The sequence below is a fragment of the Leopardus geoffroyi genome, chromosome C1, assembly GCF_018350155.1.
Source record: "Leopardus geoffroyi isolate Oge1 chromosome C1, O.geoffroyi_Oge1_pat1.0, whole genome shotgun sequence".
Classification (NCBI taxonomy): Eukaryota; Metazoa; Chordata; class Mammalia; order Carnivora; family Felidae; genus Leopardus; species Leopardus geoffroyi.
The window spans coordinates 55,609,687-55,753,865 of record NC_059328.1 but is presented as its reverse complement, the minus strand read 5'-3'; the positions used below and the strand labels follow the sequence as shown (position 1 = coordinate 55,753,865).

General features: G+C 38.4%; 2 protein-coding genes, 1 non-coding gene and 1 pseudogene across 5 annotated transcripts in view; 1 reads left to right on the top strand and 3 right to left on the bottom strand.

The window, feature by feature from the left end:
- Positions 1 to 44,687, bottom strand: part of IL12RB2 (interleukin 12 receptor subunit beta 2) — a 78,017-nt gene extending 33,330 nt beyond the window's left edge. Inside the window, exons 1-8 of one of the 3 annotated variants that reach the window (XM_045477788.1) lie at positions 44,191 to 44,687; positions 32,714 to 32,825; positions 30,694 to 30,981; positions 23,155 to 23,269; positions 21,932 to 22,116; positions 20,366 to 20,508; positions 19,294 to 19,444; positions 9,974 to 10,053 (exon numbers count right to left, since the gene is read on the bottom strand). In XM_045477788.1, the coding sequence (XP_045333744.1) occupies positions 9,974 to 10,053; positions 19,294 to 19,444; positions 20,366 to 20,508; positions 21,932 to 22,116; positions 23,155 to 23,269; positions 30,694 to 30,981; positions 32,714 to 32,789 (1,038 nt within the window). In that variant the 5' untranslated portion in view covers positions 32,790 to 32,825; positions 44,191 to 44,687. Of the gene's footprint in view, positions 1 to 9,973; positions 10,054 to 19,293; positions 19,445 to 20,365; positions 20,509 to 21,931; positions 22,117 to 23,154; positions 23,270 to 30,693; positions 30,982 to 32,713; positions 32,826 to 34,773; positions 34,900 to 44,190 lie in introns of those variants that run through there. The other 2 variants (XM_045477786.1, XM_045477787.1) reach the window with 2 other exon arrangements.
- Positions 44,688 to 84,411: 39,724 nt separating this feature from the next.
- On the bottom strand, positions 84,412 to 143,890 carry IL23R (interleukin 23 receptor). Its single transcript, XM_045477790.1, has 11 exons — positions 143,777 to 143,890; positions 142,096 to 142,198; positions 139,214 to 139,510; positions 132,270 to 132,393; positions 117,531 to 117,691; positions 112,327 to 112,472; positions 106,356 to 106,512; positions 93,107 to 93,196; positions 89,868 to 89,973; positions 88,793 to 88,883; positions 84,412 to 85,259 (listed from the first exon to the last, which is right to left on the bottom strand). The coding sequence occupies exons 2-11, from the start codon at positions 142,163 to 142,165 to the stop codon at positions 84,606 to 84,608; spliced, it is 1,896 nt and encodes a 631-aa protein (XP_045333746.1). The 5' UTR covers positions 142,166 to 142,198; positions 143,777 to 143,890; the 3' UTR covers positions 84,412 to 84,605.
- LOC123598037 lies at positions 108,664 to 109,013 on the top strand (annotated as a pseudogene).
- On the bottom strand, positions 121,438 to 121,544 carry LOC123600189. The gene has a single exon (XR_006713562.1). It is a non-coding gene; the product is annotated as a U6 spliceosomal RNA (small nuclear RNA).
- Positions 143,891 to 144,179: the final 289 nt, after the last annotated feature.

Genomic DNA, 144,179 nt, shown 5'->3' with positions numbered 1-144,179 from the left:
TGCGGTATATATATACAATGGAGTATTACTCAGCAATCAAAAAGAATGAAATCTTGCAATTTGCAGCTATGTGGATGGAACTAGAGGGTATTATGCTAAGTGAAATTAGTCAGGGAAAGACAAATATCATATGACTTCACCCATATGAGGACTTTAAGAGACAAAACAGATGAACATAAGGGAAGGGAAGCAAAAATAATATACAATCAGGAAGGGTGACAAAACATAAGAGACTCTTAAATATGGAGAACAACAGGGGTTACTGGAAGGGTTGTAGGAGAGGGGATGGGCTAAATGGGTAAGGGGCATTAAGGAATCTACTCCTGAAATCATTGTTGCACTGTATGCTAACTAACTTGGATGTAAATTAAAATAAAATAAAATTAAATTAAAAATAAACATGCCTTTTGTCACAGGAGAAAAAAAGGATAAGTTAAAGCAAAAGCTGGCTGGAGAAGATAATTCCCTTAGCTATCACTCTATCCTTCCCTATCTCCTCTGTAGGTCCAGAGATAGGACTATTATTCCACCCTCACACCATATACCCCTTAGGGCACTCCTCAAGAGTTAACTGTGCTCACAAAGCTCCCCATTCTTGACAGGAACACAAGGGGCTTCAGTCTTACTCTGACAACTGAGAAAATAGAGCCCTAATTGAAAAAAACACCTTGCAACTCAACCCTCACTACCTTCCTCTCACTGTCCTTCATAGACACATCAGCAATCTCCTTCAATCCTATGGGAGAGTGCTGGAAGAAGGGGGAAATGCCAAATCATCTTGGATCCAATGAACTTCCTAGGGACTGCTGTGGAAATCTAGCTCATTTCCACACACCACACACTGCAGTGATCTAGTGAACAGAGATGTGGATCTGAAAGATGAGTGAAGGTTCCTAGAGGGTAGTGAAGGGCCTAGACCCAAACCCTTGCATTTTCCCCTCCACATCCCATATTTCGGAGTTGAAAATATCATTGAGAAGGTGACGGTGGAGTTAGGTAGTTAGAGAAATAAATATGGTATCCCATATTTATACATATGTGTAAATGTATGTATAAATTTGTGTGTATATGTATATGTATATATATGTATACACATACACATATGCTTACACACATACACATACAAGTTATGCTTATATAAAATATTAAGCTCAAGTTTTAGGATAAAGGTTAACATCACTCAGGCAATTGGTCTCCTTCACCAATTTGAAAATGGGCACAATTTGTCCAACACGGTCCATGGAACAAAAAACTCAATGAGCCAAAAGGAAAACAGGTATTTATCCAGCTGGGCACATAGTCTCCTGAAGCAACTGAAAACAGTGCAATTTGGCTTTTTAAAAAAATAATAACATAAAGTTTGCAAATAATGCATGTAATACATCACCTCCAGATTGATTATACTTGGTCTTGATGTAATGGAATATCATCACAGAACTTCAGAACCAGGCAGGATTCTACAATTTAACAGTTCATTCAACATTTCATTTTACCAATAGGGAAACTGAGTCTGGGACATGAAGTGACTTGCTTAAGGGCTCTCAAGGGATAGATGGAGGAGCTGAGGTTGGAATCCAAGGCTCTTGACTAGTGATCCCTCTACTCCTGCTCCTTCTGTTGGCAAGCCTGAGACAACTGGTCACCAGGGGGCACCATGTTTCATAGTTGGAATCCCCAGTCACTCTCTGGCCCAATGTTGGAAAGCAGCTTGTCTAATTGCAAGGTTGTGGTATATTCTGATGTGGAACATCAACAGCAGACATCAGGTCAACAATTTTGGGAGGGTGGAGATCCAGAATTCTTTTTTTTCCAGAGCCAACAGGCCTTGCGTCACAAGGAGACAAGCTGTGAATCCCAAAGAACTGCCATCTGAGGAGCCAGCTGGGTCTTTCTAGATGAACTTCTTTTATTCTAATGTGTATGTATATATATATATATATATATATATATATAATATACATATATATACATACACACACACATATATATACACTATATACACACGTATATATACAATATATATATACACACACACATATATATACACTAATGTATTTATTTTTAATATTTATTCTAATATTTTATTCTAATGTATATTTGGGTGAGTGATAGGTAGAAAGTATCATTTATTGGGCCATACCATGAGTCAGAAACTTTACATCTATTGTCAGATTTAGTCCTCACATCTCCCCATCCTGAGGGAGCTGAAGCTTGGAGAGGTTAAGAGACTGATGCAAGTAGTCCCCACAGAAAAGTAAGTTTTTAGTGCGCCCCCTAGTGGGTGTAAGAGGGTGTACGGTGGGTGTAAGGCAATGTCCAAAATGTGTCCAATGTCTCTGGTACTTCTTGTACCTTTGTGGGCAGTGCTGAAAGCAGGTCTCAAGCCAGTGTTCCTACTGTCATTGTCAGCCTCTCCTATTGGTAAGAGTGTGCTAAGCAGGAAAAGCTGTTCCACGGTCTCCTTCAGTTTTCTTTCTGCTCTGTAAAAAATGATCTAAACTTAGTATAAGTTAGCTTTTCTGACAGGTTTGTCTACGAAGCAAAGAGTGAACAGCTCTCTCATAAACTATTGTGAGAGTTCTGTTGGGTGAAAAGGGTTTCACCATCAAAAATACCTTGGTAAATGTATCTGTGATAGGACAAAATCTGGTACATGTCAGAATGCAAGACCTCTGTTGTTTTTTGTTTGCTTTGTTTTTAAAGATTTTATTTAAGTACTCTGTACACCCAACATGGGGCTCGAACTCACAACCCTGAGATCAAGAGTCACATGCTCCACCAACTGAGCCCTCTAGATGTCCCTATTTTGTTTTGAAGTATATAGGAAGAAGGGTGTTTCTGTGAATTGATAAATCATGTCTTCTTAGGACTTTAAAAAACCTACTGTACTTGTCATAAAATAATATTTTATTCTAACTTTCCCTGATGCAAACAAACAAAAATATGTCAGAGCTGCCAATATGTCAAAGAAGAGAGTCTGTAGTCAAGACATATTAGAAAGGTAGGGAACTTGAATATGTCACAGTTTTGTCTATGAAGACTTTTGGGGTGGCAAGGTTGGTTTTGGAAAGCTACTGACTTAGTTTTTCCTATTCCACCACATAGCAGCTGTGTGACCTTGGCCAAATTATTTTACCTTTCTGAGGCTCAATTTACTTATCTGTAAAATGAGGTAATTCTGTGTATAGCATAGGCTTACTGGAGGATTCAATGGGCTGAAGGAGGCAAACAGTTTCAAAGAGTGCTGGATGAAATTATGGAAAGAGCCTAAATGTCCTTCAACTGATGAATGGATAAAGAAATTGTGGTTTATATACACAATGGAATACTACGTGGCAATGAGAAAGAATGAAATATGGCCTTTTGTAGCAACGTGGATGGAACTGGAGAGTGTGATGCTAAGTGAAATAAGCCATGCAGAGAAAGACAGATACCATATGGTTTCACTCTTATGTGGATCCTAAGAAACTTAACAGAAACCCATGGGGGAGGGGAAGGAAAAAAAAAAACAGGTTAGAGTGGGAGAGAGCCAAAGCATAAGAGACTGTTAAAAACTGAGAACAAACTGAGGGTTGATGGGGGGTGGGAGGGAGGGGAGGGTGGGTGATAGGTATTGAGGAGGGCACCTTTTGGGATGAGCACTGGGTGTTGTATGGAAACCAATTTGACAATAAATTTCATATATAAAAACAAAAAAAACAAAAAAAACAAAGAGTGCTGGATGCATGGCAAATGTTAAAGACACTTGGTGAGTTACCTGCTGTCGGTTACCCTAATATAAAAATCACCGTACCTGGCACTTTTCCATTATATTCATATTACTCTTCTACCAATCTATGGAAGGTCAAGTCATCTTGACTTGGATCCCACCACAGCTCTGTATGAAAATCTCACCAATGTCATACAGTTGATTACAAAGCATGTATAATTTAAGCCTGGGTATTGATTTCACAACTCATGATGGCTTTCAGCAACCCAGCCCAAAGTGAAGGAGCACCTCAAAAGATAACCCTCATCGGAAGGTTTAAAAATCACTGTATTGAAATGATCCATCTATGGATCTGTCCTCCCATGAGCCTGTTGGCTCACCTTTGTGTCCTCAGAGTTCTGCACAACGTTTGTTTCCTAATAATCTAGCAAACGCTTTTCGTGATTCTCTCATTAATCTTCTCAACAACCTCATGTAGTACATACTATTACCATATGCATGTGTGAGGAAAGGAAGGCACAGAGAGGTTAAGCACCTTGCTTAAGAACACACAGCCAGTAGGTGGTGAGGCTGCACCCTGAACCCAGGCAGCTCAGTTCTGCCTAGAGGGTAAGCTCTTAACTGCTGTCGTGTTAGCACTTTCTAGCTACGCTGAACTTATTTAATGGATACTAATAACTCATGACATCATGATTTCTAACTTGTTTTGTAGCAGAAAATCAGCAAAATAATGGAAACTTTGTTAGAGCAAAACTTGAACTTCCCTTCTGTCTCTGTTTTCTATCTTCTGTTAATTCTCTGCTACCCACTTTCTTATCTTTGTCATTGACCACCTTCTGTTATCCAACTAAGATTCTCTACATTACAGATACTATAATATGTGTGACTAGTAAGCAAGGGAAAACAACCCTTTCTTTCCGAAAATACCTTCAGAAATGCTGTGCCAGCCTGTGATAGGACCAGGGCTGGGAAAGGAAAGGAGACAGAGTTGAATATTGCAACAAAACTATCAAAATCTTCCCATCTGCTGCTTTTGTATTTAAATATTGATTCTGAGATTGGGATGCCTCCTCTAATTATATAAAGGCCTCAGGCTCCTGACAGCCAATCTTCCCTGTGGATTTATGACAGACCTTTGTTCTACACCAATATAAATCAGATTACAAGTAATATTTTCCTACATTTACTGGATTTCTTTCATATGAGGAGGCCAAAGGACACATCTCATCAGTGCAACGTGATATGGATTGTAATATTCTTCATAGGACACAGAGAAATACAGAGAGAAAGAGACGAAGGGAATGTACTAACTAAGCTGCCTCTGGTTACAGACCTTTCTGAGGCTCTGCTGTGAACTGGTGTATGGGGCTTGTTCTTTTCTCTTTCTTCTCGTCTTCTGTGATTTGAGGGTAGCTGTTTATCCGAATGAGTTACGTCATTTAACAAATGAACAAAACCCACCAAATCTTCCCCACTTTTGGACCTGAGTTTCTCTCTCTTCTGTATTGCTTGTGAGGGCCCTAGAGGGGCGCTGTTTGCTACATGAGGGAGCCACTAGCTGCAGGCAGCCATAAAGATCTTGATGTGTGACTGACATGTCCGCCCTCTGGAGGCAAGCTCTTAGCCGCTGGACCCGCTGGCACTTAGTAGACACACCAGTTTCCAAAGACTTAGGAGGGTAAGAAGAATGTAAAATAGCTGAACAATAATTTTAAAATATTGATTTACATGTTGAAAGGATAATATTCCATACATACTTGGGCTTAAATAAAACATATTATTAAAATTGATCCCACCTGTCTCTTTTTATTTTTTAAATGTGGCTACAAGAAAATTTTAAATTATACATATGACTCTCTTTGTGGCTTGCTTTATATTTCTATGGGATGGGGCTTCACTACAGTGATCCTTTACATGCTGAATCCATAGTCCCTGGTTTCCTGCCAAATGTTCTCCCACCCTTGTCCCAGCTGACCTGTTCTTCTGGGGTCAGCTCTAGTATTACCTTGCAAGAGATCCTCTGTGACTCCTCACCCATTCCCTTGGTCTACTAGCTAACCCCGATAATCATCTCCCTAGCTGGATCTTGAACTCCTCCTTAACACCTGAGTGCTGTCATCATCCCCATGTCTGTCCTTCTCCTGGACTGTGAGTTCAAGCACCTGAGGACTGCGTTTGTCTTGTTCACTTCCATATCTCTGGAATGCAGCACAGTGTCCAGTACTAATGAGAGCCTTCAATATATTTGCTAGTTTGAATGAATGAATGAATAAAGTGAAGTTGGCTTCATTTATACACACTACTTCCAGATCCATGGCCTCAAACATAATTCCAGAAAGTTTATGACCTGCCATGATTAAGAAATTAACAGAGGAAATTGGAAAGGTTAATGAGGTTTGGCATATCTTTCCATACATTGTCTGTCTATCTATCTATCTATCTATCTATCTATCTATCTATCTATCTATAAGGTGATTTTCTTCCTAAAGGATACATGCTATGTTAAGTGAAAGAAATCTGTACTGGAATCATGGATTGAAATGCTTAATCAAAACAAAGGAAACAATATGAATCTTTGCAGAGAAGGAAGATACAGGGAATGTGAGGGAGGGGATGCTAGAAAGCCCCCTGTGAAGAGCTCTAACATGACACTGGCACTGTTTGTGACAGAGCAACATTTTCTACTTGTTATTGCATTTATTGTTTGAACAATACTGAGGTGTTTTATTTCACAGATTAAGTTGTACTTTTTTGGCTTCAACAAAGAAAGTATTTTTTCTCTTAAAAATAGCTATGGCAGGGGCGCCTGGGTGGCGCAGTCGGTTGGGCGACCGACTTCAGCCAGGTCACGATCTCGCGGTCCGTGAGTTCGAGCCCCGCGTCAGGCTCTGGGCTGATGGCTCAGAGCCTGGAGCCTGTTTCCGATTCTGTGTCTCCCTCTCTCTCTGCCCCTCCCCCGTTCATGCTCTGTCTCTCTCTGTCCCAAAGATAAATAAACTTTAAAAAAAAAAAAAATAGCTATGGCAAAACATACTAACAGATATTTTTGAAGAAAGAGAACTTTAGAAGAAAGCTTTCAGGAGAAACCCAGAGTAAGTAGGTAAGAGCCAGAACAATAAAGCAAAAGTCTCCTTCCCCCTCAACACACCCCCACACTCACATTGATCCATACACACATTCACGAACACTCATACCCACACACACCCCGGCCACCATAACTGTGAGAAATCGATTTCTGTTTATAATCCGCCCAGTCTATGGTATTTTGTTATAGTACCCAAAGGGACTAAGACACTCACCTACATGCACCCACACTGACACACAGACTCATAGATACATACCCACACTCCCACTCACATCCCACACACATATAAAAAACTCATACCCAGTCACACACACATTCACGTTTACTCTCTGCACTCACACACATGCACACATCACTCACATACATGCACAATCACACATACATACTCACACTCACCTATATTCACACTTCACTCCCTCACACACCCAGGCTGTACCCATTCAGCAACAAGTTGTTCTCTTCTGATGTAAACATCCTACAAAAATGAAAGGTCATCTCACATCCCCCCCAGCTGTCAGAGAAACATGCTCTCACTTTGTTCATAGACTAATGGGGTTTTACCTGGGGCTTCCTTTGGTGCCAAGACCTGAAATCCCCCTCTTTGCAGTGGCAGGGTGTCCCTCTCACTGGGGTTCCCAGTATTGATCAAAGTGAAAAAAAAAAAAGCCGAAATCAACACACATACATCTTTGCTTCCTTTCCTTGGTGAGGTCTGATTTGGGCCCCACCACAAACCACCTGATCTGGCTGCAGTGTTTCTTTCTAGTCTGACATTTAAACAGGTCCCTTATGTCATGGCACCACCCCATCAATTCCCAAGCCTGCCTGAGAGTGGCATGGGGAATCCCCAGGAGGACAAGTGGGACTGGAGTGGTTCCAGACAGGAGCAGTGACTTCTGCCTAGGAAGGCTCCCAGCTGCAAGCACCACAGTACCTGAAATCCTCTCTTTGGAATCACGTCATTTCCCTAGACCTGTTTCTGTTTGTGAAATGGGTGGTGGGCCTGCATGCTGCTTACGTTCCCTCCGGCTCTGTGGTCAAAGCGGGCCTGCTCATCTCAGTAACTCTCGTCAGTCTTTTACTGCCACTCCCAGGTGAGTGGCCTATTTGGGGCCACTGAAGAAGCCCAGGGTTTGGCAGAAAAGGACTTAGTCTTGTGATAGTCCTGAAAAACTGAGGACTAGATCCAACATTCCTTAAGGAGCCTCTCTCAAACAGGACAGTCACAGAAGGTCTTGAAGTTGCCCTGTCTTGATCACCATCTGGTGCCCGGAAGTTTCTAGTATTTACATTTTTGGTTTCTTAGTGACGCCAGTTCCAGTCCAATGCACCCACAACTCTGGCTCCACAAAACGGAAAATTTTCTAACAGTAAGAGATGCCCACCAGAGCATGGACTGCTTACAAAGTGGAATTCTCCCTGTCCGAGACGGTCCAAGCAGAGGCATGTGTCAGTCCCGGCTGGAGTGGGAGCAGTGCTAATGATAGGAGGGTAGACTACAAGAGAATTCAAGTTCTTTTGAATTCCAAGATCTCACTTTAGAGTTTAGGCTTTTCCAGGCTTAGGGGCAAGATTAAAATGAAAAGCAGAGAAGAATTTGCATATGCATGTTGGCTGAGCATTACCTGTGGCTAAAAAATGTTTATTGGAACTAAAACAGTCTATCTCTTCAGATCACTGCTGAGGACACTCAGGGGGAAGGATTCTCTATGGAAGGAGGAATTTTGGTTTTAACCAGTTGCTTACTTGTGAAAATGAAAACCAACACTCAAGAACTGAGCTGTGTTCTTCTATAATATTCACAAATTATGGCCACTCTAAATGTCTTGCTTTGAGAATTGTCTTGCTCTTAAACATGGCTTCATTTTAAAATAAATTTTAAGCTGTAGTTTTAGTTTCAAAGTGAAGAGCTTGATTATGACTCACCAAGCTATTTATAGTAGTCTCATACCAGACATTTTGTGCGTGTGTGAGACAGAAAGGAAAAGAGGGAGAAAGAGCTCAATTCTTGCCTGGCTCATTTCTTAAAACTGAAGAAAACTGCAGTTATCAACATCTATCATGCTAACCCCATCAGAGGACTTGATATTCATTTCTCTGACTCTTCTGCTTTCGTGCTCATCAGCTTCATGATTCCAAAACTGTTGATTTACCCTTAAATGGAAGAGGTGCAGTGAGAGGGATGCAGGCGTAGGGAAGTAAAGAGGAGTACAGCTCACCTGAAAACCTCTTATTAGCAGCATGCCAATCAGGAGCTCAATTCAAATAGTATTTTCTTTTCACAAAGATGAGTCATGACAGAGCAGAAAGAGTTCTGGATGGGGTTTCAGTCTCAATTCTGCACTTAGTAGCTGGGTGACTGTGGGAAGAACATCCTCTCTCTTACCCTCAGGTTTTCCATTTGTTAAGTGGGGATACCTAGGACCTACCTTACAGGGTTTTTAAAGGATTAAGTGAAGCAACCACACCAGAATCAGCACTGTGTGAAACTCTCACATCCTGTAATAACATTAGGTCTTACTGTTTTCTGGAAGGTTGTTTGAATCACTACTGTTTTACTACTATTCCTGAGGAGGAGTTGCTTTCCATTCCTCTTCACACGATTGTCTACAATTACTTGAGTTCCTGAGGTAGAACAGCCTTCTTTCCACCCTCTCCCTTTTCAGTGACTATAGCAAATACATTCCTAGATATCCACATCCACAGACTTCCCATCTTTAATTTCCCAAAAAGTGAATAAGTAAGGTGGTGTGGTCACTAGTGGGCATGTTATACGCAGGGGAGATTAAGAGTGGCTGGGAGGGGCAAGAGGCAGAAGAAATGGTGCAGTGGGACAGAGTGTGGACATGTCTGGAGATAGGAACGGATGCAAGCAGATGAGGAAAAGATGCAGTTGTGTGCAGGAGGGAACTCAGTGGGAACTCTCACTCTTATCTGACAAAAGGAAATGACATTGGGTCAAGTGTCTTGAGGATATCGCTGAGGAAACGAGCTTCAACCAAGTCTCTGAAGCCTTGTATAAAGCCACTATGGAAATAAAACTTTTTTTTTTTTTGGCCTTAAACATTGTTCAAATATATAATTCTTTCTATATGTTAATTATATCTCAATAAAAACAAAACAAAAAATCAACCAAATATATACTTCTCTTGAATTTTACACTGACAATGAAAACTTACCTTCCAGAAAAGAGAAATCTGTTGTCTATTGTAGTCAATGGGTTGTTTCATGTACCAGACATCTAATGTCCCAGTAGGCTCTGTTTTGAAGGAAAAAAAAACATATTTTCATGTATATACACATACATGTATATATCCATACATGCACAATATAAAACTTCTTAAAGTCAATTTCTTATTTAATAAACAATTCCAGGAGAGTAGGATTATCAGGTAATTTCAATTTTCTTTGTGCCCCCATATTTCTTTCCTTTTGTTAAACAATGAACATATGTGTCGGCCATAGAAAACACAAATTTTACCTTAAAAACAAATTTAAAAAAATGATGATGAGGAAATTGGATTCCTAACTTACTCTTAAAATATGTAGTAATAAAAGAACTCAAAGAAAGTATGTGTGATTATTTCTTTTTTATTGGAATGCAGAAAGAATTAATTCTCAGCAGAAAAACAAAAATATGAATCATAAGGAACACATTTTTGATCCTGTAAAAATAAAAAATACAAATGATTAACTCTGTGTTCATGTCCATTCCTGAACTAACCATGTTGTGGCATAATTATTTGGTTTTATGATCATTAGATCATTAGATCATGATCTACTTGAAAGGAAGGCCCATCTCATTCATCTTAATATCTCTCATACCTACATAGTGCTTAGAATGTAACAGGCTCCTGACAACTCTTTGTCAGGTGACAAATGTGCAAATGAACAATTCAGACAATATTAGCTACTTGATGCTAAAACAGAAAATGAACTGATTGAAGGAAAAACCACCATCTCTAAGACAATGGTCAAATATGACCTAATTTAATTTGAGAAAGTCAATCAAACAGACTTGATAAGAAACTGAATAATCAACTCCTATGTGCTAGAAAGAGAGTGTGTGTGCACATGTGCATGCGTGAGTGGGTGAATAGTTTTATTTCTCCCATTATCAGATTTATTTTGATTTACAGCCAGGGGTGGAACTCACAGAAACAGCCCCTGAAAACAAGCTTCAACTGCACCAATGAAACTTGTTCATTGTGACACTTAGAATGTATTTGAGATGAGGCTACATTGGGGTTCCTTCTGGGGTGACAAGTCCCATTTAACCAGACGAAGTTTCTGGAACATTAACTCCCACCAGGAAAAGAGAAGACAAGCAGCCAGGGAGAGGAGAAGAGAAAAAGGGAAGGAGCACATGCACCCACACATACTATGGGCAGGTCCTGTGGCCCACTTACACTTGCATCCCATATCCTCTTTACCCCATGACATATGCAGCTTTAGTACAGTGGTTAAAGTGTGAACTCCAGAGCTAGACCGTCTATGGGCAAATCCCAGCTCTGTGATCTTGAACAAATGTTAACCACATCCTGAATACATACTTTACATCCTGAAGCCAGTTTCCTCATCTGTTCAATGAGGACTGTAGTTCTATACGTCACATGGGGCTGTTGTGAGAATTGAATGAACAGAGCAGCCCTGACCTAAGGTAAGCACTCAGGAAATTTAGCTGTTGTTTCTTCATTTGGAAATGAGCTTGTTCAAGGTCCCAGAACTAGTAATCGGAGAAGCCAGGTTTTGAACATTGGTCTGTTTTATCACATAGCCAGCACTCTTCTCTCTGCACCCCGCAGTTACCTGGCTCTGAGGCTTGTGATTTCTCAACAGTACTTCCACGCCCAACAGGTGCTCTTCTGTGTTCTACCCTCTTCCTTTTTTATTTCCGTTTCCTGCCTCTCTCACCCTCTTCCTTTTGTTTTTTTCTAAATGTTCACTTATTTTCTTCCCCTCTTTTCCCACCAGTGGTAGCTTCTACCCTTGCAGTGAGGACCTAAAGGTAAGAAATGCTTACCCAAGACATTGTGAAAATGCTCTCCATCCTTCAGGATTATGAAGAGTGACCCAGAAAACAAGCCTAGCACTTTTATCTGCTAGTCCAGATGCAAAAAGGAAAAAAGCACAGGCAACAGAAGGAAAGGGGACCTGACCATTATTAACCACCTACAACGTGTCAGGAAATATTTGGACATTTTATGTACTGCAGGTTATCTCATTTAATCCTCGCACAATGCAGGGTGTGTGTGTGTGTGTGTGTGTGTGTGTGTGTGTGTGTGTGTGATTACATCTGTTTTAGAGCTGAGGCCAAGGAGGCTGACAAAGGTTAAATGATTTCCAGAACACGTGGAGTTGGTAAATGGCAAAGCCAGCTGAGCCCAGGTTTCACTATTTCCAAAGACCCTGCTCTTCCATTACAGTTCACTACATTGAGCGGAGATCTGAGCAAATTAGATAACCCAGACATTGACTACATAATCAGGATGTGGAAACTTGGATGTGCTCCATGTTGAAGCCAGATGACTTATTAGTGCTAAATGTCTCCAGTTAATTACATATTAGTAACAAATAAAGGGAATACTCATTGTCTTATTAAAGATCTACAACTACCAGATTACTACAGAGCTAAGAATTGAATTCTAGAATCACAGTCTCTTCAAAGGAAAAATTGCAAGTGAAACTGAAATTTTAATGGTGCCCACCTGCAGTGTTAGCCTCTGTGGGAGAGAAATCATTAGTTGAATCTGTATGAGTTTCAAAGTGTAAAATTTCATGACCAGGGGTGTCAAACCACTGCTGCTTAAAACAGCATAAGAGCTGATATTAAAGAGAATCTTTGACATTCAACTGACACAAAATCACTTGAAATTCTAACCTCAGTGTTATCTAACAAAGGCAGATAAAACTATTATAGGCAGGCCAGAAAAGGAAAGTCAAAGACCAAATGTCCAAGTGATTACAAAACAAATGGGTACAAATGACTAAAAATACAAATACTGGAAATGGAAGTCAGGTCACCTGAGATGAAACTGCCTCCTATATGATAAAGGAGAAAACTGTAGAGTTGAATAGAGTCACCAATATGAAAAAAAGCGAAGATCCTAAATTAAGCAGGAGATTGACCTAAATGACCCTGAAGGTGCTTTCAACTCTAAAATCCCAAGATGCTAGGATTCTATGAAACAATAGGTGTGGCAAACAAATCTGAGCCAATCCACGTGCTTCTGAGATGAGCATCCATATCTGAAGCCAAGGCGAACGCAGGAATGTGGACAAGAGCAACTTAATCACCGGTGGAAAGCAATCCCTCAACAGAGGTTTCCTCAAGGAGCATACAGATTTCCAAGAAGAGTGAAAATGGAGAATTTAACACAAAGTAAATATGGAAAAGGCATATCTTGGGAGGTTTCAGGTAGTGGGCTCAATGAAACACACGAGGATTTTTTGGTCCAAGTCATGTTCCAAGCAGGACAAGACAGAGATAAGTCACTCACTGCCTCAGTTCCTTGAAGTTCACTTTTTGGGGTTGACCCATTTGTCTAAAATCTAGTTTTAAACAACTCAATTCAAACAGATATTACAAGTATCTACTTGATTAAACAAGTTTTACTTTCAGACGTTATCACCTGCTATGCCTCCACGGGAAGTCCTATACAGACTACCCCATTCCACTTCCTTCTTGATAAATGAAGTTTAACACTTGGTTCACTCTCTCTTTTCACCTCTTTCTGTCACCTCTTTTACTAATTGTGAAGGGCCACCATCCATAAGATGTTCCTTCCCAGTAGCTGGTACTGTCAGTCCCTCCACCTGCCCACTTCTAATGATCTGTTTCTGTCAACTGATGCTTTTGCTTCATACTTCACTGAGCAAAAGGAAGTAACAAGGCAGGGATTCCCTCATCTTTCTACCATGAAAAGTTCACCATCAATTCTCTAACATAGTATCCCTACTTCCATCAAAGTTCAACCCAACTTGAGTTCTGGATCCCATCCTCCCTTGTTTTATCAAGGACTTCTCCCCTACTTCTCTTGCATTACTAATTTCTCCCTCTCTGCTGGAAGCTTACCATTACCTTGAAAATACACTACAATTTTTCACCAATCCTAAACACAAAACCAGACAAAGCATTTCCTGATACCACATCCTGCTCCAACTACTGCCCCACATCTCTGCTCTCCTTCACAGAACTTCATGAAGAGTTGTGAATTGTTAGTCTTTATTCCCTCACTTCACACTCACTCTCAGCCCGTTGCACCTGAGATTTTCTCCTATCATTCTACAGATATTGCAACCATGGCAACAAGCAAAACTAGTAACTGTTTAGAGATACATACATTTCTGAAAGTTATGTGAAAAGTACTGATAAACATATAATTCAGGATAGTGTCAATAGTATATTGGTAATTTCACAGCATTTAAGTTGAATGGTGGGTTCATAACTGTTCACTTTGCTGTTATCCTTTGTACGGAGAAAGTAGCTTAACCTAGCATAATCATAGTGGCAACAGAAGAAATGAACAGATTTTGAGTATGTTTAGGAGAGTCAAGTGCTGGTATTGGGGAATAAGGAAAAAGAATTTCTTTTTATTTGGAAAAGGAGAATTTAAAGATAACTTCTTGATTTTTGACTTCAGTAACTAGGAAGATGGTGGTATCATTTACTAAAATAGAAAATATTGAAACAGAAGTATTTTGGAAACATTTTGTTTTGGAGAAAAACAAAGAGATATCTATCTATCTATCTATCTATCTATCTATCATCTGTCTGTCTATTTTTCGAACTGTGGGACTAGATAAAGTCACCTGGGAAAAGAAGGGAGCCCAGGGAAAAGCCATAGGGATTGGTATTGAGAAGAGAAAACTGACCAGCAAGAAACCAAGAAGACCTGGTCAATGAAGAAGAATAAAATCCAGGAACATGAGATTTCACAGAATTCAAAAGAATCAAGTACTTCAGGGAGGAAATAGCTCCCTTCTCCTACTGCAATGACTTTGGAGGCCATATGTTCCAGATGAGGGAAGTCCGTAAGTTGCATTGGAACTTTACATTTCTTCGTGGTGTTGTATCCTCCAGGAATCTTTACCTAATGTTCCAAAACAGATTAGAAGTCCTTGAGTCTGAGGGTCTGACAAGTTATCACTGTGTCCCAGCACCTGGCATAGTTCCTGATACACACACACTTTTCTCACAGATCCATCTTGAGAAGCATTTTTCCCCCATTTGTTTCTGTTTGGAAGGCTTCACGGAAAGCATTTCTTCCTATTGGGGTGATCATCATCTTGTCAAATAATTGAGCTCAGACATTGATTTCTTCCAGGATAAATGTTGGGCTTAGAGGGGACCCAAAAAGAAAGGAAGGCAGGGACTGTCATTGGCTCTCAAACATAACATTTTCCTTCTAATGAAAACATTTGCATGTAAATCTCTTTAGAAGGCTAAGAACCTTTGTTTCTCATATCCTCAAGCCTTAGGCACTCAGATAAATGAGCTAATTTAGGAGTCAGCAAACTATTGCCAGTGGGTCAAATCTGCTCCTTGTTTTAGTACAGCCTGTGGACTAACAATGGTTTTTACATTTTTAAATGGTTGAAAACAAACAGAAGAGTAATTTTCAGTGACTTGTGAAAATTACATAAAATTAAAATTTCAATATCCATAAATGAGGTTCAATTGGAACATAGCTTTGTCTATGTATTTATACACTGTCAATGGCTGCTTGCACACTACAATAGCGAATTTTAGTACTGGTGACAGAGATATGGTCTGCAAAGCTGAAAATATTTACTGTCTGGACCTTTACAGAAAATGTTTGCTGACCCCTAAGCTAGATCATTATTAAGAACTTGTTAACCAAAATGATAAAATAACCTCTAGTATTTAATTGGTCTTCTCAGAGTCAGGAAACTGTGGGGTGCAGAGCCAAGAGCTTGGGCTATGTGATAAAACAGACCAGTGTTCAAAACCTGGCTTCTCCAATTCTTAGTTCTGAGACTTTGAACAAGTTCTATTAGCTCTAACACTTAATTTTCCAAATGAAGAAAACAACAGCTAAATTTATTGAGTGTTGACCATGGGTCAGAGCTCTTCTATTCATTAAAATTAACCCATCTTAGCAATATTTCAGAATTACAAATGAATGAATGAATTGCCTAGCTTCTCAATGTGAGAAGGGGTGGCTGCAACTGGTGACCCTGCATTTTCTCCCCTTTGGGAGTCTCTCACCAACCACCCATGCCACCACCTCTTATGGCGGTGGGGGGAGGAGGGCTACTCCTTCATTGCTCTGGTGTTAAGGTTGAGTATGTAGCACTTGCTTTATTTATTAATTGCCTATACAGAGTTTAACAAGACCAAAACACGTAAATTAGACTTTAAAAAGTGGTGAATGAGCAAACAGAAATACCTAATTTATACTATAGCTCTAAGGAATGGCTTGTTCATCTTTTTTATGGAGTCTCCTCCTGGGTGTTCTAGGTGGTGAGGGAATCACCTCCCCAACACCTTCCTTCTCCAGATGTGTCTGGAGACCCTGCAGCTCAAACTCAAGAATGTTTTCCCACTACAGGCCAAATGTGGTTGCTCAGTTCCCAGTATCAGACCTGCTTTTGATGGATAAAGATTGAGGGACTGTTCTCCTAAACAGAGGAAAGCAGTTTCTTTCCTTCCACTCCTTACTTAAAGTTCATTTAAAAAGTGTTTTCCATGGAGGACCATAACAGGAGTTGAATTTAATGACACAGGAAAGGGCCATATGGAGTAAATAAAGACCTCATTCTCTGCTGACATGATCTAAATAACTGTGCTCAATCCACCAGAAGATAACATTGCTCTCAGTTTTGGGCAGCAAAGGCTCCAAAGAACTCTATTATAAGGTCATTCAGAGTTTTAAAGAGTAACTTAAAAAAAAAAAAGCTTACTAGCAATTTTTTTTTAAATGCCAAGTTACATATGAGTACACATTCAAAGGCTGAAAAGGAAGAAGTGTTAAAAAAATTCACACCTTTTAAGTTTACATCAATTGGTGTTTCATAAAGAAACTGATGACAGAAATAGCGGTAAGGGGAGAAAACCAAGCTGCTCAGAGTAAGAGGGAAGAGGTCCTACATCAACCCACAGAAAGATGAAACACAGAAAAGGGAAATGCAGACACTGAAAGGAAGCCAACAGCTTCGTAAATGTGGTGCATCTCAGAGTATGGGTTTCTCTCTTCATGAATGCCTGCAATTACTCTGAACAAGTCAGTTCCTTGATTTGATTCATAACTGTCCATGAGTTCACAACCATAACAAGTTGCTGCACTCTCTCATTGTTATGATAGTGGTTTATTTAAGGGCTATGAGAAAGTTACTGTTGTTACTGTCCTACCTTGAACTGTTTTTAATTTAACAGATAAACCCTTTCAGAAAAAAAACCAAAAAACAAAAAAACCCCCAAACCTTTCCACACACCTCCAAACAGGTCATTATTAAATGTCAGTAAGAATGACGAGAATTCACAAGCCCAGAATACCCCTGGTTTATAGTTAAGCCGAATGTGACATAACTTAAAAACTACTCAGCATATTTAGTACCTTGGCCGTGGACAGAAAATATGGCCCATTTTCAAGAATTTTATCTGTAGGACATATAAACAAAGTCTCATAGATAAGGCATTAAAAAATACATTACTTTGACTATGTTTAATAAAAGAATAAAAAACTCTGGATTATAAAAATGACAAACATTTAAACAGAGAGCAAGTGGCTCAACATCAATTTTAAGAGATTTTTATCACAAAATGAGAGGGAATAAATTATAATTTGTTAGATGGAGTTATTTTAAAATACAGAAATGCAATTAATATAAGAAGAAAGGAAAAATATACATACTTCTACAATTTATATATTAGGTGTTATATTTTAGTATATTTAAATATTTAACATTAAATATTTTATAATATTTATTAAATATTAAATATTTAAATATTTTATATTTTAGGGTCTTTGGGTCCTTGAAAGTCACTTGGGTATTGATAAGTGTCATCAGCTATCAAAGGCCATTAGCAGCTCACAGAAAAATGAATATAACTTATATCATGAAACTAATTTACAGTCACACATATCCGTAAGTTTTACAAATAAGCGTTTAGATTTTCTCACGTTAATACTTCACAATCTCCAGATGATAAAGCAATGGATTATATGCCAATAATTTTTCTTCTGAGTCAAAGTTACACAGACTGTGAAAAGTTGTATAGTAGGTCACTAAATGAGTGCTCTTAAAAACTAATTATATAGATGGTTATTTCTTGTGTATCCAAAGATTTGTTAATGTTGACATCAAGTTCATACGGCTATTATATATTCATATGATCAATGGTTGATTGCACCTTAGTTTGATTATACTTTACACCTCAGTAAATTATCATCCCTATAACTGCCAAAAAGAAAAGCCCATCAGACTAAGAAATATATTTGATATCCTTTTCATAGCTATGGGCAGGCTGGCGGCCCTCATTTGAGCAGTGTATATCAGAGGCATGAAGAAGTGCAGTGCTGTAATATTTGGAGGAGAGAGGGCTGGGGGATGTTAAACTGTATTTTAAAATGTATGTCTCCAGAGTCTACCTTCTTTTTTTTTTTTTTTTTTAATGTTTATTTATTTTTGAGACAGAGAGAGACACAGCATGAACGGGGGAGGAGCAGAGAGAGAGAGAGGGAGACACAGAATCCGAAGCAGGCTCCAGGCTCTGAGCCATCAGCCCAGAGCCTGACGCGGGGCTCGAACTCACGGACCATGAGATCGTGACCTGAGCCGAAGTCGGACGCTTAACCGACTGAGCCACCCAGGCGCCCCGAGTCTACCTTCTTTTAAGCTTTTAATTTTCATAGAATCCAAAAGGTAAAATGATCAAGTTTTACTATAAAGGAATGAAATTACTGGTTATGGTTTTGTGGAATGAGAGAGTTACTGAGCTAGTAATAGAAACAAGAAATAGAAATAAGGGGTGCCTGGGTGTCTCAGTCAGTTAGGCCTCCAACTTTTGATTTTTGCTCAAGTCATGATCTCATGGTCCGTGGGACTGAGCCCAGCGTTGGGCTTGTGCTGATAGCGTGGAGTCTGCTTTGGACTCTCTCTCCTCTCTTTCTACCCCTCCCCGCTGCTTGCACACACGTGCTCTCTCTCAAAATACACAAATAAACTTAAAAAAAAAAAAGAAATAAGAGTTATAACCAAACATTACTGAAGCGTAAGCTTGTAACCAACAGGAAAACATGGGGCAAACAGGGGTAGGACTTACTTAATGTTAAAATTTCCCTGACAATATAAACATATCTCCCTGGACAATTACAGTACTTAAGCTAAAGTAAAAATTAACTTGTTAATTAATTTACTCATTTACTTGTTTATTAATGTGTTAAATTAACTTCTTGATTCAGTACCGGTACTTTAGAGATCCCTCTCCCATCTCTCCTCCTTCTCTTCCCACCCTCCTTTTTAGAACACATACCTTCTTCTGGTGTTTGTGTCCTGAATGGTTCACTCCAATCACTCCAACTACCTTTATAAAGATGTAACTTAGAAGAAATCTGAAATTCATACTCTGTAAATGGTTTCAGATCCAGCAGATCCTGTCTTCCTTTGGCATTTGTAGCATTGACCTTGAATCAGACAAGATTTTTAAAGGTGTCAATTAAAATTAAAGAATTTTGACACACATAGGTAAGAAACTTGAGTAGATAACCCTTTCTCTTTTTTCAGATCTGTCATTCATTGAGAAAAAATACCAATGACAGGGCTACTGAATATACATGATGTTAATATGAAATAGCTTCTCATTAAAAACAAACTCTGGGGACTAAGAACCCACCTATAAGGGTCCCAAGGGGAATCCTGAAACAAGCTGAAAAGTAAGTAAAGGCTGAAAAATACCAATTTTCAGAAAAAACTTGGAGAATTTTCTAGAGATTATTTTTTATTTGGTCATAATTAGAATGTGATAAATGTTTTATCACAGACATAGAACAGACTTCAAAAAGAAAATTTTAATTATATTAAAAAAGCAATTTCTCCTGAGTTTCAGTTATATGTGGAACTTATCCTTTGTTATTATTATAAGCCATTCTATTTTACAAATATACTAGGAGGAATTATAATCCTAAAATTTAATTTAAAAACATTAATGTCTAATATATCAAAGTGTGGGGCTTTATCTTTGCAATATTCAATTCCATATAAGCCTCTATGGACATTTCCTAATATTTCTCTTTCTAATATGTAAAAAGATTACTAAAAAGTAAAACAGGGGTAGCATAACAAAGTACAATGAATCCTTTACTAATTGTGGAAAATTAATATTAGTTTACAGAAGCCTGCGGCTTAAAAAATTTCAGAATCAATAATCAAAATTCAAGATATTTCTTAATAAATAGAGGTGCATATGACTTTCTGATCTATCTCAAGTGTGTACTTTAGGGCTAAATATTCTTAAACCCCATATTTTGCTGGCATGAAAAGACAGATTTGTGCAGTGATATTAGGAGCCCCTCCCTGTTTTTCCCCTTTACTCTAAAAACCATTACCATAGTCCAGGACCTGCTGCTGTTGGGCCGATATCTGAGTCGATTAAGCAACACCAGCCCCTCATCTCTCCACTGAAGGATACATCTGCTCACAGAAGCATTTACACATTTGATTCTGATGTCCCATGGAGGAAGAGGCCTCACTAGTAATCAGGACAAACAAAAACGTGTGATTCAGGCTCCAAAATCAGAAATAACCTTTGTTTTGACCTAAGCCAGAAAGAGGTGAACACAGCTCATTTCTAAGATGCATGACTACCAAAGCTGGTGAGATATATAAGAAAGAAATCCATGGCTTTTACAGAGAAAAAAAAAAAAGTATGATCCACTGCTAAATAATTAAAATAATTCTCCTTAATCTACCTTCATTTTTTACCAAATAAACTACCTTCAACATTAGTGATAGTATCGACTGCATTTAATCCAATGCATAAAGAAAACCAATGTACCAAACCCCAGAGTACCAATGGCTGACAAGGCAGAGATGGCTAGTGGTGATCACTTCTCAGAAGAAGAAATGGTGGTAGGAAGATCATACAGAATGGTCACAGGAACCAGAGAACAGAGGGAAAGAATAAGAGGAAAAGAAGGTGCCTTACAGAGAAATAGTCAATGTAAAGAAATGGAAGGTAGTAAGACGGGGAGAAGTATGATAGGTAATGTATAATAAATGCCTGTGTTGATACCCATAGCAATATATGCTGTGCAAAGAGGTGCTGTGGGAAGAGAGAAGAGAGACACATAATGTAAGGCTGGAAGTTAAGGCAGACCAGAAGCACAGTCCAGTCCTACCTGGGGGATATTTGACACTGGCCTCTAATTCAACTGGGCCAATTTTATTTGCTCAGAAATGTGCTACAACTGGCTCACTCCAGGTCCCAAGGTGATGAGAATGGTAGTAGGTATTCTCAGAACAAGATACATTTGTGCCTTGATACACTTAAAAAAATGTTTATTTATTTTGAGAGACAGAGTGAGCAGGGGAGCTGCAGAGAGATAGAGAATCCCAAGCAGGCTCTGCACTGTCAGCACAGAGCCCCATGCAAGGCTCAAACTCATGAACCATGAGATCATGGCCTGAGCTGAAACTGAGTTGGACGCCTCACTGACTGAGCCACCCAGGCACCCCTGTACCTTGGTACACTTTATTGATAGTTTGCACCTCTGCACGGGCCCAGCAAGCCCACAGGTAGCCTATCTCAGAACAGTGGAGTAACCATGGGGGTAAACAGATATCTCTGACAAGAAATGCCTACACTGAGTTTCATGAATAATCAATCTTGCAGAACCCTCTCCTCAGTCAAATGGTTATCACTGGCAGCTAGTGCCTCTGTGGGACTAAGTTCTTTTTTCTCCAACAGACAGAATAATGTTGAACATTCCATTCTGTATGGCCATCTCCATAAGGCTCTGAGATCATGCACTCTTTTCCTTGCATCAAAGTAATATCTATTCTTTGTGCCATTGTCCCTTTTGAAACAATCACGTACAGAACATTCAAGTGATTTTAAGGATAATGTTCATTTACCAATGAATGATACCTACAAAATGTGAAATAAAATGTACCTATATCCAAGAATGTAAATGTGGATGGAATTGAAGAAGCATTTCCAAGATTATTTGTAGCAGTAACCTTGGCTGTGTAACTGGATTCAGGCAATTCAGGGGTTAGGTTAATTCCAAGGTCCAAATGGTCACAATAATGATCATTACATTGCCTCTGCCAAGTGAAATTTTTTGGTCCAGTTAGCCTGTAAATAAAAGACAATTGTGTTTAGCAAGATACATTACGAGTACTTGTTCCTTTTAGTACAAAAGGGATATAATATTTGAATATTCAAAATTCTAGACATTTTGTTAAGGTCAGTTGGATACATTAAGGGAATATTTGTATTCTATGGTAATAAATAGGACCATATTTTCTCCCCTTTTTTAGTAGGATTGAGACCTTTTTTTTTTTTTAAGTAGACTCCACACCCAGCATAGAGCCCAATGCAGGCCTTGAATTCACAGTCCTGAGATCAAGACCTGAGCTGAGATCAAGAGTCAGAGGCTTAACCAACTGAGCCACCCAAGCACCCCAGATTGAGACTTTTTGATGTGCATATAGATAAGTAACCTGAAACCCTGGCTGACATCCTGGCTCCTCAGGGCAGACCCAACTGTTACCCAAAGATCCATGGCCCTAGGCATTTACTGTACAAAAAGAAGTGCCAGCTTCTAGTACAGCCTGGAACCCTGGGCTCCACTTTCTTTCCCCCATTTCCTGCTCAGTTAGGCATGTGCAAACTATCCTATCCTTTGGATGGATTATGGAATCAACTCCAGGGAATAGAATCTCCCAGACTCTTCTTTGTGTGGACTTCCAGGTCACACAAAGATGCTTTAAAAAGAAACTCCTCCGAAGCTAATGGAAAGCTACCACAAGGAGGAGTCTATTTATATATTATGACCCTAAGAGTCTACAACCACAAAAGAAGGGATATAATGTGGCCAGTTTAACCCTATTAGAGCAGGGAGGAACATCCATAACATAAGCTTGGATGCTCTGAAGAGAACTCTGAGTTAGATCGCAGACCCAAGACATCAGTTCTCACACTTTGGATGAATGAACCAGTTTTAACTGATGAACACTAGAATTTTTGTTAAAGTACCTATCTAGAGGTGTCTATTGCTTCTCTCTGGTAAATATAAAACTGTTATTTCTAAATGCATATCTAACTGAATATCTAAGTGTAGTCTAAGACAATACCTACAAAGCAGCTGCAAAAATATAGTCTTTCACTCACTGTAAAGTATATGCAGTATATAGGTGGGTGTCTCGTCCTCTGTCCCAGATGCAGGTTACAGTCCCATGTTCTCCCTTCTGTATACAAGATAAGTTTTGAGGCTGTTCTGGAACAACTTTAAAAAGAAAGTGCAAAGCGTCATATTTTAAACACCACACAGTTGATATCTCAGTCACATTGTTATTTGACAATAAGACAATGATACTTCCCCTATGTCTAGATTCCATCAAGTTCATATTTGCTTCCAAGGCATGAATGTCTTTTAATAACAATAGTGAAAATGGATCAAACACTACATGCTGAGTCTTATGCATTGTGCATGGTTTTTCTCAATTAGATATCATAGCAGCTACATCAAGTATTTATTGTTATCATCCTCATTGTACTGAAGAGGAAAACTAAAACTTAGAGGTTAAATATCTGGCCCCAAATTACAAAACTGTGTTGTGGCAGAATCAGGGCTTCAGCCCAGGTGTAGCTGACTGGAGTCCAAGCCTTTTACCACCATATTCAACCATTTCCCTTGACAGCTGAACATCCAGTGCCAGCTTCATTACCAATGGTGATGATGAGTTTACTGATTCAGAGTGAGGTCCATTCAAATATTAGAAACCTTTAAACTTAATTTTTTTAAACTTCATATTTTTAATGTTTATTATTTATTTAAAATATTTTTTTAACATTTATTCATTTTTGAGAGACACAGAGAGACAGAGCGTGAATAGGGGAAGGGCAGAGAGAGAGGGAGACACAGAATCCGAAGCAGGATCCAGGCTCTGAGCTGTCAGCACAGAGCCCTACGTGGGGCTTGAACTCATGAACCGTGAAACCATGACCTGAGCTGAAGTCGGGCGCCCAACAGACTGAGCCACCCAGGCACCCCAATGTTTATTTATTTTTAAGAGAGAGAGAGATAGAGCATGAGCAGGGGAGGTACAGAGACAGAGGGGGACAGAGGAACCAAGCTGGCTCTGACCTGACAGCAGAGAGCCAGACGCAGGGCTCAAACTCATGAACCACAAGATCATGACCTGAGCCAAAGTTGGATGCTCAACCAACTGAGCCACCCAGGTGTCCCCAAATATTAGAAACCTTTAAAAACTAGGGGCTCTTTCTCTTCCTATACCTGATATTTGCTGCCAAGACACTTCTACCCACTAGCCCTAGTCATGTCCTTCTGAGTTGTATCATCTAAATCTAATTTCTGCAGAATCACTTGAAACACTTTATAAATATTTATAAGCTAATTTTTTTTGAATACTTTCTTTTTCTTTTTTAATATATTTTTTAATTTTATTTTTTTAAATTTACATCCAAATTAGTTATCATATATTTACGCTAATTCTTTATGTATGTGGACACTGAGTACCTTCCATGAGTTGGGCACAGTGCTAGCTATGGACATACAAAGGTGTACAAGGCAAGATCCCTTCTACCATAAGGTGTGTATTTGTAAATTAAGCCATGTTATAGTCAAAGGCAAAACCCAAGCTAGGAGTTTCTCAGATTTAGTGGAAGTAAGAAAAGACACTGTTAATCATTCATCTCGTTGTACTCTAATACTGAGACCCACATGTAATAGATGTTTCCCTTGGGTGAGATAAAACAAGTATACCACTAAATCCCTAGATATTCTCTGCACCAAAAAAAAAAGTTGTAATTGATGGAATAAATCCCCCCCCCCCTTTTTGTTTTGTCCTTAGCAAACACCACAGACATGATAATTGCCCACTATGTGATGGTGGACAAGTTAACTTCTCAGAGGTTCAATTTCTTCATCTGTAAAATGGATATAATAGTATGAAGCTCATATAGTTTTGTTTGATGGAATAATAAATTTTCTTTTTCCTAAAAGAACAGACTCTTTCATATATATATGAAATATGTATACATTACATTGAAATATATATCATGTATGAAACACACACGCGCACACACACACACACTGTATATACTGTATACACTGTTACAGTTCCCTGTGAGAAAGGGCTCAGGGAAGGAAATATTGTGAACATGGTTAAATGTATAAATACACTCTATATATCTGTATACATAACTACTTATGACTAATCCACTTAGAACACTACATTAACTTCTCATTTTATGTACTACTTTTTATGATCTTGGAGCCAGCAATAAATTGCCTTGTTTTTCCATTTGTTTATTTTTCTTATTATTAATTCCAAACTCTCAAGCCAGTTATCTGAATCACTGCTTACCATATTCAAATGCTGTTTCATTTGCCTGAAGACCTCTTTCTTGGGTCCTTGCGAACTTTCCAATAAGATAGGTTTGCTTTGTGCCTGGTACAATAGCAGCTGTTATTCTGATATTACCAGTACTTAGTATCATGGAAATTCCTTCTTTTTCTGGTGTTTGATATCCTATTTCTTAAATCTAATTCTTTCCTCTCCTTTGATTTAATTATTTGTGTTGGTGGGGTACATCCTCCAGTAATTCCCTGGAAAAGGGCACAGGGAGGAACTACTTTCTCCATGACTAAAAATGTATTTATTCTACCCTCACACTTCACTGATACTTTGGCTGAGTATTAAATTTTAAATTGAGAAGAATTTTCATCCAGGATTCTGGAGACAATACTCTATTGTCTTCCATATTCTAGGGTGCTGTTCAGAAGCTTGAAGCCATCTGATTCTTTAAAAAGATTTTTTTTAATGTTTATTTATTTTTAAGAGACAGAGCACGAATGGGGGAGGAGCAGAGAGAGAGGGAGACACAGAATCTGAAGCTGGGTCCAGGCTCCGAGCTGTCAGCATAGAGCCCAATGTGGGGCTCGAACTCGTGAACCACAATATCATGACCCAAGCTGAAGTCGCACACTTAACCAACTGAGCCACCCAGGCGCCCCAGTCATTCTGATTCTTGAACCACTGTTTTTCACCTTCAGAAGATTGTAAAATCTTTTCTTTGTCCCCACTATTCTGATTTTTCACAAAGATGTGCTTAATGAGGGTCTACTTTCTTTTGGATTCTTGGAGTGTATACATTCTGGGAACTTTTGTCCTTCAGTTTGGGAAACAGTCTTGAATTATTTTTCTGTTGATTCTCTCTTCTCTATTTTTATCTTTCTAAAAATCTCTAGTTTTCATCGGTTGGATCTTCCTCTAATTTTATATATTACCCTCTACATTTTTAAGCTCTTCATCTTTCTGCTCTACCATCAAGGAAAAACCTCCTCAGTGTATATATCTAGTCTCTTGTTAAGTTTTTCATTTGTTTATCATTGGGGGCCATGTTTTCTATTCTCTGAATATTTTCTTTCCACACAGCATCCTATCTTTGTTCTGTATGCAATAGTTTCTCTCAATTCTCTCAGGGCATCAAGGATAGTTTTTGTTTTTTAATATTTCCTCCCTGAATACATTCTACTTCTTCCACTTTGCTTATATGCTTTGTTCCCTATGTTTGTTCTGGTTTCTATCTTTCATAGCAGACATTTTCCCCAGATCCTTATATTTTTACTCATGGATAGAAGTGAGGCACTATTTAAATTATAGATTGGAGCTCTGCATGTGTGTCAGCTGAGGGGCATTTGCTGATTCTGGGTTTCACCCAGGGTGATCTGGCCAGGTTTTCTGTATTGTCAATTATTTTATTTTATTAAAAAATTTTTTTTAATATTTATTTATTTTTGAGAGAGACAGAGCATGAGTGGGGGAGGGGCAGAGAGAGAGGGAGACACAGAATAATCAGAAGCAGGCTCCAGGTTCCGAGCTGTCATCACAGAGCCCGACGTAGCGCTCAAACCCACGAATGGGGAGATCATGACCTGAGCTAAAGTCGTATGCTCAACCAACTGAGTCACCCAGGTGCCACAGTATCGTCAATAATTTTAGATATTTCCTCTTGGCCTTGTCAGATTTCTTAGAAAAGGATATTCTAACTTCAGTGGGGGAGAGTACAGGGTTGAAGGGAGCTATTTGTAGATGTTCCTTTAATCCCTCTGTTTTTCAGCATGGTATTACCAATCTCAACTGAAGTGGTCGGAGCTAGTTTAGTGACCCTCTGATGCCAAGCCTCCAGTCTTATGCCAGAGTAGTGGAGCAGTGCATGTCTAGCTACATGGAATTTGGAAAGAGATTGGAGAATCTGTTTTTCAAATAGATTTTCAATGGAATCTCTCATTTCTTAGTCCTATTTTACCCTTCCTCCCAGAAAGACATGGTATCACCAATTTCTGAGTCTTTCTGGGGTGGACTCTTCTGCATTCAATCATGTTGCATCATGACATTTCTCATTGCCAGCTGCTGGCTAAGCCAATTATTACTGGTCTACCTGCTTTCTAGCTTCCACAAGTTTGTTGATATGTCTCCCCTCCCATCCTAACCCTTCATAGGGTCTTTTGATGACCAAATGACATATAAAGCATGTGGTACTTTTAAGTAATTAAAAAGTTAGTTCTCACTCGTATCTTTACTCCTAAAAGTTTTCAGAGACTCTTAAAGAGCACAGCTTTTACTCACAAATCAAGTCAACTTTCCTAGCATGAGGTCCCCACACCCCAGGACTTGGTTTTGACAGAGACTATCTGTTCCAGGGGAAACCAGGCCTCATTCTCTTCAATACAAGTGTATAATAGCTGACACCAAAAAAAGGACAGAAATCAAAGCCTCTGAAAATTAAGATAGCTTGCAATATAATAAATTGTTATGAGTACTACAGTTGTTATTGTTTTTAAAAGCCCTACTTACTATGGGAAATTAATAGTCTTGGAAAAATAGCTTTCAGAAATATCAACAGTCAAGCATATGCTGAAAACACCCAAGGGGCACCTGGGTGGCTCAATCGATTGAGTATCTGACTTTGGCTAAGTCATGATCTCTCAGTTCATGGGTCTGAATCCCAGGTTGGGTTCTCTGTGATGAGTACAGAGGCCATTTTAGACCCTCTGTTCCCCTCTATCTCTGCCCCTCCCTCACTCTCTCTCTCCCTCATAAACAAACAAACATTAAAAGACCCACCCAAGCAAGAATCCATTGTCTTTCATTTATTGCCTTGATTTTCTAAATAGCTTGTGGATCAATCCTACGAGGTTAAGCTAGAGCACTGATTGCTTAGTTACTGCACAATTGGAATGAGGTCTTGGCAGCAGAGCAGCCTAAGCCCTGGAAGGGGCTGGGAAGAAAAGGCTAAATTACCCATTCCCAGTTCTTAGAAAACAGCCAACTTTATGACAGCATCCTCAGGATATACAAAGGCACTGTGGACACCACTTATCACAGAAAAGGGGCTCTTTACTCCCTCACTAGATAGGATTAAGCTTGCTATACTAGGCAAAACCAAAATTCATTGTGTTTTTTCTTGGAATGACTAGCTGTACTCAGAAAAAGGTGCTACTTTCAGTCAGTCCTTCCCCTCAAAGGTGCTAACCTTGCTTAAAGAGCAGCCATTTGGTGATGCGGTTACAACTAGAGCACACCGTGCAAGCAACATTCCAGCAGCACCACCCAACTTTGCTGCACCATGACAGATCCTCTTGACCATCTCCCTGGGTTTTCTGATGCTGCAACTGTCACAAATGCATCTGCATATTCTGGATGGAAAGTTTTAAAAATGAAAAGGGGTTGTAGCACTCTAACATACCTAAGAAAAGGTAGGAAATGGAATGGGATGGCTAAAGACATGTGCAAGGACGCTGACTTTAAAGGCTACTGTTAGCCTAGTAAATATGAAGAAAACAGCAGCAGCACTGTGAACACCCACAACTGACATCTATGCCTGGGAATATCTAATACACATATGTAATGTTGGTCTACTAACAAGTTATCCCAGGGTGAAACATTTATGTATTCTGAGGACAAGGAAGGTGAGGACCAATGGTGATTTTTAGAAAAGTTTTGATTTTGTCTATCACTTTCTTGTACTGTTCTTTTAACGGAAATGGGGTCGCCTACCCAACACACTGTGCACAGGAATAAAAGAGTCAAGCCAGATAAAACTTCAACCCTAATGCTTATCACCTAGGTGCTTTCCATGTGCCCGGTACTAGATTAAGCACTTTGCATACTGAGTGTCATCTATTCACTACAACCATTTTCTGAAGTACGTGTTAGTATCTTCATAACAGACAGAGAAACTGGGGCTCAGAGAATTGAAACTGCCTACTGCTAGTGACAGGGTTGGGCTTCAAAGCCCATGTTCCTTTTAGGACACCACAGGCAGTCAGAGCCAAGAGTACATGACCCATAAATGGTATGAATAGTAGGCCCTGAACTGGAAGAGGAGGACTGGGCCTGGTTTATATCTTCTCAGCCTCCAGTGATTTGTTCAGCTGTTTGCTTGGTATTCTACTCAGTGCTTCTGGTGACTCTCCAGCAAGATTGCTTGGCACCAACCATATCCTTGCAGGTCAAAGAATAGTGGTTTCCATCTTTAGGAAAGAGTCTCATTGAGCTCTGTAACACTGTCTTCATGTCAGGGGCCCTGTCCTTGCATCTTTGTCAGTCAGACTAATATACCAATTCCTCCTACTCTCCTATGCCTCTCACTGGCCACTCCAGAGCTTATCTGCAACCATGGAGGCACAGAATGAGATGGGATGACTCAGAGCCCATGCAATCTCACTGGATTGCCCGGCTGGACCTTCAAGTCTACAGGTTGTAGGCTGTAGGCTACAAGCTTTTGGCAGGTGTGCTGCCAGCTCACCCTAGGCACAGCAGCTGCCTGGAGGGACCAGCAGTGCAAGCTAAGTGGGGGAGTTGATACCCTGTGGGTGAACTTTGACCAATGACAGATAGTTAAATTCTCCTCGTTCTCTGTCATTGTATTTCCATACTTTTTTTTCTGGGAATGTCCCTAGTGACCAAGCAACCAGCTGTATTTTCTTTCGATGCTGTGGCCAGCTCAGTAACTTGACCTCCTTGTGTTTGCTTTGGTCCCTTCCTGGCTCACCCCCTCACTCTTGCTTCCCTGAGACTACTGAATTCCCCTCTCCCAATGAAGCATAAGCATGTCAGTTCTGCCTCAGGGAGCTTTCTAGAAAACCCACGTAAAGATAGTGTGACAATAGTTTTCTTTTAACCTCTGATAAGTATAACCAGTGGTCAGGAGTAAGTGTGGATGTAAGGATCATTAAGTTAGGGAAAGGAGAACTGCTCAGCTTTGGGTGGTCAACCTGGACTTCATAAGTCAAAAAAGGTACCTCTTTCGTCTTTTTAGGAGGTTGTAGCTTTGAATTAAATTCTCATAAATCAAGAAGCCATGAAGAGTCAGCTGCAGAGATTCTCCTTCCTGCCACTGGAGTCCAAGGACAACAGGTAAATGGTCTTAATGGGTAAAACACTAGTGGGCAGGGGAGGGGATTGGGGGAGGGAGAAAAAGAGAGATAATGCTACTAAATGAAACCCCAATTCTATTGATTTCTGGATTTCTGACGTTGAGATGCTCATATTGCTATCAAGATGAAATATATCCATGTGGCATGAAAAGAAAGAACAGTCCTATATTTGGATTTCTGTATAACACATGACAAATATCGAAAGATGACTAGTTTTTAAGAATTCAGAATGGAATGCTCACCACCAACTGAGATCTCTGCCCCACATATTCGAAACTCCTTGTTTTTGCTACATGCCAATTTGCAGAGAAACAGGGTTGTACCCAGAGGAAGACCAGTGACTTGAGAACTGAGGGAGTAACCATGCAGAAAATGGATTTGTCTGTCAAACTTGTAGAGGATTAACCTGTTAACACTGGGGTATTGTGAGCAGCCTTGTTCAGGCTTCAAAGAGCATGAAATATTGACAGCTGATCCAAGTGAAATTACACGGGAAGGCTTCACGGTCACATCTCCTCTCTTGCATACATCTGCAATAAGACATAAGTCAGCACATAAGAAATCCATCTCAAAATGGTGGGTTTGTGTAATCCTCAAGAGTAAGGTAAAATTAATCCCATAAAATCATGGAAATATAAATAACCTACACTGCTCTGGCTGAATTGGTGATGCACAATGAGAACAGAAGGTAACCACATTAAAGTCTGATTGTATTTGAATTAAAATACGCATCCTTCTCAAAACAGTTATACTATAACCAGAACCAAAAGTGCTGAGAAAATAGGGTTGGGAGAACATTCAGGAACATGGGACCAGGAAAAGTCAACCTCTCTTATATGCAGATTATTCCTCAGGCTACTGAAAAGTACTTCCCAGAATAAATCACACTTGTTTCCATTCTCATTTATGATTTATAAGGCTTACTTCAATACTCAGACCAAAAAGAAAAATAATGGTGTAAGGGACTATTACAAACTCCAAGGGATAGATTTAGGAATAACACTTTCTCTTGCTGTATTAATGGTATAAAGTTTGTATAATCTAGAACATTATTTTATAACAAAAGAAAATATTCAGTGGCTCTGTTATGTTTGTGGTTGTCATCAAGGATGAAAATTAGGTCTTACCATGCCATATTTTGGTATTCCTTCAAGATGCAAGACCCTGGGCTAGATGAACCATAACCCAATACAGCTAATGTGACACTACATGAAAAGAGTTTGTTTATTGACAGATACTACATTAAACTCATTAAAAGAGAGGTCATTCTTACTCTCCAGAAGCTTTTGTGTAAATAAATATGACAACTATTCAGAAATGAACAGTTTTTGGTGGTACTGCCAGTGAAAGAACATCAGAATTATAGATTTGCCCTGAATTTTCAAATGTGATAGAAAGCCTCTACTGAAAGTCTCTTTTTTTTTTTTTTTGTAATTGTAAGACTGCTTTAACTACCCTAAACAGGAATTGGTAGAAAAAGTTATTTTTTTTCAAAGTTTATTTATTTTTGACAGAGAGAGAGAGAGAGAGACAGAGAGAGAGAGAGAGAGAGACAGAGCATGAGTGGGTGAGGGGCAGAGACCGAGGGAGACACAGAATATGAAACAGGCTCCAGGCTCCGAGCTGTCAGCACAGAGCCCAATGCGGGGCTTGAACCCATGGACAGCGAGATCATGACCTGAGCCAAAGTCGGGCAGTCAACCGACTGAGCCACCCAGGTGCCCCAGAAGAAGTTATTTATATCAGATAAATGAAATACTAAAAATTCCCTATAAATGAAAAATTCTTTTTTATTTTTAGAACTGAAAAAGTCTCTCCCTCTTTCCTCACCCTATCCTACTTGTATATTTGTTCTCTGCATCTTTAATTTTCATTGATCTTAAGTAAAAAAGTAAGCTCCCAAAAAAGAAAAGGCAGGGAAAACGTCAGCCATTATTTTTTTTACCATAGTTGAATTTGCTCATAAACACCCTCTGTTAAAATGCACTACTGTTTTAGTAAAACATTCATTCATGAAGTCAGCTTTGTGGTTACCTAGTCACTTAATGAGAAATGATATGATTGGACTCATGTTAATCAGTATAAATTAAATAAAATGCATATTAGTTACAGATATGGAACCAGATATACCCACTTAAAATGATAGAAGATTGACTACAAAAGACCAACTACCAGAACAATTGCCACGAATATATATTTCATCTGTAACTGAAAATTTAACCCATAAATCCTTCTACTGATTCAATTATAAAAATATCTTACCTATATTTGCTTTAGCCAACAACAACACAATGATAAAAATAAGTGCCAGTGAACACCCTCCATTTGTTTGTGCCATGAACAGTCAACTCTGGAACACACCTCTGTAATTTTCCTTGTAAAAGAAGACAAATTCATTCATGTTAAATACATTCAGAAAATACCAGGACCAACACCATTCAGAAAGGCTTAAAATGCCCCTTTAATTTCTCTGTATCATTAAGATTTGGGTTTTTTTCTTTTTAAATGAAGTATACCTTAAAACTTGTAAACTGAAAATCTTAACCACCTCTAACCCCATTCACTTATGCTTCTTGGAGTTGGCAAAGGGTGGGAGAAGAGGTATGGCCTGTGGAGTCCTTTAGAACTGGGTTTAAGAACTCTGAGAGTGGGAGCAAGTTACTTAACCTTCCGAGCCTCAGGTGCACACAAAAATTGTTTTCTTCCAAACAGGGTTGCACCATCATAGTCAAACATAATGGTGTTAAATCCCAAGACTAATGAGAATTTCTGATCTATTCATGTGCTTCCAGAACAGAAGATTAAAAAGTGGCTTATAACCCTCTCCTAGAACTTAGTGAAAAATTGATCTCTTTGGTCATAAGAAAGGGAGTTGTTTGAGTCTTCTACAGAAGTTCAATTTTACTTGTTTGTTTGCTTGTTTATTTATTACTCATTTATTTTACTAAGTATTCCTATCTCGAATGGTTCAGAAAATGCAAGCTGGTGATTTCTGATTGTTTCCAAATTTAAACCTAAGGAATGGTTCTACTAATCATTAGGGAATTCTCTAAATTCTATTTTAAGGTGGGTCAAAAATCCATAACATATGCTGGAAAGTTCTGCGATGTTAGGCTATTGGGAACCAGCCAATGCAAATGTTCACGTCTTACTCCCATGCCTAGAGATGTGCCAGAACATACTAGACATTCTCAGAAAAATTCACTTATTCCTTTAACAGGCTACCTTTCATGTGCCAGGCACAATGTTAAGTGCTAGAGATATAACAGTACTGCTCTAGTGCTTTTTGTTTGTTTGTTTGTTTAGTTTTGTTTTTTAGTTTTGAGAGAGAGAGAGAGAGAGAGAGAGAGCGCGAGCAGGCAAGCATATGCGAGTAAGTAGGAGAGAGGAGCAGAGCACCAGGGAGGGGGGTGGGGGGAGAGGAAGGGAGACAGAGAGAATCTTAGTCAGGAGCCCTACACAGGACTTGATCCCACAACTCTGGGATCCTGACCTGAACCTAAATCAAGAGTTGGACGATCAACCAACATAGCCACCCAGGTGCCCCGGCTCTAGTGGGTTTACAGAAATGTGCCCACTTGCCCCTTAAACTTTTCTACCTCTAGCCTAGTCATCACTCGTCTTTTCAATAGTCTTTGCTGGTTGCTCTTCCTTCTCCTCCTGACTTTCAACTCTTGGAGGACCTCAGCTCACTCAAGACATTATTTTCTATTTCTACTCCCGCCCCAGGAGATCTCATCTGGTCACCCAGCTCCACATCTGGTCACCCGGCTCTAGAAATCATTTGTATGCTAATGCCTCTCAGATGCACATCTTCATCTCAGACTCCAGTGTTCCAGTCTGTCTCTTTGCATCACCTCTTGATCTCTAATAGTACTCAATATTAACACGTTCAGTTGGTCTCCCTTCTCCAAATTGGTTCTTTCCCTAGCTCTTTTTATTTCAGTAAATAACATTCTTGCCCCCTAAGTTGCTCAAAAACCTAGAAGTGGACCTTGAATCCACTCTCTTTCTCATTCCTTACAACCAAGTCACCACTAAGTCTCATTAATTTTACCTCCAAAATATATTACAGATCAATCCACTTCTCTCCGTTTCTACTGTCCTCACCCTAGTCCAAAAGCCAGTCATCTCTCCCCTAGATGACTATAGTAGCTCCTTAATGTGTCTTTCCAATCCATCCTTACCCCTTTCTAGGTCATTTTCACATACTGACTACCTTTTAGAAATATAAATAAGATTACATTACATGTTTCATACTACCACTATTCACAGCCCTTCAATATGTCTATCGTTGTTAGAATAAAATCCAAAATCCTCACCGCAGATGCTCTCTTGGGCAATGTATGGCCTCACTTCTCCTGTGTTGTCACCATCATTTGCCATACTTTTCTGCCTTGCTCACTCTGCTCCATTCATACTGGCTTTCAGACTGTGCCCCTAAATAAGGCATGTCTTTTGCTGCCCAGAGATTCTGCACTTTCCATTTCATCTGCTAGAATCCTCTTCCTCTGTTTCTTAGTGGCTGGCTGACTTATATCCTTCAGATCTTAGATCATGTGTTACTTCCTCAGAGAGCCCCTCCCTGATCCCCTGGCCAAAGTGGTCTTGCCCAGCTACTTTCTACTCATCACCCTATTTATTGCTTCACGGTACAATCTGTAACTACTGTGTTTATTTACTTGACTACTTGTTTGTCATCTATTTTTGTGTGAGAATTTAAGCTACCATAAGAGCAGGAACACTGGCTCACTGCTCTATGCCAGCACCTAGCACTAGGAAAGAGTATTCAACAAACATTTATTAAAAGAAAGAAAAAGAGAGGAAGGGGAAAGAAATATGAGCTATTAAAAAACTCCTTATAAACATCCCTGTGGTAGGCAGAATAATGGCCCGCAAAAGATGTCCATGCCTTAATCCCTAGAACGTGTGTATATATTACAATTCATGATAGAGGGACTTTGGAGATGTGATTACTGCTAAGGATCTGAGATGGGGAGAATATCCTGTGTTATTCAAATGAGCCCAATCTAATCAGGTGAGTCTTTAAAAGTAGATGAGAGAGGCGAAAATGTCAGGGAGCTATAATATGACAAGGACTGATATGAGAATCTACAGTGGCAGATTCAGGGGGGTGCCATGAGCCAAAGATTGTGGTGGCCTCTAGAATCTGAGGGTGGGTCTCAATTTACAGAAAATATGAAATATGTTTCTTATCGGTCTTGGTTTAAAATGTTTGAAAAACACTGATCTAAATTAAAAGCTGACAGCTTCCCTTTCTCTAAACATACAGTCCAAGGTCACAGCCTATAATGGCCTCTGTGAGCTAATTTCTGTCTATATTACCAACCACATCCATCTCTACTCTCTAGCTGCTTAGTTTTCCTGCAACATCCTGTTGATGTTATTCTTACTTTTCCACTGTTCTTAGAATGGCTAAATCTTTTTTTTAATTAAAAAAATTTTTTTAAGTTTATTTACTTTGAGGGAGAGAGAGCGTACACACAAGTGGGGGAGGGGCGGAGAGAAGGAGAGACAGAATCCCAAGCCATCAGCGCAGAGCCCAATGCAAGGCTTGAACTCACAAACTGTGAGATCATGACCTGAGCTGAGATCGAGAGTCAGACGCTTAACCGATTGTACCACCCAGGTACCCCTAGAATGGCTAAGTCTTATGCATCCATTCCAACTCAGCTCAGACACCTTTTAGTCAGCCATTCAATCAACAAATATGTATTAAGCAGTTGTTGTGTGGCAGGGGCTAGGGATAGAGTGAAGAACAAGATAGTGAGGGTTTCTGCTCTCATGGAACCAACGTTCTGGAATAAGGAGACAGAAAATAAATAAATAACAAATTCAGACAATGATAAAAGAAAACCACAAAAGAAGCTAAGGGGAGAGAAAGACTGGGGAGGAGAGAAGCTGGTCGATGCAAGAGGTGAAGTTGGAGCTGAGACTGGCTACAAGCCAAGTGAAGACTCAGGATGAAGCCCAGAGGCAGAGGAACAAGCTGGCTATGGGTGAGTCACAGAAAAAAAAGGGCAGGGTGGCAGGGGAAGTGACTGTGGGGAGAATGGTAGGACATGAAATGGAGAAGAAGCCAGGAACCACATCTACCATGGGTTTGTTTACCATGGAAGGGAGCCTGGATTTTACTCTCAAATCTATAGGAAACCACTGATGTTTAATTCAACGTTTTTAAAAAAATTTATTTAACTGAGTTTTAATTGGGGATAAGTCAAGGTGTTACAAGATATGAATTACATTAAACAAACACATGCAAAGGCAAAAAAACAAACAAAAAAGTTAGTCTTGGCCTCGTGTATGGGGACCAGAGTAAAGCCAGCAGACCAGTAGTGTCTATTCATGTAGTGTCTATTTTATTTCTATTTTTTTTTAACGTTTATTTATTTTTGAGACAGAGAGAGACAGACTATGAATGGGGGAGGGACAGAGAGAGAGGGAGACACAGAATCGGAAGCAGGCTCCAGGCTCTGAGCCATCAGCCCAGAGCCTGACGCGGGGCTCGAACTCACGGACCGCGAGATCGTGACCTGAGCTGAAGTCGGACGCTTAACCAACTGAGCCACCCAGGCGCCCCTATTTTATTTCTATTTTAATGTAACTACAACTACATTAAATCTGATTCTGCCACATCATGGCTGACATCATTAACAGTAAGTTTTTCTTTATTACCACTACCTTAGTTACTTCATTAAAATTTGGAATATTCTAGCATAAAGAAAATTACAAACTGAATGAGAAGACAACTAGAAGATGATTGGTTTATGAACAAACAGTTACATAGGGGATTAAATAAATTTCTGCTTCTTGACTATAAGGGGTATCTACAGGGTATCTTTCAATATGCTTTGCAATTTATGGAGCTATGACATTATCCAAATAAATAAAATAGTAATAGCAAAATATTTAATTAGTTATAAGAATGTTTTAAATGTATAAATATGAAATATGCATATATAAAACACATATTAAATATGTAAATAAGAAATATATATGAAATATACATATATGAAATATACACACACACACACACCCCTATATATGAAATAGGCAAATTAGAGGATAGAGTTGAGTTTATATAGTACATTGAGTCTGCTCAAACACGAGTTTGCTCATTTTCTTTGAATACCCAGTAAAATAGTTTCTCCTCTTATAAGAAACTCAGAACCCCAAAGACCTTCAAGTAAATGAGGTATCTTCTAATAAAATGAAACTTCCTATCAACTGTAAACATCTTTCAGACAGCCTGCCTGGAGGGTTGATATTAAAACTACAACTCTATTTTGAATCAGAAAATCAAAGAGAATGCTGCCTCACTGACTTGTCACTGACCCATCACTCAAGTTGTGACAGTTTCCACCCAGTGAAAATACTATCTCAGTGAGGGGGACAAGGATGAGCCAGAAATGCTACAACTGGCAGGAAGGCAGAAGCAAGGATAATTCCCCGGTGAGTATCTTCCTCTGTTGCTCCAGGAAGAAGCACAAAATACACATTACTGCAAAACTGTATTTTAGTAGCTAGGAAAAACCCTTACCACAGGTGATAACTGCATGTAGGCAGGAGCACTTCCTACTTCCACATTACTTTACTTAACGTGGTAGCACTATGTTAAGTTCAAGGGGGCAGTGTAGTATTGTGGAAAAGAAAAAAGCTAGTGAACCTTAGTTCCACTGTGCGCTATTAACTGTAAGAGTGCCATTTCCTCATTCTTACAGTGCATACAGTAATAGGAACCTGGACAAAGTTACTGGGAACGATTAATATGATAGTGTCATGGACCTATGAGATTACCTAGAACAAAGTAGGCACTCCACTGAGGCTAGCTCCCATTTTCCCTTCTGGGTCCTGCTTTTGCATCTCTCTCTCTCTCTCTCTCTCCCTCTCTCTCTCTCTCTCTCTCTCACAAGCAGGGGAGGGGCAGAGAGAGGGAGAGAATCCCAAGCAGGCTCCCCACCGTCAGCACAGAGCTCAACATGGAGCTTGAACTCATGAACTGTGAGATCATGACCTGAGCCCAAACCAAGAGTCGGACGCTTACCGACTGAGCCACCCAGGCACCCCAATGGATGTCTTTTCTAAATCACTTATGACTTTTACTACACTGGAACTATACGTTTTGTAAAACTAGGTTTAAAAAAAATCATATGCTAGGCTATCTTTTTTTTTTTTAATGTTTATTTCTGAGAGAGAGAGAGAGAGAGAGAGAAAGAGAGAGAGAGCAGGGGAGGTGCAGAGAGAGAGAGAGAGGGAGACACAGAATCCAAAGCAGGCTCCAGGCTCTGAGCTGTCAGCACAGAGCCCCACACGGCTCTAACTCAGACTTCAAGATGATGACCTGAGCCGAAGTCAATGCTTAACTGACTGAGTCACCTGGGTGCCCTGAGGCTATCTTTATTCTTAACCCTAGTATCAAATACTTGAATAAGTCAGAGGAGGAAGGCACTTCAAAGGTTAGCTAGTCACTGCCATGATCCTGCTGCTCTGACCCTCCAACAGCTGACATTTCAGTCTGGGACACTGCAGAACAACCAAATGACGTTCTAGATGTCTATCAAGGTTGACTCTCTTACAAATGCATACTATTAATTACCCAGTTGACTCAATGAGGTGGAGTACAAAATCCTTCCCTTCTGCTGGCAAAGCTACTTATAGACATGTTTTAGTGGTGGCATCTCAGTACAAAGACAACACTTTGGAGGTTATCTATTTCACCTTCCCCATTTTACAGATAGATAAGTGAAGGTTTAGAGAAAAGAGGGGGACTTGCCAAATGTCATTAATAGCAGAATCGAGATCAGAACATAGATTTTCTGGTTTCTAATCTAACATTACTTCAAGCATGTGAGACTGCTTCTGATTAGTAGCAACAGTAGCAGCATAATAGTAAAAATAGTGCTAATGTTAATTCTACCATCAAAACTAATGCTTAGTTTATTGATTTCTTACTATATTCCAGGCACAATGCACATTACATGCATTCTTTATCATACCCACTAGTAAAGCAGTTATAATGCCTTATGCTTTAACCTTCACAAGCTTGAATCATTCTGATGCCCCCTTCCCTTCCTCAAAAGAGAATGGGACAAATACAAAAACAGTATAGAGACAATATGTAACCACCTCTAATGATCTATTCCGCTAGGATGATGGAAAAGGAAAATCAAATCCACCAAATAGCAAGCTTGCAACTTAGCCATTGGAGTCAACCTTCTTCTCCATGACTTTTCATGAGCTAAGTCATGAAAAAGAACAGTCTCCTGACTGAAGCATTATCTCCTTTTTCCTTCTGAGTCTGCCATTTGGTGAAAAAAATCTCACAAGCTCTAACATGGACAAATGCTGTGCTGTCTGACCCTGATCATCAAATCAGTCTCCTTATGATGTCATGTTAGGTGATGTGACTGGCAAGGAAAATAACATCACCTTAAACCTTTCTGCTTTTTCTTCTTTCTACCCAATAGTCCCAACACACTTTACATCAACAAACTAGACAGACACTGTTTTCCTTTCTCGAGAGCAGCTGAGGCTCTCTAGAATTTCCTCCAGTCTCACTGGTAAGCATTTGTACTCCTAACTTTACCTATACGTAGGCACATTCTTTTCTTGCTTGAAAGCAGGAGACTTCTGAAGTGTTGGTCTTTTTTTTTTTTTTTTTTTAATTCTGTTGGAGGGTTTTCTCCTTTCCCTCTTTATGACCTCTTCATCATTTTTCTTAACAAAAGTTCCTTTACACATTTTCCCCTTCTTTTATATTTTTCTGAAATGTTCTTCTGTTAATTCTATTTGCCTTTATTTCCATTTCAGATATATCACACTGGACATAATAGACAGACTCTTGAAATACTGCATATAAATAAATTAATTTAAAGGGCATAAGGGAATCTTATCTCAACCCTGGAATCATTTGTACTGTGAACTGTCTTATAAATTGAACAAGCATTTCATTTTGTAGAGATTTCATTTTGTAGAGAACTACAGAAAAGAAATTAAAGAAACAAGACATGGATGGAGTCCTGAAGAAATAAGGTACTCTCAAGTCGACTGGTGTTATTTGTTTTGTTTCCTGTTTTCTTTCTTTGATTAGCTCCACAAGCCAACAATTTTCATAGCACTTAAGTTTTTATTTTTTTTGAGTTTTTAAATTTATTTTGAGAGAGACGGAGATGGCATGAGCAGGGGAGGGGAAGAGAGAGAGAAGGAAAGAGAGAATCCCAAGCAGGCTCTGTGCTGCCAGTGAGGAGCCCGATACGGGGCTTGAACTCACAAACTGTGAGGTTATGACCTGAGCCAAAACCAAGAATTGGTTGCATAACCAACTGAGCCACCCAGATGCCCTGCACTTGTTAAGTTTTAACAATCCAACCTTCTTGGGGCACCTGGGTGGCTCAGTTGGTCAAGTGTCCAACTTTTGATCTCAGCTTAGGTCATGAACTCATGGTTCATGAGTTCGAGCCCTGCATCAGGCTCTGTGGTGACAGCATGGGCCTGCTTGGGGTTCTCTCTCTCCCCTCTCTCTCTGTCCCTACCCCACTTCTGCTCTCTCTCCCTCTCTCAAAATAAATAAATAAACTTAAAAAAAAAATCCAACCTTCTCTATTTTCACCCTCCGTATCCTTCTAGAGCTAAATAAAATAAGTCATTGTCTTTCAGGAAGATGATGTACTGGGAAGAGCATGGTGCCTGGGGCTTGAGGACTGGGTGCCTGGTTCCTCCATTTCTACCTGTGTCACCATCCCAAGTAACTTCACATTTCAAAGCCTCTTTTCCTTGTTTGAAAAATGGCAACTGACATTTATTGAGAAAATTAAATCTCTTTTACCAACTTTTTTTCCTTAGTTTATTGGAAGGGTTTCTCCTTGGTCTTCCTCAATCTTGAAGTCTCTATTTATGGACAGTGGCAGAGGGTGGAGGGTTCATCTTTGCATCTTGGGTATTATTATCTTTGGATTCTGGCAAGCTTTGCTTCACCTTGTAACCTCAACCATGGAGCCTTTTCATAAAGTGCTACGAGGCATCAAAAATATTAAAGCACATGACAATTACTTTGTTTAAAGAATTTTCTAGGAATTTCACAATTAAAGATAATTGGAGGCACACTGCCAGGGGGTGGGGTGAGCTGAGACTAGTGATCATCATTCCACAATGTTCCTAAAAGTTTCTTATATAAATGAAAAATTCAGTTGAAGTCTCTACACAAACAACTCCATGTCTCAACATCTCTGCCTGATGTTTTACTCAATGTTTACCTTTTCCTCTGCATATTACTGTAAAAGAGATGTAAATTAAGATTATAATCTTCATCATCTTTTACAGGCATTTACTTAGCAATTTATCACAATGCAGAGCATATATTTGAGTTGTTAATATTAGGTCATCTGCTATATAAACTATTGGTATCTCTATGCTACAGGTGGGAAATCCTTAAGTTGACCAAGTTAACACAGAAAGCCAGAAGTGGGGCGCCTGAGTGGCTCAGTCAGTTAAGCATTTGACTCTTGATTTCAGCTCAGGTCATGATCTCACGGTTCGGGAGTTGGAGCCTTGCATCGGTCTCTGTGCTGACAGCTCAGAGCCTGCTTGGGATTCTCTCTCTCCCTCACTTTCTGCCCCACCCCCACTTTTCTCTCTCTGTCTCAAAACAAACTTTAAAAAAAAGGAAAACCCAGAAGTAAATTCAAAATTAGATAAATTAGAACTGGCTTCCATACTTGAGTTTCCTCATTTGTAAAATGAGAATAAAAATAGCACCAACATCACAAGATTATTGTGGAGATTAAATGAGCAGCTCTTATTACAGTGCCTGGTATATATCAAGAGTTCCATAAATATTATCTGCTTTTATTATTATAAGAAAAAAGGATAATATCACCTACTTTTCAAGGATATTATCAGAATTGTTGGACAGGCTTGCTTTTTGACCTTTCTCTTTGCCTATTCATCTGACTCATCACTGAAAGATTAATTTGATTAAAGCTAGATCCCATACCTTCCTTGTAATAGGTGACTTTATGCCACCTATCACCCATGACATACTAAGTGTTCTCATAATTATTGTCTTCTCAAACAGTTTTCATTTCTTGCGGACAGGAACTGGGTCTTACATTTCTTTATATTTACTACAGTGACCAGCACAATGTCTTGAACATAATAGCTGTTCAATACATATTTGTATTAAAAAAAAATCATTGTTTCCATTAGCAAAGAGCACCACAAGATTCCAAGAACAAAAGGCACTGGACAAACCTTCTTTGGGATTTGGCTTTCTTTTTACATGGGTCTGCACAAATTTACATGTAGAAGTTGAGAGCAGTGCTGTGAGTGTAATTACAAAGATGACAGATAACTGGCCAGAGGACGAAGCAGGTATACTAATGCAAAAATAAGTCCACACTTGAGAAATAATGTGCAAAATCTACTATACTGAGAGGATTCTTCTCCCATAAAAATCTTACATATGCTTTAGAATTTTTTTCACCCTGGAACTCATTCTAACACATGATTCAGAGCTTGCCAAAATTTGGAAACTGACCGTCCTATGTAATCATCATGACATTCAAGAAACAAGACACATCAACAAAGAATGTTGCAGACTCTTATAGAGCGTTTCATGCCTAACAAAGTACTACTGGTAATGACTGAGGATTTTACTTTACAATGCGGAACGAGTGTCAGCTCTTAGCCACTAAGGTTATATGTTGGACAGAGAAACAGGGCACTGTACCATTTCCAGTTAATGGGCAATGAGAATATAATGTTTGTCCAAGTGGAAGCGGATATAATGTTATGAGCCGGCAAGAAGCACGAAGTTTGGAGCCAGGAACTTGTAACTCACCATCTCTGTGAAAGCAGGGAAGTTTCCGTATCTGTAAAGTGAGAACACTAATAGCCACTTCACCTACTTTTAAAAGAATTATAAAGGATCACAAAATACACTCAAAGGCCAGGTACATAGTAGAGGCTCAGCAAAGACTTTTATCTACAGAGGATATACACATAAGGGATTATAACAATTATCCAGAGGTGAGGGATAAAGATTAATTTTGTCCTGTTCTCTGGACATACCTGGGTAAAGTCTTTTGCATGTTTCTGGGTTATGAAGTTTAAGATGTCCATCTAATCATGCAGATACTTAATCTCTTATAATGCTTATACTTGTGCCCCCTAACCAGCTGAGAAGAGCCTTCCCAAAGACACTCCTCAAATGAGGAAATTGAGTCTGGCCAGTGGCTAGCCAGTGGGCTGGGCTTGCCCTTCCACGAGCAGCTAACGCGCCAGGTAGGGATTCCAGGTGTGTCTATGGGAAAGTGCTGCCGATGATGGGACAGTACACCCACCACGCGAGACTTAAGACTGCAATGCCTTAGAAAAGGCCCGTTTTCTAGCCGGAGTCACGCCAACACTGGACCCCGAGTCGTGCCTTCGGCCCTTTCCCCAGATGCCAGCCCTCCCTGCCCCACACACCCACCATTCTGCGTCCCGGGAGGCTCACTCAGCCTGAGCGCCCTCTCCCCTCCTTCTGGCCGAACCCCAACCTGGCACCCTCAAGTGCACATCAGCACCCAGAGAGCGAGGACCTTGACGAGGAGAACTCCCAGCCGCACCCAATGCCCCGGGAGAAGCGAGGCACGAAGCCCGGGCATTCAGACACCCAGCTAAGTCCGTGTCCCGGGGTCCCCGGCGCCCCCACCCCATTCGAGCCCCTGGTTACTCACCGCGCGTCGCCGGTATGAGGGCGGCGGCTGGGGCTGGCGAGGCCCCCGCGGCCCCGGCGCTCGCGCTCGGGGCGCACGTGTGGCTCTAGTCCTGGGCGTCCCGGCGCCAGCGCGCGCCCTGCTGCCGCCGCCCCCGCCACGTGCGGCTGGTCGACCCCGGGGTGGGGGGGCGCGCGCGCGCGGCGGTGGAGGAGGGCGGGGCACGCGGCTGCACGCCGCAGCTGCCGGACCCTCGGCCCCGCGGGTGCCTGCGGTTTCCCCGCCGCGCTCCACGCCAGCCAGGACCTGGTCTTGCCCCCCGCCCCCGTGGGCTCCCAGTGTCGCCCGGAGCAGGGGGATTATCTCTGGGCACCTGCCTTCCCGACACAAAATACGGACGCAAAGCCTTCGCTTCTAAGGTTGAGCGAGCCTTGACGGAGTTGGTGCGGTGAATTACGTGCGAGGTAGGACCAGCCCGACAAAACCATGCCCTCAGCTTGCACAGCCACAAGGAGTCACTTGTGTTAGAGTGAGAACTTTCCTCAGAGATGTCCTTCCTCTGCGCGCTCTGCGCTGCCCGCCTCTTCGCAGGCTCTCCACGGTGGGCAGTGCGATGACAGATAACTAGCACTCTTAGATGGCATGACACCGACCCTAAGTGGTCCCGTGTTCGATATGTTGTAAGTGGGGTTCTGAGGGAAGGGGGAAAACTGCACACAAATGCAGAGGGCATGACAGCAGGACCCTTAACTTATGACAGTATTTCACTGAACCTAGGAATTCATTGACGATACTGCTTACCGTGTTTTAGGTACCAGTAAGAAATAAGAATTGTCACATAAGCTATGACACATGCTTTCTTGTCACCTAATACCTTTTGATTAAATTTTTATTTATTGAAATATCCCTTTTAGATTTATTTAGAAATATATGTTTGTATTATCTAACACTCTTCTTCATTCACAAAAGGAAAAGGGAAACACAAGCAAAATCAATTGGTGAAGATATTCTTCAGGTACATTCACATTGGGTCCAACGCTCCCCATCACCTTTCTGTTTCACCCAGTATCATCCTCAGTGACAGAAGAGTTGTAATAAGGCAGCATTTCTTAACAGTGTCCCACTGTTGTCTCTAGGGTATTCTTCCAGGCCACCAAAACCAACCTAAGTTAGCTGGGCATGCTCAGAACCAGCCCCCTCACCAAACTGGGCAGTAGGCATAAAACTCCCCATTGTTGGAGACATTAAATATGAAAAATGAACATCTTACCCTGGATTGTTTTAATGAGACGGTGACATATGGTGGTATTTACACACTTCAGCAATTTGTCTCCATAAATAATGGATAAAAACAAACATTTTAAATTGTAGAATCTTAACATTACTGTGTAATGAGATGGTGAATGGTTGTGGAAATCATTTGCAACAAAGTCAAAAGAGTTATCTTAAAACTGAGTTTTTTTTTATTTATCTTTTTCACCAAAAAAGGTAAATGTTCTAAATTTGCTGATATGTTCTGTAATGTTATGCATCTATCAGTAGCATGTTACCAAATAGGTTTTTCTGAAAAAAAAAAAAAAATCACAGGCTTTTTTTTGTCCCTTCAAGATAAAGATAATATTTTAACACTGAGTGAGATAGTGCTATTAAGGGAACATTTGAAAACAAGTACAGTATTTCAAAATGTTGCCATAATTGTGTGGGGGTGGGGGTGGATTGGTAAAATTATGTTTGTCACCTACAAAAAAAGTACTTAAGAAGCCTTGGAAACAATTTGCTGTCTTGTTTCAATGTTTCAGTTGAGTAGTTCAGTAAATTTTAAACCATTTTTTTTAAAAAAATAGGAAAATGCAGCTTCTGCTTAGTTTGAAAGGACAACTAATCAATATAGAGATCATAAAAATACGGTAACCAAATGTTAATAATGAGCTTGTACAATTCATGGAGTAGCTTATTTTTTCAGTGGTTTTTTTTTTTCATGAAAAGAAAGGCTTTTATTTTGTTAATAAACTATTTCAAATTTTATTTTACTCTTTATTTCATTTTAAAGTTTAATTTATATTTTTGTGTACATCTTACTGAATATAGTAAATATATATTTGCAATGCATATTTATGTGTATACAAAATTTGTAAGTAAGTGAAAAAACAACTAAATATATATTGACAATGTGTTTTCTAATCTCCTTTTTCCTTAAGGAGTGCACAATCTAAAATGTTCTAATCGCAACATGTTACAAAATTGTTAAATCAGATATGAGATGGTGTTCCAAATTCACCTGAGCCGTCTTCTTTAGGAGAATGGATGAAGGTATTGGAGAAAGGACTTGAATCCGATTGTTAAGCAAACAAAACAAGTAATGAGAATACAAATAAGATGCAGGCAACAATAGCCTTCCTTTTTCTCTTCTTTTTCCTAGATGCAAATAAACAAGATGACCATTCTTACATAAATATTATTAGAGAAGGTATCATCTAAGTCCATCTCTGTCATTCAATTAGGGTTAAACATTGAGGGAAGACTTGTGCTAATAGTTTTCATAACAGCAGTTCTCTCATCCTTCATGTATCCTCCCTGTATTGTAAACTCCATGAATGCAAGGACCACATGTGTCTTGCTTCTTCATTTATCGCCAGCACCTGGCACAATGAGTGGCACATGAGAGGTACTCAACAAATGTTTATTGCGCTGAATTGACTTGTTCTGGAAATATCTCACTCTCTTTGGTCAACAAAATTTATAGGCGTTCAATCTTCAACATTTTCAAGTTAAAAGAAAAGTAGTTGGAAAATTATATGTAGTTTTTCTTGGCAAGCCAGTGACTCTTCCATATGGAATCTGCCCCTCTATACAGGCCTTTTGTTTTTCTGTTTTAACTTATTTATTTGATAGACTGTAGAGGCCTTTGTATTTTCTTTCTTCCTTTCTCTTCCTCCTTCTTCTTTTAGTATCTTGGAGTTTCCCTAGTAGGTGCATGTCTGTTAGTAGCTGCCTGTCTAGTTAGAGGGAAAAAAGAATCTTGCTTCTGTGTTTCTGAGAATAAGCCCTAGATGGTGGAGAATGCCTAATGAAGCAAGAGCCTAACATAGAAACCAAAATATCAACCTATGACTGTTAATATGATTAAGTCTATGGGTGTGAAATGGCCTTCTGTAAGGCTGTAGCTAGATGAATGTACTTGCAAATCAAAAGCTCAATTAAGTGAATAACCACAGTGACAGTGACAAAGACTTTTCTAGGAAATACTAGTTCAGTTTCCATTTCTGGTACTTTTCCACTCACTTACATGTCTATCTTGTTTCATTGTTGATACCAAAAGTCCTAAAAATATTTAACACACACTGTGCTATGACAACTGTGTGTCATTTGTCAGACTAAGTATTAAGACAGTGATTTAGTGCGTCAGGTAGACGCTGGCACCAGTTAAGCTTGGTAAGAAAGTTTTGACAATATATTTTAACCTTTTACTTTAATAAGATCAGAATCTAAGATTAATTATTCATCCTTGCGGCTTCAACTTCACAAAAATTTCATTTCTAAAAGTTTTCATTTGTTAATTTCATTCATCTGTCCGAAGTAGTACACTTAAAGGACACCGATATAACTCCTACCTATACTTGTAGTGTCATATGTTTTTTATTTTTAATGTCTATTCATTTTTGAGAGACAGAGAGAGAGAGAGAGAGAGAGAGAGATGGACTCTGAGTGAGGGAGGTGCAGAAAGAGTGGGAGACACAGAATCTGAAGCAGGCTCCAGACTCTGAGCTGTCAGCACAGAGCCCAACGTGGGACTCGAACTCATGAACCATGAGGTCATGACCTGAACCGAAGTCGGACGCTTAACCGACTGAGCCACCCAGGTGCCCCTGTAATGTCATATGTTGAAAGGCTTATATAAAATACCATAGTATAAAATTCTTAGATTATTAGTAATCCCCAAAGATTCTTGAAATGCAGAGTTGTAACTTTTCCACAACTGACATTTAGCAAGCACAGATGTTGTTTACCGATGAATAAACCACATGGAAAATGCCATGTCTTGGATAAGAGCAGTGCAATTTCAAGAGGTTTCTAGGTTGCCCATAGGCCCTATTAAATGAAAGGAAAGGTTAAAGAGTACAGTGAGACAGGAGGCAAATTTAAAACACTGACAGCTACAGGGTCCCACACAGTATAAATTTGATTCATAATCTGGCTCTGCTATTCTCAGCAGCTAAATCTAAGAGACATATGAGTTATAGGATTCACAGATTCCATAATATAATGGCTCGTAACCATGTCATCAGGGGCAGAACTTTGGTGGCCCAAAAGAAAGTGTTTTCTAGATTCTTATAAAGATAAGAATGGTTCACATAAAACACAAATTTCTCACAAATATTTCGACATAAAACCACACATATGTTCCTTTAGTTAGTTAGTTATAGAATTCTTCAACAAAAGCCTAACGAAGAACACTCTGGAACATGGATGCTTGGTGAGCATTAGCAGTCTGTTCTGTATTTCATTATTGGAGGCTCCAAATATACCTTTGCTCCATGCTTCCCATATATAGAAGATAATCTCTGATTTCTTGAGCGAGACAGCCCAAATCTTGTCCTGTCACTGCATCCAGCTCAGAGCCAAGCCCTCTGGGTAGTGAGCAGCAGTGGCTACCTAGTGGGTTATAACTCCTCTGCCTGTAATCCCAAAACACGTGTTACCTGTACCCCACACCCCACCCACAATGTGAACTTGTGGAACAGGAACGGAGAATGCTCCCCTTTGGCAAGGAGAAACATGTGAGATGCCAGAAGACACCAGTCTGAAGTGCTGGTGTCTACTGGGTGATGTGTTAGAATTTTTGATTTTGGCCTATAGGCTCTCTGATAAAATGGGGACAGAAAGAATCTCAATTAAGTGTCCTTTCCTGCAAGTCAAACACAACAGAGTAATATCAGATTTTAATAATTTGCCCTCTTCCCTCCCATCTCTTTCCCCAGTAATAGTTTTGTGAGAATCTTTCCACATTTTTCTTCATGCTTTTACAGATGTGTAAAAACATGACAGACTTTTTCCCCCTCTATGTGGAAATTAAAATTGAGTCATGCTATTCATCCATCTATCCATCTATCTTTGGTTTGTTTTTCTTTACCATATGGCATAAACATTCCATAACACATCATTGATCTAATTATGTTTTCAATAGCTACAATTTTCCATACTGTGTATGTACTAAGATTTGGTTAATGATTCTCTTATTTACAGATCTTCAGGGTTTATTTTTTCACTTTTCCCCCAAACAAAAATACAAGATATTCACCAAAATAAGTGAATATATGCAAATATTTTTTTGCATATATACAGATATACAGAAATTTTATTTGTGTGTAATAGAATCTCACATGTGGTTTGTTGAATCAGAGTATGAGCTTTTCCACTTTAATGGATTATGCCAGATTTTTATCCTAACTGTAGTAATTCACACTCCTACAGCATTCGACATTATCAGTAACAGTGAATGCTGTCTATATTCTGTAATGTTTATCAATCAATAGATGAGAAATGGAATCTCATTTTAAGCTGTACATACTTCACTACAAACATCTTTTCATATGTCTGATAGTTTTTACAAATATGTATAATTAATTTATCTCAGTATATCTTCAAATTGCATATGATGTAAGAAATGTACAATATACTTCTGTCTTCCCATCTTCTGTGCTCTTTCACTGTCCATTTTATTTTCAGGTATAATATAAACCCACAATACATTGTTACTACTTCTGCTTTAACTATTTATCTTTTTAAAAGAAATTTAAAAATAGAAAACAAAAGTTTTCTACATTTTCTCACATAGCTGTGTTTACCAGAACCCTTTATTCCTTTGTATAGATCAAAGTTTCCACAAGGTATCTTTTCATTTTTGTCTAAAGAAATTCCTTTAACATTTCCTGTAGTACAGATATGTTAGTGACAAATTTTCTCAGCTTTTGTTCGTCTAAAAATGTTTTTATTTCACCGTCATTTATGAAGAAATTTTTTTTACTGTGTATGAAATGACAGCTTTCTTTTCCCTACACATTAAAGATATTATTCCACAGTCTTCTGGCTTGCATTGTTTCTGATGAGAAGTCAGTGGAACTCTCACCTTATTCTCTTGTATGTAATGTCTTTCTTTCTCTCAACACCTTCAAAATCTTATCGTTGATTTTCAGTATTATATTTTGATGTGCTATCATGTGGTTTCCTTGGTATTTATTCTGCTTACTGTTTGTTAAATTTGTCAGATCCATGGTGTTTTTCTTTTCTTTCTTTCTTTCTTTCTTTCTTTCTTTCTTTCTTTGTTTCTTTTTTAGTTTTTGCTGACTTTGGAAAACTTTTCAGGTATTATTTCTTCAAATGTTTCTAATGTCCCCACTTGTAGATTCCAATTACACAATTTTAGAGTGCCTTATATTGTTCACTGAGGCTCTGCTCCTTCCCCCCACCCCTAGCTTTTTTCCTCTCTTTGCTTTAGTTTGGATAGTTTCTCTTGCTGTGTCTTCAAGTTTATTGTTCTTAAAAAAATATATATATATATTTTTTTTTTGAGAGAGAGAAAGAGAGAGAGCACGAGCAGGGAGAGGGGCAGAGAGAGAGGAGAGAGAGAATCCCAAGTAGGCTCTGTGCTGACACAGGGCTTGCTCTCACAAACCATGAGATTATGACCTGAGCTGAAATCAAGAGTCAGATGCTTAACTGACTAAGCCATCCAGGTTCCCCAAGTTTATTTATTGCTCTTGTATCTTCAGTGCCAAATCTGTTAAATGCATTCAGTTAGTTTCATACAAGATGTTAAAATATTTATCAGTTCTACAAGTTCCATTTGGTTATTTTTTATGTTTCCAAATCTCTTATCAGTTTTTCCTTTAAATCCTTGATTACATTTATAATAGTAGTAAAGTCTTTGTCTTCTATTTCTATTATCTCTGCTATTTCTAGGTTTATCTCTATTGTCCAGTTTTTCTCCTTATGAGTCACATTAAGTGTGACTCTTTGCCCATTTAGTGGGCTTATTTGCCCATTTAGTAATTTCTTTTACTGAACCCTAGAAATGGTAAATGTTATGTGACCTACAAAGGCTAAAATATTTTCTATCTAGTCCTTTACAGAAAATGTTTGCTGACTCTGCCCTAGATGCATAGAATTGTGTTGAGTATAATTGTTAGTATATGGAATACACAGCATACAATTGTCTTTTAAAGTCCTGTCCCTTACCTTTTTTATAATTAATACATCACTATAACTTTTTATTTTTATTGGTTGAGAGTCAAGAATACAAAAGTGTGGAAAACAATATGAACAATCTCTCTTCCCCCAGCTCTATCACAGACTCAACAATTGTCAACATTTGGCTTAGGGAGATTTAGATTCTCTCATAATCTCCATCAGTTCTTCTACACCATACTTTGAGAGTGACACTTTCTATTTTTTCAATTTATGCAAAGTTTTAAGCAAACACAACTTTGACCTGGGTCTACTGTTAAACAATTTCTAATCTCTACACCCACTTTCTATTCATTGTATTAACAAACATACACCTTGATTTGTGTGAGTGTATTTGGGACTATAGGATGTGCATTCATTGTTCCTTTATTTGAATTATTATGCATCTTGGAGTTTTTTCCACATTAGAGTGTATAAGTCTACCTCATACTTTTCTTAAACAACTTCATCACATATATAGTACAAATAGGCCACAATTCATGAACTATTTCCATTTTAATGGATATTTTATTTGTAATTTTCTATTATTCCACATGATATTGCAAGAAACATTGTTTACATAGTTTATATATGTATTTAAGAACATGTGTGACTATTTCATGGGATACACTTTTGGAAATACACTTTCAGCATAAAGGAGAGTGCATATTTGTAATTTTTTATTGAGATATAATTGACACATTACATATTAGTTTTGGATGTGCAAGATAATGCTTAAATATATGTAAATATTGCAAAATGATCCCAATAAATCTAGTTAATATCCATCACTACATATAGTTACAAATTTGTTTCTCTTGTGATGAGAAATTTTAAGATTTACTAACTAAGCAACTTACAAATATACAATAAGTATTATTAACTATAGTCACCATGCTGTATATTATATCCCCAGCATGTATTTATTTTATAACTGGAAGTTTGTACCTTAGACCCCCCTTCACCCATTTCCCCACCACCTGCTCCCTGCCCCTGGCAACCATTAATCTGTTCTCTGTATCTATGAGTTCAGCGTTGGTTTGTTTTTTAGATTTCATGTGTATGTGAGATCATATAATATGTCTTTCTGTCTGACTTATTTCACTTAGCATAATGCCCTCAAGGTCCATTCATGTTGTTGCAAGTGACTTAATAATTTCCTGGGATGTGTGTGTGTACCCAAACTTCTTTATCCATTTATCCATCAATAGACATTTAGGATGCTTCCATATCTTGGCCATTGTAAATAATGCTGCAGTTAACATGGGGTGCAGTTAACATGGGGATATCTTTTTGAGTTAGTGTCTTTGTTTCCTTCAGATAAATACTCAGAAATAAAACTACTGGATCATATGTTAGTTCTACTTTTAATTTTTTGAAGAAATCCATACTATTTTCCATAGTATGGGAATTTATATCCCTACCAATAATGTGCATGGGTTCCCTTTTCTCCAGTCCTCACCAACACTTGTTATTTCTTTTCTTTTTTTTTTTTACAATAGCCATTATAACATATGTGAAGTGATATCTCACCATGGTTTTGATTTGAATGTCCTTGATAATTAGTGATGTTGAATACATTTTCATGTGCCTGTTGGACATCTCTGTCTTCTTTGGAAAAACGTCTGTTCAGCAACGCTGCCAATTTTTTTTTTTATCAGACTTTGGGTTTTGTTGTTGTTGATATTGTGTTTTGTTTGTTTGTTTGTTTTTTGCTACTGAGTTGTATAAGTTCTTTATATGTTTGGGATATTAACCCCTTTTAAGATATGTGACTTGCAAATATTTTCTCCTATTCAGTAGGTTGCCTTTTCATTATTTTGATGGTTTCCTTTGCTGTGCAGGAACTTTTTCGTTTGATATGGTCCCACTTATTTATTTTTGCTTTTATTGCCTTTGTTTTGGGTATCAAATACAAAAAATCATTGCCAAGATCAATATAAGGAACTTACTGCCTATCTTTTCTTCTAGGAATTTTATGGTCTCAGGTCTTATATTTGTCTTTAATCCATTTTGAGTTAATTTTTGTGTATGGTATAAGATAGTGGTCTTGTTTTATTCCTTTGGATGTGGCTGTCCATTTATGTTTGATTACTATAACTTTGTAATATAGTTTGAAATCAGGAAGTGTGATATCTCCAGCTTTGTTCTTCTTTCTCAAGATTGCTTTGCTATTTGGAGTCTTTTGTGATTCCATATAAATTTAAAATTTTTAAGATTATTCTATTTCTATGAAAAATGCCATTGGAACTTTGATAGAGATTGCATTGAATCCGTAGATTACTTTGGTTAGGATGGACATTTTAATAATATTAATTCTTCCAATCCATGTGCACAGAATATCTTTCCACTTATTTGTGTCTTTTTGAATTTTTTTCACCAATGTTATAATTTTCAATGTATAGGTCTTGGTTAAATTTATTCCTAGGCATTTATTCTTTTAGATGCAGTTGTAAATGAGACTGTTTTCTTTCTGATAGTGTATAGAGATCTAACTGAATTTTGTGTATTGATTTTGTATCTTGCAAATTTACTAAATTAATTAATTAGTTCTAACAGCTTTGTGGTGGAGACTTTAGGGTGTTATATATAATATTAGGTCATCTGCAAGTAGAGACAATTTTACTTCTTCCTTTTCAATTTGGATGACTTTTGTGTCTTTTTCTTGTGTAATTGCTCTGGCTAGGACTTCTAGTACTATGTTGAATAAAAGTGGTGATAGTGGGCATTCTTGTGTTTTTTATCTTAAAAGATAGCTTCCAGCTTTACACCATTGAGTATGATGTTAGCTGTGGGCTTGTTATTTATGACCTTTATTTTGCTGAGGTTTGCTCCTTTTATACCCACTTTGTTGAGAGTTTTTTTTTTTTTAATCATGAATGGGTCTTGAATTTTGTCAAATGTTTTTCCTGAATCTATTAAGATATGATCATATGATTTTTATCCTTCATTTTGTTAATGTGGTGTATCATATTCATTGATTTGTAGATGTTGAACCCTCCATGTATCCCTGAAATAAATCTAACTTGATTATGCCTGAGATCCTTTTAATGTATTGTTGAATTTGGTTTCCTAATATTTTGAGAAGTTTTTACATCTATATTCATCAGGGATATTGGCCTATAATTTTCTTTTAGTAGCCTTGTCCCATTTTGGTATCAGGGTAAGGCTAGCCTCATAAAATGAATTTGACTGTGTTCCTTCATCTTCTATTTTTCAGAAGAATTTGAAGATTGGTATTCTTTAAGTATTTGTTACAATTCACCAGTGAAGCCATCTGGTCCTGGACTTTTCTTTATTGGGAGGGTTTTGATTACTGATTCAATCTCCTTACTAGTAATTAGTCATTCAGATTTCTATTTGTTCATGATTGAGTGTTGGTAGGTTGTATGTTTCTAAGGAATTTATCCATTTCTTTTAAGTTGTCTAATTTTTGGCATATAATTATTCATAGTAGTCTCTTATGATCCTTTGTATTTCTTTGTTATCAGTTATAACATCTACCCTTTTATTTCTGATTTTAGGCTCTTTCTTTTTTTGGTGAGACTAGTCAATATGCCCTGTTAACTTCTGTTTTGTCTCCCCCCTCACCGTGCCCCCTGCACCTGTCCTCCATGTCCTGTTCTATTTTCCTTCCCATTCCATTGATGCTCTCATTTACATGTCTTTCCAATCCATATTCCTTGTGTTTATTTATATACATACGAATCTGTGTTAAGTATCTAATATTTCCGTGTTTTAAAATGTTATTTTATAAATTTGTACTGTTTTAAATTTTCTCCTAAAACATCTTTAAAGAGAATTTTAATCCTCTTTAAACATGTTTTAAAGAGGGGTGTCTGTGTGGCTCAGTTGCTAAGCATCCAACTCTTGCTATCTGCTTAGTCATGATCTCATGGTTTGTGAGTTTGAGGCCTGCATCGGGCTCCATGTTGACAGTGTGGAGCCTGCTTGGGATTCTCTCTCTGCCCCTCCCTGCTTGCTCTCTCTCTCTCTCTCTCTCTCTCTCTCAAAATAAATAAACTTAAATTTTTTTTAAATAAAAAATAAACAAACATGTTTTAAAGAGAAATAAAATTATGATCAATCCATATTGTTACAAGTAGCTTTGGTTCATTGTTTCAGCTTGCTGCATGGTATTCCATCAAACGTATAACCCACATTTCCACATCCGTACTTGTATTGATGGTCTTCTAGGTTGCCTCCAACTCCTTGCTACCAAAAATAATAACACCCTGATGAATGAACATCCTTGTATATTTTTCTTGTGCATGTATGTGGATGTTTCTGTGTGTACCCAGAAATAGAAGTGTTGGGTCATAGTGATGTACACACTTCAACAGCACTTAGTACAAGATTGCTCTCCAAAATTGGCTGTACCAGTTGCCACCTATATGAGGGACACTTGAGGATATCTGTTTCTCCTCATTCTTTTCAGGATTTATATTATTCAATTGTATTGCTTTCCTGTTGCTTTGCAACAAATTACTACTAACTTGGTGACTTAAACAACACACATTTTTATAGCTCTGGAGATCAAAAGTCCAAAATGGGTTTTATTGAGCTAAAACCAGTATGTTGACAGGGCTGCGTTCTTTTCTGGAGACTCCAAGGGAGAATCCATTTTCTTGCCTTTCCCAGCTTCTATAGTCTACTTGTTTTTCTTGGCTCATGGCTCCCTTCCCTCTTTAAATATGGCAATGCCAGTCAAGTGTTTTTCATATTATATCACTCTGAAACTCCCTCTTCTGCCTGTCTCTTTCACATTTAAAGATGCTTGTGATTACATTGGGCCTGCCTAGATAACCTCCCTCTCTCGAGGTCAACTCATTAACAACTTTAATTCCACCTGCCGTCTTAATTCTCTTTTTCCACGTAACCTAATCTATTCACAGGTTCTGAGGATTAGAATGTAGATGGAGGGGAGGGTAGCGTTTTTCTGCCTACCATACCAACTTTCTAATTTTTGCTAATTTGTAAAGCATCTCCATGTAGCTAAAGTGTACAAAGAACTATAAATTGGTAAGGAAAAAAAAATAGAAAACTAGTAATGGATATAAAAGACAATTCACCGAAGAAAATATCTGAAAGGCAAATATATAAATTCACACTTAGTAATAGCAATGCAAAGTAAAACGACACTGAGACCATTTTTTATAACAACATGAGATATATTGAGATACAGTTCATGTACCATATCATTTAGTCATTTAAAGTGTATAATTCTGTGGTTTTAGTATATTTACAGAGTTGTGCAACCATCATCACAATCAACTTTAGACTGTTTTCTTTACCCCCCACAAGGAAACACTGTAACCTTCGGCCATCCCCTCCAACCTCTCTATCCCTCCTGACCCTGGGCAACTATCTTCTGTCTGTATCCATAGATTTGCCAATTCTAGACATTTTATATAAATAGAATCAAATGTGGTCTTTTGTGATTGGCCTCTTTCACTTAGCACAATGTTTGCCAAGTTTATCTGTGTTGTAGCATGTGTTATTACTTTACTCCTTTTTATGGCTGACTAATACTATTCTATTGTATTGATATACTTACTGCATTTTGTTTATCCATTCATCAGCTGGTGGACATTCTGGTTGTTTTTATCTTTTGGTGGAATGATGCAGCTGTCAGCATTTGTGTACCAATTTTTGTGTGGATATGTTTTCACTTCTCTTGGGTATATTCCTAGGGGTAAAATTGCTGGGTCAAATAGTAACTATGTTTAAATTTGTGAGAAACTGGCAAACCGTTTTTTAAGGTGTCTGCATCATTTAAAATTTCTTCCATTAGCACCGTATGAGGGTTCTTCATCAAAACTTGTCTGTCCGCTTGATTATAGCCACCCTAGTGTGTGTGAAGCCGTATCCCTTTGTGGTTGTCATTTGCATGAGACCCATTTTTATCTGTCATACTGGCAAACATAAAACATTTTTTTTTAACACTGAGGTAAAGAATATATTGGGAGGGGCGCCTGGGTGGCGCAGTCGGTTAAGCGTCCGACTTCAGCCAGGTCACGATCTCGCGGTCCGTGAGTTCGAGCCCCGCGTCGGGCTCTGGGCTGATGGCTCAGAGCCTGGAGCCTGTTTCCGATTCTGTGTCTCCCTCTCTCTCTGCCCCTCCCCCGTTCATGCTCTGTCTCTCTCTGTCCCAAAAATAAATAAACGTTGAAAAAAAAATTAAAAAAAAAAAAAAGAATATATTGGGAGAAAATAGGCACTGGCCTACGTTGCTGGTGGGAATGTGAATTAGTGCAACTTTTATGGAGGACTATTTGGCCTATCTATCAAAATTTTAAATGAGCATACCCTTTGATTTAACAATTCCCCTTCTAGCAATTTTAACTTGAGATATTCTTGCACATGAAATTATGGGAAATGATTTAGGTACAGAGATTTTTCACAACAGCATTGTTTGTACGAATTTCCATTTATGTAGGATTGATTATGTAAATGGAATACAATGCTCCACTTCAAAAGAGTGAGGCAATTTCATATGTCTGGATGTGAAGTTTTCCCCAGATGTATTGATAAGTGAAGAAAGGTGGGGTGCCAAGTATTCTACTATGCTGTTATTTTGTAAAAATTAGGAAAAAAATATATTTGCCTGTGTATGCCTAGGATACCTCTGGAGAAGGGAATTGAATGGTTGGGGAAAGGTAGGAGGGAATTTTTAAATAATATTTCATTCTCTCTGTATTTTAAAATTTCAAATTCTATGCTATATTTTATTTTTTTTTAAATTTTTTTTAATGTTTATTTATTTTTGAGACAGAGAGAGACAGAGCATGAATGGGGGAGGGGCAGAGAGAGGGAGACACAGAATCGGAAGCAGGCTCCAGGCTCTGAGCCATCAGCCCAGAGCCTGATGCGGGGCTCGAACTCACAAACCATGAGATCATGACCTGAGCTGAAGCCGGACGCTCAACCGACTGAGCCACCCAGGCGCCTCTATATTTATTTTATAGATAATTTTTACTTAAAATCTTCTACAGAAAGGTCTAGTGTTACTTATTATATTGATTCCAACTTACTTTATTGTTTCTTGCTATTATAAATGAAGTCTTTTGGCTATATTTTCTAATTAGGGATTGCTGGGACTAAGGGACATTAATGGCTTCACTGTACTGATTTTGTTTTGATAAATTATTGTAATAACTTTTTATCATAGTTTTATTATAATAACTTACTGGCTATCATAGTTTATCTTTTTTTTTTATAGTTTATCACCGAAAAATAATGAAACCTTTGTCTCTTCATTTCTAAGTCTTCTATTTCTCACTTGTTTTTATTGTCTTAATCTATTGGTTTGGTAGAGTTTTCCTTGCCCCATTTTCACTAACAGGACAGACTTATGTCATTCATAGGATTATTCAAGCTTTCCATTAAGCATGAGTCTTAGGCTATCTGCTTATTCCCTTAGAGATAGTAAATCTCTAACCCTAAAGGTGTGTAAGTATCTTCTTTAACCTATGAGCTGTTAAGTTTTACCTCTTACCCTGATGATGCTTTTACTTTTGGCCTAACTTCATTTCTGGCCAGTGGGATTGTGCTTTCCTGCTTTGGGCTTGGCTCTGTATTTTAAACAATTAAAAAAATATATTCAGAATTTCTGTATTTTTGGAGTTAGAGATAGCTTCCTGTGCCAGCTGCTATATTATTATCTGGAAGTCTCCACTTGCTATGAACAGAATGTTTGTGTTTTTCTACCCCAGATTCATATGTTGAAGCTTTAATCCCCAATGTGATGGTATTTGGAGATGGAGCCTTTGGGAAGTAATTAGGTTTGCATGAGGTCATGGAGTGGAGTCCGCAGGATGGGATTGGTATCCTTATAAAGGGTTGAAGAGACCAAACTTTCTTACATTATGTTGAAACCAAGAAGAGGACTCTTACCAGCATCTGACCATGCTGGAATCCTAATATCAAACTTATGGCCTCCAAAATAGTGAGAAATAAATAGTGTTTAAGCCACCCAGTCTTCAATATTCTTGTTATAGCAGCCCAAACTAAGATACCACCTGGCAGCCACCCCCTTTTAATACCGATTATTGTTTCATTTCTTTTCCCTGTCACTTTTTGGTTCTCTCTGTAGTCTTCTTCCCTTGGTGTATTAGTATTCTACCATTGTATCACAAATTGCCACCAGTGTAACAGTTTAAAACAATAGATGTTACTGCCTCACAGTTTTGGTGAGTTAATAGTCTAGGTACAATTCAACTGGGTTCTCTGTGCAAGGGCTCATAGGCTGCAGTCAAGATGTTGACCAGGGCTGTGATGTAATCTGAGTCTTGGGGTCCTCTTCCGAGCTTACAGAGTTGTTGGCTGAATTCATTTCCATGCAGCTATAGAACTCAGGATGGCTAGCAGGAGAGAATCTCTTTGAACTCAGGGAGGGCCTCAGTCCCTCTTTGATTAGATTTAGTCCCTCTTTAATTAGATCAGGTCAATCCAAGATAATTTTCCTTGTTTTAAAAAAAAATATTTTTGAGAGAGAGAGGGGTGGGGGACAGAAAGGGAGACAGAGAATCCCAAGCAGGGTCTGCGCTAATAGTGCAGAAATCAAGAGTTGGGTGTTGAACCAACTGAGCCACCCAGACACCCCCAAGGTAATCTCCCTTTTAGTTAACTCAAAGTTACCTGATGAGGGACCTTAACTGCAAAATACTTTCACATTTGCCATATAAGGTAACATAATTATAGGAGTGATAACCTCTTATCTCTACCGTGTTCTGTTGGTTGTAAATAGGTCACAGTCTCCACCCACACTCAAGGGAAGATGAGTACACAAAGGTGTGACTACAAGGGAGCAGGAACCAGGGGCCATTGTCGACTTCCACCTGCCACCTACCGCACTTGGTAATCTCATACTTCGTATGTGAAATTCATTCCTCAGCAGGAATGACTCTCAAATCAGTATCTAAATTTCAGGGTGTTTTTCCCCAGTAATTACTTCAACCATCTAATGAGCATCCTTGGCTCTGTGGCTCATTAGCATTTCAAACTCAACACAGTAAACCTTGATATACAAGATGAAGGAATGTATCTACTAATTCTCTCCTTAGAAAATGATTGTTTAGATTCATAATTTAAATTTAGCCTTTGGGACACCTGGGTTGCTCAGTCGGTTAAGCATCTGACTCTTGATTACAGCTCAGACCATGAGATCAAGCCCCACGTTAGGCTCTGTGCTGACAGTGCAGAATCAGCTTGAGATTCTCTCTCTTCCCCTCTCTGTGCCTCCCCACTTGTGCTCTCTCTCTCTCTCTCTCTCTCAAATAAATACACATTAAGGAATTTAATTTGGCCTTTAAATTAGTCATGATTTTCTTTTGAATGTATCCATTCCACAAGCTGATCTTTTTCATTTTGTTAGGGAAGGTGTATAAAGAAGTTAAGTTGTATTTGCTGGGTGCTCAGCGGGGCTAACTTCTGAGAGATTTGCTATTATATAGCAGCACCTCGGGATTCAAATATGCTTCAGCATTCTTAGGAATTATGCATGTTATGCCCCCCAAGGGTCTCCCCAAGGATGTCAAAACCATGCATACTCTAAGGTCTTCTGTATTCTCAAAACCCAAATTCCTTCCACTCCTTTAAAGCAGCTATCTCTCATTATTTATAGGTTGGTTAATTGTGTTACCATCCTCCAAACCATCCAGTCTTACAACCTTAAAGTAGTAGTGTCTGAACTTGAGGTGGGGATGTTTAGTAAGGGAATCTCCTGATTTAATGTGCAAAAAGGTTTGTGACTGAGCACATGTACATTTTTTTAAAGAATGAATGCCCTTAGCTTTCTTCAGATTTTCAAAAGGTGTATAACTGAATAAAATTGACTTACAATTAACTTTTTTTCTTTCTCCTTCTTAACTTTTGCTTGGTTGTCAAATCCTTTCAACCTTGCCACCATGATATTCTTAGTATTTCTATCAGTACTACCAGTGTCCTAGTTCACTGTCTAGTCTTCATTGTAGCCTAGGTCTTCATTGTCTTTGTATTACATTCTTAATTACTCTTTTGCCAGTTTAATCTTATTTAATCCTAAAGTCCATATTTGAACATTTGTTTAGCCATTCAACCGTTCATTTGGTTTATAGTGTCAATTTCTGGAAACACCAAGATATGTAGATATTTCATGTCCTCCATCTTTTCTCATTTTGGTGAAGAAAACAAATATAAAGATATATATGTATATATTTTAATAAAACCCACAGTGTATGTGCAAGAGTAAACTTTAGAATATATGCATTGTTATGGGAATCAGAAGAATAACTCATTCTGAAGGGATAAAAAAAGAGTTGCACATGATGTAACACCTGAGCTGGGTCTGGAAGGATGAATAGGAACTTGGCAGTTTCAAAGAGTGTGGAGAGACCGTCCATGGAGATGGAATAGTGTGGTTAGAATAAGGAGTCAAAGTACAGGTTGAGCTTGGGAAGTTTTGAGTAATTTCTGTGAAACAAGATTCATGGGGTAGAGTGCTGGGACATGAGCTGAAATGTAGGGTGAATCAGATTGAGAAGATACTCATTTGTATTTTATGAGGACCCATGAAAGATTCAGCCATCCATTCCACTACTAACAATTTGTTAAATCTCTGGTATAGGTTGGAACATTATGGTAAACCCCACAGGAAAGAGATAAGAGACATGTATTGAAATTTGCTTAGAGAGTAAACTTAAATGTTCTCACATACACACAAAGGTAAATATGTGAGGTGATATATGCATTAATTAACTTGATGGTGGGAGGGATTCTTTCACAATGTATACTTAAATCAGCATGCTGAACACTTTAAATATCTCACAATTTTATTTTTCAATTATACTTCAGTAAAGCTGAGGAAAAAAAGAGACATACAAGTAAGTAATCACAATAGAGTCTGATAAATTCTATGAAAGTAGCTATCTTGTGAAATGGGAAGACAGATCAGGGAAGCTTTTTGAAGGAGGATACAAGAGCCCAGTGTTTTGCACATGGAAAGTACTCATCAAAGTTAATTGAATGATTACATGGACAGGAGACTGGCAGCCTGATAAAATGGGAAGGGTCTTCCAAGGAGAGTATAAAGGAAGGGCATGTTATGTTTAAGGAAGGGTAATTATCCTGAAGTATATAGAGGGATATTGAGGGACTAAAAACATTGACCTAATTCTCTTTTTAAGTCACTAAGTTTTAAGATAAATAGAGGGGAGAATGACTTGGAGTAAGGAGAGAATGAGTACATTACAAGTGGAGCAGAGAGATGCAGAGGAGAAGAAATAACTAGGAACACACTCTAAACCTTGACCAGGAGATTACAGAATGTCACAGAGAAGAATGAGTCTAGGATGGCTTGGGAGATTAAGAAAACTAAGGGGCCAGGTATCTGGGTGGCTCACTTGGTTAAGCATCTGACTCTTTATCAGCTCAGGTTTTGATCTCAGGGTCATGAGTTCAAGCCCTACATTGGGTTCCATGCCAGGCATGAAGCCTACTTAAAAAAAGAAAGGAAGGAAGGAAGAAAGAGAGAAAGGAAGGAAGGAAGAAAGAAAGAAACTTGAGCACAAGGTCTGGAAAGAAGATAATGAGTTCAGCCTTGGATATGATGAGTTTGAGACAGTTTTGGGGGTGTGATGGGGGATGCCTAGTAGGCAGCTTGCTATTATAGGACTGAAACTTTGAAGCGAGATCTAGCCAAGGCTTAAGATATTAAAGTCATCGGGGCGCCTGGGTGGCGCAGTCGGTTGAGCGTCCGACTTCAGCCAGGTCACGATCTCGCGGTCTGTGGGTTCGAGCCCCGCGTCGGGCTCTGGGCTGATGGCTCAGAGCCTGGAGCCTGCTTCCGATTCTGTGTCTCCCTCTCTCTCTGCCCCTCCCGCATTCATGCTCTGTCTCTCTCTGTCCCAAAAAAATAAATAAACGTTGAAAAAAAAAAAATTAAAAAAAAAAAAAAGATATTAAAGTCATCAACATGAAGGTGGTAATTGAAAACATGAAAGTATATGAAATTATCCGGGGAGATTTTATAAAGTTCTTGGGACCCTTAGGAATACTAGTCTTTAAAGGATGTGAAAATATGAGTTAGACAAGAAGCAGTACGAGGTAGGGGCAGAAAATGAGGCTATGGAAACTAAGGGGTGGGGGGGGGCACTAGCTTAAGAAGGGAAGGAACAGTCCAAAATGCTAAGTTCTGCTCTGAAGGAATACCTTTAGTCATTTGTAAAAGGTTAATTGGAAACTTACTGTGTGTGTCAGGTTCTAAACATTAAGAATGGAAGCAGTTCTAAAAATTGGGTAGAAACTCAGAGTTTGGAAGCTTACATTCTAATAGAGGGAGTATATACATAAGCAAATATGTGTGATGAAATATTTCACGTGCCTGATAAAAATTTCCGTAAGGTACAGAAAGAGCACCAATGAAAAAGAAACCAATTCTACCTGTGGAAGGCAGGGGGAAAGGAAAGGATTCACACAGAAGGTGATATAAATGAAATTACTAATTGAATTTGGCATTAAGGAAGTCCACATAAGAGGAAGTTTTTAGATTTTAGGTAAGGGAAAAGTCAAATTGTAGTTGGTGAGGAAATGAGAAATAAACAAAAAATGTGAGTTATTCTTTCAATGAATTTGGTTGTGAAAAAAAAAAGAAAATTTCAGATTCTGTCTCCTTTTCTCTCAACTTCTCTATACTGCTTCTGCTTGTGGGGACTTTGTCTGTATTAATCATGGTTTTCATTTTCTGTATTTTATGATGCTTTGACATTTGGGGCCTTGAGGACCCAGGGAGAGACTGCCCTTCTCAGAGTAACTGATTCCTGAGGTAGTAAACAACTTGCCTAAAAACACTCCTTTCACTTAAAAACCAACTGTCTTAGTCTGCTCAGGCTGCTATAACAAAATACCACAGGGCTAGATGGCTTAAAAAACAGACATTTAGTTCTCAGAGTTCTGGAGGTTTGGAAATTTAATATCAAGGTGCCAGCAGATTTGGGTCCTGGTGAGGGCTCTCTTCGTGGCTTGTTTATGGCTATCATCTCACTGTGTGCTGACATGGCCTTTCCTCAGTACATGTGTGTGGAGAGAAATCTCTCTCTCTTCCTCTTCTGGTGAGAGCACTCATTCCATCATGAAAGTCCCACCTTAATCTAAATCTAACTACTTTCCAAAGCCCCACCTGCAGACACCATCACACTGAGGATTAGGGCTTCAACATATGGATTGGGGTGGGAGGTGGCGGAGACAAACATTTAGTCCATAACACCAATTAATCCAAAGCCCATATCTCCAAACATATACTTTTATCTCATTCCCACTCATCAAGTCAGAATTTCTCGCGCCTTAAACTATCCCATATCCAGGTATCAGACAACTAAAGACTACCCCTGTAGCCCAGAGCCCCCTGAAATTATTCCAACTATCCCAGTTCTAAACTTGTGTCTATGTGCATACACACACACACACACACACACACACACCCCACAAAAATGTCTCTAGGCCATGCTATACCCTTATTCCTTCTGCCTCCTGACCAGTCCTGAATCTTTCCTATGTGGTCCCAAGTGGCCTGATATGCCCCTTCTCTTGGGAACTGTGAGTTATAAAGCTTCTCTCAATGGCATTAACCTCTTCATGTCATCACTCAATCACCTCTATAAATTAAATCCTGAGCACACCATCAAAACAATGTCTCAGATTTAATACTAATGAGAGAACTTATGATTAAATTTGTTAGTCACTGTGGCAGTTCCTTAGGGCTGCTGTCACAAATTGCCACAAACTCAGTGATTTAAACAATGGAAATTTATCCTCTCACAGTTCTGGAGGCTAGAAGTCTGAAATCAAGGTGGGCCTCTAAAGACCGAAGCCTGTAGGAAAGAACTGTTCTTTGCTCTTCCCCAGCTTTTGGTGGCTCCCAGCGGTCCTCAGCACTCCATGGCTGTGGCAGCATCCAATCTCTGTCTCTGTCTTCATGTGACCTTTTTGACACCAGTTATTAAATTTAGGGCCCACCCTAACCCAGTATGACTTTATCTTAACTAATTACATCTGTAAAGACCCTTTTCCCCAGTAAGGTCATATTCTGAGATTCTGGGCTGACGTGAATTTTGGGCACACTATTCAACCTAGTACAGTCACTCTCCAAACTGCTATTAGGCAGAGTTGTCACATTGGGCTGCTCACACAGAGTGCTCATGTTGCTGGCTATGCTTACATCCAAAACCTAGCTTCAAGATGAAGTTTATTATCTACTTTAAAACATATACAGGGGTGTCTGGGTGCCTCAGTCAGTTAAACGTCCAGTTCTTGATTTCAGCTCAGGTCATGATCTCACAGTTCGTGGAATCAAGCCCCATGTTGGGCTATGTGCTGACAGTGCAGAGCCTTCTTGGGATTCCCTCCCTCTCTCTCTGCCCCTCCCCTGCTTGCTCTCTCTCTCTCAAATAAACTTAAAAAAATATATAGATTTGGCTGAGGTGTCATGGAAAATGAATGTCTTCAAAGCAGTAATTCTGTAGGGAACATTTTTTTAAAGTTTATTTTGAGAGAGAGAGACAGAGCATGAGCAGGAAAGGGGCAGAGAAAGAGAGAGAGAGAGAGAGAGAGAGAGAGAGAATCCCAAGCAGGCTCCACACTGTTAGTGAAGAGACTGACGTGGAGCTTGAACCCATGACCTGAGCCAAAATCAAGAGTTGGACACTTAACCAACTGAGCCACCCAGGAACCCCTGGAGAACATATTTTTTAAGGCTTACTTGTCCCTAGGTGTGTGTACTCCAGCCAGCTAGAGAAAGCCAAAATTGGGGCTCCTTGTTCTTAAGGCAATAGCAGTGGTTCCATGAGACACCTGAGCACAGCTCAGCAGACCAGTCAGTATGTCCTGACAGTGGAACATGTTGAGAAAGTCGGCTTCCAAAAAGCTGATTCTGTTTACTTCTTTTCCCATCCAAACCCATCTGGCAAGAGACCAGGGAAGACAATGAGAAGGTGCAGGACCAAGACTAGGAAGAAAAAGAACTCAGTAGAAATGGGAGTTTGGCATTTCAACTCTCTTTCCCATTTTAGAGATGTCTGACAAAAGTGGTGACTGAGAAGCTCCATGAGGAGTGGGACAAAGAAGGGGGGGACAGAAAGATTGAGCTCAGCAGAGGTTACCTGGCAAATACTCCATACATTCACTTGAGATTCTGAAGGGCTTCATCCTAGGAGTAAATGTGAATGGGAACTAGGCTCCATAAGAACCACAGCCTGGCTTTGCATTATTTTAATCTCAGATTGCATTAAGATGAGTCACCTTTGGTCAAACTTCTTACCAGAAGTAAAAGTCAACCCAGAGCCTCAAATTGCCTTTGTAATTCTTCATGTACAACGTCTAAAACTCAATAAAAAATAATGAAGCCTATGAAAATAATAATTGACCCAAACCAGAAAGACAATAGAAACACAGCCACAGGAGATACAAATATTGGAGTTTTTACTTTTTAAAAATTAATTAATTAATTAATTATATTTATTTTTCAGAGAGAGAGGGTGCAAGTGAGTGAGGGTCAGAGAGAGAGAGAGAGAGAGAGAGAATACTACGAGGGGCAGAGAGTGAGGGAGAGAGAGAGAGAGGCAGGGTTTACCTGGGGCTTGTGTTTTACTTGAAGCAAGGCTCATGCTCACCTGATGTGGGACTCAAACTCTTGAACTGTGAGATCATGACCTGAGCTGAATTCAGTTGTGTCACCCAGGTGCCCCCAAATATTGAAGTTCTTAGACATGATTTTAAAATAACTAGGAGAATATGTTTAAGTAATTAAATGACAAGATGGAGAATTTTGGCTGAGAACTGAGAGCTATAAAAATCAAATGAAAGTTCTAGAACTGAAAAATACAAAGTAAGAACTGAATGAATTGATTTAATATTAGACTAGATGCAGCTACAGAGAAAATTTGTAAATTGGAATGCAAGTCAGAATAAAATATCCAGACTAAAGCAGGGAGAGACAAAAGATATAAAGGACATATAGAACAGAATAAAAAGGTCTAACATACATCCAGCTGGAATCCATAGAGAGAAAAGAGGTTTAATAGGACAGAATTCAGGATAGGAAAATAGCTCCCAGCAGCAGACAACTCAAAAGAAAAATGGGCAAAAGTCTTGAAAGACATTTCTACAAATGAGGATGTTATGGGGTGAATTGTGCTCTACCATTGATATCTAGAATTCTTAACCTCTGTTACCACAGAATATGATTGTATTTGGAGATAAAGTCTTTAATGAACTAATCAAGTTAAAATGAAGCCATTAGGATGGGCCCATAATCCATTATGACTGGTGTCCTAATAAGAAGAGGAGATTAGAACATAGACACACAGGGGGAAGACTGTGTAAAAACAGGGGGAACCAGACATCTGCAAATCAGAGAGAGAGGCCTCAGAAGAAACCAACCCTATTGACATCTTGATCTTGAACTTCTAGCCTCCAAAATTGTGGGAAAATAAATTTCCATTGTTTAAGCCACCCAGTATGTGGTACTTTGTAATGGCAGCCCCAGGCGACTAATACAGAAGGTATTCATAAGGCCAAGAAATATATGAAAAGTTGTTCTACCTCATTAGACATCAGAGAAAAGGAAATTAAAACCACAAAGGGATACCACCACTCACCCATCTAATAGTGCTAAATATCTAATAGTGTTAAAGTATTGACCCAGTTAAGATATTTATAAAACATTATCCCAGGCACTGTACTAGAGAAAGGAGTCACAAAGATAAAGAAGAAAAACACTAAACCTACCCTCCTTGAACTTATAGTCCAAGAGGGAAGATAGATAACTAAACTAGTTGACAGAAATAATATGTGCTAAGTGCTGTGATTATGAAAGTGTAAGATGCGTTCGGGACACACAGCAAGAATACTAGCCTAACATGGGAGTAAGCTCAGTGGCAACTGAGGAGGTGTGTAAGCATTTCAGGGCTCTTCTAATGAGAGGTGGACTGAGATATGTGGTTTCGACAAGCAGGCTAATATGGTTTCAGGAACATGGTTTTCAGGGTAATTTCAGTTATCTGAAATTTGTGCTGAGATGAAGCTGCGTCTGGGAGAAAAGCAGAGAAGATCACAAGGTCTGCCTCAGCTTTCCCTTACTATTCACAGCAATCTTGCTCTAGCCTCAAACTCATGGAAAAAGAAGTCTGCAATTTAAGGCTGGCTTCATGGATGTGTGACCCGTGCAGTTACACAGGCTCCACACTGAGAAAATCCCTGTGCTAATTTAATGCTCTGCTGTTGTCTTCTTGAAATTCTTTTCTTTTCTTATTTTTTTAATGCTTATTTGCTTTTGAGAGAGAGAGAGAGAGAGAGAGAGGGAGCAAGGGAGGGGGAGAGAAAGAGAGGGAGACCGAGGATCAGAAGCAGGCTCTGCACTGACAGCAGAGGGCCTGATACAGGCCTCAAACTCAAAAACCGTGAGATCATGGCCTGAGCTGAAGTCAAATGCTTAACCAACTGAGCCATCCAGGCACCCCTGTCTTCTTGAAATTCTTAATAATTTTTGAATAAGGAGCCCTACATTTTCATTTTGCACAGACCCCTTAGTTTATGTAGCTGGTCCAGCCTGCAACTAACTATAGTTACAATCCTAAAATAGCCATTTAGCATGCTCTTTGGGAGTCTCCTATGGCTGGGATTGTTATAGATGCAGACTCTCTGGGGCTTCTCTAGACCTACTGAATTGAAATCTGTATTTTAAAAGTTCCCCTGGCAACTTAATGCACATTAAGGTATGAGAAGTGTTCCCTGAGAACACCTCATCCCCTATATGTGTTGAGAGTGAAGCTAATCTTCCCCCCTATCCTGCAACTTCTCTGGTGGACATGTGACTTAGCCTGGTCAGCAAGAACATTGCATTCCAGGGCAACAGTGGTTGATTTGTTTAGAGATAAGCATGTGATGCATGTTATGCCCAACACGCTATTGGAATTTATGTAGGAACCACTCAGCTGAGACCATCTCTTTTTCCCTGGGACTGAGTTTGGAGTTCTTGTGGCCACCACATGAAGCCTGAAAACAAAACTAACATTGTAGAAAGGTAAGCTAAGAGATAGGGAGAGTCTTGATGTCATTGCCTTAGCACCTGGGTCAAAGTGTACTTGAAGTTAAATCTATCCCTGAACTTTTTAGTTGCTTGATACAATAAATTCCCATTTTCATGTAAGTTCATTTGAGTCAGGTTTTCTGCTCTTTACTACCAAAAGAGACTGATGGATAACTCCTGTTCATGTCTACATAAGGTCATGAAAGTTGACTTTCAGAGGTGGATAGAGATGTTTTGCTGTAATTGTGTGTACACACCAATAGATGTACTTTTTTTGCATGAACTATCCTATTTGGTGTATCAAGTTGCAGAGATTCAGTGGGTAGTTACCAAATTTCCCCTTCATTTTACTTTAAGTGATATCAGTCCTGGATCAGAAATATTTTTTCTTTGCTTATGTTTTCTGCTATTTCAGAACATTGTAGCTATTAATGAAAGACCAGTTTCAATGTGTAATAACATGTTTTCCTTCTGGGCTGTAACTTCCTTGGGCAGTTCACTGAGCCAACAATGCTGAGAATGAAAAGTTCCTGTTTTTACATCAGGAATACTGGCTAAAAGCATTTTTCCAACCAAACCTGCCCTACCCCTGCACCCCCACCCCCATTCATTTTCTCCTTTTTAAATTTTTTTTTTTCAACGTTTATTTATTTTTGGGACAGAGAGAGACAGAGCATGAACGGGGGAGGGGCAGAGAGAGAGGGAGACACAGAATCGGAAACAGGCTCCAGGCTCTGAGCCATCAGCCCAGAGCCCGACGCGGGGCTCGAACTCACAGACCGCGAGATCGTGACCTGGCTGAAGTCGGACGCTTAACCGACTGCGCCACCCAGGCGCCCCTATTCATTTTCTCCTTTAGTTGTAGCTTATGTTCCATTATCTCAAGGAAATGATTAACCAACATTTAATACAATGTCAGAGTCCTTTTTCCTTCAAAGAATTCCAAACCAAGTTTTATTTATCTCTCACTACCTGGTAGGTAGCTCAATGCCTTGAATGAAGTATTTTCTCAATATGTGCCCATTGAATTATGTTAAGTCTGCATACACTCATAAGGAGACTAAAGTTTATAATGTTTGTTAAGGTAACAAATCTAACTTGAATATAGATCATTAGAGTTGGAAGGGACTGAGAAGTTCTTTAGTTGAATCCTTTTATTACACTCTGTCTCCCTCTGTCTATCTCTCTCTTTCTCTTTGTCCCTCCTTCCTTTCCTCTCCCCCCTCTCTCCCTCTCTCTCCTCTCTCTCTCTGTCTCTGAGAAATAAAATATTATAGACACAACTAAATCCCCATTACTTTCACTTCCTTTGTCCTCCCCTCTAGGTAAGCTGCCTCGTGAAGTTGGCATATATCAACCCAGTGTATGTTTGTATATTTTTATGATATATTTTAAAGTCTGAACATTTTTATAAATGCAATCATATTAATGGATCCTTTTGCAGTGTGCTTTTTTTTTTTTCACTCAGTCTTATACTCTTGAGTTTATCCCAGTTGATACATGTGGATTAACTCTAGGATAAGCTTGTACCTGAGCCCAAAGAACCATGTATATGCAGCTGCAGCACTGTTAGTAATAGTGAAAAAGTCAGAACTACCCAGTGTAAGGGAGTGGCTGAGCTGTTTCCTATAATGGGATGACAATTCACATTTAAAACAGAACTTTTGTGTTTTACATGGTCCAGAGAGGTGTTGTGAAAGGACAGATGTCACTCACATGGGTAATGGGAAACCTGAGCCTGTGCCCAGAACTCTAGGTCTAAAGCTAGTGTTCCTTTTTAATTAACCTTATTATTTTGATATAATTTCAAACTTACAGAAAAATCATGAAAGCAATACATATATAGAATTCCTATATAACTTTTACCAGATTATTTTAAAACATTTTGTCACTTTTTCTCCCTTTCTCCTTCCCCTCTGCTTTTTCTCTTGATACAATTTCTCTCTTCCAAAAAAAAAAAATTATCTGAATATAGTCGACCCAGAATGTTACATTAGTTTCAGGAATACAGTATAATAATTCAGCTTGTCTGTACGTTGTGCTGTGCTCACCACAAGTGTAGCTACATGTATCACCATACAACGCTATCACAACATCATTGACTACATTCCCTATGCTGTACCTTTTATTCCCACGATTTGTTCATTCCATAACCGGAAGCTTGTTGGATATAATTATTTTACTAAGCCATCTAAGAGAGGTTGCTTACATATATTATGGACCTTTTAGTTATACTCCAGAGTGCTTTTGTATAGATAAAGATACATTTTTAAGTATTCACATTACAGGTATCAAATGCAGGAAATTTAACATTGACACAGCAATCTAAAAATAATCTACACTCATATTAAGATTTTGTTGAATGTTCTAATAATCTTGATATCAGATCTCTCCTCTTACTTGCCCTTAGTGTAGGATTCAATTCAGGATCATGTGATACATTTGGTGGTCAGACCTAGATTTCATTTTTTTAATTAATTAATTTGGGTTTTATTTTTAATCTCTATATCCAACATGGAGCTTGAACTTGGAACCCCAAGATCAAGAGTCATATGCTTCACCAACTGGGACAGTTTGGTGCCCCAAGTCTAGATTTTAAATGATTATTATGACTTAGATCTGAAAATATTTTACAGGTGTGCATTTTGTAATTTTTCTATTATACATACCTGCTGCTTTAATATATTCTTGGTATAACTGCTGTATTTTTGGTGCTGTACACATTATTATTACCAAGAAGAAGATTCCAGCCTTGCATGGGAAATATTAAAGAAGCAATTTAAACAGCAACTCCCTTACCTTGAATTCAGAGTAGGGCACACAGTGCTAAATGAGGCACCTGATGGGAGTGAAGTGACCCATGTTCAGAAGCTAGGTAAGAGATGCAGTATCTCTGTGACTCAGTCTCCTCAGCTGTAAAGTTATTGGGAAGTGAAATAATATATGGGAAGAGCCTGGTATGAATTTGTAGAACTCATTCATAGCAGATGCTTTTTTTTTTTTTTTTTTTTTTTCAGTTTGTGCACTGAGATTTAGTTTGTCAAGTTTATGTGTTTAATGGTTATGGCAGCTAATAGCCCTTAAGTCTGTTCACACCAGGAGATGTGGGAGGTGACACTTAAGTCATTTCTCCCCCAGTTTATGACAAAGTTACCTGATTCCCGTGCAAACACAGATAAAGTGCTTTCTCTTTTACATGTTATACCACATAAAACATGGTTCCGTGCAAAAGATTTTTGTTTATGTAGGCACAGAAAAGGAAACTTGCATCGGTTCACTTGAACATTTTGGTTAGCCACACTTTACTCACATTCTGAAACTTAGTCATGTAATTTAAAGCGATTTTCTTCTTCTCAGAGAATGTGCAATATCTTTATCCAGGCATAATTGTTGAGGTGGAAAAAAGACAATTATAAACATTTATAAAAATAAAAACATTAGAACTTGATTTCAACTTTAGTCTTTCAAATAGAATCTGCAATGAGTTGGTAATGCAGTCAGTAGACCTTCATAGGCTTTTTAAGTCTATGGTATTTTCTTTAAGTTGAATTACATTTATCACCAATTCTTCTGTCTGTGATTGCAAAGAAATTGATTTAGGGAGACACAGTGAGGATGGCTTGAGATTTAACTCCAGGAACAATTTATTGGAAATAACATTAATTATATCTTTGTGAGGTAGTTTCTATTCAATATCAGGTAAATTAGTATACAGGATAAAACAAACACCATCATTGCTAATCATTATTGAAAGAAAATGATATAGATTCTAGGAGCAAAATACAAAGCTTTTTTCTTTTTCTTTTTAATTCTAGAGGATCATAATAGGATTCTCAATCATAAATAATGGGAATACAACTCTAAAAAGCTTAAGCAAAAAAAAAAAAAAAAGACTATGATAAACGTTTCTCATATACTGTAGAAGTCATGAAGGTGGTTGAACCTTACTAACAATTTAAACCAGGGAATCATGGGGCACCTGGGTGGCTCAGTTGGTTAGGTGTCTGACTCTTGATTTCAGCTCAGGTCATAATCTCAAGGTTGGTGAGATCAAGCCCTTCTTTGGGCTCTGTGCTGACAGTGTGGAGCCCACTTGGGATTCTCTCTCTGCCTTTCTCTCTCCCTCTCTCGCAAAATAAATAAATAGACATTAAAAAAAAACAACAGGGATTCAGATGCATTTAGGTTCTCATTCCATCTCTCCTCTTTGCCCTTTTGTGTTTATTGGTTTATTCTTCTTGCTCTATGTCTGTGGACCATACTTCTTTTATTCTGGCCACATGGTGGAGAACATGACTGACAACAGCTTCTGAACTTTGCATCTAAAATTCTGTCACTGGAGAGTCTCTGTTTTTCCAAAACTCCTAGGGAGAGCCTTTAATGGGTCCAGTTTAGGTCAGGTGTGCACCTCCATCCCAATTGTTGTGACCAGAGACAAGTCCTGGAACAGACCTTTGGCCCACTTTGGATGAGGATACCTCACACCCATCAACTGCAGCCAGCTGAGCAGGATGACACTGAAGGAACACGTGGAGGGGTGTTCCCAGAAAAGGGGAACTTGGGAGACAATATGATCACCATAGAGGCATACTCCATCCATTCTTTGAAAAAATAACTTGTGATTGCCTATTTCATCCATTATGATTAATTCAGATACAGATGGCAGGATCACCAATAATAATGATTTAAAAGCATTAGTCTCATCTAAAAGTAGAGATAAGTGCTCTAGGATAGCTCCTCAAGATCATCCGGGACATGGCCTTCTTCCATCTTTCTGCTCCACTATCCTCAGCACATGGCTTTCATCTCCAGGAAACCTTATGGTTCTAGATGGTTGCTAGAGCTCTAGCTATCATGTCTGTTTTCCAGTCAGGAAGGAAAAAGAAGGAGGGTGAGGGGAAAAGATTTATCTATTTGTCTGCCTCTCCTTTTAAAAAACTTCCTGGAAACCCTTCTAACAGCTTCTATTTGTATTTTGTTGAACAGAACTGAGTCACATGGCCACACCTAGTGGCAAAGGAGACTAGAAAATGTGTCTTTTAGTGGGATACATTGTTGCTTCACCAATAGAGAGGTTCTGTTAGTAAGAATGTGAGAATGGATAATGAATAGACTTTTAGAAGTCTCTGCCACGTTTACTATGACACAGAAACTGGTAAATGGGAACAAGATGGATATGATATATAAACAGATAACTATAGCCAGTCCCTAAAGAGGCACAAGATGAGGGGAAGAGTCCAGTGCCAGGTAGAGAGATTAGCCTGACAGAGAAAGGTGTACCTCTTTTGTTTTATGGAACTAAGGAGAGGATGGGTGAAAGCACTTTTGTAGATGCGGTGTAGTGAGGTGCACATCTATTGTCTCTGAGAAGAAGAGGTGGAGGGAGAATTGCTGCTATATGGTAATGGACAAAGGCAAAAAGTTTCTTTGCACACGGAGGAACAATTAGGTGGCTAGTTCTCAACCCTGGAAGTGCATAAAATACCCCTGATGAACCTTTAAAAAAAAGTATCAATGTGGCTGGCAGTGGTGATCAGGCTCTGGCAGTTTGGGTTTTTTTTTTTTTTTAAGTTCTCCAGATATTCTAATATTTAGGGAAGTGAGAACCACTGGCCCATTTCTAAACAGCTAGTTTGGTGTAGGTTGTGAAAGGACCCTGGACTAGGAGTCAGGAGAGTATGAATTGCCCCTGCCCAAATCACCAAGCCAAACCACAGCTTCATTTAGAAGATGAAGGTTTTCTAGATTGAAGCAAAATTAGATGGCATTTGCAACAACAAATAATGAATAAGTACATTCTATGCATTATCTCTACTCAACTATTTCAGGTAGAATTTAGTGATATTTCCTTAAGCCAAAGTTCCTACCAACTAGGAGAATGCCCAGTCTTTCAGAATTTAGCTGTTTTTTTTTATTAGTAAGCTATTTAATTAATGTTTTGTAAGGTGAATACTCCTGTTTGTTCATTTTCTTCAGTACATCACACAATGTATCTGGCCTAGATTATCAGCCAGAGAGCTATCTAATTAGTGTGGTGGCGAGAAATATTTCCTCCTGAAGAAATGAAAGATCTTGTTTGCACACTGAGGTGTTGTTAACTCTGCCCCATGCATCTCTTTGAAATAAAAGTTTTGGTCAAAAGTAAAAAAGGTGGTTGAAAAAACTGTCATGTTGAAATGACCTAAAGAATAAAAGAAAACTGCACAGTCGAAAAGAAAAATGCTTATGTTACCTTGTGTTATTGCCTTCTCATCAATGACACAGTGGCAGTTTAGACAGAAGCAACAATGATGGTGATAATGTAATAGAATTATGGAAGAGCCTCAGAAACACATGGAGGTCTGAGAGTTCTTGGATGCCTTCCCATCGTTTTGATTTCCTTCTCATGTGAAGCAGATGAAATTAATAGATTGGCCTATTGTTTATTATTCATGCTTTCTTTTAACAAACATTTGTTGAGCACCTACTATGTGGCAGGCACTGTTATAAGCATTACAGATTTATGGGGAAAGGGGAGCTTCGGTGGATCAGTTCATTGAGTGTTCCACTCTTGATTTCAGCTCAAGTCATGATCCCAGAGTCATGGGATTGAGCCCCACATCAGGCTCCATGGTAAGCATGGAGGCTGCTTAAGATTTTCTGTTTTTCTGTCTCTGTCTCTCTCTCTCTCTCTCTACCCACCCCACCCCCGCCCTTCTCCCCTGCTCAAACTCACGCTCTCTCTCTAAAACAAACAAACAAACGACACACCACAAGATTTATGGGGAAAGAAAACAGATGAAATTCCTGCCCTCCTGGATCTTACATTGTAGGAAGTGACAGTGAAGAGATTAATGTATGAAATATGTGGCATACTTGATTTTAGATGGTGGTGAGTGCTATAATGAAGGAAAAGTAGATGAGGAGAGTAGGAATTATGAGGGAGGAGAGAGGGGTTGCCATTTTAGATGGAGTGACCAGGGAAGGCTTAAAGGTAGTGTGTTAGTAAGCAATGCAATAGCCTTGGGGAAGAGCATTCCAGGAAGAAGGAATAGCAACAGCAAAGGCCCTGAAGTACTTACTAGGTGGTCAGTGGGACAGACAGAGATAAACCAGATAGGGCCTCATAGGTCACCATAGTGACTTAGACTCCTGTTGTTTGTGGGATGGGAAGCTGTTGGCAGGTTTTGAACAGACGAGTGTTGTTTTAGCAGGAACATCTAGTTACATAAAGTTGTGCTTTCAAAGATGGGCCTTAGGAGACTTTTATAATAACCCAGGCAAGGGATAATGGTGGTTTGAACTTGGGTGATCAAGTTGAGTTGGTAAGAAGTGATTTAATTTCTGGATACATTTTGAAGGTAAGGTGAATAGGATTTCCTGATTAAGTGCACATGAAGTGTGAGAACAAAAACAAAGTCAAGAATAACACCTAGACTTGTGAGCATTGGAAAAATGGCAATGCTATTTACTGAGATGGGGATGTCTGTGAGAACAGAAGACTTGGGAGGTCATCTCTTATGGGAATTACAGGCCATGAGGACATGCAAATGGATGTATCAGGTAGACATTTGAATGAGTCTAGAGTTTCGTGTTTTCATGGAGTTTCATGGAGTCCGTGTTTTCATGACCTGTAGATAGTAATTAAAGCTGCAAGAATTGATGAGATCACGAAAGGAGAAACTAAGGCCTGAGCTGTCCAACATTTATGTGACAGAGACATTAGGGGAAACCAGGAGAGGAGGATGACAGTGAATGGTTAGAGAAAGAGGTCGTGGGCTTGTGGTGTTCTTAGAGGAAAGAAAGTGTTGCAGGAAGCAGAGAGGGTCAACTCATCAAGTCTTTTTTAGCAAGGTACACCAAGGTCAGTATCTCTGTCCTAGAAAATAGGAGGGGCGACAACACCTAAAACTCCAGTGATTGCCCAAGGTCACACAGTTGGCATGTGATAGATTTGAAATTCAAAAACCCTGATTGTTTGACCTTAACCTGAGCTCTTAAAGGGAAGATAAGAGAGTTCAGTCCACCTATTTGCAACAGCAGTTATGTTTGTTGTTCTCTGTGCTTTTTTTGCAATTTTTTTGCTAAATGAGGATTTCTACTACTTAGTAAAACAAAACAAAACAAAAAAAACCAGCATGGAAAAAACCCCCACAAGAGTTTTAAAGAGAGCTTTAAAAAATGAACATTTCATTGAAGTGATGAAGATAGGGTGAATCTATCATATATTGTGTTTCCAAAGCACTTCTTGGTTTGTCTTTTTTTTTTTTTTGGATTACAATTGCTTCTGTGCATTGCTGTGGGCTTTAGCAAGCTCCCTCCTGTCCCTCACAGGGTTTTGCATAGGCTGCCTCTATTCAATCAAATGCAATCTCCAAAGTAGCACATTGAATGGAATGTGCAATGAATACTAAAATAGTTGAAAAATGAACCTGCAAATACATGGCAGCTGGCAGCTTCTTAAAATCCTAATCTCCTCATTTAATGAAATACAAGTGATTTTCAGTTTCGGCAACCAAGACAAAATAAACCTTCTACGTTGAATACCAAAGTAAAATGAGTGCCGAACTTCATTTAAGAAGACGTTTAGGATAAATATCACATCATTCAGTATCCAGTGAATATCAAATTTTGCATGTTTACTAGGAAGTCCTGAACATTGAAACAAAAGCAGAAGCAGGATAGGAATTCAGGGTCGGTGCTGCTTGCTAGGTGGACAAGACTGGTCCTGCACTACCTAGCAATGCACGCTTTGCAGCTTCTCTAGTGCTGTTTCCTTACCACCTCGTTACTCCACACACCTACCGACATTCCCTGCTCTTTCTCCTCTGGTGTATCTCAAATTCCCATTCTTGCTGCGTCCATTTAGGTGTCTGTATATCTATCCCTCCCCATAAATTCTCATGTGTGTGTAAAGATCTATACAAAAAGATTTATTACATGAATGGGTTTAATAGTAAAACAAAACAAAACAAAACAAAAAACTGGAAACAATATAAATCTCCATTAGCAGAATAGGAAAATATATTAAAACACACTTATTCTATGGAATACTATTCAACTGCTGAAAAGAATAAGATAAAGCTATATATAACACCCATGAAGATTTCCAACATATATTACTGAGTGAAAATAGCAAGTCACAGAGCAATACCATATGTTAACCATTTAGGTTTAAAAAAATGGGAAAGAAAAACATTAACTTACCGAGAGTTACTACTTTAGATGAAGGGGTTGGGTCACGGGAAGCAGGGGTGTGAAGAGATACTGTCACTTTTTATTCCATTTACATTGGTATTAGATTTTTTAACGTGTTTTTTCATGAGTTACTGTGTAGCTTAAAAATTAACTTTAAAAATGTCACTGTTGTATTCTTTCTCTCTCACTTGTAATAATGTCTCAAGCAGGATACGAACAGAAAGAAAACAGTCAGGTTCATTGACTTCCGTATCTCACACTTGGGCTCCAGTGTTTGACTATGATTTCCTTCCTGTCCTCTGACAGAGTCACTAATTTTAGGTATGTTTTTATGGTTAGAAACAGCATTTTATTTTGCTTGAATTTTTAACCAATGATCACAGGAAAGAACTATGTTTCTAATATTTGTGTAGTATAGTTTTTTTTTCTTTTCATGAAGCTAGGCTAGAATCCTTTTATCACCCCAAACAAAAATAGACCACTTAAGAATAAGTTCTTAGGGGCGCCTGGGTGGCGCAGTCGGTTAAGCGTCCGACTTCAGCCAGGTCACGATCTCGCGGTCCGTGAGTTCGAGCCCCGCGTCAGGCTCTGGGCTGATGGCTCAGAGCCTGGAGCCTGTTTCCGATTCTGTGTCTCCCTCTCTCTCTGCCCCTCGCCCGTTCATGCTCTGTCTCTCTCTGTCCCAAAAATAAATAAACGTTAAAAAAAAAAAAAAAAAAAAAAGAATAAGTTCTTAATTTGTTGCTAAATGCTACTTATGAGAATTTGATAATAAGTTGTTTTCCTGCACATAAGGGAAATGTGTCTTTACAAAATTGATGGAAATTCTGGATATAATGTAGAGAATTTATCCTAAATTAAGTTGAAAAGTGAAATTAGCAAAACGCCTAAGGAGTTTTAACATGAAACATTAATTGGGATTTAGTGGTGCTAATTTTAGCAGTGGGAAAGAGACATAATAACATTCTATCAAACCTTTGTTGGAGTTTCTTGTAATATTGCCTTATCTGTAGCTTCTAAGAATGTGGTACACAATCAGAATCCAATTATTTTATATTGGTTTCATGCTTTTACCCAAGAGAAATTCATAAATTATTTTTAATCACTTCTTTTATTTTAAATCAGTAGTGTCTACCAAGTGGATAACATTGCACATTAAAACATCACCTCCTGTCATTGGTATAATTACTTTGTAAAGAGGTAAACCACAACACAATTTGACAATCTTTGGGTTTATAAAATCTCATTATGTCATAACACAATATTTTATTATTAGTGATCACAAAAAAAGCATACACTTGAACAAAACCCAAACATTTATGATGAAGTAATTGGAAAGAACCAAGTTAATATTACATATGGTACTGCCTCTATTAGAATCTCTGAGAGAGAGCTCCTTTTTACTGCAGCTGTTGAGGAAGTAGGGAGGTTTGAGGGAGTTCTGGTTCCCTTCACCAGGATTGGCAGTCATGTGGCCGGAGTTGGAGGGTTTGGCACAACCCCAAGATACAAGCTTCTCAAGGAGGGCCAGGACCCGGTCGCCAGGTCTGGAAGAGACAATGTCGCCTCAGATTTTCATCCCACATGCATAGGCTGCTGCAGAGGAGATTCGGGGGCAGGGGGTGCAGGAATGATCTTCATCTTCTGTTTTAGCAGATTTGCTTTCACCTATTTTATATTTTGGGCTTCTGCAACAGATTTCATCTGGAGAAAGGGGATCAGTTGCTAAAGTGTATTTTTGAAAACCTCTGTTCTATGCCAAAGTCATGTGCTGCCTCTGTGTCAAAGGGAGGATGGCTTGAAATATAAGAAAAGAAAAAAAGGTGGGAAAACCCTCTGATGGAACCAGGAGGGCAAACAGCAACCCACACTATATGAGAACCACATGCTAAAACTCATAAGCCTTTTTATATCATCAATTTTACATCTAACTCTGGTAAAGACAAATTCCTAATTTAAAAAAAAAAAGATAAAACACACATACACACATAAACCAAGAAAACACCCCCAAACTGTACTTCATCTGTACCCCCCCCCCCTTTATTGTTTCTGTATAAGAAAAGGGAGGTAGGTAGGACACCTGGGTGGTTCAATCAGTTAAGTGTCCAGTTTCACCTCAGGTCATGCTCTTACAGCTCATGGATTTGAGCCCCGAGTTGGGCTCTGTGCTGACAGCTCGGAGCCTGGAGCCTGCTTTAGATTCAGTGTCTCCCTCTCTCTCTCTGCCTCTCCCCTGGTCATTCTCTGTCTCTCTGTCTCTCAAATATAAATAAATATTAAAAGAAATAGAAAAGAAAAGGGAGGTAGGGTGTGAGGAGGATACTAGAACAGGGGAAATTGGATGTCCCTTAATCAGCTTTAGTATTGTCTGGAACTGGTGTTCCATCTTGCTTCAGCATCACTGAGGATTAAGCTGCTTTTTTTTGTATTTCTCTCCCCTTCTTCCCTTCCAATGGTATCTTGAGGGACTTTTTCTGCCTCTTTGTCTCTTCTTCCTCCTCCTTAACCCATACTAATAAGCGTGGCATCTCCATTTAGGAAGCAACAACTTAACATTGTAGACTCAGAGAAAGAAAGTTGATAATAAGCCCAAGGGCTAGATGGAAAGATAAAAAGGTACACTTGCCCCCAAAAATCTACAGAAGATTCTGGCTAAGAAAGGGGAGGTGGTGGGGCTTTGGGTTAGGGGCAACTTGTACAAGAGACCAAGACTCCAGCCCTACTGTCATCCTCTTCCCAAAAAATGTAAGATCCTCAAAGGGCATATATTGTCTGGTTTTTTCCCCCTAGAATGTAAGTCCCAAGGATGCAGGGACTTGGCTTGTTTTGTTAACGTCTGTATTGGTCAAAGTGCCCTGCACATTGTAGGGGCATTCGATACTTTAGTAAATACTTGTTGAATAAAAGCACCATTGGAAGAAAACCCTTGCTCACTTACCAAGGTTGCATTATGATAAAACCATTAAAATTTTCCTTGAGTTGGGGCAGTGGCAGACACATTGCCTCCATCATAGGTATAGCCTCAGTTTTTAGTCTATTGGGACCAACAATGACTAAAGGCAAAGATGGAACTAGAAGTATCTTCTCTGTGCTGAATAGTGATGTGGGTGTGGAAAAGACACCCTGGAAAGAGAAAACAGGCTCCTTCACACTCCAGGGGACAAGAAGTTCTAAAGGAGATACTCACTGAAATGGAAGCATACACAGATCAAATAATGCTGCAATCCTTTCAGCTTAACAAAAGCTTTTTTGATGTGTGACCAATTACAATTATACTGAAATACACTATGAAAATACTCATCATATGTTAACAGATGTCTTTATCATATTGATAAACATCAGGTATTTGTCTCAGTCTTTTGTTATCTCTATCCCAAATACTACCTGCCTTTTTTCTTCATTATATTCTCCCTTCAAAGAAGAATAAAGGAAAGGCATATGGTCAGTTACAAGTCAAGAAATTTAATATTAGCATTTCATTAGTGGTTTAAAACATGCTCCTTTCAGAATATGTAAAGTACAACAAATATATACATATTTTAGGATAAACAGAAAAGAAATTCATAGCAAGGGATAGGTTTTTTACAGTGTGAATAGTAATGTTCCATTTTGGAGCAAAATGCCTTTAATAAATGATACTAAATAAAATAAGAAAGATTGTCAATGCAAAAAAAGAAGTGAATTGTGACAAATGGCTTATATGCTGGACATTAAATAGTTTTCATAGATAGAATGGCCATATGATTTATCATCCAAATGGGATGCTTCTAAGAGTGAAAGGGTACACTGGTCATAATTAGCACTGGGGCAACAGACCATAAATCAGAATAAACCAGGGTATGTGGTCATCTTCCTCATGGGGGCGCATAATGACAATAAAACCACTTTTAGGTTTGTTTGTTTTTTTATTTTGAAAAGAAAAAAAGCTAAAAGAAAATGAAATAGGTTGTCCATGTGCTAAACACACAGTAGGTCATTTTTTGATTAACTGCTCAAATTTGTTGTAATAAACTAATCTGAATAATAAAATATTACTGTTGAAACTGATTAGAAAAGAGAAATTCAGTGGGTAATCTACCCTATTTTCAAAGTATTCTGCTCATTAGAAAATTTTTTCCCTGGACCATAAAAATTAATCAGAATTGAGAAGTCTCCTGAGTACCATCTCTCAGCTGAAAACACACATCTCGTATTTTAAGATCACCTATCTTTCAGTATTGACCTGGTTGTCAGATAAAGGTCATCTCTAGTCCCATACCTTATTGAGTGTAGCCATTAGAAGCACTGTATTGAGAGGATTCTGAGGTCACCTTAGGGCTTAGCAGAAAGGTGTGTGATGCTCAGTTAGGATGTCTGAAGGAGATATGGATATGGGACGATGGCATGTTTGGCAAATATTGCCATCCCAGATTTGGGCAAATATCTGTTTTAAGAATATTTTGCTGACATATATCTAATTATGTGGGGAACGAAGGCAAAAGAAAATAGTTAAATTTTCTTATAACACAGCCCATTGACAAGTCCTTGAGATAGGCAGAGTGACCTTCCTCTAGGAACTCAACAGCCTAGATGTTAATATTTTGCTAAGGGCAAAAGGCAATCTTATCTTAACATTATCCCGACTTCCAGGATCCTATGAGTTTACTTCAAACATACAGAAATTCCTTTGGAAACTTCCTTTATCTCCATCCCCCCTAGATATACATTAGCAGTCATCCTCCAGGCATATGGCCCACTAATATACATCTGAAGGGTCTCATGACCGAGATTTTACTAGACAGTAATAAATGACATTTTCCCAACAAGAGCTAGCTCCCTCAAGTTCCTGGAAACCTTGCTTCCAAAATTCCTTAGAGACTTACCCTAACCCTAACCCCCTCCCAACTTGAAGGTATACAATCAGTCACCCGTCACAACTGCAGTGCAGCTCTTTCTGCCCACGGGTCCTGTCCCTGTGCTTTAATAAAACCACCTTTTTGCACCAAAGATGTCTCAGAATTCTTTCTTGACCGTTTGCTCTGAATCCCCAAATTTCAACATCATCTAATGCATAGTTGATCAGAAAAGAAATAATTACACCTTGCTGATATTATATCTGCTACTTCAGTTGTATCAGAGTGTAATTAATATACCAACTACACCACAGGACAATAATGCATCACTCTTAACTTGAATGAAGACAGCAGTTTCATGATGTCCTCACTTCATTGTTTTATAACCTGATTAGTCCAAAATCAAAATAAGGAAAGATCAAATCCCTACTACCTGAATGGAAAGTAGTAGAAACAATACAACAAACATGCTAATTAATTTCTTCTCTGTTTCTATTCTTGTTTCTATCTTGTTGTTGGGGACTATGTTTTTATCTACTCAAGAAAATTTTAAGCCATAAAATGAAAATTAAACTTTCTTCTCCCTTGCAAACAAACATTAACATCTCAATTTTTAAGAAGTATTTTCAACATTTATTTCACTGCCACATATCTTCTATTATTTAACCTTCTTGTAATGGAGAGATCCGTTCTGTGCCTTGCAATGAGGAAAATAAAAAGGATTTAGTCCGGGGCGCCTGGGTGGCGCAGTCGGTTAAGCGTCCGACTTCAGCCAGGTCACGATCTCGTGGTCCGGGAGTTCGAGCCCCGCGTCAGGCTCTGGGCTGATGGCTCAGAGCCTGGAGCCTGTTTCCGATTCTGTGTCTCCCTCTCTCTCTGCCCCTCCCCCGTTCATGCTCTGTCTCTCTCTGTCCCAAAAATAAATAAACGTTGAAAAAAAAAGGATTTAGTTGATACTTTTTGAAGGTGTACCTAATATTGGTGCTTCTTTTGTGAGTATGAAGTATGTTCCATCTTTGGATCTTAATTCTCTAATTCTCTGATACAACTGAAAAATAGGGCAGAATTAAATTTATATTGAGGAGGAGATCCAACTTTAGATTGCAAGACAGCTTTCCCATATTAACTTTGACTATGCAGCTCTACTTTTCCAAGAGTGAAATTGTATTGAAGTGGTTTTCCAAAATATTTTGTGGAAAATAAGAATTAATGGATGGCAACTCCTCATTCATGATCCCCAAACAGGAGACGAATTCATCAGGCAACAGAGTCTGTTCTGGAATAGTTTCATTGGGTGAAACATTTTCCAAAAGCATGGTAGTTTCTCCCTCTACTGAGTCTTGCATGTCCAGAGGACTGCATTCTCCTTGATTCAGAATGAGGCTTAATTCTTCAAGAAATAGTGTGTTGCTTAGCGAATTCATACTTGAGACAGGGAAAGCAAAATTAGGATATTTTTTAAACATGGCATTTTTCCCCAGGTCTACGGAATCAGCTGGTGGTATGAGAGTTGAGGAAGCTGTTTCATCATTTTTGCTGAGATGGTTTCCCCCAGTGAGAAAAGTTGAAATCTGGGGTTTATACCCAGGGCTGAGGCCAGGAATATATACAACTGTAGTGTTGGTGAGTAGTGACTTTTGCAGGCCGTCTCTGGTCTCCAGGGATTCTGTATTCTTTTCCATCTTATAGTCTGTGGGTTTGTGTTCTTCTGGGAGAAAGATTTCTATCTCTGTAACCACTGGATCAACATATAGGACCTGTTCGCTGGAATTATTATCTGTAAATTCACTTTTTTCCTAGGAAGAAAGATTTTTTTGTTTAATTTTACAAAAGACATTTAAAGGGGCTAACTGGGTAATTAAAGAAGAACTGGAATTCTGCTTTCCCTTGGCTTTGCTTTTCCCCTCCCTCTTCTGATATTGTTTCTCTTCCCATACAATTTCCTCCTTTTGTTATCCTCCTCAATTCCAGATCTTTATTAAATTCTCCCATGAGGAGACTGAAGGAAAGGAATAATAGCGATAATTGCTATTTTAAGCACATGTCTTGGCTTAAAATTTTTAAAGAGAATGATGTGTCTTGCATATTAACTTGCATATTATTTCAGTGCCTTTTAAAGTTTGGAAGTTTAATGTGTTGGAATATTTCTTAATATCATGGAGCATTACTACAACAAAATATCTCATTGCTTAAATAAAAGAAAGGAAGGTAGAAGAATCCTGTTTTGTTTCTAGTTTTTGAATAAAGTAGTAATAAATATTTTGTGCTGGGGTTATAAAGGGGTATAATTGTATAAAGCTATACAATTCAGACATGAACAGGTGGATCAGTGAAGAAGGTTTTTATTTATATAAAAGCCTGATGACTCTTCTGGGTATGAAAATGACTTGAGGCCTTGCAGCTGATGGCTGACTTCCCAAGGCAAATAACTCCCATCCAACACCGTTATAAAATTATAGCCAGTTGCTATGGACTGAAATGTTTGTGTCCCTCCAAAATTCATATGTTGAAGCCCTAATCTCCAGTGTGATGATATTAAGAGGTGAGACCTTTGGCGGGTAATTAGGTCATGAGGGTGGAACTCTCGTGAATATAATTAGTGCCCTTATAAGAAGATACATGAGACTGTGATCTCTCCTTCTGCCATGAGCGGATACAGCAAGATGCTGGCCATCTGTAAGGGAGCTCTCACCAGGAACTCAACCTACTAGTATCCTAATCTTGGACTTAACCAGCCTCCAGGACTGCAAGAAATAAATGTCTGTTGTTTAAGCCACCCAGTCTATGTTATTCTGTTATAGTAGTCTGAGCTGACCAAAATACCACCTTTTAGTCTTTCGGCAGAAAACAAAACTTCATCTGAAGGTTTGCTTCTAATACCAGGAGCCCAGAATGGGCAGGAAGTTTGGCAAAAAGGAAGACCTTGAACAAAGCAGCATAAAGTGTCATTCAAATTTTCTTCAGGCTCAACCTCCTTAGGGAGCTTACCAGGTTTGGGTTGGAAAGGGCAACCATGTAGTCAAAAGTCAGATGAAGTCAAAGAAACTAGACATGCTATAAGAAATAAAGAATACAAGGTAGCTGTGTTCCAAAGAAGGAGGCATTTTCTGCACTTCAGGCTGGCAACTGAGTGAAATGGGTGGGAGTCAGACCACAGTGAAGGACACAGAGGAGCAACAGTATGGAAGACCATTCCAGAGTGAGGACGATAAAGGAAGAAGAGGATCTGACCACAACAAGGTCAAGGACAGTTCTCTGAGTCACAGAAAATCCCTAATTCCCTAGGATAATAATTAGTGGGGGAACAAGATAGAACTACCAGGTGGAAAGAACATTAAGATTATAGTGTTTATTGTCTGTAGTTTGGTGGATATATGCTTGTCCTTCAGTGACTTGTTAACTATGTACTTCATTATATGTGTGGGTTTAGTTGTTCTAGATCACCCCTTCACTATTAGTAGGTAACACTATAGCCTTCAAACTCAGCCACATGCAAACCCTTTCTCTCCTTCAAGTATACAGACACAGGAATCCCTCCTTCAGCCCAAAGTGAACCTTTTCACCTCATCCCTTTAGAACATCCCCTCCCCTCTTCTTTATAGTCTTGTTGGATCAATATTCCCTCTTTCTCTGTAGTAGTCCCTCTTAAGCCTAATTTAGTATAAACACACTTCTGACTCATGTCCCTCTGAAGCTACTGTTGTTCATTCATTGTACGAGATGTGAGAGCTGACCATATGTCAGCATAGCCCCTTTCTCTACTTCCCTTTAGAAGAATGTCTTCATCTCAGCCTCCACTTCCTCACTTACTAATCACTTCTCAACTCACCAGTGACCTCCCTCTTGTCAAATTCCATGGACTCATTTCACTTTTTGTTATACATCCTCTAAAAAGTAGTCAGCCCCATGGTTCCTTGCTTCTTGACACTTTGTTCACACCACATGATGCTCATTCTCTGACCCTCCTCCTCTGCCTCTCTCCTAGGACCTTGTCTATTCCAGTGGAAAAGCTCTTAGTGACTCCTCATTGTCTTTAGCAGTTTTCAATTCCTAACAGTGTTCTCAACCTCAGATGCATAGTGGAATCACCGTGGAAGCTTTCGACAATACTGATGCCTGGGTTTCCCCATGCCCTCCCTCCCCAAGAGATCTTGGAATGTGGCCCAGACATCAGGATTCCAATATGCCACCAAGGCTGAGAACTACTATCTTAAGGACATCTCTGGGGTTGGGTAAGGAGTTGATTAATGGGCTCATCAGAGCTCCAAACAAAGCTACTTTTATTTGTTTTATAAATTCTTGTTTTCCTCACATCTTTTGAACAAAAGGTTTCTAAGCTAAAATTAAATTTTTTAAACAAGTTTGAGCATCCTTTTCAACAGAATGAAGTCTGAGTTCTATGATCTGATCCTACTCACCATTCCTGCAGTACACCACCCACTCCTCACATCAAGCCTTTCAATAAAGCAACACTTCATTGAAACATGTGTTTCTCACCTCTGTGCTTTTGCTCATGCTGCCCTCTCTATTTTGAATGTTTTCTGTTTCTCCTAAGTGACTCCTAAGTGACTTCTCATCTTTCGTATGCTTCCTCTATACCCCCATCATGTTTCGTTTCATTTCTGTCACTGTACTTATATCACTGCAAGGCCGCGCTTGGATGATGTGTCTGTCCCATTTACTGGGTTTGGAGCCCTTTAATGATGAAACCAGGATGCCAAAAAATAGAAGGAGCACATATAGCAGAACCTTTCCCCTTCTCCAGAATCAGCAGCTCCTCCATAATTAGCATAGTCCCCTATTACCTCAGGGTCTTCCCAGCACACCCTTCTATTCTTTTTGAGATGGAAACTTGGCCTCACCCCTGGGAGACCATCATATTTATTTTCCTCTCACATTTATTTTCTCAAATCCATTGAGCTTTAGCAGTAAAGCAGATCTCACCTGCTTCTCCAGGCTCATGTAAAACAGAAGCCCCTTTGTGTCTTTAAGCCTCATTTTATTGAGTTTTTCTGCACTCCTCCTGTCGCTGAAGTCAGCCATCAGCTTTTGGCCATCACGTGACTGACACTTGGCCCACAAGCTTCCTCTTTACTTTTCTCTTTTGAATAGCATTGTTTCTTTCTTCCTTCTCTCTTTCCTTCCCTTAACTTTATTCCCTTATCTCTCTTAAGTATAATTTGAAATATGTATAATTCTGTTTTGATGTGTTTATACAATTATGCTAAAATGTACACACATTTATTTATTTGAACAGAAATTCTACTCTGTTGGATTACTCTTTTGGTCTTAGCCGCCACTTAGTTTTTATTTGATGGTGTTTGGTTACCTGTAGCATTTTTACGATACTACTGTTTTCTATATTAGGAATATCTTCATGAAGCCACTTTGGTATTAGCAATAAGATTCTTCTTTTAATTCTAGGAAACAAATATCACACATTAGAAGAAGCATTTTACTTTAGGATTGATTCAGGCAATCACATAGGAGATGAGGAAATCAACTGGAATGGGAGGGGAATGCATAATAAAGATTAAACTTCCTGATGCAGATTTCCATCTCTTACTTTAGAAAGTTAAGTGGGAAGTTGCTTCAATGTCTTTTCAGATTTTCCTCCTCTCTCTATTGCTCTGCTTTTATCTAATGAGGCAGAACATTTTGAAACACTCACACTAGATTCAAGGTAAGTGGGAGAGCCACCCTGAAGTAAAACTGTACACACGTTAAATATGGCAAAGCAGGGGTGCCTAGGTGGCTCAGCCAGTTGAGTGTCTGACTCTTGGTTAAGTCTCAGGTCATGGTCTCATGGTGCCTGGGATTGAACCCTGTGTTGGGCTCTGCACTGGCAGGGCAGGGCCTGCTGGGGACTCTCTCTCTCCCTCTCTCTCTGCTCCTCCCCCACTCATGCTCTCCCTCTCTCTCTCCCTCTCTCTCTGCTCCTCCCCCACTCATGCTCTCCCCCTCTCTCTCTCCCTCTCTCTCTTTCTCTCAAAATAAACATTTGAAAAAAAAAAAAGAAAGAAAGAAAAAAAGAATCCAGGCACTGTAGATAAACTTGAGGGCACTGTGAGCAGGCTGTGTAGTGAAGGAGAAAACATGACTTGTGATATCAGCCGTTTCTGGGCTCCTGGGTTAGTGCTCAGTGACCTTGGGCTGACCACGTAACCTCTGGAAGCCTAAAGGAAATGATCTGTAAAATAGACCTTCGGGTTTCCAGCAGGGTCATTGTGAGGATTAAACCAATGACATGTGTAAAGAGTTTGGCATGGGTCGGTAATCATTAAACACTGCTCATTTTATTTTTGTCTTTCTCTGATTAAAAATGTTGATGGGTTTTCCTAGTAAATAACTTAATTGACTAGGTTTGGTATAAATTAGAAAACAGAAATTCTACGAAAACATACCCAGTTCGGAGAGATCTGTTAAATATCCCAATCAAAGAAAGAATCGACAACATGACAGCAAAGAAGATCATTCCCAATAAAAATCCAATGTCTTGTTGCCTGTTGTCTGAAAGGAGAGAAAAATAATTTTAGCTAAGCATTAGTGTCCATGGGATGTCTGAATCATTGTTCTCTCTGTGCCAAGCAAAAGTCATTGATCTCAAAGGAAAAAAAGGAAGGGGAGAACAAAATTAACCTTTCCCTTAGGCTGTGTGTACAGTGACAGCCCTTCCAAACTGCACAATATCTTTTATTTGAGAAAATTGGGCTGCATGTATCTGGTACCAGTGGGTTTCTAGAAGTGCATCTCTGGCAATTGTGGTCAGCATTAGACATTTTTCTGAGCTTGTGCATGCATATTTTATATAAAAGGGTTTAATGATGAATCTCATTTGTTTTGTCTGACACAAGTAAGAATTCCCAGTTGCTGGTAACAGAGTCTAAAGGTAGCCACAATCACAGCTGAGTTTTTTTGGGTTTTCTTTTTAAAATTTTGAGCAAGAAAGAAGTTAATGTGCAACTTGTCACCATTCTTCAAAATTTATTGTTCATGAGTTTTTTTCTGCTGAGAAACAGAAACAACCTAAAACAATATATAAGAAATGCAAATTGATATATATCTTGCACTCATATTTTATTTTAAAAGCAATGCTTTCCTTACATTTTGAAGCTTAATTAATCACCCAAAATCCTTAAATAATTAATATGATATATTCAACACATGTTACCTACTAGGCTCATCACATTTTCTCCCTAGTGCATGAAAAAAAATCCTATTTTCAATTTTCAAATACAGACTATAATTGAGACTTGTCTGCCACAGTGGAGTTTGTTCTGAGTGATGGTGGGTTTTTGGCCTCCTTTCCACTCTCCTTCCCCACTTCCTCACTCCATTTGGCAAATATTTATCAGATACTTACCATGTGGCAGACACTTCACTGGCCCTGCCCCCGTTATTTTCCAGCTGCACCTGCCATACGCTTAGGGGTCTCCAGGCTATCTGGCCCCTGTCCTTAAACCAACTGGTGTTCAGGGGTTGGGCCAGTGTAGTTTAGCTTGCTCCAGAGCTAGGGGGATACGGTATTAATGTTTTCCTAGGACTAGAATTCTATTGCTGAAGATTTCACACAACTAATGGGAGGTAGTGGGTGCCACATACCCTTGGGGGTTAGTGCCTGGGAAAGACTAGAGAATCCCCTAATAACATGGGGCCAGGCAGCCAGGCATAGGGGTCTAAGGATAGAGCAGAGTGATCAAGAGACAATTGGAGATACCTGGGTTCAAATTGGACTCTGCCCTTACCAGCCCTGTAACCTCAGGGCATAATTATGAGCCTGCTGAAACTCAAATTTCTTCTTCTGGAAAATAGAGACTATAACACCTATCTTAATAGGGCCGCCATGAGCTTCTGACCTCCCCAGTTCCCACAGAAATATCAAGGGGCAGGCCTGGGGAGGCATCTGTAATTAAGGATATGTACTGAGCCAAAACACTTGGCTCATTGATTTGCATGTTTAAATTCAGAGTGGCCTCACCTTGCTTCATGTTTCTTTATAATACTTAACTGCCACCTGACTCTTATCTTGTTGTTGTTTTCCTCTTTGTTTTTCTCCTCAACTGTCTAACATGGAAGCTCCATGAAGACAGGGGCTTTGTTCATTTTTTTCACTGCTGATTTCCCATCCAGTACAGTGCCTGGCACACAGTAGTTACTTAATGAATATTTGTGAAACAAATGAATGGAAGTCCAAAGACTGTCAATGTAACCTGCAAAAATTCTGGTACTATACCTGCCAGATTTCTTTTTTTTTTTTTAATTTTTTTTTTTTTTAATTTTTTTTTTCAACGTTTATTTATTTTTGGGACAGAGAGAGACAGAGCATGAACGGGGGAGGGGCAGAGAGAGAGGGAGACACAGAATCTGAAACAGGCTCCAGGCTCTGAGCCATCAGCCCAGAGCCTGACGCGGGGCTCGAACTCACAGACCGCGAGATCGTGACCTGGCTGAAGTCGGACGCTTAACCGACTGCGCCACCCAGGCGCCCCTTTTAATTTTTAAAAAGTATTTATTCATTTGTTGAGAGACAGAGTGAGCAGGGGAGGGGCAGAGAGGGAGGGAGACACAGAGTCCAAAACAGGCTCCAGGCTCTGAGCTGTCAGCACAGAGTCCGACACGGGGCTCAAACCCACCAACCGTGAGATCATGACCTGAGCCAAAGTCAGAGGCTTAACTGACTGAGCCACCCAGGTGCCCTTATTCCTGCCAGATTTCTATGCAGGGAGATAAGTGGTCTACCAGTGGTCAGTGGTGAAATAGTTATGCCTAAAGTTTTTTAATTTGAAATTTCTATCTAGAGTTATATTTGTCCATTACACATACCTGATGTCATAATTTTTTAATGCCTAAAACATTTAGGTAAGCTCATCAATGGAAAATATTGAATCACACAAACAAAACAGGAGCTAGTTTGTACAAAAGAAAGAGTACAGGCTTCAGGACTTGAAAAACAGGATTTGAATTTTGATCTGTCACTTATTGTGAACCTGGACAAGTTCCTCAGCCTCTCTGAGCTCCAGTTTTCCCATCTATAAAATAGATACATAACACTTACCTTACCTGGTTGTTTTGAAAACTGAACAAATGTATACAAGCAACTACCACATGGTAGACACTCAAATTACGTTGTTGTTGTTGTTGTTGTTGTTTTTTAGGAGTTTTGGGGTCTTGAGCCCCAGCACCTATTGAAATGAAAATGTATCCAACCCATAGCAGAAGCTGGCAAAGTCCACCTAAACCGTTGCTTAAATTCAGTTTTACCTGCATCTTTATTGATAATTTCCATACAGAAAGCTCATGGCATATCTTATTCTCAAGAAATTTATGCCTGGCACATGTTTTTTCAGTTGAAGGGTTCAAATGAATGATTGGTAAAGACTACTCAAAAAACCTAAGTAGTGGGGCGCCTGGGTGGCGCAGTCGGTTAAGCGTCCGACTTCAGCCAGGTCACGATCTCGCGGTCCGTGAGTTCGAGCCCCGCGTCGGGCTCTGGGCTGATGGCTCAGAGCCTGGAGCCTGTTTCCGATTCTGTGTCTCCCTCTCTCTCTGCCCCTCCCCTGTTCATGCTCTGTCTCTCTCTGTCCCAAAAATAAATAAACGTTGAAAAAAAAAAAAAAAAAAAACCTAAGTAGTATTTTCTTACCAGCGGTAACGTGTCCTTTAAAGATGGAAGCAATTAGAAGCCCAGAGTGCTGAGTATCATGTTGGAATGATTTCAGTGTGACCTGGGGGACTTAAACAAAAAGAAAACAGAGTGAACTTCTTACATTTGCATTCAGGTTATTCAATTTCTGAATTACCCATTTTCACTTGTTTGGAGATGATTAAAGTAAACTTTAATAGGCTTGTAAGTGGAATAAAAACAAAGGCTTTTCAGTATGTGTGTCTTTTTCCCTCCTTTTAATTTAATTGGTCAAATCCTAAACACTGAAAGGACAATGAAAACTAACTTGAGTTTATAAAACCTCAAGGTATATCCTCTAATTTCATGAGGCTTCTAGGCAAAAAATACCAAGGAGCTTTATTTAATTCACTGACAAAAACAAAAAACAAAAAACACAATAACTGGTCTCTCCTTGATTCCTTCCAAAGATGATGCAATAAATTTTAAGTTTCCTTAAGAGCCTCCAAGATGTGTCACTTTTGCCTTTGCACAATCTTTGAGATGCTGTTGGTGAACACTATCTTGGCTCCATATAAGAAGCTCATTTTTGATTAGCAGACACTTTGAGGTTATAACACAGGGGTGGAATGCTATTAATGACTTCCCTCTGCTCCTTTCCCACTGGCAAAGATCCTGGCCAGCCCTGTCTAGTCATAAAGACTGTCAGGTCACGGCTAATGAGAGCTTCTGACCAGGGTGTGGTGAACAGCCTTGGCAGCTAACCTGCTTTCAGTCTGGACTCAAAGGAGTCCTGGAGCTTTCTTACCCGGCTCCTTTCTCCTGACAATTAAAAGCTGCCAGAGGTGACTTCAAGGACACTATTTTGCTAACTGACAGAAGACATTACTGAAAATGGTTCTAAGCCCTGGATTCCCAAGGGTGCCTCAAGCCCTATGTATTCAATTATTCTGATTTCAGTGTTCAAATTCTTCCTTTTGAGGAATTACTTGTGGGGCCTGGGAGAAATCACAACTTGAGGCAGGTTTAACTGCCACCATGATATCACAGGCTTGTATAACAAGCTATGTGGCCCAGACAACTCTCTTTGAGAAAAAATATCATGGAGTTTCAATAAAAAGGTTCCTATGGTCTTTGGAAATTTTTGAAAAAGGTCAATCTGGGTGCAGGTACAGGCTCAGTAGTTTTCTAAGAACAATGGGTAGTGAATTCTAGAAGGTGAAAACATCAGAAGAGCCAAAAGTACTTTTCTGTGTTTTTATTCTGTCTTCTCTATAGCAAGAGGAAAATGTTGCAGCAGTGAATTGTAACAAATCAGAAATTCTTTCTGGTTTCTCAGTGCTTCACTAAGTCTCTTTTGTTCCCAAATATGTGGTTCCATCAGACTCCGAGGGAGAAAGGTTATGCCCCAGTGGTCACCAGCCAGGTTTATTTATCGAAATTAGTATTTTGCAGGCTATGTTCATTCCCAGGGAGCCCAAGCAGGACTCTGCATCTACATTATTTTGAAATTTTAAGACTAAAAATATTACTTTAAAATGTAACACAATTTTCAATTTGGCAAGATCACGGGTTTGTAGCATATGTTGCTAGATTATTTTTGTTTTCACTTACATTATTTTAAAAGTAGCATTTTTATTTAAAAGTAGTATGTGGTGCTGTTGGCTTTTAATGCAGGTTAATTTAATTCTGCTATATAAACTACAGGTAGTTATGTAGCAATGAAACTTCAGTTATTAATTTGTATCACATAAAAATAATGTTTATATCTAACTAGGGCTTTATTAGCCCTAATAGAATAAACACAATCATCCTTTAGGGCCTTTTTGTTATCAGAGTTGCGAATCAACCAGATGCATTCATTTAAATTAGATTAAAGTCATTTAAAATGACATTTAAAATAATTATCAGAGGGTAATTTCACAAGGAATCAAATATCTGAACTGAGACAATTTATAAATAAGATTGTCAGAGAAGAAATCAAGCCAATGACAAAATGTTTAAGCACAGGACTGAAATGAAGCCATCCATACTAGACTATATTCTTCATGGTATACTGACACCAAGTGGCTGGGTCATTTCTTTTTAAATTGTACTTAATATTAATCAGTATGAGAGCAGTAACCTTAATAGAGAAAAAAAAATTAAGAGGAAGAATAAAAGAGAGAGAAAAATAACCATCCCTAATCCTATCCCCTTGATCCTTTTGCCAGTAGTATTTGAAGTATTTCAAATAATTTCCAGGCATTTAACACAGAAAAGGGTTCACAAACACAGAATGATGTACACACACACAGAACCTTTATAACTGAAAAACATTGTTTCTATCAGCTCTAATCATCAGCGTATATTACCAAATGTGCTAGAAAAATCTCATGATATTTTCATTATTAATTTAATATCTGTGGTGCTAGGTCCATAATGAGACAATTCTGTCTCTGCTTGTTTTTCTCACCACACATACCTGGGTATACTCAGAAACTCACTTTATCTCTAATTTGGTAAGAGTTTTTATATAGCTTATACACACTGGTATTGGAGTTTAGAATTAGTCTTGCTGAAGACAGTGTGTTTAAATGAAAATTAGAGGGAGTTTAGAGTAGTTTTAAGCAAAAAAATGTAGTTTCCTATTCTTGGAAAAGAACTTGAAGCACATAACTACATTCTGTGGCCCATCAGATGCTAGACTATTTGCATCAAATCTCAAAAGTTCTTGGTTTTAGTAATAATGTATTTTATCTGTTTCTGAGGGATGATACCAAATCTGACTCCTCAGTCTTTTCCCTCTATGTCTGCCTAGTGTGTTTTATTATTCTTTTTAAGTGACCACTCATTGAGTACTGATTATGATCAAGGTAATGTACTAGACTTTAACATGTTTTCTGTCATTTAATCCTTACAACAACCAAATCAGTTAGAAAATACTGTTGTCCTTGTTTCATGGATAGGACACAGAGGCGTAAAAAGGATAGATGACTTGCCCAAAGTCACCTAGGTAGAGGTCAAAGAGTGAAAATTCCCATCCAGTCCTGACATGTGGTCTGTGCTGGTCACTGGCTCCGTTAATTAAGAACCTCACTTCTGCAGCAGGATGGCTCTGGGTGGGGCAGGTGAGTTGGTCCTGCAAACAGCCACTCCCATGCTGAGACCTAGCCACTGCTCCTCCAGGGGCTGGCCACAGTGTATGAGAACTGCCTGGCCTTGTAGGACTCCATCCCATACCACAATGGGCTGTGGTTGGGCTGACCCACTTAGCACTGACCCTAGAATCTTCCATCCTACAGTAACTTCCATCTGAAAGCCAGCTATTTTCTTTGATTATACAAGCAAGGCATGCTAATTGTAGGGTGCTTGGAAAGTATAAAAGAGTATGGAGAAGAAAGTACAATTTTACACTTGTTCACAAACTAGAAGCAATCACTTTTTTAATGTATTTGATAACAGTCTTTTATGTATATCTGTACCCTAGTGGAGATCATTCTCTTTATGATCTAAATATCATGTCTTGTTTTTTCTTTCCTTTCAATATTGTGTCATGAACATTTCCTCATTTTATTAAAAACTGTTCAAAACTGTCATAGCAATTTAATATTTCATCATGTTTGTACGGTATTCAATCGTCCCCCTATTGAGAAACTGTATAGCTTGGTGGTTTCAAACACCGTCTTTGGGTTCAGACAAAACTCAATTCAAATCCTGGCTCCGGGAGTTGCATGGCTCTGGGTAAGTTGCTGAACCCCTCTCTGACCAGTTTCTTCATTTGTAAAACTGGATAATAACATAGTACTTCACCCCTGAAGTCTAATGGGATAGTTCATATCAAGCACTTGGTACTATGCTTTACACTAATTAAAACCTTAATAAGCATTAGCTATTGCTATTATTGGGCTTTGAGATTGTTTCAAAATTCTTACTATTATAATTAGTTTTTGGATAAATATCATTATACATAAATCTTTTTTCCATATCTCTGCTTATTTACTAAGTCTAGATTTCTATTAGTGGAATTACTAATAGATTAATAGTAATCGATGAATAAGTATGGATATTTATAAGTCTTCTTTATTTACTTTTGCCTTTGCCAATCATGGTGTCAAAGCCACACTACCCAACGCCTACATCTTAAAGGTTTTGACCAGAGCTGACACAGGGACGTTTATAGACTTTTTTTTTTTTTTTTAGTAGGCTCTAGATACAAGAGGAGACCTATTAAAAGAGACCAAGGGTATGTTTTTCAAATGGTTTTTCTTAACATAAACATCTCCTTTTGTGTTCTCTCTTTCTAATCTCCTTCTTCTAACAATCTTAGATGTTCCATGGTGTTTATGTGCTGTCTTCCCAGGGCAGTTTAGTTCTAGGGTTGGAATTCAACATTATTGGGCTAAAGGTAAAGATTTGACACTATTCCCAGTCAGTTGTGAAAGCAGAAGATGATGGCCAGACCTATTGAATAGGCACCAGAAGCCCAGGGCAGGGAAAGTGATATGTCAGAACAAACTCATTACCACATCTGGAAAAACAAGTCAAATGATGAATCATTTTATGAGTTACAATGTCATCCTTGTGTAGTAAGAATAGGAAGGTGTGCCTAGACGTATCCACAGGATTATCTTCATGTTTATATTCCTAAACTCTAAGTACTTGGTATGTAGAGGGAGGAGAAAGTGAGAAATATATGTATGGTGATCATATGGTTAAAGAAAAAGATGAAGAAGAGGAAAAAGTGAAAAGCAGCAGCCAACTCAGGGAATTTTCCTAAGTCACATAGAATACACAGAGCCATGGATCTGATGTCAAAGTGTAACAAAACCTTATATGCAGGAATGGGCAGCTTCTGAGTCTTACTCAGTAGTTTAAGATTTCTCAAAAGTACCACTTTGCTCCCAAGCATCGCATGTGCCTATTCCTGAGTCTAAATAGTCTAGTAGACATTTACCACTTTTTATTTGCTCAGCACCAGGACATATTTCCTTGTGGGCATCCTAGAACAGGTAAGAAGCAGGAAAGGCTTCCCACTGTGGAAGCCTCAATGGAACAAAGATTCCCTCTCCCCATTGCCAGCAAGTAGCTATAAGCAGATGACCTAAACCTACCTGAACAGATGCTTTCCTCTCTCCACTGGCACACTACTCAGTTCCAGGAAATTATTTATAGCAGCAGCTATATGCAAGGTCTAGTAACAGTAGCACCACGGGGAGTCCAGGCAGGGCAAGAGACAGGCAGTGTTAGTGACCACAGTGCCAGCTATGGGGTCCTCACCAGAGTCTTCCGGACTACAATTTTGGCTGTGGTTCTGGCTTCTGCTCTCCTTTGTATCCTACTTGTGACTGTTTGCCTACTGATTTCTAGCTATCTTTCTAATATTTCTGCTTGAGAGAATTTATTTGATTGCTTTTGCTGGCACCAAATCACAATGACTAGTAAAAATTGCAATAATAGGTGGTGGGGTAGCTAGGTGAGGAAATGTGGTAGGACAAATAGTGACCTCCCTACCCCCCAAAAGTGTCCATGTCCCAATCCCTGGAAACTTTGAATAGATTAATTTATATAGCAAAAGGGATTTGAGATGGGGAAATTATCCTAGATTATAGCGATGGGTACAATGAAATCACAGGAGTCCTTACAAGAAGGCAGTAGGGTCAGAGTCAAAGAGAAAGAGATTGGAAGATGCTATGCTTCTGGCTTTGAAGATGAAAGGTGGGGCCACAAGCCAACAAACGTAGGTGGCCTCTAAAGTCTGGAAAAGGCAATGAAACTAATTCTCTCCTAGAGCCTCCAGAAAGAACATAGCCTTGCTGATATCTTGACATTAGCCCCAGTGATACTGATTTTGGATTTTTCACCTCCAGAATTAAAAAATAATAAATGTGTATTGTTTTAAGCCACATAGTATTTGGCTAAAGTTTGTAATAACTTGTTTAAAGAGCAATAGGAAACTAATACTGAAGGTTATTACTTCCTCATAGAAAAGCATAATCTGTATTCTTTATTAGTGGATATTGTGAACCTCAGAGATTATAAAGCTCTTATGCATTTTTTTTTTTATTCTACAGAACTCTGGTTCTTTATTAGGGATAGGACATGAAGAAGATTAAATAAATCCATATTAAGAGTCTAAACTGATTAGTATTTCAGGGAACACTGTCTGTTTAAACCCGTTTAGTAACCATGAATGTACACATTTATAATCCATCTCAGTATGAATGAATCAGAAACCCCTAAATACAAATAATGGAATTTTTGAAAAGTACAATTCTGTGTAGTAGCTTCTAATCTGTGTTCTATTTAATATCACTTATATTTAGTTCCATTGATGTAACATTTGTTTTCTTTTTTTCTCTTGTAGTCCCTAAAAATTCTGAAAAGTTAACGAGAATTTTTAAGGAGTCATTGGTAATGGAACAACCAATGCTGTTTTGTGAGAACAAAACACAATGTGATTTAATATCTTGCTCATACTTGCCTTCCTCTGGAGAATTGTCAAAAAAAAAAAGTATGATTTCTCTGGGAAACCTTCCTACTTCAGGTAGCAATTCAAGCAAGTTAATTAATCGTTATGAAATGTGACTGCCCTTCCCTCAGGCCTCTGACTTGTCATTAAAGGGATTATAGAGCCTATGCCTTTCCTTCATTGCAAAGAGATCGGTTTGCAGCAGAGTGGAACAGCACTCTGGCTTAGCAGTCATCTTTTCACCTTTTTCTATATCAGTAGTATGGAATTTAGGGAACTGACTTTCACATTTTTAGTGTTGGTTTTCTACACTCACAAATTATCTTTTCTCCTTTGGGGCTCTTTCTGTACTGCTTAAAAACCCCAGGAATTTTTACAGTGACTTTGCAGGTTGGTGGTCTAGAAGCTTCAACTTCAGCAGCCCTCAGTGGTTCTCAGAGCCTCAGCTGAAGCCTCATATCCAGAGGCAGGGCAGGGGCTAGGCAGAGGCACAACGATTCTACATCCTGTGCTTCTGGGGATCCTAGGCTGCCAAGGTGGGGCTAGGGTGCTAAGCAACTCATGAAGCGAAGCGGTGGTCAGAAAGAAGAAGCAGAGATGTCCAGATAGTACTGTAGATAATGTCCTGAAATTCTCATGTACCCACCCTTTTCTGACTCCCTCAAACCCCTATTACTAAGGCAATGGCTTGGGCAATTTGGTCTCCCCCTTCCTGTCCACATTTCCTGCCCACACCCTATGCCATTTTTCATGACACTTGTCCCTCTTAAAGGGTGTGTCTAACCTCTAGAGCAGTGGTTCTTACACTTTACTGCAGAAGTTTCACTTGGCTAGAGGCTCAGCAATTTGCATTTTAAACTAGTACCCAAGCATTTCTAATGCAGATGGTCCACAGACTCCACTCAAGAAGCACTGTTTTCCAGACACTTTACTGGACCAGGACCAGCTGGAAAAACACATTATGAACTGCCCTGTAGTGGTCCTGTCTTTAACAGAGACACCTTTTCACCTATACTTTGTCTTCATCTCAGACTGCCCCATCCTATTCTTTATTCTCTTGGTTCCTGGAGTCCTATAGTTACATTTTCATTACCATAACCCAAACCTGCTTCCACATCTTGTATTCAGGCCAATATACAATTAGCTGATAGCATCAGTGGGTCCCTCCTTTCTCATGTAGTTGCATTTTCATAACAAACATTACATTAAAAGTGAACTTTTGCTGGCATCCTTTTATTATTAGCTAATGTGTAGAGGAGGGTTTGGTTAGGTGGCTGAGGGGAGGCTGACACAAGGCCCTCTTAGGTGTCTTAGGAAGGAGACCAGTAGAGTTACAGTGCTAGAAACTTACAGTATGTGTTCTGCCCTGGCTTTACTGTTCCCAGCTTTATAACATTTAACAAAACTGCTTAATCTCCCTGGGCCTCATTTCCTTCTTCTGTACGATTGGAATAATAATTTTATAGGGCTTTAGTGATAAGTAAAGGACAACTCATATGCAAAATGCTTACCACATACCCAACACATCCAATAAATGTTAGCTATTATTTATTTATATTATTTATATTTATATATTTTATATATAACTTATGTATTATGTATAACATATATTTTATAATATATAATATAAATTATACTATATAATATATAATTTATATATTATATATTAGTATTTCATATTATTTGTATACATTATGTATACCAGATAGAAAAATATGAGTTTCTAATCTAGAGAAACTTCTCCTGTGTGTTTGGTAAAGTCTAATATTATATTCTGAGGTTGATTTTTTTTTTTTTTTTAGTATAAGACTTTTTTTTCTATTAAAGTCCAAATACTCTAAGGAAGGAAAAGAGAATAAGTCTAATAAATAATTTAACTCTTACATTAAATGGGTTTGTTTGGGGTTTTTTTGGACTAGGTTTTTAAAGACCAAGGAAAGTGATACAGGAGGATGCTGGGGTCTGAAGGATAAGCCATATCCACTGCATGATCTGCAGTACTATCTAGGCATAATTTTGAAAACACATTGCTTTGAGATAAATCAATTCAGTGATATACACATGAGGAATTTAGAGAGTAAAACAGCAAATTTCTGCATGGAGGGATCATTATTGGCTGGGCTGTCTTCATAAATAAGTAAACCTTTAATTACTGGGAAAAATTGGCTGGCCAAAAAGCCTCATTATCAAACAAGTTGGTTAACTAAAGTATTATAGGACACTGTATCTTTTAATATTTTCGATTGTGAAGCAATTCAAACTTCAGTTGTGAGGTGTGATTCTTACAAGCAGATAAGATATTTATAGTGCTATGTAATTTATATTTTTATCATTGTTTTTATTGACTGTCTTTTCTAAAATTCAGAGATCTTTGTCTCCTTTCTTTACTGAGATTCTGCTAGTACATAACAAGTGCCTGGTGCACGGTAGAGGCTAATTGAATATTTCATGAATCACTAAATGAATGTCGTTTCTTAGATATCTTTTTAAAAAACAATATTAAAGATTTATTAAAAAGCAATTTGGCAACTTGCATCACGCATCTTAAAATGTGCTTAAGCTTAGATCCAATAAAATTTAAATACATAAGGAGAGTTTATATAAAAAGCTATTCTAAGAAGTTTATTGACAATGGAAAAAATAAATAACCTAGAGATTGTTGCAATAGGGAAATGATTAAATGTATTATAGTGCATCCATACATTGTGTGGCCATTAAATAGTGTCTTTTAACTCAACAAGGTAAACTAAGAAAATCACGATATGAAACAATATACCACAACACCAATTATTAAGAAAAATGACATAGAAGGACAGATATCATATGATTTCACTTATATAGAATATAAAAAAGAAAACAAATAAACAAACAAACAAAGCCTCTTAAATACAAAGAACTGGTGGTTGCCAGAGGGGAGGTGGGTGGATGAAAGAGATAAAGGAATTAAGAGGTACAAACTTCCAGTTATAAAATAAATAAGTCATGGAGATGAAAAGTATAGCATAGGGAATATAGTATATAATGTAATAACATTGTGTGATGACAGATGGTGACTATACTTATTGTGGTGAACACTGAATCCTGTACAGAATTATTGAATCAGTGCTGCACTCCTAAAACTAATATATCATTGTATGTTGATTATACTTCAGTAATAAAACATATGTGCATAAGAAAAAACTGGTGTTAAATTCATTAAAATATAAACAGTTATTACTAGATTGTATATTGCAATAAATTTGCATTGCTTTTGCAAGCAAAAAAAAAAAAAAAAGAAATTTTCCAAAACATTTAATATTAGCACTTTCCTAACTCATATTCACTGTTTGTCATTTAATGTGTCTTGGAAGAAATTTGTACCAGAAGAAAAATTTATGGTTCCTCTGCTAACATATTAAATTGGATAATGCAAGTTTTCAAGGATATTTAATTCTAAAAAGCAGTTTTGCCTTTTAAGTGCTCCCCCCACCCCACTGCCCACTTAGGAAACCAAGACTTTACATTTATACTTATTGTAGGGTTGCTGTGGTTTCTATTTTCTTCCATCTGATGTTTAAGACCTTTGCCTTTAAAGGAGAACATTTGTGGTCCTATACTTGTAGAATACTTTAGTAAGCTGCTCCTCCACTTTGATATAACTGGTTAAAGGAAGAAATCGATGAACTTCTGTTCTAGTTTAGGTGCTATCAGCCACTAGCAATGTGCTATTTAGCAAGTCGTGCCTCAGTTTTCTCATTTGTAAAATGGTGCCAATAGACTACTAAATATGGCTGGTGTAAAGATCAAACAAGCTTATACATAGTAGTACTTTGCAAATGGTAAGTAAATGTTAGTTATCAGTTTGAATAATCTTGCTAGACATTTCTAAATTTCATTAAAAAAATTGAGCTATCAACTAAATTATGACTATTATAAGATGCCACCTAAAGTACTAAGAACTTTTAACAATATAAACGTAAGAAAGAAAATATTAAATTAATAACCAATTTTTTAAAAAGAATGGATACTCAAATTATCCCTTTGCATTGCAAATTATTCCCTTGGTAATGCATTTCTAAGATTTGGGCATTAGGGGGCGCCAAAAGAACTGTTTAGCTAGTCTGCCATTTCTCTCCCTCTGCTTATTTGGCAGCAATCAACATTTATAATGTCTGCCAAAGTGCTTTGAAAACATAAAACTCAGTTCCAACTCCTCTATTATGATAAAGATGGTATTAACAATCCTGTGATTATTATTAAGTGCTCTGAAAAGAAAAAATTCAGTCTGGGTATAAGCTACCTACAATAGGGAGACATCTTGAGGTTAATGGTGGTCATTATGGAGTATTAAGATAATTGTAATAGATTCACTTTGCTTACTATTGAAGCCTATTTGGCCAAGATTTTATTGAATGACATGTAATGGATAGAAAATTAAACTAATAATATTAAGAGCAGGAATATATCTAAAGATAAACAATAGGTCAGCTAGATCATGCTGAGAATTAAATAATCCCATGTTTAAGTATTTTAACTTTATGATTGCTTTGCATACAGTAGGTAATCAATATTTATTGATATGATTTGATTTGTGTCTCTCTTAAAATATATTTCATCAGAGTGGCCTAAAGAGTTTAATGTAACTCTTTTTTTTTTTTTTTAAGTGTAGTTACCTTTTTTTTTTTTCTAAATGTTTATTTATTTTGGAGACAGAGCAAGAGACAGAGTGCAAGCCGGGGAGGGGCACACAGAGGGTGACAGCATCTAAAGCAGACTCCAGGCTCCGAGCTGTCAGCACAGAGCAAGACCTGGGGCTGGAACCCACGAACCGTGAGATCACGACCTGAGCCCAAGTTGGACGCGTAACCGACTGAGCCACTCAGGTGCCCCAAGTGCAGTTGCCTTTTTAACTGGAAGTTTGTATCTCTTAATTTCCTTTACATATTTCACCGGCCCCTCTGGCAACCACCGATTTGCTTTTTGTATTTATGAGTATGTCTCTTTTTTTGTTGTAGATTTATTAGGTTCCACATATAGGTAAAATCATATGGTATTTCTTTTTCTCTGACTTACTTAATACTCCCTAAGTACATTCATGTTGTAGTGAATGGTAAGATTTTGTGCTTTTTTATAGCTAATATTCTATTTTTCCTGAATAGGCAGATCCAAAAAAATATAGTGAAAGCTGATGTCCAAGAGCTTTCTGCCAAAGTTTTCTTTTAGGACTTTAATGGTTTCCTGTCTTACATTTAGGTCTTTAATCCATTTTTTCTTTTCAAATTTTTATTTAAATTCTAGTTAGTTAAAATATAGTGTAATATTTGTTTCAAGAGTAGAATTTAGTGACTCATCACTTACATATAATACCTAATGCTCCTTATAACAATTGTCCTCCTTAATATCGATCACCCATTTAGCCTATCCCCCACCCACCTCCCTCTGTCCACCCTTGGTTTGTCCTCTATTGTTAAGAGTCTCTTATAGTTTTTTTCCTTGTCTCTCTATTTTTTCCCCTTCCCGTACGTTCATCTGTTTTGTTTCTTAAATTCCACATATGACTGAAATCATATAGTATTTGTCTTTCTCTGACTTATTTCACTTAGCATAATACACTCTAGCTCCATTCATTTTGTTGCAAATGGCAAGATTTCATTCTTTTTGATGGCTGAGTAATATCTCACTGTGTGTATATGTATGTGGTGTGTGTATACACCAGATCTTTTTTTTTAATTTACTTGTTTATTTTTTAATTTACATCCAAGTTAGTTAGCATATAGTGCTATAACAATTTCAGGAGTAGATTCCAGTGATTCATCCCCTATGTATAATACCCAGTGCTCATCCCAACAAGTGTCCTCCCTAATGCCCTTACCCATTTAGCCCATCCCCCCTCCACAACCCCTCCAGCAACCCTCAGTTTGTTTTCTGTATTTAAGAGTCTCCTATGTTTTGTCTCCCTCCTTGTTTTTATATTATTTTTGCTTCCCTTCCCTTATGTTTTTCTGTTTTGTATCTTAAATTCCTCATATGGGTAAAGTCATATGATATTTGTCTTTCTCTGATTGGCTGATTTTGCTTAGTATAATACCCTCTAGACCCATCCATGTTGTTGCACATGGAAGACTTCATTCTTTTTGATCACTGAGTAATACTCCATTGTATATATATAACACATCTTCTTTATCCATTTATCCTTCAATGGACATTTGGGCTCTTTCCATACTTGGGTTATTGTTGATAGTGCTGCTATAAACATGGGGGTGCATGTGTCCCTTCAAAACAGCACACCTGTATCCTAGTAGTGCAATTGCTGGGCCATAGGGTAGTTCTATTTTTAACTTTTTGAGGAACTTCCATACCGTTTTCCAAAGTGGTTGCACCAGTTTGCATTCCCACCAACAGCGTAAGAAGTTTGTTTTTGTTGTTGTTGTTGTTGTTTGAGTTTAACATAATTATTAATAATGTGTTTCAAAAAATTATCTTAGATCATTATATGCCTCAGGATGTCCCAGGCTGCTTATAAGAAATGCTGACTCTTGAGCACCCCCCCACCCCTAGTACCTTAGACCTGTGAACACAGAGCCTCTGGGAGCAGGGACAGTGAACATGCATACTAGGTGGTTTTAATTGGCTTTTATGTCCAAGAATGTTTGAGAACTATTGCCTAAATTACAGTCAGCCTTAACACAATCAAAGCAAAATGACAATTTCAATGTCACCACCTGCCATACAATAGTTTTGTCAATTTGATACAAGTCAAGAAGAAAAAGTATAAATATATTTAAAAGAGACAGAGGTCATAAGAAAAGCCTAAGAGATTAAATATATAAACACACTCACCTGTTTCAGTTGTTTTATGAAAAAAGGGTGAACTCCAGGACTGCCAGTACCTTTTACCTGTTTCTTGGCATCTCACTTGAAATATATACTTAGTGTTTGGTTCCAAGTAGAATTCTGACTGTTGCTCATATGTAAAATTGGTGTCAAATTCTTTAACCTAAAATGAATGAATAACAACAATGAAACAATACAGTGTGCTTTTAAAACAAATCATTATTCCATTTCGGCAGACATGTGTGGAACACCTATTATGTTCCAGGCACGCTTCTAGGCCCTGGGAAAACAAAGAAGAATAGGGCACTTTATATAAAACATGACCATAAATAATCAAAGACATGAGGTCTAAACTTACAAATCATTTTCTGGGGCACTATGACCTGCTATAAAACATAATGAAAAATGACCCCCCTAACAACCTGGTTCAGCTGGGAGAGAGAAACCAAGGCATTTACATACCTTCAGTATGTTCTGATAAGTGGATTGACTGGAAAAAGTGAAGCATGATTGAAAAGTAACCATAAAATGTGTCTAGAAATGCATTTAGGCAATAACTAGGAGGAAAGAGTTACCAAACACTCATGAAAGAGGAAATTGAAAATGTCAAGGTTTAAAAAAGAAAGAAAGAAAGAAAGAAAGAAAGAAAGAAAGAAAGAAAGAAAGAAAGAGAGAAAGAAAGTGAGCAAGCTACCAACCTTCCTGAGAGATTCTTCTATGAAAACCCAATCTTAACATAAATCTTTAAAACCTTTAATGTACTGAAAATGTAAAATTCATGAAAATATCTGCTTGGGATCTGTCATGCTTCATATAAAGTATCATTCAGAGTTTCTATAAGCTGTGTCTCTACTCTTGGCCCTTGGAATTTACTGCTGTGTAAATATGATTGGCGGAACATTTGGGGGTCTCCTGGGATCCAGGAAAGATTTTACTTGTAGCAAAAGTTTGACTTTCAAATGCACTCTGCTTCTATTTGTTTCTCTTGGAAGGGAGTTGTTATTCTCTAGTATGTCTCTTGCCATTACGTTTATAGATAAGTCCTTGTAAAGTAGAGAAATACACTAAAGCACAGCCAGAATTCTAAAATGGAAGAATTTTACAGAACTGTTAAGAGACTTGTTTCTGCCATGAGGCAGAGGCAAGCCAGGTGACTGTTTCGAGTCTTGTAAGCACAAGATGATGCCTCAAGATATTTTCATAGGCTAAAACAAACACTGAGAGAGGTAGACCTAATTGAGTGCCTATGTAGAGGGTTTGATCTCAAGTGCAAGAAATAGGACTTTATTTCTTATAGCAGTTCATTTCTATTTAGGGCCTCAATTCTGAAAGTGGGGGGCATGCAAACTTGACCTCTATCAATGTAAGGTACCTCTTAGGGTTACATTAAATTTCTGGGAGCATTATTGGGTGGAAGGAAGGAGAGTCTCCAACCTATTCAGTTCTCTAATCCCCACTCCCTCCAACTCCCTACCTGGGACAAGGCCGTGGGTGAAGGGGCCCTTTTTGGTGACCGACCACTGTCTAAACTCTTTTGGTTCCTCTTCCTAACTCCCTCCTCCCTCCAACTTCCTTGTTTTGCTGCCCAGTTAATCTTTACCTAGTGTTTGGTGGGAGAGGGAGTGGGGTGATGATTGAGAAACTTAGTTCTGACTAATCACATGTTCTTCTAAGTCTTCTGCCTTATAGCGGCATTTACACTTTTTTTTTTTAGAAATTGTTTGTTTGTTTGTTTAGTGCATACGCTGGCACACATGAGTGCATGTGAGCAAGGGAGGGGCAGAGAGAGAGGAAGAGAGAATCCCAGGCAGGCTACACACTGTCAGTGCAGAGTTCGATACAAGGCTCGAACTCACAACTGTGAGATCATGACCTGAGCTGAAATCAAGAGTCCCACACTCAACCCACTGAGCCATCCAGGTGCCCCACATTTACACTTTTGAAATTCAAGGTCAAGGGTTTGACCCTTTGCTTTCTGTGTACTGTTCTATTAGCCTTCCCTGGAAAAGAATGAATGCTTGGTTTTATGGGCTCCATGAGCTAAGAATGGTTTTTACATTTTTAAATGGTTATAAGAAAATCCAAAGAATATTTTGTTATGCATGGAAATTACATGAAATTCAATTTCAGTGTCCAAAATTAAAGTTTTATCATGTCCATTCATTTGTATATTGTCTATGCCTGCTTTCACTCTACAAATGCAAAGCTGAGTAGTTGGGTCAGAGACCTTATGGCCTGCAAAGCCTGAAATGTTTACTGTCTGGCCCTTGAATAAAAGTTTGCCACTTTCCATGCTGATAGTGCTCTTAAAAACATGGTGAATGTTTCTGACACCCACTGAATTTTTTGTAAGAAGCTTAGCAAGCACCAACCCCACAAAGTGGCACAGTACAAGAAGGGCAAGAATTCTCTGATGCCCAGGGGAAGCAGTGTTATGACAGGAAGTAAAGTGGCTATGCTATGGTGGGCAGATAGAGCCGATTTTGGGGGAAAAGGCTAAAAACTACAAAGAAGGTTGTGCTGAGACTTGAATGTGTTGATCCCAACAGCAGATCTAAGACAATTCTGGCTATCAAGAGATGCAAGTATTTTGAACGAGGAGGGGATAATAAGAGAAAGGGCCAAGTAATCCCGTCCTGTGTTTCACATTTTGTCTTATTATGAAGACAGTAAAATCTTGAGGTTATGTTAAAAAAATAACAATACCCTAGTCTAGCTTAATTAGAGAAATGAGTCACTATTAATCCATTTACTTGAACTTATAGCAAAGACCTCCCTGCCTTACTGTCACTATTGTTGGGCACCTACTAAAGGCAAACAATATTAATAGCTAATGTTTCAAAATGTTATCTGCATGAATTACACATTGTAAAAATCAATGGAGGTACAAGAAATTATTATGGAACATCCTGCCTTCCAGGGGCTTGTAGTTAAAGGACAGGGAAATAGAGGTGTAAACAGGTAAATAGATACACAACATGGTAATGCTCCTGAGATAGAGTACACAGAAGTGGGCAAGGATTGCTGACGAAGGTTGTGAGCTCAATTTATAACACAAGTTTGAGGTGCCAAAGAGATAGTCCATGAAGATAACCAATAAATACATAAATATTCTCCACGTGGTGTTAGCCTTGTAGGATCACCTGAAGGATTGGCTAGTTCCCTTTGATACTTCATAGTCTAAATAACTTAGCTAAAAGGGGATGAAAAGCAACCTCAGTTCTCTAATTTTGATTTTTCAGGGAGTCTCTTTTGCTCTACCAAACTTGTTGCATGGTTTTCCTGGAAGTTAAGATGAAAAGTAGCAACAGCCAGCATTTACTGAACTTGAACTCTATTCCAGGATCTAGGCTAGCTTCTTACACTGATCATCCCCACAACCATATGAGGTAGGGGCTTGTCATATTCCTACTTTAGGTATGGGAATAATGAGGCACAGAGAAGATAAGGAACTTGCCCAAGGTTGCATAACTAGAGAGTGGCAGAACCAGGCTTTGAATTCTAGAGCCTGTGCTCTTAGTCGCATGGCTTTCCTGCATAGCTGCCTGTCACTTTGAAATAAAGAACCTCCTGGGGCACCTGGGTGGCTCAGTTGGTTGAGTGTCTGACTTCAGCTCAGGTCATGATCTCACAGTCCATGAGTTTGAGCCCTGTGCTCAAACTGACTGTACTCAAACTGTGCTGACAGCTCAGACCCTGGAGCCTGCTTTGGATTCTGTGTCTCCCTCTCTCTCTGCCCCTCCCCTGCTCATGCTCTGTCTCTCTCTGTCTCAAAAATAGATAAAAACATTAAAAAAAATTTTTTAAAGAAATAAAGAACCTCCTTCAAGTAATATCTCCTGGAGGCAGAGGTGAGGTGGAAGATCAAATCTGTAGTCCTTTGTATCTCCTCCTCTTCTTGCCTCTGACTTCCTATCTCCCTACAAAGAGGCAAAGACACACTTTATGCATGATCCAGATAAATTGATGATGTAGCAAAAGTTGAGAATAAAAGCCTTATTCTGGCTCTTTCTGACTGGACATGGGTCATCTGGATAGAAATGGTAATTCACCTTTTTCTGTGTGAGTGGTTATATTCAGAGGGAGCATGATAGAAGGGATCGGATACAGGCTTTGGATAGAAAGCTGTTCTTTCCTTTTTCAAATATTTTTTGGGTGCCCAAAGTGATACAGAGTCTAAAAGAGTCCTAGCAGTTTAAGTTTGAAAAACCTGGCTTGACGTCTTTCGAGTTCTACATCCTTATTTCTATAACGGAGCAGATATTTACCTAACCCAAAGGATGGCTATGAAGGTTATGAGATAACAAATATTCTTTCAGCTCCTTCATTTCCGCCTGCTTCTGAGTTACCAAGTCTCACAATGGTAGAGTAGCACCAGCAGGGGGAGCAGAGAACAAGAATTTCAACCAGAAAACACTTGGTTTCTGAAAATCTATTCAGAGATATTGATGGTAGAATTACTTTCTATTTTCTAAACATTCTTCTAGCCTATAATCTCTCCTAATTATGCCAAATAAAGGAGTTTTGTATTATCAGTATCATCCTATGACCAGGACACTAAACAAAGGGCACCAGGTGTCCTATTGGAATAAAATCCTATTGACTCAAAATCTAAGACTAATCTAAGGATTTCATTTGGGTTTTCAAATTTACCTAAATTCCACATTTGCAAAAGGATTGACTGTGGAGTTGTGTTTTGTTTGTATCCTGCTTGTCCCAGGCTTTAAGCATAGGGTTGCTATGTACACAAATGTCACAGTTATTTAGTCAACAAGTCCAGCAGGATCTTCACTTGGTAATTGACCAAATGATGCACAGATTCACATGTAAGTGTAATCTAAACAATTGTAAAGTTTAGATCACATTTCTGACTTAAATGAACAGGGATAAATAAACAAGTTGGTGGCATGAATTTATTTTAGAGAACAGTCTTTAAAGTATGTCATAAAATCAGTATAGTTTTACCCTCATCTGCTTGACACTCTTTAAACACATTGCTCTACAGCAAAGCTGATGTTCAGGATAATGAAATAATAGGAGGCTTTGGAGTCATGCTAATCACCAAATACATATCATTTACTCCCTGACAGCAGATAAATTCATACATGATACATAACTCTTAATTATGCAAAGCCAGAGACTCTATGCCTTAATTATTTTGACTAAATGAAGTTTGTTGTACTTGAAAATATGAAATGGCATTTCTTTTCAAATACACCAAAATTGGAACTTTTCCCTCAGTCATACTAGTGTTCTCTCATTGTTCAAATTACTGAGTTTTTATTATAATGTTCACAAGTGCTGTCATGTGATTTCATTAACGAACCTTGTACCTATGCCTCTCCTAAGTCAGTTGGTAACTTACCATTGGTATTTAAGGATGGTTAGTTTGTTTAGATATTCACTTTTTACCTTAGGCTCACATAAGACTGAGGCCTATTGTAGTAACAAATCTTCCATTTAGAGTTGCATTTTTTCATTTAAAAGGAGACACCCATAAATCTGAAGTTTTTCTTTTTCAACAGTTGTTACCCTAGATGCTTATTAAATTTCAGCATGGAAACCTTACATTTTATATTCATCATCACTGATGTCAATTTTACTCTAGGAAGCACTAAATTACAAGGAGCCAAACAGATGCATCTCTCTTAGTTGGACATTTGTCTATTTAGCAACTTATAAAAGGTAAGAGGACATTTTCAGGAAACATCTCTCCATTCTGAAAGCATATGGTAACAAATATTAAAACTAGAGTGGTTTGAGGGGTGCCAGTGGGCAGAGCACATGACTCTTAATCTTGGGGCCATGAGTTCAAGCCCATATTGGGCATAGCGATTATTTTTAAAAAAACCAACAAACTATAGTGGTTTGAATATCAAACAGATAAAAACATGTAAAGTAGATCATCATAAGTCCATTGTGGGTTAGCTTTTCTTTCATTTACTTACATGCTAAAGCACAGTGAAAGTTAGCTTACCTTCCAAGTTTGGTTTGTTTTAGACTTGTATCTCATTTCACAGGAAACCTTTTCTATTGTTGTTTGACTATTCCAGTGAATCACGGTCTTGGGTACTGTCGTATTTATGTCCTCAGCCCTGGAAATGATGGATGCAGAAGGTATCACTAGAAAAAATAATAATAAATAAAAACTCAGCAGTTTAAAACTTGCCTAGGGAGAAATCATAACCTTTATATCCATATATAGACATGTTAAAACTCAAAGTACTAAAAAAACAATGTCATGATCTAATTAATAAGTAATGATATTTTTCTTTTTTAACCTATTATGTAAGAGAAAACTGCTGCTGTTAAGTGAAATTCTATTTAACCTGTTTTCCATTTCTTTTATTTTTTATTTATTTATTTATTTTTTTAAATTTTCTTTTTCAACGTTTATTTGTTTTTGGGAAAGAGAGAGACAGAGCATGAACGGGGGAGGGGCAGAGAGAGAGGGAGACACAGAATCGGAAACAGGCTCCAGGCTCTGAGCCATCAGCCCAGAGCCTGACGCGGGGCTCGAACTCACGGACCGCGAGATCGTGACCTGGCTGAAGTCGGACGCTTAACCCACTGCGCCACCCAGGCGCCCCTTTCCATTTCTTTTAAATGGGACTTTTGTAGTCCACCTTTCCTCCACCCCCTATTCCCTTATAATCCTGAACTAATGAAATTCCAAAGCCTGGCCTTATTAACAAAAAGAGTAAAAAAGAGATAAAGAAGGTATCTCTTTCTTCTTGCATCTATTTAGGGGAAAATGAAGTTTTGCATTCTAAATTTAGATCAGGGGAATCTGATTTGATAAGACATTAAATTGATACCTTTCACAATATTTTTATTATCTTAATCTATTGCTAATTTATTTTGTTCTCTATTAAAATAAATCCATACTTGAAACTATGATTTGAACAAAGCAAGTCTCAAAAGACTCTAACACTTTACCAATTATTGTCATGTTCTGTGATAATAACTTCCAAAAGGAAACTGACGTTCTGATGGATTGTCTTACTAGTTGTTTTGTTGTACTAAGAGTAGTGGTGTAACTGGAATCTCTGTATTTCTAAACTGTATTAATTCTTATATGCTTGCTGTGTCTGAACAGAATAAAATCATTGGTACTTCTCATTTCTCCTATATGCACAACAGAACAATGAAAACCTATGACTTTGTTAGACGAATTATTTAACAAAGAACTGAATAGCCTTGTATGTGTGTTTTTAAGGACCATTATTGTAGCTTAGTGCTCTCTATGATTAGTTTCCTTTTCATTTATCCTAGGCATATAAATTATTCTTTGGGAATATCACTGTTTTATTATTAATGACTTATTATCTAAAATTATATACCCAGATGTATGATTTATAGAGAAATATAAAAATTAAATATTTGATGTTTAGTAGGACAGTCTTATAATCCTTGGGCTAAAGCTAGCATAGGAAAGAAGTAGTAGCAAAAGGAGTCTAATTAAAGATTTTATCATCTGAATTTCACAGTTGATTTCCTTTTGCTAGTGTAAACTTCTTGTAATAAGTATCAGTATTCACAGGTTCTGTAGTCAGGGAAATGATTCCCAGGGCTCTGAGACCACTTGGGACCATTTAAAGCACTCTCAGGCTAAATTACCCGCCCGCTCTTATCTCCCATCTCTGAGTCTGGCCTGTCATTAGTTTAGTAGCACAAGCATTCGGAGACCCTTCTGCAGAAAGAAATACTCTGGGGAGGAAGAAAAAGTCTTTAGTCCTATGAGAAATGTACATAGAACAGCAAGTCAGATTTAAGATAGTCTTAGTGATGCGGGGGCATAAGTCAAGCTGAGGGCAAAGCACAAGCTAACAACAACCCTCCCCCTCCCCCCAAGGTGGGATATGTATGATATTCCTCAGGCACTCTTGGCTGCCTAAGAACAAAGGAAAGGACAGCAAACAAGTGGTTAAATTGGTAGTCTCCATCAGTTTACAAATATCTTAGTAAATTACAAAAAGGCAATCTTATCACTAGCCTAATCTCCAGGAACTCCCTACCATTTTAATGATAATGCTTTGGTAGAGGGAAAAATAACCCTAGCTTGACAGTAGCTAGGCCTCCAGTCATCTGAGTCCTTAGCACATGGAAATCCCTTTTAGAAACTTCCTCATGACTTTATCTCGCCCAACTCCACAGTATATAAGCAGTCACTCTTTACAACCCCAGTGCAGCTCTTTGTGCCCACAGGTCTCATCCCCGTGCTTTAATAAAGATCAACTTTTTGCACCAAAGACGTCTTCAAGAATTTTTTCTTGGCCATCAGCTCCGAATCTCCACACTCCAAAACCCCATCATTAGCACAGGGCAGGTCAATGAGATAGAGGGCTAAACCTTTAGATTTGAATGATCTCATATTTTTTCAAATAAACCTGTTATATAATAAGTACTTGAATATGTACTTTGGTACACCACTCAAAGTTGAATGTTTGCTCTCATTGCTTAGGTTTCAAACATTCCCATCAGATCTTACATTTTTAAAAACTGTCAAATCCATCTACATGCCATGTGTTTAGTTTCAACTTATATTGAAATAACCAGATTTGTAGTTGTTTAGTATCTTTCCAACAACATATATTTACCTATACAAGAATTAATTTTCAGAATGGTTATTTTATTTTCAAAAAGGTAAAAAATTTACCTATGTGAGAATTAATGTTAAAATGGCAGCCAGGGAGTGCCTGGGTGGCTCAGTTGGTTAAGTGTCCGACTCTTGATTTCGGGGATCAAGCCCTGTGTCGGTCTCTGTGCTGACAGTGCAGAACCTGCTTGGGATTCTCTCTCCACCCCCCCTCTGCCCCTCCCCTGCTCATACACATTCTCTAAAAATAAATAAATAAATAAATTTTAAAAAATGGCAGCCAGAAGGCACTGCACTTTCTGTACTGGCATTTATTTCTCTACAGGAGAAGCTGAAGTATCCCTCTCACATGTCACTTTGGCACAGTGTTACTGCACTATTAACTCTGCCTTTCAGCACAGCCTCCCTAACTTAATTAAAGCCCAACCCCATAGCTGTTATGTGAAAATTGTTCTCAGGAGAGCCCTCTGTCCTCAGTTTCATAGAAAGTTTCATTTATCTAACTTGCAGTGCCTCATTCTTAAAGTGTCACAAGTGAGTATAGCTCATCCATTAATTATCTGGTGGCTTTGTTGGGTGGAGCCTCCTACACAGTCAACCTGTATTTTCTACCTGATTTTTAAGAGTCTGATTTGAGACTTTGTTTTTTAAAGGGGGCATAATAACCATCCCAAAGAAGAGGCTCCCTGGTTCACAGTGTGGGAATTCGATTTGGAGGTGGCTGCCAGATTCGATTTTCCCTTTATGGGAGGTGAGGCAGTGATTAACTACTGCAAGTCAGTGAGATGAAATCTGGCTCTCCTCCTTACTAGTTATGTGAACTTGAGCAAATTGTTTTATCTCTTTCTTCATCTGTAAAATGGGCACAGTAGTACCATGTATGATTGTTTCCAGAATTAAGTGTGATTTGCATGTTAATTGTCTGGAACATTGTAGGCATTTAATAAATGGATGTGAAGATAATAAGATCATCAGCTCACAGTGATAATAATAACTGTAATACTACTGATAATAATTTAGTTCTAAAAAATGATATTGCCAAAATGATACAATACATGATAGCCTTTAAACATCATTAATCCACCGAGGGGAACCTATTTTAAGAAAAGAGCATATTACAAAAAAAAGGGGGGGCATATTATGGCAGCCTACCTCAAACTATAAATTTACAAAAACGTGTACATCGTGGTCAAGAGAACTATAACTCCACGAATATATAATACAGTGGAATACATCACCATCATCAGCAGTGTTTGTTTTCAAATCCAATATTCAGAGCATTAAGGACAGACTTTTAGACCAATCCTGTTAGTTGGGATAGTTAAGTTTAGTTGAGACAGGAGTTGAGAAGTTGATATATTAGTTCCAGTAAAAGACCCCAGTGATCCCCAAAGAATATCCATGTTGTACCCCAAGAGAAGATGCCACATCCCCCAGATCATTAACCAGCAGGAAAGTTGTGTGACACATAACAATGTGCATTTAAATGAAGACTGAAGATAGAAGTTGAGGATATTGGAATTAGAGCTCCCTAGCTCCAAAGTCTCAAATTTTGATGCCGCCTAGCGTTGGTTCCCTCAAATAGAAACCATAATCTCTTCTACAAAATAGGGTTGTTATGAGGGTTAAATAAGGTAATTTATGTAAAAGTAGTTAGCACTGAAAAAAAGTGCTCCATAAATGTTAGCTTACTGAAAGCATCCTTAATAAAAACAGAAATAACTGGCATTAGGATGTCCAAATAGAGGGTGATTCACTTGGTGCTCTTTGGCTAAATTTTGACTTCAAGACTGGGATGTAGCTGTAAAAAGCTCAGGGGCAATTACTTTTTGGACTTTATCTTAAGGAAAATGCAAAAAACTACTTTGAAAATATTTATCCAAAAGGTTGTTCATGGCAGTAAAGTTTATAATGGTGAAAATTTGAAAACAACCTAAATCTCCAACAATAAGGGACTAAAGACATACATTAAAAATAGTATCGTAGATTAAATCAAGAGAATGTTTATTTTATATTATAAGTTTTAAAAAGCAAGGCCTAAAATATCTGAAGCAAAAAATGCTAACATTTGTAAAATCTGGCTGGTAAATATAGAGATGTTTACATAATTCACCATTTTTTATGTTTTTTTTAAACTTAAAAAACCTATAACTTCCAAATAGTGTATACAGCAGAATTCTTTAGTATGTTGTACTCACAACATAAGACTCATCACAGTTTATTATAATCCTTGTTTCTTTCCATCTTCCCGGTAGATTGTAAGATACATAAGGCAGTGGATACCTTGCTTATCTTATTCTCCCTAGCTCTTAAAACAATGCTTGAATATAAGAAGTTTTCAATAAATATGTGTAAAACCACATGCCCCAATGTAGAAATAAGACTGGAAGAATATACAACAAAATGGTAGCAGTACTTATCTTTGTGTTGTGTTGGGTTGGTTCATTATGAGTAATTCTTGTTTTCCATATCATGATCTGCAGGAACTTCAGGGGAACACCTTTCACATCTAGACTTCATTTGACTACGTCAACACAAATTAGCTGTTTATTCATAAAGACATACTACTTCTCATTCTTTACCTATATCATCCAGATTAATTTGCAGTTGTTTTGACTTCTCTGTGCCCAATGCATTTGCAGCTTGGACCCAAACCAAATATTTCTTGCCACCTTGCAATGAATCAGTGGAGATGTTAATATAACTTGACGAAAGATATTGTTGCTCTTCTTCTGTCTCTAAACTTAAAAAAAAAAAAAGATTATGATAACTGGTTATGTTGGTTTGAATTAGTTACTCCTCAATTTTTTGATGCTACTTTTTTAGCCTGCTTTCAGAATACATTTACTTAAAAATCAATTAAAATTGATTTCATTTTGAAAAATTTTTAAAAATAGATTCAAGGCTACCCAGGGCCACACTGTGACTCTCATGGATATTAAGCCCTTTTGCCTTCATGGACCCATTCTTCCATCAAGAAAAAAAAAAAGCATATATATGTGTGGATATGTGTATCTTTATAGAGATACATATATATGTTCATGTAGATTATGGTTTACAACTGTCAATATAAAAGCAAATATATTAACATTACATATTAAAACATTTTCTTTGACCTAAGGTTTATTTTTTTTCTTCTGATATTAAATGAAATTAAACATTTTCATGGACTCCTGAAAGTATCATGAGCCCTGGGCACTGTGCCTACTGTGCCTTCTGCACAAGTCGACTCTGGACAGAGCTTGAAATAAATGAACACCCTCTAGGAGGGAGCATTGCATAGGAGATCAGTAATGGGGCTTTGAGTCAGACATTTCTACCAGATCTAGAGTAAGGGGTAAGAATGGCATGAAGGGTCAAGATAGGATTAAGATCTGGATGGGGTAGGGAAAGACCAGACTTCGAGGCAGAAAAAACCCCAGCATGTTCCAAAACAAATAAATGAAATGGTGTGTCATTTTCCAGAAAGTTCAGCAAGTTCATACGCTGGAGCATGAATTTGCAAGCAGTAACTTGAAGTAGAGCAGACCAGATCAGAAAGACTTCCTGTGGATTTTGAAAACAGAACTGACTGGATCTGGTGGCCCATCACTTAACTATAAAGGAGGTCATTTGCTGCTAAAAGGGATGGAGAAGGGGCGCCTGGGTGGCGCAGTCGGTTGAGCGTCCGACTTCAGCCAGGTCACGATCTCGCGGTCCGGGAGTTCGAGCCCCACGTAGGGCTCTGGGCTGATGGCTCAGAGCCTGGAGCCTGTTTCCGATTCTGTGTCTCCCTCTCTCTCTGACCCTCCCCCGTTCATGCTCTGTCTCTCTCTGTCCCAAAAATAAAATAAAAAAATAAACGTTGAAAAAAAAAATAAATAAAAGGGATGGAGAAGATAGAGGGTAGAACTGAATTTGGAGAGATAGAGGTTTTTTTGTTTTTTGTTTTTTTCAATTTTTATATGAGAGAAAGAGAGCAAGTGCAAGCAGGGGAGAGGGCAGAGGAGGGGAGAGAGAGAATCTTAAGCAGGCTCCACGCTCAGCATGGAGCCCAATGTGGGACTTAACCCCACAACCCTGGAATCATGACCTGAGCCCAAAATCAAGAGTTGGACGCTTAACCAAACTGAGCCGCTCAGGTGCCCCAAGAGATAGAGCTATTGAATCATCACTTCAAATTATGTTTATCTAACTTTTTATAATTGAATGTGTGACAATCTCTAATCAGCCAATTTAATAAAAAAGTTAAATTTCACTAAGGTGAAATTTCAAATATTATTTGTTAAAGCAAAAATTCTAAATTTTATTAATTTTCACTGGCTTTTGTCAGCAAGTTTGAGCCTCTTTTTTATATCTGTTAAAACTTTCCGGGGCTCCTAGCTGGTGCAGGCGGTAGAGCATGCCACTCTTAATCTGGGGATCATGAGTTGGAGCTCCGTGTTGGGCAGACAGATTACTTAATCAGTTAAAAATCTCTACTCCACTATATTTTTAGGGGGTAAGTGGTGGGGGGAGTACTGAGAAATGTTTATTCCTTTCTTTTCTTGTTTCTGTGAGGAGAGACTGTCCTTAAACCTCCCTGGTTCTATCTCGTCCCTCCCTTGCTCACTCATCCCTCTTGAAGGTGAGCATGATTCTACTCATGAAGAACTGGCCACATGCATCTCAGTCGCTTCCTCTCTCTTGTTTTCCCTTGGGAGTCAGAAGACCACAGAAATGACCTTTATTGGTCTTCTCCGATAAGCTGTAAGATTTAGAGGAGTTGGTCTCCAAGTGGGGATGTGCAGCTGTCTAATACCAGCTGTGATTGAGGGCAAGAGCAGTAAGTCTGGGAAGACCAATGTTAGAAGGTTTACTATTGCTACATACCAAAACCATGCTCTCCATTAACAAGCTTCATTTGTAATAAATATTATAAAATATTTTAAACGTTTAAAGTTATTTAAATATTTAAATATATATTTTAAAATATTTAAACATAACTATTATTATATTTCTATTTTCACCTGCTGGCTTTTTGGTTTCTCTCAGTTGGTTTAGAACTCATGAGGAAAATCTGCAGAGATAAACATTGAGCCACCTCAGACACTTACACACCATTATCTATAGCTGGATCTATTCATAACATGAAAGTGTTTTCACTAGACTTCACTAAGTTTACATTTTTTTGAACCCTGAACTACCAACTCCTTTTATGTCCTTTTCTTAAGCTTCTCAGTCGTATTTTCTACATCTCTGGCAGTTACATCCAAGTTACCATTTCCACTTGTTCTTTAAGCCTTTTCTTGTGTCTTATGCCTTCAGTTTTCCCATGAAACTACTCTTCTTTTTTTTTTCTTTTTTATTTTTTAGAGAGAGAGAGAGAAAGAGAGTGCAAGTGGGAGAGGGGTAGAGAGAGAGGGAGAAAGAATCCCAAGCAGGCTCCATGCCTAGCCCAGAGCCCATCCTGGGGCTCAATCTTACTACCATTAGATCATGACCTAAGCCAAAATCAAGAGTTGGAGGCTCAACTGACTGATCCACCCAGGCACCCTGAAACTACTCTTCTAAAATGGCATCCTTTCCAAGGTGAAGTCCTGAATCCTCTTTGTAGCATCTGTCCCTCTTGATTACTTATAATTCTTAACTTCCCTTGGCTACCTGGACTCTGTCTTCTGGGTGAGAAGGCCTACCTACATCTTTTTCTTACACCTGCTTAGTGACATCTTTCCTCCTCCAGCCCTCCACTTGGATTGCTCTCCATACTCCTCTAACCCCACTACAGGGAAGGTCAACTCTTGACCCTCTTGGTGCTTGCCTTTTCGCTCAGCTCACTCACCTTGGTTTCTATTACTATTTCATGTGTACACCTACTGAATATCTGCAATCTCACTGGGAGATGCATTTGGATATCTGCCTAAGACAGAACTATAGCATATGTATAACTGAATTATCTTTCCATGCATATCAGCACTTTTTGCTGGTATCTTCATTGTTGTCAACAGCAGGCTGCCTTTCTGATGTCCTCAGTTTGCCATTTTTAACAACTTTTTCTCTGTTACCCTTCAACCAAAGAAGGTGAAGCATTTATTTAACTATTCCTTTCTTATTTAAAATGTTTATTTATTTTTGAGGGAGAAAGAGTGCACAAGCAGGAGAGGGGCAGTGGGGTGGGGGTGGGGGGGCTGACAGAGGATCCAAAGCAGACTCCTCGCTGACAGCAGAGAGCCTGATGTGGAGATCGAACTTACAAACAGAGAGATCATGACTTGAGGTGAAATCGGATGCTTAACCTACTGAGCCACCCAAGTGCCCCAATTTTCTTATTTTATCTTTTGTTCCTGTTTTGATAGCTGTGGCCATGGTTTAGGCTTTATCTCTATTATCTGTTTGGTATTACTTGTAGATTCCTACATTAATTTTATTGCATTGTGGAACCTAACTTAATATAGATCTACTACTTTGGAGGGAAATAACCTTGGAATTTGAACACAGGTGAAAAGACAAGTATCCTATATTCTTATATTTAACAAATAGAAATGCTTCACAAATTTGTATGTCATCCTTGATTAGGGGTCATGTTCATCTTCTGTGCACTATCCCAATTATAGTATTTGTGTTGCTGAGGCAAGCACTGCTTGGTTTCTTTAATACCATCAACTTTTTTCTGTCCTGGGAGGCTGACTTGATAGGATTTGTGGGGAAGGAAGAGTTTAAAACTCACAATCATTTCATCCCTACAGGCTGCACTTAATGTCCTATTACCATTGTGTGTCTATTCAACATCTCCCGAATTTCTCCCAGCCAAGATTATAACTTGCCAGCCACTATGATCTGTTAGAATCCAGAGTGGCATGCTTGCTGAGACACAGAACTCCAGGGAGGAAAAGAGGAACCAGCCTGACACTACCAAGCAATAAATACATTTATTAATCAAAATAATACAAAAATTATAGAATATCTATATTTTAAACCTATCACTATCAGAGCAGGATAATCTCAGCAGGCAGTCAAAGAATCTCTCTAAGGCTGACAGGGAAACGTGGGTAGGGGTGACTGGTCTCCATAGCATGCAGGTGGCACCAACTACCCTAGTTCAGCCCAGGTTTTTAACCCTCAGTGCATGTTTTCCAGTGCTGCCTCTTTCCTCTCAGCAGCAGGGAAATCACTATGAATGCCACGAGAGGACAAGGACATGTCATAGTGATGAAAAGCAGAGAGCTTGGGTTTTAAAAAAAAATCTATAGGTTCAAATCCTGGCTCTGCCCCTTGATAAAATGTGGGAATCAAGCCAGTTACTTAACCTCTATGTACTTCAGTTTACTCATCTGTGCAATAGGAAGAATAACATCGTTATCATGAGTAAAATCAGATAAGTGAGTTGGTGAGATAAGGAAGCATGGAGCAGGTGGTTTCATGCATAATAAAGGGTTTATGAAACAGATAATTATTAATCAAAAGGTATTTGTGACATGACTTACACATTCTAAAGAATACAAATGAAACCTTAAACGTTATTATATTTCAACAAGCGAAATTTCTTTTATATTACTTGTAGCTGAAATCAAATCATTCCATTAAATTCAGAGGTGTTTACATAGTTCCCTTATATTTCTTCTGAAATAAGTCAGAATATAAATAAATTACAGAGAATTGCTTTTAAGGTATGCCAACCTCATGCTCAGTAAGAATTCAAATGTAAAAATAAGAAAATGGCAACTATGGGTAAGTAGCAAGTAGGGCATCTTTGAATATTTTCCAGTCAGAGAAAACCACATGCATGTCCTTAATTGGTTTGCGGCTAATTCTTTTACCACAAAAATTGAGACCACAGTCAAAATGCAAATACATTCTTAAACCAACATGAACCATAGTTATTAGGTAATTTAATTCTGCTTGAAGTCTACCTTCCTATTAGCACCTAGACCATGAACACTGTTTTAGATGAGGAATCTAGTAATAATGAGTGACTGACTATACTTTGGGACTATTTTTACATAAAACTTGTATTACAAAGTTTCTTTTTAATTTCTTATTTCTATTTCTGTTTTTGGTGTGTTTTTATTACATAACAGATTATTTGTTGAAGGGAGTCAGCATGATTTATGTTTCTCTGAAGTTTACTATGCACCTAGCCCTAGTTGTATTTCATAGATTTTCAATAAAAAACATTTCAAGTTTATGGTGATAACGGTTAATAGCGTTTTCCATTTAGTTAACCACTCATTCAACAAATATTTAATTAATATCCACTATGTTCCAAGTATTACCTTGGACATTGGGACTACAACAATGAACAAAACAGATAAAGTCCTGACCTTCATGGAGCACACATTCTGGGGGAAACAAATGAATATATAATATGTCCTGTGGTGATAAACGTTCAGAAGAAAAATAAAGCAAAAAAGGGTTAAGAAGTGCTAGATGCAGGAGTGGGGATTTTTTATTTTAAAAGATGTGGAAGGCCTGTCTGAGAAGGTGATTTTCCTCCTCTCTGGAGGAAGAACTTTCTAGGGATATACAAAGGCCGTAAGGCAGGATCATACTTGTCCAGTTCAAAAACAGCAAGGAGGTCAGTGAGGCTTGGTGTACATAAAGGAGATAGAAAGGGATTAAAGATGAGATCCGAGAATTTTGGAGGAGGGAGAGATATAGAAGGTACTGTAAGGTCACAAAGAGCCTCTGGAGGACTCTGGCTTTGAAATGGGAGGTTTTGAGCAGAGGATGACATGATCTGAGGTGCATGTGAAAAGGCTACTCGTGAATGACTCTAGGAGGGCAAAGGTGGAGGCTAGGGCACAAGTTAGGAAGTTCTTGTACTAAGTCAGATGAGGGATGATATGGCTTGGCCTGGGGTTGCAAACTGGGTAGTGAGAAGAAGTCAAATCCTATAGGTTTGGCTGATTAATTTTGTTAAGGGCATGGTAGGGAGTAATCTCGGACAACTCCAGTGATTTGGGCCCAAATAAAATGAAGAGGGAGTTGCCATTTACTGAGAAGGGGAATGCAAGTATGGAGAAAGGAAACTGGGAGTGTTTGGGTTTTGAAAATATTAGCTTTGAGATACCTTTTGGATGTCTAAGAGGAAGTGCTGAATAAGATATTAGATACATGGTAACTGCAGACAGGGGAGATATCTGGACTCAAACTAGATAAATTAGGGAGTTTTACACTATAAATTTGTGTTATGTCTTTTAGGTAATGAGTGTAGATACAAATAATAGGAGATGCTAGGAATAAAACTCTGGGGGCTTGTTACTTCACTGGAAATGAAGACACATCAGCAAGAGACTGAGAGAAAGCATCCAGGAAGGTAGGGGGAAAATCAAAAGGGAGTAGTATCCTCCAAGCTAAAAGAAGGAAGCGAAAAGCTTTTAAATGCTCCTCATAAGGAAGATAAGGACTGAGACTAAACCATTTGATTTGGCAATGGGGAAGTCATTAGTGACACTGTTAAGACCTGTCTCAGTGGAAAGTGAAAACTTGACTAAACTAGCTTAAAGAAAGGATGAGAGAGAAAGAGACAGAAAGTGCATACAACTCTTGGGGTGCCTGGGTGGCTCAGTTGGTTAAGCGGTCAACTCTTGGTTTTTGCTCAGGTCATGATCTTGTCATTCCATAGGTTCAAGCCTCGCATCAGGCTCTGTGCTGACAGTGGGGAACCTGCTTTGGATTCTCTCTCTGCCCCTCCTGCACTTTCTGTCTCAAAATAATAAATAAACTTAAAAAAGAGTACAGACAACTCTTGAGAAGTTTGGCCATAAAGAGGAGCAGAAAAATAGAGTAGTGGAGGGGAAAGACCAAGGGAAAGTTATATTTTTCAAGAGGGCAGACGCTGCAAGCCGATGGAATGATCCAGTAAAGATAAAAAAGGTAAGATGCAGAAGAAAGAGAGGAACATTGTGGGAGCAATGTCCTTCAGGAGGCAGGAGGGGTAAGATCTAGCCCAAGAGGTGGAGAGTTGGCCTCAGGGAAACAGTAGTTCATGCACAGTAGTAAAAAGGAAGACCAAGTATATGGATAGGGAGGTCAATGCGTCAGTAGATGGGGGAACTTATCATATTTCTCATTGCTTCTATTTTCTCAATGAAGTAGAAAGCAGGTCATCAACAGAGCACAAGGAGAGAGAAAACATTCTGGAGGCCAGAAATGAGACAAAAAGTAATGAAATAATTATCTCGCTTAGTGGAGCAGTGACTGGGCCAGTGAAATGTGGTAGGATACTGGGTAGCTGTCAGGGCCCAGTTGAGATTAGTGGTCATGAATATATAGTCATACCAGTCAGTAAGTTTGCATTTGTCCCCAGCCACAATTAGCTTTGCTAGTACAGATACAGAATTGGTGAGGAAATGGATTTAAAAATGTGACTGCTTATTGAGTCCTAAAAGAATGACAAAAATGTAATATCACAGCCTTAAAAATATTTGGAATCGTACTTAAGACCTCTTTCTGGTTATTAAGAATATGCATATGGAGAAGAAGAGGTGGCAAAAACAGGCAGGCCTTATGAATTGACAGAATAAGCAATTGATCTTAGGGGGTCTACAATGATATCTTATCAAAAAAATAATTGCCCTACTGGTCTTTCATAGTGCCTGAAAATTCCATCATTTGTGTTATTCTAGTGAGATCATGAGCTTGTCATGCACAGAGATGGTGCCTATCTACAAAAACTCTCTAGAGTTTAACATAGTAACAAGAAGAAGCAAAATGCTAAATAAATCTTTGCTAGATTGACTTGAATGGAATAAAATGAGGGGCCATGATGAATTCTTTTTCATTCAACAAGTATTTATTGAGTAGAAGACATTGCAAGGACACTGCAAGAGTTTCCAAGATAAAGAAAGAACATATTTACATGAAGCTGTTGAGGGCAATAGACAATAGTAGGTAGACATTTATTACCAGGGTTTCTTCTTTTTTGTTTTTTCCTACCTAAACAGCAAACCACAGCAGAGGAGGGTATGTGAATGGAAGCCCGATGGCCCCTAGGCTGCTATACAGGGAATGTCACCTTTCTGCCACTAGTGGAACAAGTCCATGGGCTGAGGTGAAATGCCTCTTCTGTAAATGTGGTTTTACTGGAATACAGAACCACATGAGTTGGAAGTGAAACCTTGCAAATGCTGATCTCTACCTACCTGCCAAAATGGAAAATACCCTAAGAACCCAGGATCTAGTATAACCTTTTTAAACTACCTCAACCACAAACTGATTATAAGTCAACTTTTTCCTGGGGGTGAGGGGGAAGGCAGTTTTGATAGAAAAATTAACTTTCTCTTCTGTATTTTTTTTTCAACTCATTGGTGTGTTTTTAATTGTGAGATAGGATGTTTATTTCCTTTTCCTGTTTGTGCTTATAGGAGCTCATTCTTTGATTTTGCTAGAGGAGAACATTCATTTTTATGCTAATCCTTCACATTTTTATGTTCTTTTTAAACTATGAAACAATTCTATTAATCTAGACTCAGCCAATTCAGAATTTGGGTTAGGTTTGTCTGCGTTTGGCTGTAATTTATTGTTGGATTTCAGAAAAGGCGAAAAAAGTTTTTCTAAAATGTAAGACTTTGTATTAGTATTATTTAACTTGACTGTGATGGGAGAATGCAGGAAATGTCGATGTCTACGTATCAGAATAACCACTCAGTGACTATCAACTGAGCAGTTACAATGCGCCAGGCCCCATTCTAGACTCAAGTGATTTAGCAGTGAATTAAATAAGCAAAAAATTCTTGCCCATTTTGAGATTACATTTCTAGTTTGAATGAATGAGTGAGTTTGCTACTGACACGTGCACAACAGCTAAAAAATTAGTCTTTCAGAGCACATTTAACAGCTTTTTTCTAGATATTCATCTGTCTAAAATGACTGTTACCTGAAAATGAGTAAAATTATTGTTTATAATACCTTGTAAATGATCATTTTTTAAGTTTATTTATTTATTTTGAGAGAGAGAGAGAAAGCCCATGAGTGTGTGCAAGTGCAAGTAGGGTAGAGGCAGAGAGGGAGAAAGAGAGAATCCCAAGCAGGCTCCACATTGTCAGTGCAGAGCCTGGCTCAATCTCACAAACCATGAAATCATGACCTGAGCTGGAATCAAGTTGGACACTTAACTGACTGAGACACCCAGGCACCCCAATGATCTTTTTTTTTTAAGTATATTTATTTACTTTGAGAGAAGGAGAGAGCAAGCAGGGGAGGGGCAGAGAGAGAATCTCAAGCAGACTCAATGCTGACAGCATGGAGCCTAATGTGGGGCTCAAACTCACAAACCGTGAGATCATGACCTGAGACAGATGCTTAACTGACTGAGCCAACCAGTGCCCAGCCCCTACCCCACCATGGACCATTTCTTTTTCTTTTTTTTTTTTTTTTTTAATATATGAAATTTATTACCAAATTGGTTTCCATACAACACCCAGTGCTCATCCCAAAAGGTGCCCTCCTCAATACCCATCACCCACCCTCACCTCCCTCCCACCCCCCATCAACCCTCAGTTTGTTCTCAGTTTTTAACAGTCTCTTATGCTTTGGCTCTCTCCCACTCTAACCTCTTTTTTTTTTTTTTTCCTTCCCCTCCCCCATGGTCTTCTGTTAAGTTTCTCAGGATCCACATAAGAGTGAAACCATATGGTATCTGTCTTTCTCTGCATGGCTTATTTCACTTAGCATCACACTCTCCAGTTCCATCCACGTTGCTACAAAAGGCCATATTTCATTTTTTCTCATTGCCACGTAGTATTCCATTGTGTATATAAACCACAATTTCTTTATCCATTCATCAGTTGATGGACATTTAGGCTCTTTCCATAATTTGGCTATTGTTGAGAGTGCTGCTATAAACATTGGGGTACAAGTGCCCCTATGCATCAGTACTCCTGTATCCCCTGGGTCAATTCCTAGCAGTGCTATTGCTGGGTCATAGGGTAGGTCTATTTTTAATTTTCTGAGGAACCTCCACACTGCTTTCCAGAGCGGCTGCACCAATTTGCATTCCCACCAACAGTGCAAGAGGCTTCCTGTTTCTCCACATCCTCTCCAGCATCTACAGTCTCCTGATTTGTTCATTTTGGCCACTCTGACTGGCGTGAGGTGATATCTGAGTGTGGTTTTGATTTGTATTTCCCTGATAAGGAGCGACGTTGAACATCTTTTCATGTGCCTGTTGGCCATCCGGATGTCTTCTTTAGAGAAGTGTCTATTCATGTTTTCTGCCCATCTCTTCACTGGGTTATTTGTTTTTCGGGTGTGGAGTTTGGTGAGCTCTTTATAGATTTTGGATACTAGCCCTTTGTCCGATATGTCATTTGCAAATATCTTTTCCCATTCTGTTGGTTGCCTTTTAGTTTTGTTGGTTGTTTCCTTTGCTGTGCAGAAGCTTTTTATCTTCATAAGGTCCCAGTAATTCACTTTTGCTTTTAATTCCCTTGCCTTTGGGGATGTGTCGAGTAAGAAATTGCTACGGCTGAGGTCAGAGAGGTCTTTTCCTGCTTTCTCCTCTAGGGTTTTGATGGTTTCCTGTCTCACATTCAGGTTCTTTATCCATTTTGAGTTTATTTTTGTGAATGGTGTGAGAAAGTGGTCTAGTTTCAACCTTCTGCATGTTGCTGTCCAGTTCTCCCAGCACCATTTGTTAAAGAGACTGTCTTTTTTCCATTGGATGTTCTTTCCTGCTTTCCAATGACCATTTCTTAATGGACTTACATTAATTAGTCTCCGCACCCAAATAAGTCAGGTTTTAATTTTAAAACAAATCAAACAAGACTAGTATGTCAGCCTTGAGGGTCACCTTAATACTCTGCCTTTTTGTTGTTTCTAAGTGCTTCCTTTTTGCAAGTCTTTTTTTATAGTTTGTGTTCTTATAAATTTTGTAACACCCAGTACAGTATTGCTTATCCTCATTTCACAGGAAAGTAAGGCTCAGCCAAGCTAAATAACTTTTCTAAGATCACACAGCTAGCAATTATGGCAGATATTGTTAGATGACAGTACTAAATTCTATCAACAATGTCCTTCTCCTAGGTTCCCATCCAGATAGAGTAGACATGTAACTCAGTCCTGGCCAATGAGATCCAAGTGGAAGTCTATAGGTGGAGATGTTCTTTTTCCTTCACCACTTTTCCTGCCTGGGATTTGGATGTGAAGCCTAAGGGTGCAGCTTCTGAGAGTAAAGCCTACACATTAAAACTTATAGAGGAAACAGTTGGAAAAGCCTTTGGGATATCATTGAAGTAATCATGCCCGCTCTGTCATACCTACCACTATGGCTTGATATAAATAAAGCCCCATATGTTTAAGTCACTGCAGTTAGGTTTTCTGATATTTGCATCATAAAAGACACCTAACTGATAAATCTTAGAACTGGAAATCAAAAGTAAAACTTGAAAGCCCCTGTTCTTTCCAGTGGATAGCTCTAAAAGCATGATCTTTAATAAATCTATTTTTAATATTTTCATGGCGACTTGAGTATTGAGAACAATCTCAATACTCATAATTACTAGGTATTTCTCACTTTGTAAAGTAGGTGTGTTTCTCAGAAAAAGCCATGTGTAAATAATTTAAATATATATCACTGAATTCATTAATAGATTTTAAAAGAAATCTATAATAATCAAAATATTTGGAGAACATTTTTATGAGACTAACTAGGAAATTAGGTGGTGGTTGGCAAGTTTTTGTTCAACAAATATATCTTCTCAAATCGTGGTATGCCTGTTCCAAATTTACAATGCAATTTTATTGTCAAGAACCTGAGAGGGCAAGTAAGTGGGACTTAAATGAATTAAGCCATATCCACTAGGTTGGCAATAAGCAATACAAAAATAATAAGTGTTGACAAGAATGTGGAGAAATTGGAACCCTCATACACTCCCAGAGTGAATGTAAAATAGTGCAGTTGTTTTAGAAAATAGTATGCAGTTCCTCAAAAGATTAAACAGAGTTAACATATGACCTCTCAATTCTATTCCTAAGTGTATGCTCAAGAGAAATGAAAACTTAGGTCTACACACGATCTTGTACATGAATATCATGGAAGCATTACTCATAATAACCAAAAAGCAAGAATAACCCAAATGTCCATCAACCAATGAATGGATAAAGTCAATGTGATATATTCATATATGGAACATTATTTGGCCATAAAAAGGAATGAAGTGCTTATACATGCTACACCATGGATGAATGTTGAAAGGCTTATGCTAAGTGGAAGAGCCAGTCATGGAAGGACCACATATTGTATGACTCCTTTTATATGAAGTGTCCAAAGTAGGCAAATCCCCAGAGGATCCCTCGGGATGGGAAAGTTGAGGGAAATAGAGTGACTGCTAATGGATACGCAGTTTCCTTTTGGCATAAGAAAATGTTCTGAAATTGTGGTGATGGTCACATAACTCTGTGAATATACTAAAATCATAGAATGCTTATGCTTTAAATAAGGTGACTCAGTGTTTCCATCATCCTTTTGATACATTGCCTCTGTCTAACCCCTTCTCAGAATGACAGGTGTGAGTGAGCGTCTTGCCTGTGGCATGGAGCCCATTACTCCAGACTTAGCAATGTATTCGTAAAATCTGCCTGGTTTTTACATAGAATTTCTTGAATGAAGAAGTGCTGCTTTTTATGTTTTACTTAATTAAAATTATTCTGAGTATGTTACACTGGAGAGAGAGAAGATTGGAAGATTATTCTGTTCTATTGTGATGAGACCTGGTTATCATCATCTCTCAAATATGCCCTGTGATCTGGTTCCGACACCACTTCAGCAGTGGTAGTCAGGCCAGCCCAAGTTCAAATCCCACCTCTCCCTCTCTGGAGCTGTGTGGCTCTGGACGCATTGCCTAACCCCACTGAGGCTCAGTTACTTTGTCTACAAAAACTGGAAAAATAATCATATTTACCTCACAAGGTTGTGTAAGATACTAAATGAAGTAGCACATATAAAGTTTTGACCCAGTATTTAGCAAATAGTAAAGGTCCCATAAATGCTTTTTATTTATTTATTTTTTTAAATTTAATGTTCTTAAGAGAGAGAGAGAGAGAGAGAAAGAGAGAGAGCGCACAAGCAGGGGAGGGGCAGAGAGAGAGGGAGACACAGAATCTGAAGAAGGCTCTAGGCTCTGAGTTGTCAGCACAGAGCCTGATGCGGGGCTCAAACTTGTGAACCATGAGATCATGACCTGAGCTGAAGTTGGACGCTTAACTGACTGAGCCACCCAGGTGCTCCCCCAATAAATGCTTTTTAAAAAATAAGTAGTTTTTTTGAGAGTTACAAACAGACAAAAAAAAGTTTACTTCAAATACACCACTGAAGGCATTCTTTAAAAAAAAGAATAAAATGGGAAACATGATGGGTGACTGACTTAACCCTGTTTGCCCATAACTTTTTAAAAATTAATTTCATTTTCATCTTTAACAATCGCAGAGGATTCAAAAACAGACTAGCATACATGGATATAGTTTAAATGTAACAAAGAAAGATTTCAGCTGTGTACATTGGGGAGGGGAAAGGGATTTTTTCATATCAACCTTTTCCTATTTTGCAGTTTCTGAATAAGCATTCAAATTTAATTTAGTACGAAGTAGTACAACTTTTATGATCAAATTTATCTTTAAGCATAAAAACTTAAGAGGTTTGGCTGCATGGTCACCTTGGCTCCCGAAATCTGGCTATTGGTAAGAATGTAACCAGAGCATTTCCTCAAAGCCCTCCTGGACTGCAGATAGAAAATTAGCACTTTCACTCCATTATTACTTCAGTTTTAAAACTCAAAGTCCCGTGTCCTGGAGACTCTCTTAGTCTCGGGCAAACCAGAAAAGAGGGTTGGCCTGTACAGGCACCAAATTTAAGATTTGGGGATCATTATTAATAACTAGTAGCGTCCATGAATTTAGTGCTAATGGTGGACCTGGCTCTGTGCTGCATGCTTTAAAAGCCAAATTCCACTTAAATAATTAGAATAAACCTGTGCATTAGGCTCTGTTTTTTAGATCCATTTTAAAGATAAAGAAAGGCAATTTGGAGAGGTTGAGCAAGTTGCCTAAACCCTAGAATGAGGATAGAGCTGGGGTTGAAGCAAAGATGCTTTTAAAACTATTCTCTGCTATATCAGCATCAGGTCCCTGACCCCAGTTACGTACCAATGAATTAAAGGGCAGAAAGATTATAGAACGCATTGTCCCACAGAGTGAAAATATTAATGGCCCAAAAAAGGGTTCAGGTAGCTTCACTGATGATAATTAGGGAATTGGGGATAATCAGCATACATTTAATGCTTAAGGCTCATTTTTTGGATCCCTGCTGGAGGCAGAACATTGGAATGGAATGGAATTGCTCATGTTAAACTGTTGAAGGAACCTACCTCTTCACATACACCACATACATTGTGTCTATGTAGGTGGGCTTCCCAGAATTCCAGGTACAAGTCATGTTGCCTGAATATTCATAAATGACACAGGTTACCTTGTCAGGAACATCTGGTGGATCTGCAACAAAATGTATCACTTAGGAGCCACCATACAAACATAAAGTTCTTTATAAAGTAGCTAGCTGATAAACTTCCCATTTTATTTAGGAAACCAGCCCAACTGGCATTCAATACTTCCCTCATTCCATCCCTACCACCTCACCTAACATCCTACTTTGCCATCAAACATTGCTACTCTCCTTTGTATACTATATTCTCCACTCTTCTGGGGATACTAATATGATCAAGTTTCTCCTATCAAAAAAACAATAATAACTCCTCAAATTTTCTCTCCTCAGCTACCACTATCTCCTTTTTTTAACAGCTAAACTAAGGGTCTTATATTATACTGGTCTTTTACTTCATCTCCCATTTGCTCTCGAACCCCAGACAATCAAGATTCAGACCCACAATTCCACCAAAACCACTGATGTGAAGGTCGTTAATGACTTTCTAATAAACAAATTCCGAAATATCTGTGCAATCACCATTGAACTTGACTTCTGCAGCATTTGCTGTTTTGGTCCCTTTCCCCTTGAAACCTTTGCCTTTGGCTCTTGTGAAAGGATCCCAAAAAAGTGTTTTTTCTTTCACCCCATCAGATTGTTTCCTCTTCTGGCACCTATTCCACTACTCACTTTAAAAGTTTAGTGTTTATACATACAATGGACTATTAGCCTCAAAAAGGAAGGGAACTCTGATACATGCTACAACATGGATGGAAGTAGGATGATGGTTGCCAGGGTGGGGGATGGGGAAAATGAGAGTTCATTAATGGGTACAGAGTTTCAGTTTTGCAAGATGAAAATAGTTCTGGAAATGAATGGTAGTAACGGAAAATGATGGTGATTGCAAAACAGTGTGAATGTACTTCATGCCTCAGAACTATACACTTAAGAATAGTTAAAAAATATATTTCATATTATGTATATTTTACCACAATAAAAAATGACTAAACGTTTTTTGAGGGGCTCCTGGGTGGCTCAGTCCGTTGAGTGTCTGTCTATTGATTTCGGTTGAGGTCATGATCCCAGGGTTGTGGAATCAAGTACTATGTCAGGCTCTGTGCTGAGTGCTGAATCTGGAGGCTGCTTAAGTTTCTGTCTCTCTCCTGGAATGCCTGGGTGGCTCAGTGGGTTAAGCATCTGACTTTGACTCAGGTCATGATCTTGCGGTTCATGTATTAAAGACCCACATCAGGCTCTGTGCTGACAGTTCAGAGCCTGGAGCCTGCTTGAAATCTGTGTCTCCCTCTCTCTCTGCCCCTCCCCCACTCACACTCTGTATCTCTCTCTATCAAAAATAAACACTTAAAAAAAAAGATTCTGTCTCCCTCTGCCCATCTCACCCACTCATGTGCTCTTTCTCTAAAATAATTAAATTTTTTTTGGTATTCACAGAATTCTATTTCAACATTCTCTTTCTCCCTCCCTGCATCCCTTTAGCTCTTTTTCTAAGTGACCATAATATGGAGAACATTGTTTAGTTTTTATCTGTTGACTTCTTTACCTTTTGAGAACTGAAATCTTGCTCACTCCCAACCTCATCCCCACTCCACTCCTGCCTCAAGGGCTGTTACTCACTAGGCTTTACCTACAAGTGTATCCTTGACCTAGGCTGACTAAAGAGTATTTCCCTTTGGAATGAACACATGATTTAAGATGAACCAATCAGCATTCTCCAAGGGGCTTTTTGGAGAGCCATTGTAAGAGGTATTTTCTTACCCCTCAAAATTACTGTCTCTGAGTAACATGTGAGCCATGAGCCACTGGTGGCCATCTTGGATTTAAGAATGAAGGCAACATAGGGGTGTCTGGGAGGCTCAGTCAGTTAAGTGACAGGCTCTTGATCTCACAGTTTGTGAATTCAAACCCCTGCATCAGGCTCTGCACTGACAGCATAGGGCCTGCTTAGGATTCTCTCTCTCTCTCTCTCTCTCTCTCTCTCTCTTCCTGACTCCCTCCCTCTCAAAAATAAATAAAAATTAGGAGAAAAACAATCTTAAAAAAAAAAAAGAATTAAGACAACACGGGGGAAAAAAACCCATGAAGAGATAGGAAAAGATGAGAATTCCAATGACATTATTGGAGCCCTAATGGTCTCTGAAGTCTATGAAACCCCAACAACTATAGAATGACATCTGCAATTTTCAGTTACATCATCCAATAAATGACCAAGGTCAAGATCAAAAAAAGAAGTATGGAAATATGGAGTGTTTATCATGCAGTCACTTTTCAGGTGCGGCTCTCTCGGCTTGTCCCTACACTCACAATACTGCTTGCAAAACTTGACTACTCAGCAAATGACAAGAAAAATGGAAGAATGGGGGCTCAGGAAGAATAAAAATATGGACATCTATGCACCTGAAGTTATAGCCAAATATTTATCTTACATACAAATATATACTTACACTTCACCTGCACATCATCTACTAAGAATATTACTTGTAAAAATCAAAAAATAAATATATGAAAAAGTTTTCCTCATTACAAATTGAAACAATAATAGATATAATTTAGACCTATAAACTTGGCAAGGATTTTGAAAAAATGGTAATCCACAGTGTTGGAATGGACTTCAGGGAAATCCTCTAACACTCATGTTGGTGGGAGTACAAACTGGCACAACCTTTATGGAGAGCACTTTACATATTACTATCTTTAAAAGCAAGAGCAATATCTTGCAACCCAGCAATTTTACATCTAGGAATGCATCCTTACTGAAATGTTCAAAGATACACAAAAATATTTGGCCAAGAGTGTGTCCCTCTTAAAGTATTGTCTCTAATAATGAATAAGTTGGAGACAACCTAATACCCCAAAATAGGGTTAAATAAACTATAATAAACTCCTAAAATACATCCAAAAACAAAGTTGTAGAAGATAGTTTAAATATCTGGCCTCCGGAAAGCACTAGGAATATGTTTAATTAAGTAAATTCTGGCCATATGATAGAGTGAAAAATGCAGACTGTGAAACACTGTAGTGAGAGAGACAGAAAGGCATAGACAGAGAGGGGTTGGGAGAGGGAGACAGAGGAGGAGAGAGGGGGAGAGATGGGAAGAGACAGAGAGACTGAAGCTTGAAAGATCTATTTCAAATTATTACAGAGGGATTGCTAGTAGTGAAATTATGGGATTATAGAGATGATGGGTATTTCCTTTGTGCTGGTCTAAATTTTTAAAAACTTTCTACGTTGTATGCAATTTGGTTTTACAATTAAAAAACTATTTCAAGCAGTAAGAACATACTAAAGTTCTTTAGAACATTTTGGTGAGTTGTAGCATTGAATTACAATGAGGACAAACTGGACTCCAAGTAGGGGAAAAGAAATTTTTTTATTTGAGTCATAAAGGGGGTAAATTTAAGTCATTTTGGACATGGATTGAGTTGTGGTCCTGCACTGATTACAGTGATTTGTGCTGAAGTTATTTTTCCCCCTGAGACATGAGCCAGAGAGTATCATTGATTTGGCCATCATAAAAAACAATGGTCAGCCTTTTGGGTTGTTATTCCACAGTATTCTATATGAAGTGAGTGCTCAGGTTTGTAAATGTCTAGTGGTTAATTAACTTTGCAAAATATCAAATAGTTTATATACACATATGCAAATAAACAGAATATTTGTTAATATGAAGCTATGTAAAGATGGGAGTATGATTATAGTTATGAGAATAAGATGGGGTTATTATTAATCTCATTGCCCCTTTATCCAATGTCAAGGGTAAAAACCCCCTCATGTAAGTATGAGGCTTATGTTTTTGCTTTTTCCTAGCAATCCCATCCCTCCCCTATTATTGGAGCACTTATTAATCACAGGCCGGATTTCTCGTGAATTCAGAGTCTAGCCAACGATCATTTTCTACTGAGAGTTTCTTAAAGGCAGAGTCCCTTTTCTTTGAATTTCTACCATTTAACACATTTTTGGCGCAGAGCAACCACTCAGTAAAGCTATCTCATAATTTGATTGGCTTGATTAATAAAATGATAATGAGAAGAATTTACAGTGAACAGAGGCACAATGCTTCTGGCAAAGATCACTCTGTAATTCCTTACCCAAGGAGAGCACAGGTCAGCCTAATTGTGCCTGTAATAATGATACTAGATAGCAATGTTAAAGACAAATATTCAGGGACTTTTGTTGGATAAGAACTCTGCTTTCATCCCAATAAGTAGAGATCAAAGATGGTTAAAATTTGGGGCGCTCTTGATTTTGGCTCAGGTAATGACCTTATGGTTTGTGAGATCAAACCCCGAGTCGGTCTCCACTCTGACAGGGCTCTGTGCTGACAGCACGGAGCTTGCCTGGGATTCTCTCTATCCCCCTCTCTCTCTCTTCCTATCTACCCCTTCCCTGTTTGTTCTCTCTCTCAATATATAAATAATCTAAAAAAAAAAAAAAAGATGGTTAAAATTGAAGGAAGTCAAAGACATTTAAACTTTTAAATAAATGATTAAGTGGAAACAGACTGTTCCATGTATTTTTTTATGTGGTTTTTTTAAATGAATAAAGACATCTTACAGTATTTTATCTCATGATTGGTGTGAATCTGATAAACTTCCCGTAATATGTGTGCATTTAATCATAGATGAATTCTAGAAAGTGTTTAAAATTATGGCTAAAAATAGAAATTGTGATAATGTTTATATTTCACAAATTACATATTAAAGTACAGAAGCTTTTAAATATATTTGGATTTCTTTTCAGGAAAAGCACTGACTCATTTATTTTCTCTCTCTTTTATGACTTGTTTCTAGTCTAAAAAAATACATGTAATCATTTTGTTCAAAACAGTGATGGTAAGTTAACATAGTAAAGCTCACAGAACAAATACTCTGTGATCAAAGCAACCCAGTGAAAGCAATGTAATTTCTAGAGTACCACAAAAACCCTCAGAAACCTTTTTTGACCTACTTAAATAGGAAGTTTTGCTTGCTAAGAATGCAGAGCTCAAGAACCCAGGGGTTCTTGGGTCTAAGAGTTAGAGTAAATTCTTACCTGGCAGTTACAATTTCACACTCATAACCAGAGGTCTGTGTAAGAAGTTACAACTCACAAAGTAAATAAATGGAAAGAGTGATGTTCTTTTTAAGCAGCCAGCAGCAGAGAATCTAAATTCTTCTATGAGGTTGTCCTAGAAGGGGGCACAGGCCATTCCCTGGCCCTAAACGTGGCCTGGTGGTTGTGTTTGGGGGCAGAGCTGTTGGGGGTAATATGTCACCCAAACTGGAACCCACGGAAGGAAGCCACACTTCTTTTGTCTCCTTTCTTCCTCTGGCTCAAATTAAAAGCTAACCTTTCCCCATCACTGTGAAAATTGCTTATTTGCCCTCCAAAGAAATTGTATCTTCTCTCAACACCCCACCAACACCCCCAAAGGATAAATAGTAAAATATTTAAGCATTAAGTGTTGTTTATGTTTCCTGAGGATGTGGACAAGCTAAGGTGCCCTCATATATCAGATAAGATGTCTGCCTGTGGCTTCAATTCCCATAATTTAGGGCATGTTTAGTGTGTTATCAATTTAAGGTGTGAGTTTGCTAGCTTTATTGTTTGACCCCAAAACTTAGTATTTTCCTTCCTCAGTTCACCTCTACTACCTTCCATAGCTCTTCTTTCTTTTGAAAATCGTGCAAGATCAGGTGCCCAGAGTTAAGTAGGACAATGGCCTTATTCAGAACAAGGAAGCCTCTTGTATCCTAGCTGTCCACTCTAGGTGCAAGTCATGAACACCAGGTGGTCTTGCTCTTGCAAGTTAAAATCTGGAGATGAGGCAAAATAAAAACTCAGATTTGATTCTCAAAAGTGTGGGGAAGGGAGCATGACAAAGACTCCACACTGCACAATGGTGTTGCACTTTAAAATGTATAACATGCTTTTAAGTAGTTTATTAAAATTTGCTGCTTACCACAGCCAGAATAATTAGCCTTATTTTACAGACATGGAATCAAGGCTCAGACTGGTTAACTTGCCCAAGGTCATACAGCTGGTAAGTATAGCAGGCACACAAAGCTAGTTTTGCAACTGCTTTGTTTTGTAAATCTTAGTCTCAGAATTTTTTTTATGGAATCTGCTTCAAGGTTGAGGCTATTATTTTGGAAAGCAAGTAACAAAAAACATAAGTGTAAAGCAGATGAAAAGAGCAATACTTAAAAATCTGAGGATGCTGCCCCTCATGTATGCTGTGTTTGGACAGGCTGGTGTTGAAAATTTGTTTTTTGAATACATCAGCAACATTGAAAGTTGCTGTAGAGTGTAGAAGTGTAGAGTAGAAGTGTAGAAGTGCTGTAGAAGTGTAGAGTTCACACTGAAGATTCACATGTCTGTCTTCCCTTAAAGAGTCAAAGATTCAGGGGCACCTGAGTGGTTCAGTCGGGTAAGGGTCCTATTTCAGCTCAGGTCATGATCTCGCCATTCGTGAGTTCAAGCCCCACATCAGGCTCTGTGCTGACAGTTCAGAGCCTGGAGCCTGCCTCAAATTCTGTGTCTCCCTCTCTCTCTGCCCCTTCCCTGATCATGGTCTTTCTCTCTCAAAAATAAATAGACATTAAAAAAAAAAAGATTTAGGAAAACCAGATCCTTATAAATGATGGAGCTGGGCAGTGGCTATTCCCCAGTAGACCTCTATGTGCTTTTCTCTCTGCACGGATCCCACCAGCCTCCTTAACTCCTTTATTTCACTAACCTGGCCCCCGGAAACATTTCAGTTTGCAATTCTTGTATTAAACTAGTACAAGAAGTAAACTATATTAATTAGCCTCTATTTTTAGACAAGATTTTAGACTAGTTAATTGCTAGATTAGCTTTCATTTGAATTTTGAATGCACCCCAACACTTACATCCAGAAGAAATGTCTTTTCCACATATCAATGTCTCTTGAAAATATCCAGGACATTCAGCAGTGCAGTACATAGAGGCATGTGGCTCCAGAAAGTTGTTATACCAAAGCCGAGCTGTTGTTTTATTAATTCTTGTGATTTGAAATCTTTCTTTGATGCCATTTTTATAAAAATAAAGTTTCTTTGGTTGGCAGTTCTTAATTTCTGCTTGGCAATATATAGAGACATTCATACCCATCTTAAAAACTGTGGCTGGTTCTACCCACATGTGGCCAGAGCAGTTTATATTTGTAATTCCTGGAAACAAATAGATAAAATAAAAAATTCCATGTAAAACATTAAAGCAAGAGAGTCAGATGAATATGCTGTTGCATTTAAATTTTATTCTTTTCCTATTAATTAAATGATTTCCAATGGAAAAAAGTTTAGGACCAACTGTATCTGTCCATTGATTAGTTTATTATAATGTACTTTTAGCAGGCTTCTGTGGACGCTCAGTAACAGGATACAAAACTGGAGTCTGCCTTTAAGCTACTCTGTCTAAAGAGCAAATATGATTAGCTCTCCTTATTTAAAGTAGAGAACTGACACATTATGAGGCTATGCCATTTTTCAAAGGTAAGATTAGAGATAACACCTGGCATTGCAGAATCCAAACCCCATTCTCTAGGCACTCCATCAATCTGTCATTCTTCTGTAGATAACGGCTACTTTTATCACAAAATTTTGAGTTTAATGAGTAAAACCATACTCTTATAATGACAAAAATCTATTGCTTGATAACCACTTAAAATTCATCATTAATTTAATATATAGGAATAATATAGGAAAATGTCCAGAATGTATTTTGGTAAAAAGTAACTTGCAAAACAACACACTTAATAAATAGGTTTAGTACCAGAAGTAAATAGAGTGAATGAGGAGAAATACACTAAGATTTTAACAATGATAATCTGTGTGTGTTAGTCTACTTTTTTCATTTTTACTTGCATATTTCTGTGTTTTAAAAATTATATAGTGAATGTATTACTTTTATAACCCCAAGCAATAATTAAAAGTCATTTTCATAAACTCAAATGACAGTGCAATGCAGTATCAGTTAAATTAAACTCACATCAAGGAAAATTTATTATTGTCTTTTTGTGGAAATACTTGCATTAAAACATCCTAGAATCTTACCAATCTTATCAAGGTAATTATTTGATTTTAAAAGGTCCTTAGCTATGGACTACAATGCTTAAAGAATTACCTTGCATAATATAAATGTAATTGAATATTTCCATTTACATAACGAACATTTAGGTATAAATTGGAAGTATTTAAATGTTAAAAATAGTGATAAAAATAATTCCATCACTATTAATGGGAAATTGAAGCCAAAGATAAGAAAAGGAAGTTTTAAGGAAACATCTGACTACTTTAAATAAGGTCAACAATTCAGGTTTAGACAAACTACATCTCCAGCACCTTAAAAAAATATGTGAATACTATCATGAAATTGCTGTGAGTAGTGTTTGAGAATACACAGAAAATGTAAAAAATATCAGAAGACTTCAGATTTGGACAAATGTTGGTTTTCAAAAACAGAATAAAGAATAACCCCAGAAACTTTGGACCACCAAGCTTTGCTACATTCAGGAATGAATTAGTAAGTCCATGATTTTTCAGTACCTAAAAAAAAAAATCTCTAATCAGTGAGAGTCAACATAGATTATGTAAGAATAAGTTATATGTTAATTTCTCTTTTTAATGGGGTTAGTAGATTGGTCAGAGGAATGTTAAACTTTATTATTATTATTTCAGCAGAGCTATTGAAAAGGGGAACATACCATGTTAATAGAAAATTTGGAAAAAATGTAGTCTGGATGATATTAAAACTATTCATAGATTGAACAAAATATATAAAATAATATCTAATGGACAGCTCTAGGGTCTCTAATGCCATGTCAGAGGAGCCTGACTTATTTCTCTACACTCTATTAATTACTTGAATGTATCAACAGAAGTCCGACTTATCGTTTGCATATTTCAATCTCCTAAATCTTGGATAGTGGTTGGCCTGATTCTGGCAGTGTCTGATATCCTGCTGTAGGGGTTCTAGTTCTGATGACAGTGCTACCTCTATATCAATATATAGAGGTATATATCAATATATTGGTAGAACTACCAATATAGTTGTGTTCCAGCCTACAGAAGGCATTGTTGCTTTTGTCACTATTCTGAGTAATTTGCATGGTTTGCAAAGCTTCCTTCCAGGTCTAGAACCCTACCTTAGTGTTGCTTGTCTCCCACTAAATGAATTTCTACCCCCTGCCCAGGACACCAAGTCCCCAGTAAAAACTCTCAGATGTCAAGGCTATTATGCCTGAATTTCTGACAATCCCCTTCCTGGATTCCTCAAAGCTGCTTATGCTTGTATCTGTAATAATGCCAGATGTTTGTGTGAATTATAAGATAGGAATAATAATAGCCAATACCAATGCATGAAGTTGTGAGAAATAAAAGGCTCAGTTAGCCCAGTACCTGACACACAGTGCCTGTCAACAAATAAATTGTGGAGTTGAATTAAATTCAAATGTTTGATGGATTATCGTATAACAATTGTAACAGTTCAAAGATAGAACACGCCAACTCAGAATAATATGCTTATTCATAGAAATGTGCATATATGAGTTAGAGGTTTGTTTATTAGGGAAAGGAATTCTGCCATTAGGGGGGCGGTTGGACTCTTTTATTTCATTCCATATAATATTTATGTGCATATAGTTTTTCCCAGTCTAATTTTTGGTTCTTCAGAGACTCTAGAATAGTGCCTTGAAAACAATAATCACTCAACATTTTTTTTAAATAAAAGAAAGCAATAGGTACTAAAAATACTATACCTCCATGACACCAGTTGAAGAATATGTAAATAGCTATTACCACATCCCATTGAATTGTGACCTGATTCATGCCTGAAAGCAGGAAATAGCTCTTTGTTGTCCTCTAGAAAAATATGAAAAAGTTTTAAATTATAATATTTTAATAAAATAACCATAATAAAGGCATTACATTTTTTCCTAACAGTTATTATTGCCTTTGATGAGAACATTTCAATAGGAAGAAAAGAAAGGAGGAGGGAAGGAAGGAAGAAAAGAAGGGAAGGGAGAAAGGAAGGGAGGAGGGAAACAGGGCAAAGAAAAGTCAGTGGTATGTAAGGAGGTATGATACAGATGGAAAAGTAAAGTAAAAGAATGGTCTTTTATACCCTTCAAAAGTCACTATGATTTACCTTACTAGGACATTTTGACCCTTAATAAAATACACTTTCTTCTAATCTAGTCTCTCTCATCAGAAATCTCTGCTCTCACTCCTGGCCAGATTTCTATGCCTTAGAAGTTCCAGAAATATCAGTCTTTGATGAGTTAAACTTAGGAAAAGCCAAAAAGTTCAGAAGTTCCAGAAAAAGGCATTCAAAATGAAGAAAGATGAAGTGAGACAAAGGTATATGTGCTATCACCAATTAAATTTATATACAATTCCTTTCCTCTGTAGACAGCTCAAAAGACACACATTATATAAATTCCAAACAATATTGCCATTAGTTTATGACTAGTTGCATTATTTACTCAGTTACTTACATTTTTATTTAAATGTTACTTTACATTATTATTTAATAACCAACATTATTCAGTTATTTTTATGTTTAATAAAACCTGAGCCTTTCATATGAGACAGCAAAACAAAATCATGACTCATCATATAGCATAAAATAACTGATAACATTCTTAAAACCTGGGGTCCCCATGACCCCCATGAATATAGGAACACCTTTCATAATTTGCTAGCAATATGAGGTCTTCTCTTTATAAATAATAAGCAAAGCAAAGTCTAAAATGTTCCTGGTTAGAAGTTAACTACTCACCCCAATAGAATATATACAACAATAATTGTTTAAAGTGATATAGTATCAGACAACATTTGAGTATAAACTTTCATCTGTAACCACTCTATAAAATATCGCAAGAACTTACAAGAAAAAACCGGAGCCCCTGGGTGGCTCAATCAGTTAAGTATCTGACTCTTGCTTTCAGCTCAAGTCATGATCTAGGATTGAGCCCCACATCGGTTCTTTACTGACAGCAAGGAGCCTGCTTGGGGATTCTCTTTCTCCCTCTCTTTCTGCTTCTCCCCCACTCGTGTTCTCGTGTGTGCTCTCTTTCTCTCAAAAATAAGTAAACATTAAAAAAGAAAGAAAGAGGGTCACCTAAGTGGCTCAGTTGGTTAGCATCTGACTTCAGCTCAGTTCATGATCTCTCAGTTCGTGGGTTGGAGCCCCACGTAGAGCTCTGGTGCTGATAGCTCAGAACCTGGAGTCTGCTTCAGATTCTATGTCTCCCTTTCTCTCTGCCCCTCTCCAGCTCGTTCTCTCTCTCTCTCTCTTTCTCGCTCTCTCTCTCTCTCAAAAATAAATAAACATTAAAAAATTTTTTAAAGGAAAGAAAGAGAAAAACAACCTGTGCCATGTATTTCCTTAGAAAATATAGCTGTTTTTAAGCATTTGGATGATCATGGTTTGTTTACCTTTCAACTTGTTTGAAGCACATAATTCCACTTCAGAGCCAGGCTGCTACCTTGTTGCCTGCATCATGTCCTCTTTCCCCACTGTCTGTCAATAATCACTTCAGATTTTCAGCAATGAGGCAAATGGAAATGTCAGCAAAGCCCTGACCTACATTTCAGACTCTTGAACTCAAACTGTCCAATTCAAAATGACTGGCTCTAATGTCACTATTTGGGAAAACCCAGATTACTGAAAGTGAACTGCTTTGTCAGTACTTTTTTTTCTCAGCTTAATTTAAAATGATCTGTCTCATCCAAGAAGTAGAACCCCTATACAGGTTCTATCTGTCAGAATCTTTGACACCAAAAATACGATGCTTAGCTTTAATTTGCAATTAACATTAATATTTATTATAAACCAGTT

What these genes read in the sequence shown, in the direction of transcription:
- IL23R (XM_045477790.1), bottom strand. Translation starts at nt 142,165, where the DNA reads ATGAATCAGGTCACAATTCAATGGGATGTGGTAATAGCTATTTACATA. An exon ending in TATGTGGTGTATGTGAAGAG is followed by an intron (nt 117,692 to 132,269) that starts GTAGGTTCCTTC and finishes TTTTTTTTTAAG; the next exon opens with TTTAGAGACAGAAGAAGAGC. An exon ending in TCATAAAACAACTGAAACAG is followed by an intron (nt 93,197 to 106,355) that starts GTGAGTGTGTTT and finishes TTTTTGTTTAAG; the next exon opens with TCCCCCAGGTCACACTGAAA.